General features: G+C 35.8%; 1 protein-coding gene and 1 pseudogene across 1 annotated transcript; both read left to right on the top strand.

The window, feature by feature from the left end:
- The first annotated feature begins 13,192 nt into the window (after positions 1-13,192).
- Positions 13,193-14,595, top strand: LOC148941350 (uncharacterized; annotated as a pseudogene).
- Positions 14,596-15,249: 654 nt separating this feature from the next.
- Positions 15,250-120,422, top strand: TM9SF2 (transmembrane 9 superfamily protein member 2). Its single transcript, XM_089104254.1, has 15 exons — positions 15,250-15,433; positions 49,730-49,797; positions 53,357-53,450; positions 69,790-69,925; positions 71,420-71,541; positions 77,471-77,597; positions 79,532-79,662; positions 82,474-82,647; positions 85,097-85,241; positions 90,021-90,198; positions 92,097-92,256; positions 95,122-95,273; positions 102,389-102,500; positions 107,220-107,391; positions 116,333-120,422. Exons 1-15 carry the CDS (start codon positions 15,311-15,313, stop codon positions 116,398-116,400), a joined length of 1,962 nt encoding a protein of 653 aa, XP_088960380.1. The 5' UTR covers positions 15,250-15,310; the 3' UTR covers positions 116,401-120,422.
- The last annotated feature ends 23,757 nt before the right edge of the window (positions 120,423-144,179 follow it).

The following is a 144,179-nucleotide window of genomic DNA, read 5'->3' on the forward strand; positions in this document are numbered from 1 at the left end:
TGTCATATTTATGGGTACACAACGTACACTTCTTTGCCTGACAGGGGTTGGGGATCTGTTTTGGTTCGGTTTGGGTGAATAATTTCTCAAAAAAAATCATGGGGAAATTCCTCGTGATCGTCCCGGAGTTGTATCTTCTACATTATTTATTCTTGACTTATTGTGATTTGCCACAATCGAGTCAATTTCGACCATTCTCTCTACTTCCTGAACTGCTAGCTCTAATGTTTGAATATTTTTTGATATTAACATTCGGTACAGTTTGGGGCTCAATCCTTGCAAGAAAGCGTTTAGTACAATTTTATCATAGAAAGGACCAGATTCTTTCCCGTATTTACCTTCAATGGATACCATTACTTTGTGTAGGTATTCTCTAACATTTTGGGTTTCGTCGAAACATACAGTTCCGTGCTTTAATTTTTGTGTTGAACCGGTTTCAACAAATCTTTCTCGGAACGCTTTTAGCAATTTTTCTATTGAGTTTTTTGGAAGGTTGTTATCTACCCCTATTGTATTTTCTATTTGTTTTATTAATGTTAATGCTTGCCCCTTAAGTATCATTAATAAAATGCCTACTAATGATTTTAAGTCAGTTTTAGTTACTTCTACAAATTGGTTTAATTGAATACTAAATTCATCTACGTCTGAATCTCCGTTATATGAGGGAAGGGATTTTGAAATTTCCACTGTTTTGGCACTAAGTTTTTGCTTTAACAATTGTTCGTTTGGATCTAACGAAATTTTATTTTTGTTTTTTTTTTCAAAATAAATTAAAATTTGGCACTGGTTTTATTATTTTTTTGATATAACTCAAATTTGACGCTTCTAAATTATATTTTTTTTGTTACTATTGTAAGTGGACTTAGGCCTAACTAAATATTGCACTTTAAATACTGCACAAAATATTGCACTTTCTCAATGCGTAATATTTCTGAATAATCTTTTTTTTGTAGAAAATTTTGTCCTTGTGTTTTGCTCATTTAAACAGGCGCCGCGCCAATTCTAACGGGGTGGTTTTCAATAATTAATTTTTGTTCTTATCTTTTCTTTAATTCCTTCTGTGGGACTTTTCAATCCTCGAGTTTCTCTGGGGATTTTCAATTAAACTCTTAGTTGGCGGTTCGAGAGTAACATACTATAGTAGAGGGGAAACTTCGTGTGTTCAATTAGTGGTTCAAATGGGAAGCATATTTTATTGGTCATACTGAGTTGAAATCAGATTGAAGGATTCAGGTTCCCTTGAGAGCGATTGGAGCCACAAGGACTAACTATCTTGAGAAATACTAACATAAAGAGAATGAAAAAAGAAAGTGATGCGTTTATCTTTACTCACATGATCGGTACAGAGCTTGACGGGAATATCAAAAACACTTCGAAATCAAAGACACTAAGATAAAGCTGTTGACTGAGGCAATACAGGTAACAGTTAATTCACTAATAATAAATGATTTCAGAAGTTCATTCTAACTGCAAATAGACTCACATAAGACTGTTTCTAGACTCACGTAAAAATCATCATAGACTAATAATCGACTCCAAAAGACTGAAAAAAGACTCTAGATTGACTAACTCAAACTTGCTAAGTTCGAAAGTACTATACTCTGCGATTTCGCCTAAGGTTACATTCGGGCGTTGCTGAAAAGCACACTACACTGGTTCTATTGGTTCTGATTCTATGTCCTCTATTACTATTGGAGAGTGATGTACCAATCAGCTAGTCAATTTTAACTAACTTTTGATACGATTTATGACTTTTAAAACTTCACTTTGGAATTTTTCTTAGCGGAATAAAATTTTACCTTGTAATTAGAGCGGGATACATAGTTCTACTTTTGTATCTAAAGAAAATATTTTTTAAAGCTTTACCTTGTAATTACAGCGGAATACTTAGTTCTACTTTTGTATTTCGAGTGACCGCTTTTTGTATAATAATTTCTACCTTCTCTTGATCGTTTGGAAATTCAAACTCAAGAGTTAAATTACATTGTTGGTTGCCTGTCATATACAATTGGTCGCTCTAATTATCTATTGCTGTTACATTTTTCGTGGGAACGATTTCTTCATAGGGTTACAATTGTGATACAATTGTTTCGGTACTGTTTAAATTTTACAATTAAGTGTTACTTGATCTGTGGGTTATTTGAATTTTTGGGTTCGTATTTTGGGCGATTTTATTTTACTTGGAAATTTTCGGGGTCTTGAAAATTGATTCCATTACATAATTCTCTTAACAAAGCTGAATAACTTTGAAGGCGGTGTTTGCTATATGTGGTTAATTGATAAGCTTGAATCTGGGAAAATTGTATGAATGAATTTATGTTAATTACTGCGTGTTTTTCGTCGTATAGTAAAACACTGCGTGTTTTTCTTCGTAGACATCCAATCAAAATTTTTAGATAGCCATTTTACTCAACTCAGTTGAAAGTTTTGGAAATTAGGTCTTTAAGGATGACAACCCATCACCCCACAACCCTCAGGGTAAGGGTTTTAAGTTATGCCCTGGGAGCATGTAAGATTTTTACTGAAATTGATGTTGTAAAAACATCCAAAAGGGCTCATTCAACTGAAAATTGTAAGGGCTATTGCCCTTTTTAATAGTCGAAAGTGATTGAAGGGCAACTAACCCTCCTCTCACGCCCACCATTTCCCCAAACACATCCAATCAAAATTTTGAGATATCCATTTTTCTCAACGTAGTTGAAAGCTCTGGAAATTAGGTCTTTTAGGATGATCTTTCCCATCAGAGCTTTCAGTACAAGGGTTGTAATTTATACCCTTGGGGCATATACGGTTTATATAGAAAGTTGTTGTAGAAATTTCAAAAGATGCTCATTTGATTGGAAATTGAAATTGCCCTTTTTAATAGTCGAAAGTGAGTGGAGAGTAATTACTCCCCCCCCCCCCCTCTTACGCCCACCATTCCCCCGAACACATCCAATCAAAATTTTCAGATAGCCATTTTGTTCAACGTAGTAGAAATTTCTGGAAAATAGGTCTTTGAGGATGAAACCCCCCCCCAGCCCTCAGGGCGAAGGTTTTAAGTTATCTCCTGGGGGCGTATAAGGTTTTTATTGAAAGTATTGTCGTATAAACTTCAAAAGGGCTCATTTGATTAGAAACTAAAAGTGCTAGTGCCTTTTTTAATAGTTGAAAGTGATTGGAGAAAGACTAACGCCCCTCTCATGCCCACCATTTTCCCAGACACATCAAATCAAAATTTTGATTTTGTTTAACGTAGTTGAAAGTTCTGGAAATTAGGTCTTAGAGGATGACAACCACCATCACAGCCCTTAGGGTAAGAGTTGTAATTTATGCCCTGGGGGCATATAAGGTGTTTATAGGAAGTGTTGTCGTAAAAACTCGAAAAGGGCTCGTTTGATTGGAAATCGAAAGGCCTAGTGCCCTTTTTAATAGTCGAAAGTGATAGGAAGGCTTGGCATTTTTATAATAAAGATCGATGTGGGTATAATGTATTATTTTTTTTTTGTTGTTGTTGTTTAGATCAGGGCACTTTGTATCGAAGGAGTTGTCTTAGGAACTTTGATAAGGGCTCATTCGAGTGAAAATAGAGAGGGCTGATGTCCCTTTTAATAGTCGAAAGTGATTGGAGGAATAATAATCCCCCTCCCACGCCCACCCTCCCATTTGACTTTATGTTTAAAAACTAAATGTTGCCATAAGATTAAATCCAAATGCACTGTGTTAATGCTAATTCCCAATAAGGCATCTCAGCAGTATTCTAAGAACGATTGAGGTTTTTATGTTCAAACTTTTGGGGCTGCTTCTGTTCTTAAAATTTAACAAAATCAAAATAGCGTAAGTGTATTCAACCTATCAAAGAAAGTAAACAGATTTTTTTGCGAATGGTATCAAGTTTCCCATTTCAGGTCAACTAGACGAGGTATGAAACTAAATTAAATACTTCTATTTGTGTCCATATTTTTAAGAGGGTGTATATTGTTAAAAATTTCTTAAATTTTTTCTTCAGAAAGAACTGTTATGAGCCTACACACAGCAATTAATTAGTTATAGCCACACTTTTTGATTTGTGGCCATAACTTTTCTCTTTGGCTATTCTATTATCAAACAAAGTGACCCTTCTGCAATGAATATACCTTGCCTTCATGGCGTACGGTAATTTATTTTAAGACATATAAGCAAACATGACTATTTTCACTTTAACTTCCCATCTCTTAGTGGTCTTGACTTAATTTCAACTTCAACTTAGGTCCTTTAGGCTATTAATGTACCTCTTTTTTAATTGTTTATACCATGCCAGCCATTTTTCTAAAAATGACTCCCACATGAAATAGTACAATTTTCCCTCTCTATACCTGGAACATATTTCCAGTAGTTTTATTTAATCAGGGCCAGAGTTACACCACTGTCATGGTGGCTCCCTAGCACAATATGCTACTTATTTTGTACGTAATTAGTACAAATATCTCGTACTAATCTCGTTCGGTCAGATCAATATGCAAGTATATCAGAGTCTAGCCGACTCTATTCAATTTCTTTTCCTTCAATTTAGTCCGGCTGTATTTCCAATATGGACCCTTCTCTCTTTTTTTTTGATTATTTACTTCAATGAAGCCTAAGGTTTTTTTCAAGTCTTTTTCAGCCTTTTCAGTACAATAGGTATTTTCTAAGCCTATATTTATATGTCTTCTGTTTTATTCAATAACTTTTGCAAGTTTTACGCCGATTGCCAGTCTACGGTTAATTTCATTATCTACTTATTTTTAGGGGGGGGGGGGGGTGTTGTCTATTGTCGCAACTTGTATTTTTTTTTATTTAACCTTCTACGTCCAAAAGTGTTGTGTTCTAAAAGTACTGCATTTTTTCAGTTGATTTTCAGAGCACTTTTAGTTAAGTTTTGCGCCGCATTTTCTAGTCCTCAATTGTTCATAAAAATGCAATTTTTTATGATATACTGGTTACAAATTTTATCCTAGCTTTAATTACTATTTTATTTGCCAAATAAAGAGAGAAAATAATTCCCTTAACAAGGCTGAATAATTTTGAAGGCGGTGTTCGCTATGTGTGGTTTATTGATAAGCTTGAATCTGGGAAAATTGTATGAATGAATTTATGTTAATTACTGCGTGTTTTTCGTCGTATAGTAAAACACTGCGTGTTTTTCGTCGTAGACATCCAATCAAAATTTTTAGATAGCCATTTTACTACACTCAGTTGAAAGTTTTGGAAATTAGGTCTTTAAGGATAACAGCCCATCACCCCACAACCCTCAGGGCAGGGGTTTTAAGTTATGCCCTGGGAGCATGTAAGGTTTTTATTGAAATTGATGTTGTAAAAACATCCAAAAGGGCTCATTCAAATGAAAATTGTAAGGGCTATTGCCCTTTTAATAGTCGAAAGTGATTGAAGGGCAACTAACCCCCCTCTCACGCCCACCATTTCCCCAAACACATCCAATCAAAATTTGAGATATCAATTTTGTTCAACGTATTCGAAAGCTCTGGAAATTAGGTCTTTTAGGATGATATCAGACCCCATCAGAGCTTCCAGTGCAAGGGTTGTAATTTATACCCTTGGGGCATATGCGGGTTATATAGAAAGTTGTTGTAGAAATTTCAAAAGAGGCTCATTTGATTGGAAATTGAAATTGCCCTTTTTAATAGTCGAAAGTGAGTGGAGAGTAATTACCCCCCCCCCCTCTTACGCCGACCATTCCCCCAAACACATCATATCAAAATTTTCAGATAAATATTTTGTTCAACGTAGTAGAAAGTTCTGGAATATGGGTCTGTTATGATGACAACCCCCCCCCCAGCCCTCAGGGCGAGGGTTGTAATTTATCCCCTGGGGGCATATAAGGTTTTTATTGAAAAAATTGTAGTAAAAACTTAAAAAGGGCTCATTTGATTTGAAATTGAAAGGGCTAGTGCTTTTTTTAATAGTTGAAAGTGATTGGAGAAAGACTAACGCCCCTCTCATGCCCAACATTTTCCCAGACACATCCAATCAAAATTTTGAGACAGCCATTTTGTTTAACGTAGTTGAAAGTTCTGGAAATAAGGTCTAAGAGGATGACAACCACCGTCACAGCCCTGAGGGTAACAGTTGTAATTTATGCCCCGGGTGCATATAAGGTGTTTATAGGAAGTGTTGTCGTAGAAACTCAAAAAGGGCTCATTCGATTCGAAATCGAAAGGCCTATTGCCCTTTTTAATTGTCGAAAGTGATTGGAAGGCTTGACATTTTTATAGTAAAGATCGATGTGGGTATAAATATGCTAAGTATCTGCTTGGACTACCACTATGGTCCAAAAACCGGTATTTGATCAGTAGGTTTGGATTGATAGACCCTGCCTTGGCAGTTCCTGCCAGAGTAGCGAGTTTTCATAAAAAGTTCATGACTCTAGGTCATCCTCGGGTAACTCTTCAGGGACAGACTCAACTTGAATGTGTTATTTGAATGTCAATGTTGAGGGCCCATTTCATTGTATATAATCGTGTTAAACCGTACTTTGTTGTTTGTCTTTTTTCTTTTTTTTTTGCATTTTGTTCACTTTTTTATACTCTGCCGCCCATTGTATCTTTTACAGTTTTGGCAGGTAATAAATCTATATTATTATTATTATTATTATTATTATAATGTATTATTTTTTTTGTTGTTGTTGTTGTTTAGATCAGGGCACTTTGTATCGAAGGAGTTGTCGTAGGAACTTCGATAAGGGCTCATTCAATTGAAAATAGAGAGGGCTGATGTCCTTTTTAATAGTCGAAAGTGATTGGAGGAATACTAATCCCCCTCCCACGCCCACCCTCCCATTTGACTTTATGTTTAAAAACTAAATGTTGCCATAAGATTAAATCAAAATGCACTGTGTTAATGCTAATTACCAATAAAGCATCTCAGCAGTATCCCAAGAACGACTGAGGGTATTATGTTAAGACTTTCGGGGCTGCTTCTGCTCTTAAAATTTAACCAAATCAAAATAGCGTAAGTGTATCCAAGCTATTAAAGACAGTAAACAGATTTTTTTGCGAATGGTATCAAGTTTTCCATTTCAGGTTAACTAGACGAGGTATGAAGCTAAATTAAATACTTCTATTTCTGTCCAGATTTTTAAGAGGGTGTATATTGTTAAAAATTGCTGAAGTTTTTTCTCCAGCATACAAATAGCAGGCCAAACTATAAATCTTTAAAAAAAACGAAAAGATTTAAGGTATTACTTTCTTTTTCTCTGAAAAGACTGTTTCAATGTAAACAGAACATAAATTAATTTAAGAAACTTTTTCCAAAAAGTAAGTTTTTCAAAAAAAAGTAAAGAACTCCATTAAACAAAAAATGAGCAATAATAAACTCAAAGAATCTACCACGCGTAACACTACCACAAATCAGCATCGACAAATAAATAAAACTCAAAACGAACAGAAATTACAATAAATAACCGAGTCAAACCTAAAAGAGCAGAAATTAACATAAGTTGGGCTCAAAACCCCTATACCTTCCCAAAGTCAGAACATAATTTGCACTTTACTGAAAAAAATACAAATGAATGTGCATTGTCAGTTTAATATACATATACTGATATTCAGTAATTTAAATCTTAATATTATTTGATTTATTAAAGTTATAAAAATAAAAACATTTATATTTTTCAGTAAAGTGCAAATTAGGTTCTGGCCTTGGGAAGGCATAGGGGTTTTGAGCCCAACTTATGTTAATTTCTGCTTGTTTTGAGTTTGGCTCGGTTATTTATTGTAATTTCTGTTTGTTTTGAGTTTCATTTATTTATCGATGCTGATTTGTGGTAGTTTCACGCTTGGTAGATTATTTGATTTTATTTTTGCTCATTTTTGGTTTAATGGAGTTCTTTACTTTTCTTTAAAAGCTTATTTTGTGGATTTTTTTTAATTAATATACTAAGTACACAAATTCAAATAATTTAATTTCATCATATGATTCTACTCCCAAATATTTCCCCCAGTTATTCCAGTTGAAGTAAATACTACGTTAACGACACAATCACTGGTGCAATAGTAACTATAAATTAGCCAATAGTATTCCTACGGAAAAAGTTTTTGGTTGATATTTTTAAAAGATCGTTGAGCAAAACCTTCTACTATCCGTCGCAAAACAGGTTTCACCAATAATAGTTTCCTAAAACGCAACCCAATCGCCTTTAATGAGACTAACCTGGAAGCTGCTAGATAGCAAAATTTACTTTTAACGTCATTATCGGCACTATTATATACCCTAGTGTCTTGTATTGGCCCTCTCTTTCTGCAATTAACTTTTAGTCTTCATACCATCATGCGAGTGATTCACAAACCTGTTGTCCATTTCATAACCAGATACCAAGTAAGATAAAAATGAATAATTATGCCTATAGTTTCGTGACAGTCTATTACCCTTACTATTTTTCTTCCCTACACCATAGTGGCCTTAAACTGCGACAGAATGTCTCATTTTCTGCAACAGCTTGGGGATTAAAGTTCCATAATTAAAAATAGTGTTTTTAGAGATAAAGAGTGGAGCTATAATTTTATCATTGATACTTTCTGGCTCAAAAGCTCCTTTTTTACCATGATGCCTAATTCCTTCCTTTAAATGTTGTCCCGTCCCTTATTTCATACTGCTTAACCCAGAAAGATGAGTTTCCAAAACTCATACAAGCAAATCTCCTGTTCTTTGATTAAAATATCAAAACGTTAGCTACGTTTGTACTTCGTAATGTTTTCGTACTCTGTACATCATTGAAAGCATTCAAGTATTTATAGAATCAAACGGCACCTCCCTTAAATTTTCAGGGTAGGAAATCACCAGGCCAGGGACCACCGAAAAAGGCATTTTTCAAAATCCAGGGGGTGGGATTCTAAAGGGGCACATGCCCTGTTGCTGTATTTCCCAATTCACGCCACTGGTCTAGAGAAATGAGCGTCATAACCAGTTTGAGTAAACACTGGCAATCAGCCTTTGCGAAACACCAGTCAGCATTAGAATGATGCAAATTAGTTCTGTGGTAGCTAATTAACTAATAACACAAAAAGAGGAAGTAGTTTTCAGAACGATACTTGAGTCGCAAGTAAGAACTGAAAATATCGGCAATGCTTAACATACACAGAAAAGAGATCAGCAATTGAATTGAGGACACAATAGAAGGACAGAGTACTTCAAAGACGAACTTAAACACCTCCCTGTCGCTGCTGATCCGAAAATATTGAAACGATTTCCCTTATCCGATCAAGAGCTTAAATCCCATCCCAGCTTAATTCAGAAATTGAATCTGCAATCAAGTTACTTAAGCAAGGAATGTCCCTATGTCCAGAAGGAGTTACCCCTGGACTCAATAGTGAAGTGTCGGATCTGATTATACAATTCATTTGAATCACAGCATGTCTCCTGTAAAATAAACGAACTATGCGCCTTGCCAATGGTGTAAGGCCTCCAGTCATAAAAAAGGGACCAAAGAAAGAATTCCGAAACTAAATACCGATTAGCCTCACGAGCCAACAGTTAGGTTTTCTGACAGTAAGTTTTACTCCGACGCATACAAGCAGTTATTGCTTTTACCATTGGAAAATATCTGGCAGGCTTTCACCCTGGCTGGTTCAATATCTACCAGACATTAATCATTCGACAACTTATGGAAATATTTATTGAATTCATCCCCCAAATAATCCAGCTATTCGTAAATTTTCAAAAGGCATTTGATCTGGTAGGAAATCGTCCAAATTATCAAGAATCTGTACTACCAGTTTTGAGGCCAAAAATTGACTGCTGATAGGTTATCAGAAGAGTTGATAACTTAGGCGAAAGGGCTCTAGGTTTGCATCTTATCACCATCTATTTTCATCCTCTTCCTAAATACAATTTTGTTGCTTATGTCATTGGCATATGGTGCTAAAGTAGGAAGGCTACCAATAGACAATATTGGGTATGGGGATGCTCACAATAAACTAGCCAACTCTTCGCAAGAACTGCAGTCACAAGCTGATAAAATATATAACACCACCAGCTGTTTGAGATGAATATCAATGCCAGCAAGAAAAAAAATGTATGGTGACTACCAGACACGATCCACATACCCTCCCTTGATGGCATCACAGTAAAGGGACGACGAGTCAAAACGGTGGGTCACTTTTTGTACCTAAGTAGCTTTCTCTCCTTTGATAATTGTCATAGGTCTGATATAAAAGTAAGACTTGTGTTTGCTAGTTCTAATTGCTGAAGACTAGAACACCTCTGGGAAAGCGACCATCTATCCAGCAAACTCGAATGGTTTCTACTCGATAGCCTAATTTACCCTATAGTCATGTATGGATGCGGAAAATGGACACTCAAAGCCTAAGACATAAGAAAACTTTTAGCATTAAAGATGAGACGCTCATTGACTGGTAGCTTGTACAATTCTTAAAGCATTCTCTTAGGTGAAGATATGTATTTAGTCTATGGGTTTTTTCTGAAGAACAAATTGTTGATCAAGAATCCCCAGACCATATTTGGTCATCGGCAATTGTGGGTCAAAAATGATTTTTTGCGAGAACGCAAATTTCCATTATTGCTGGAAAAAGGCAGCAATATTTTCAAAATCAATTTAACGTTGTTTTACTATTTTCAATTAAACTCATGTTTATTCGTACAGTTTTACCTGTTTATACACCTTTTAGTTGTCTGACGAAATTCATCATTAAATACAATAAATTTCAGTTAAATACAACAAAGTTTCAATGAAACCCTTTTTTAGGGCAAGTTAACTCTTTTTCTCTTTTCTAAAATTGTAAGAGCAAAATCAATATTCCCCTAAGACATTCATCTTTGAAATTTCCTGCTTAAATTTGACCAACAAGTTTACCTTAAATTGCACTTGCTATTGATAGGAAGTATCCCTTGCTCGAAAAAAAAACCAACGACTCTAATGCCTTCTGGCGTTTCAAATGACTTTTAAATTGAGGGATGTTTCCAGTTATAATGATAACCCACAAAACCTCTGTTGGTCGCTATAATAGTGACTTTACACATTGCGGAAATCCGTCCGGATCTAGCTATTCGTGCGGATATTCCGTCTATTTTTGTGCTAGAAAAACTCTCTAGCTTTCCGTAACGGTTTAGTCAAATCAAGACAGATTCTTGACAAGTTTTTTAGATGAGTAAAACTATGACTAAGGATCATCAAAAACTTCATGATCTTATGAAATTGGTTCAAGGCTACCCCATTTTGTATGATACTGCTCACCTAGGCTATAAAAAACCAAGGATATTGGTATTATAGTGCATTTACACATTGCGGAAATCTGTCCGGGTGCGGGGATTCCGTCCGTTTTCGTGCTTGAAAAAGCCTTCAGCTTTCCGAAATGATTTGATCATATCAGGACGGATTCTTGACAAGGTTTTTAAATGAATAAAACCATGGCTATGACATTGAGAATGTTCTGTCCAATGTTCAAGATACCTTGATGGTCACTCCATTCAATTTCCAAACCCGGATTATATCATATAATACTTTCTCTACTATTGATTTGCTAGTTGGTCCATCTTTATATTATGATCAAGTTCAGATGGTAAAGGTTCCCTCTCAGCAATCTCATCCTTCTGCAATTCTAACATTAATTCAAAATGTGTGATATTCTCCCAAACCCCACATGCCAACTTTTAACAACTCCAAAGGGAATTGGCCCCTGTTTCGGGAAATTTTGAAGGAAGTAGATTTTGCTTTTTATCAACCAGTTCTGATAATAATGCCATTAAGTCCACTATGAAATCCATTCTGTTAAAGTCAGCTGAATCTTCCATACCCATGTCTAAGCCAATTTCTTATAAGGGTTCCAAGATATCCAAGAATTGGTGGAATAAGGAGTGCATGGTGGCAGTAGAGGTAAAAAGGAAGGCTCGTAAATTGTTTTAAAAGAATCCTTCTCCATCTACAGCAATTTCCTATAAGCAAACATGTGCTAATGTAAACTTGGTAAGTAGGAAAGCCAAACGGTCTACATGGTCCAATTTTAGTGCAGGTATTAGCTTCAAAACCCCAATTTCAAAGATACACAATTTAATTAGCCAACTCAATACTGGTAAGCAGTCTAATGATGACCGTAAATATGATATCATCCAGGATGGATCTCCAGTTTCCTCAAATAAGATGAAAGCAAAGTTTCTATTCTGTTATTTATAAAAATAATCGTTCTGATTCTCATTACCCTCGACCTCCATTTTGTACCCTTCCTCGTACTTCTTTACATAAAAGGCTCTTGAAGGATATAGGGAACCATTATATATAAAATTTATTATATAAATTTTATATATAGGGAACCCTATATATAAAAGGATATAGGGAACCATTTTTTCTATATGAATTTAATGCAGCACTCAATTCTCTTGATATCAAGTCTTCCCCACGTCATGATGGTATTTACCTTAAATGGATTTTTGAGTCCCCGGAGGATGCTTGGAAAATTGCCCGGCTCTTTCCTGATTTAAAATCTTCTTACCCATCTAGTGACCCAAAGGCCTACCGACCATATCTGTTTTACCAGCTTTCCCTAAAGTCCTTGAAAGGCTTATTCTATCAAGAACTGAGTGGTTTGATGAAATTAATAATTTGTTTCCAAGTGAACAAACAGGCTTCAGAAAAGGCATAGCTCTGAAGATAACATCACTCACATTGAAATTGGTGTTTGTAATTCTCTTAAAACCAGACAGGCCACAATGGCAGTCCTGATTGATTGGTCAGATGCCTATGGAAATGTAGTCCATGATAAATTAAGTGATCTTTTAATTAACCTGGAATTTCCATACTCTTGCATAAGTTTCATGAATTCCTTTCTAAATGATATAAGTTTTTATGTTCAAGTTAATGAGTATAGGGGAGAGCTGAACCCCGTTACTAGTGGTCTTCCTCAAGGAGCGATTTTGAGTCCCCTTCTATTCTATTTGTATGTTTCAGAATTCCAATTATCTCTCTCATTGTTTGGCCTCTACGCAGATGATCTGATTATTTGGAACTCCGGAAAGGATATTGTAATTCTTCAGTCTTATTCCACAGGATGTAAGATTAGCTTAGAGATTCTCTTCAGATTTTGGTTTTTCAGTTTCAATTAGTAAAACCAAAGCCCTTATATTTGCTAATTGCTCAAGAGATTCTCCCAATCCTCTTATATTTTTCTCTAGTGAAATTCCATATTGCAAGTCAGTGAAGCTAAGCGGCCTATGGATTTATTCTAAAATGTTATGGCATGTAAATATTAATTATTTCAAATCCATTATCATTCGGAGACTTTGTGTTTAAAAGAATCTTGCTGGAAGTAAATGGGAATGCCACCCCAAAGTTATTCTGGGTTTCTTTAAATTATATATTCGTTCTAATCTAGAATATGGTATCCAATTCTTCTCAATTCGTTCATCATCGGCATTAAAAACCCTGGAATATTTACAAAATTTAGTTATTCGAATTGCTCTGGGTTTGCACAGGCATACTCCTCTGTCTAAATTAAAACAACTGTCTGGTTTGGTTTCCCTAAGTGAAAGAGCATCCAGTCAAAGGAAGAAATACTTCTCGCGAATTCAAGCGTATGGAAGTAAGCATGTTGTGCATAATCAAACCTTTGCTTTGGAAGGCAGCTTGCACCAATGACCATTCATCTTGGAATCAATTTCAATTGGAGGTCCCTAATTGGAGTCAGTATTCCTCCTATGCGTACCCCTTTAATGACACTCCGCCGTGGGAAATGAGTCCAGCTATGTGTCAAGCAGAACTTATTCCGATAAATAAGAACCAAATTCCCAATCATGAGATTCAGACTATTCTGGCTGAAAAGACCTCGAAGGTGTACCCTAATCACAGGACAATCTATTCAGATGGATCTGTTAAGGGAGTGAGAGCTGAAGCAGGAGAATGTGTTCCATCACTGAACCTTAAACTGTTTTCACACCTTCCTTTGGGATCTTCTATTTTGTCAGCTAAATTATGTGCCATTCGCTTGGCCCCATTCGCTTGGCATTGTAGAGGAGAATATTCTTTACTTTTCTGATTCCAAATCCGCAATACTGTTGCTCAAAAAACTAATAAAATTGCCAATGATTAGGACCTATTCAACATTAGAAGAAAGCTTCTAAATCTCCAGGCTTAAGGCAACCAGATTTATTTCCAACAATTTCCATGCCATAGAGGTATCAAATTTAATGATACAGCTGATTTACTGGCAGCCAAGGCTTCTTTGTTAAAACCAAGCCCTCTCTCTGACATCAATTCGTGTGATATTATTAGGCAAAGATCTAATGTTAATCACATTAAACTAACTTTATCTCCTTTTCATTCTAGATTACACAAGGTGCTATATTAAAGTCTTAAATTAGGTGCCCTTCTTCTCAATAGTATGTAATTTAATTGGAAGCTATATCACTCCCCTCTATGCCGGGTCTGCTTTGCAACTGATGAAACAATACAGCATGTCTTATTCGATTGTCAGCCACGGAGTGTGGAGACTATTTCCCTTAAATGCCTAAGCTTTATGGCTAATATTCCTTATACCTACAGTGCAATCCTGAATTTGAACCTGCCTTCGCATATGGATTGAAAGATTTTTTAAGGCATCTATTGACATTTTAAAGAAGAGGCTAATTGATTAGTGTTTTTTAATGCATAATGAAGTCATTATTCTCATTATTCGCTATTCATCATTTATTCTGGAGAGTGCAAAAGAGAGCGGGAGTGAGCATGAAGAGCCGTATTGGTACCGGGCGGCCAATACGTCTTAAATTGCTGGGGAAAAGTGACTCAAGTACCTACACTTCACACAACCTATCAATAGAATTGAGAAGTTCAATTGGGATGATTGGGTCGTTTTAGTGGAAAAGGGGACTTGGTTGCAGATGAGGACAATGGATTTCTGTATGTGTGATGGTACTTTTTAGAGAATCAAAGGGGTGAAAGGACGTATTGATAGTTCATATGCCCTGCTACAAATTTTTGGAACTGGATCATCAAAAACTTTATGATCTCGCCCAGCTTGTTTGATACTGCTCACCCAGGCTATAAGAAAACCAAGGAAAACATTGTCATTTGGTTTTATTGCTCAACAGCTTTCAGAGGAGGGTCACCCTGTTGCGTTTTGATGAAAAATTTACTTTAAAACTTGGCGTTTTCTGTGCCATCGGCCAAAAAGATACGGACGGATTTCCGCAATGTGCAAATGAGCCACAACACGATTAGTGGTCATCCTCGCCACGACAGATTGCTGAGCTATAATTTTGATCAGCAAATATCGCCAGAAAAAGCCTTATTTGATTAAGATTTTAATGCATCACTTTCATCATTTTTGTATTATAGTTGGTCTAGGCTAGGATGAAAGATTTTGTTAAGTTACTAGTGATTTTCTCCTGTACATATGGAATTTCATGTTTTTATTTACCTGGACTTGCTCCTGTAAATTATTGTAAAGCTGACAATGAAAAGAACAACTGTAAGGTAAAGATTTCGTCTTCAACTTATTATTCTGTAGGCTATTTTGAGCTTTTGGCCATCAATGTTGGCTAGTAGCCTATTTATATATTAAATTAGCTGGCAAAGGCTTACTACTTGTAAATTACTGTTGGATCAAGCTATGTAGTGACTAAAGAGTAATTCCATTTTATTCTGATTCAGTAGGCTACTGTCCAGTAAATTTTAATTTTCACATAATATGGTAAAATTCTACTCTAGCTGCTTTTGTCTATTTTGAAAAGAGGTTAGGTTAGGAAAATGAATCTCAGCAATGGGTCTACAGGCTAAAGTATGTCCTGAGAAAGTATTTTTAAGTACCTATCTCCACTCCTCGCTCTAGAGGGTCTTCACTTTTGATGACCTTTAAAAATCTGTGTGTTATAAAAGTGAAAAACAAAATTGTTTTCAGCTTCACAACATTGCCCAATCCCAATAAAAGGTTTTAAAGCAGTGTTCACAAGCATGTCTAGCTAGAATCCCATGTCTAGCCAGAATTCAATGTCTAGGCAACCACCATTCACAATTAAAGTTTGGTGCTTAGCTAGACATGCTGGTAAAGTTCTACAAAATCATATTATTGAGTTAGGACTAAAGTGAATACACCATTTGATGCCTTTTTTTTATGCTGATTACAAATATAATAAGTATTTCTATTGGAAATGAATTTCAGCCCCCCCCCCCTATGTAGGCTATACCTAACATAACCCGGAATTGGCAGATATAGGGGGGGGGGAGGGGCTGAAATTCATTTCTGATAGAAATGCTTATTTTATTCATAATCAGCATAAAAAAGCATCAAATGGTGTATTCACTTTAGTCCTAACTCAATAATATGATTTTGTAGAACTTCACTGACATGCTAGACAAGGCACTTGGCTAGATATTGAGACTTGACTCTAGAGCTCAATGTCTAGGATTTTCGATTACAGCCAATCAGAATGCGTTGAGTTCCAATATTTTCATCATTTATGTTTACATTTTTAAACTGAAATTCAATTTTGTTTTCTCAATAATTGTTTTTTTTTTTCATTTTAGGCAAATATGCAACACCAGACATAATAATAAAGCACACTAAGGCGATTGTTTCGCTTATCCCATCCATTATGTTGTGATAATAAAAATAGGGATTACAATTTTGAAAGTCTTGTCCACATAAGCTCTCTTAATTGGCTAGAAATGACAATTTGAAACTAAATTTGTAGTTTTAGTTAAGCACCAAATTTTAATTGTGAACTGTTGCTTGGACATTGAATCATGCTTGTGAACACTGCTTAAAGATATGCAAATATATTTCCTAAAATTTTGAAAAAAAACATTGATATGGCTTAAAATTCTACTCAAATAAAAGGGCTTAAAATTCTACTCAAATAACAGGAATTACATTTTCAGAACCAAAGCCAGAGAAAAGGAAACTGATAACTGAAAATTAAGATAAAATGTTGTTTTGTCAAAATTTCAAAAGGTATAGGCCTGTCGTGTAGACAAACTTCAGGATCCTCTAAAAGTAGAAGGAGTAGAGGTAGGGGTAAAATTGTACTTTAGTTACTTTTGGCTATCTTGGAAAGGGGTTGGGTTAGGAAAATGAAACTTTCAGGGATGGATCTACATGCTAAGGTATGTCCAAGGAAGGTACTTTGAAGTACCTACCTCAAATCCTTCCCCCCTCTATATAATGGTAAGTTACTGCACATTACTAGTTGTTTTAGCTCACATTTCATCCTATATTAGTATCATAATTATAAATCACTGCAAACCTTACACAACTTCAGCTGTTAATCTTGTTCATTAAAATATATTTCAAAATCATATTTTCATTTAATAATCCATTTAACTTATTTACTGTATAGCTGACATTGCTTATTGAACCCGTTTGTGATGTCACAACTTTGCTTATCATAACCCCCTTGAACAGTAGCATGCAGGTGCCATGGGGTAGAAGGCAACTCTGTGTTGATAAGTCATTTAAACTTTATTAGTTAGGGAAAGGATTTGACAAGAGATAGACCAGTAAAGAAATCCAAATTGTTTTTAGAGGACAAATTATGTTATGAGAAGATGTTTTTATTTTTATAGGTCTAAAGCTACTAAAATTCTACTTTAGAAGCTTTTTAAATATTTCTAAAGCACTAATTGATAGAGGGCTACAAACATCAGAATTGACTTTAGAAGACAAGTTATGTCATGGGAAGATGTTTTTGAAATCCCCCTTTGCCCCAAACTCTAAAATTCTACTTAAGAAGCTTTTTAAATATTTCTAAAGCACTAATAGATAGAGCGCTACAAACATCATAATCAACTTTAGAGGACAATTTATGTCATGGGAAGATGTTTTTGAAATCCCCCTTTGCCCCATACTCAAAATTTTCGAAAATTCTACTTTAGAGGTTTTTTTAAATATTTCTAAAGCGCTAAGAGATAGAGCACTACAAACATCAGAATCGATTTTAGAGGACAAGTTATGTCATGGGGAGATGTTTTTGAAATCCCCCTTCGCCCCAAACACAAAAATTTTCTAAAATTCTACTCTAGAAGCTTTTTAAATATTTACAAAGCACTAACAGATAGCATGCTAAAGACATCTGAATTGACTCTAGTGGCCAAATTAATTCTACAATAATTCCCCCTTCCACCCCAAACTCAAAGTTTTTTTGAAATCCCCCTTTGCCCCAAACTCAAAATTTTACTTTAGAAGCTTTTTTAAATATTTTTAGAGTGCTACAAACATCAGAATCAACTTTAGGGGACAAATTATGTTATGGGAAGATGTTCTTGAAATCCTCCTTCCTCCCAAACTCAAAATTTTCCAAAATTCTACTTTAGAAGCTTTTTTAAATATTTCTAAAGCGCTATGACATAGAGAGCTACAAACATCAAAATTGAGTTCAGAGGACAAGTTATGTCATGAGAAGATATTTTTGAAATCCGCTTTCCTCCCAAACTCAAAATTTTCCAAAATTCTACTTTAGAAGCTTTTTTAAATATTTCTAAAGTGCTAAGACATAGAGCGCTACAAACATCAGAATCAACTTTAGAGGACAAATTATGTTATGGAAAGATGTTCTTGAAATCCCCCTCCCCCCAAAATTAAAATTTTCCAAAATTTTGAACATCAGAATTGACTTTAGAGGACAATTTATGTCTTGGGAAGATGTTTTTGAAATCCCCCTTTGCCCCAAACTCAAAATTTTCCAAAACTTTAGTAGCTTTTTAAATATTTGTAAAGCACTAAGATATAGAGAACTACAAACATCAGAATCAACTTTAGAGGACAATTATGTCATGGGAAGATGTTTTTGAAATCCCCCCTTGCCCCAAACTCAAAATTTTCCAAAATTCTACTTTAGAAGCCTTTTAAATATTTCTAAAGCACTTAGACATAGAGTGCTACAAACATCAGAATCGACTTTAGAGGACAAGTTATGTCATGGGAATATTTTTAAAGCGCTAAGATGTAGAGCACTACAAACATCAGAATCGACTTTAGAGGACAATTTATGTCATGGGAAGATGTTTTTGAAAACCCCCCTTGCCCCAAACTCAAAATTTTCCAAAATTCTACTTTAGAAGCTTTTTAAATATTACTAAAGCACTAGGTGATAGAGGGCTAGAAACATCCGAATTGACTTTAGAAGACAAGTTATGTCATGGGAAGATGTTTTTAAATATTACTAAAGCACTAGGTGATAGAGGGCTAGATACATCAGAATTGACTTTAGAAGACAAGTTATGTCATGGGAAGATGTTTTTGAAATCCCCCTCCCCAAAACTCAAAAATGTCTAAAATTCTACTTAAGAAGCTTTTTAGAGCTTCTAAGTCCCCTTCCCCCCAAACTTAAAATTTCACTTTAGAAGCTTTTTTAAATATTTCTAAAGTGCTAAGACATAGAGCGCTACAGACATCAGAATCGACTTTAGAGAACAAGTTATGTTATGGGCATATGTTCTTGATATCCCCCTTCCCCCCAAATCCGAAAGTGGACAAAATTTAACTTTGACTGTTTTTTTTAACGTTTCTAAAGCGCTAAGACGTGGAGCGCTCCAAACATCTGAATCGACTTAAAATGACAATTTGTCATGGGAATATGTTTTTGAAATCGACCTTCCCCCCAAACTCAAAATTTTCTAAAATTCTACTTTAGAAGCTTTTTAAATATTACTAAAGCACTAGGTGATAGAGGGCTAGAAACATCAGAATTGACTTTAGAAGACAAGTTATGTCATGGGAAGATGTTTTTGAAATCCCCCCTCTCCAAAACTCAAAAATGTCTAAAATTCTACTTAAGAAGCTTTTTAAAGCTTCTTAAGTCCCCTTCCCCCCAAACTCAAAATTCAAATATTTCTAAAGCACTAAGACATAGAGTGCTACAAACATCAGAATCAACTTTCAGAGGACAAATTATGTTATGGGAAGATGTTCTTGAAATCCCCCTTCCCCCAAAACTCAAAATTTTAAAAAATTCTGCTTTAGAAGATTTTTTTAATATTTCTAAAGTGCTATGACATAGAGCACTACAAACATCAGAATCGACTTTAGAGGACCAGTTATGTCATGGGAAGATGATTTTGAAATCCACCTTCCCCCCAAACTCAAAATTTTCAAAAATTATACTTTTGAAGCTTTTAAAATATTTCTAAAGCACTAATAGATAGAGTGCTAAAAGCATCAGAATGAACTTCAGAGGACATATTATATCACGGGAAGAGGTTTTTAAAATCCCCCTTCCTGCCAAACTCAAAATTTTCTAAAATTTTACTTTAGAAACTTTTTAAATATTTCTAAAGCACTAATTGATTGAGGGCTACAAACATCAGAATTGACTTTAGAAGACAAGTTATGTTATGGGAAGATGTTTTTGAAATCCTCCCTCCCCAAAACTCAAAAATGTCTAAAATTCTACTTAAGAAGCTTTTTAAATAACTAAAGCACTAATAGATAGAGCGCTAGAAATATCAGATTCGACTTCAGAGGACAAATTATGTTATGGGAAGATGTTTTTGAAATCCCCCTTCCCCCCAAACTCAAAATTTTCCCAAATTTTACTTTAGAAGTTTTTTTAAATATTTCCTAAGTGCTAAGACATAGAGCGCTACAAACATCAGAATTAAATTTCAGAGGACAAATTATGTTATGGGAAGATGTTCTTGAAATCCCCCTTCCCCACAAACTCAAAATTTTCCAAAATTCTACTTTAGAAGCTTTTTTAAGTATTTCTAAAGCGCTAAGACATAGAGTGCTACAATCATCAGAATCGACTTCAGAGGACAAATTATGTTATGGGAAGATGTTTTTGTAATCCCCCTTCCCCCCAAACTCAAAATTTTACTTAAGAAGCTTTTTTAAATATTTCTAAAGCGCTAAGACATAGAGTGTTACAAACATCAGAATCAATTTTAGAGGACAAATCATGTTATGGGAAGATGTTTTTGAAATCCCCCTTTGCCCCAAACTCAAAATTCTACTTTAGAAGCTTTTTCAAATATTTCTAAAGCGCTAAGACATAGAGTGCTACAAACATCAGAATCGACTTCAGAGGACAAATTATGTTATAGGAAGATGTTTTTGAAATCTCCCTTCCCCCCAAACTCAAAATTTTCAAAAATTCTACTCAGGTTCAGGTTCAGGTTCATTTATTATTCAATCATACATAATGACATTAAATATATACAGATATCTGGCAGTGAGACAAGCTCGTTTTGCACAGATAAAAAAGAAAAACAATAAAGAAATATACGGATTTTCATTCAAAATGGTATACTTTACAAACAAATATAAATAAATCAATAAATGTAAGGTTAATTACTCACCACACCACGGCAGACACCCACCTGACGATACATAAACAACTCTCAACCAGCAATGGGACAAGAAGAAGGATATCAAGATCCGAGAGAGATCGAAAAATAACAAGAAAAATATTATTATAAGGAGAATATAATAAAAATAAAATAATAATTGACTAATAAATGTCCAAAAGGAATGATTTTATTTTATTTTTTAAGATTCCAATCGACACATCAAAATCAAAAATAGATTCATATTGGTTCCACACGGCAACCACACTATTTCGTAGAGAAAACCGGGACCTCTCTGAAATTATCAACGGCTGGCATAGTTTGCATATGCTGCGAGCTAGATGAGAAGATGGCGGAGCAACTGGGAACAAATCAAAAGAAAAGAAATAACTGGGCAGTGACAGGAGATTATGATTAACCTTGAATAAAATCGAGTTAAAAGTAACTGCAAGTTCAACAGGAAGAATATTCAATAAACAATATAAACTCTTTGTAGAAGACTTACTGGGGAAAGCCGCTGGGGAAGGAAGATAACTTTTTAAAATACGAAGCGCCTTATTTTGTTGCCTCTGAAGCGGAATTAAATGGGATCTGAAAGTATTCAAGTAAATAAGTGGGCAGTAATTTAGATAAGAATGAACAAGAGCAAAATAAATAGAATAGCTTCGAGCGGCAAAATGAATTTCATACGCTGCATAATACCCACACTCCTTCCAAGCTTCAATCTTATACCATTTATATGCGGCTTCCAACTCAAATTTGAGTCAACCAGCACACCAAGGTAACAAATAATTTCAACACGTGATATATCCATACCCGAAACAGATGACTTAATCAACTTCAGACATGGAAGTGCCCGTGACGTACGCGAAAATACCATAAACTTTGTTTTTGAAGTATTCAGAGCTAGCCTATTTGCCGTAAACCATGCTACTAGTCTATCGAATACTAGACTTAAATTATGTTTGACACGATCTTCATCGATTCCAGAGACACTACAGGCTGTGTCATCTGCGAAGAGAACGGTCAGCCCTAGGTCCTCAACTGAATTACTAATATCATTAACATAAATTAGAAACAACAGAGGGCCGAGAATTGAACCTTGGGGCACTCCAACTTTATTTGACTGGTTCGAAGACGTTGATATAACATCGCCCCCATCAATACACTGGACTCTATCGCTTAAATATGACAATATTATCGATTTAGCCGGACCACGTATACCACAGTTAGACAATTTTTCATTTAAAATCATGTGACAAATAGTGTCGAACGCTTTCCGTATATCCACGAATATAGAAGCTGGAATTTCACCCTTATCCAAGGCATCATAAATAAACTGGGTTACTGCCAAAATAGCATGCTCAGTAGAATGTCCTTTTCAAAACCCGAATTGGGACTTACTGAAAAAACTATTCTTGTCAAGAAAATTTACAATCCTCACGTACAAACAACGTTCAATAATTTTTCCGAAAGCAGATAGAATAGATATGGGCCTATAGTTGGATGGATCATTTATATCTCCCCCTTTGTGTAGTGCAATGACACGGGCGGACTTCATACATGAAGGGAAGATACCATTCTTGAAACAAAGATTAATTATGTGCACAAGAAAATTTACTATACTAGGCATAATCTATTTAAGCAAGTTCGTAGAAGATCCGTCGATTCCTTCTGAGTGTCCATTTTTGAGTTGATGAAGTACAAGCATCAGTTCAGCAGACGAGACTGGAGTGAGGAATATGGATCGGTCAGTAGAAGAGGGTAGAAAACTTTTGAAATCAGCAGAATTTGGCGTTGATTTTTGGGATGCCTCTTCTGACGTCTTTTCACCTATTTTAGCGAAGTGCGTGTTGAGCATGTTGGCGACGTTAAGTTTTCCTTTAACAGCTGTATCACCACCTGGGGGCATCATTTCGTCCGGAAAAGAATTCAACTTTTTTTTGCCGATACAATCGTTTATTAATGTCCATACCTTCTTAGGAGATCCATGCGCGCTATTGAATGCCTTCAAATAGTAGAGCTGTTTAGCAGACCTGAGAGCCTTGGTTAAGCAATTTCTGTAAGCTTTAAAAAAGGCTTGATTTGTTTCATCGGGATTTGATAGATATATTTTATACAGCCTGTTCTTTGATTGGATCGACCTTAGTAGTCCTCGTGTAACCCAAGGCTTTTTAGATCTGTTGTAACGTCTTAGACGGGTCGAAGACATCAGACAAGCCACATTAAGTGCTGTGGTAAATTCGTTGACAAAATACTGTGAAGCTTGATTTACATCCTCGCAGTCTAAGCACGGAGAGGGGTCAATTTTAAGCAGCAGTTCATTCAACAGCTGAACAGATGTAGCATCAAGCCTTCTAGTTGTTTTGATCGGAGTCGCCGTTTGTCGCCCAGTTTTTATCTCCATCAAAAGCATAAAGTGGTCTGACGTGTCATCGATAATAACATGACACGAATCAAATTCCATATTCAGAAAAATATTTTCGATTACCGTTGCTGTCGAGCTTACAACTCGAGTTGGAATACGACAAGCTGGGAGAAGCCCCAGCGAAAGACAAAGTGTCAGAAAATCAACAGCCGAAGGCGAATATTGTGTAGATGAAAGATCATGACCAGCATTACTTATATCAATATTAAAATCCCCAATGTACATAATCTTCCGACTTCGCTCGATTGCGATTGAAGAAAACGCTTCCAGCTTACTTATGAAATGTTGCACCGAAGAGCTAGGTGGTCTGTAAAACAAACAACACAACACTTTTTCATTACCAAAATCAAGCTCAACAACCAAAAATTCAAACAACATTTCTTCATACATAGAATCAAAATCAGAAACAATCCTGTAAGTAATATCATTATGAATAAAAAAACCAAGGCCTCCTCTTGATCTGTCATTCCTAGTCTTAGAAATAAAATTGTAACCATTAATATTCGCTAGGTGACTAGTTGACTCATTTAAGAAAGTCTCACATACAGCTAATACATCAACTCGGTAGCATGGAAGGAACGAAGATAAATGGTCCAAACTACTCATCAACCCGCAACAGTTTAAACTTGCCAGCCTTACACTACCAGGAGAAACATGTCCATTAATCTCATTAGGGAGTAAATATTTGTTAATAGGGAGGGATCTAATAGAAATATCATATTCATCATCCGAAAAACCACAATCTGGAGAAATTTTTATTAAATCTAATGTGTCTCTCTCAAAATCTCTCAACCTACTCGATGCCCCATCACCAGCAGAATTAATCATAATCATTTTGACTTACCAAACCGTCTGGTGGGAGTCTGTAGTGATGCGACAATAAATCATCAACAAAACATTGTTGTGTAAGAGTACGGCACTTATTGTTAAATATCTGATTTTCAACTTAAAAAAAAACACGAAGCAAAAACAGAACCTGATTTCTAGGCCTATGGAAAATAGAAAAAAAGAATAGCGACGATGAAGCATAATCTGGCATGGCAGACTTAACAAGTCGAAGTCGCATTGAGCACTGAACACAATAAGAAAGAAAAAACAACGAAAAGAAAAAAACCAACACTGACTAGTGGTCATTTTCCCAATCATGACACACACCAACAAAATGAACTTGTTTTATCTCTCGATCGCGGACGTATTTCATTAAACAAATAAAACAAATAATGGTCCGCGTATACACTACAAACAAACTCATTAATCTTTTCCCAGTCAGAAGAATCACTTTTTTTCACTTCTAGCCATAAGTTAATACCCTTATGACGCACTCTGGATGAAACGATATGTTTCGACTCTTTCATTTCTTGTGCTTTCGAGAGTAGGGAGTTTCGAATCATGTTGAGAGCAGGGGGCAGGTCTGTAGAGATTATAATCCCACTACCTTTTAGCTTTTTAACATTGTTCATGATCAACTGGACATCACTCTCTGAGCTTAGTGAAATAAATAGGGGGGACTCCTTGCGTCGGCTATTTTGCTTGCTGCGCCTATTTGTGATGTTTGCAGCCCGTGAAGAAATCCGATAGCACTTAGTCATAGATATGTCACTAGTTACACCCAGCTTTTCACTAACTAATTTAATGACGCTATCTTCAACTTTCTTGTTAGGCTCTTCTGCCGGTAAACCATGCACAATAAGGTTCAGACGGCGATCTTTCACGTCGATAAGTAGTAGCTGTTTTTCCAGGGCCTGGTACTTGTCGACATACTCGTCGATAGTTTTCTCAAAGTTATTAAGCCTCACATCTCTGTCGGCAGCCTCCGTTCTCAGCGACGCGATCTCAGAAGTAATTCCGTCAAGCTTATTATTTAATTCTGTCTGCGTAGCAATAATAGAATCTAGTTTTCCGCTCTACTAGAATCTACTGTAGAATCTACTGTAGAAGCTTTTAAAATATTTCTAAAGCACTAATAGATAGAGTGCTAAAAGCATCAGAATCGACTTCAGAGGACATGTTATATCACGTGAAGAGGTTTTTGAAATCCCCCTTTGCCCTAAAGTCAAAATTCTACTCTAGAAGCTTTTTAAATATTTCTATGGCACTAATAGATAGCGCGCTACAAACATCAGAATCAACTTTAGAGGCCAAATTAATTCTACAATAATTCCCCCTTCCCCCCGAACTCAAAATTTTCCAAAATTTTACTTTAGAAGCTTTTTTAAATATTTCTAAAGTGCTAAGACTTTGAGCACTACAAACATCAGAATCAACCTTAGAGGACAAGTTATGTCATAGGAAGATGTTTTTGTAATACCCATTACCCATTGAAATTTTGACAAAACAACATTTTACCTTAATTGTCAGTAATCAGTTTCTTTTTCTCTGGCTTTAGTTCTGAAAACGCAATTTCAGTTATTTGAGCAGAATTTTAAGCCATATCAATGTTACAAGTTATGTCATGGGAAGATGTTATTGAAATACCCATTACCCATTGAAATTTTGACAAAACAGCATTTTACCTTAATTTTCAATTATCAGTTTCTTTTTCTCTGGCTTTAGTTCTGAAAATCATTTGAGCAGAATTTTAAGCCATATCAATATTTTATTTCCAAAATTTAGGAAATGTATTTGCATATATTTAAAACCTTATAAGTTGGGATTGAGCAAAGTTTTGAAGTTGAAATAATTTTGTTGTACTTCATTTCAACAGAAGATCTATTTTGCAAGGTTCCATTGCTATAGCTCACAGGTTTTTAAAGGTCATTCAAAGTTTTTGAAATCCTCCTTACCATTCATCCCATTCCCCCTTCATACTCTAAAATCTGGTTGATAATTTGAAATTTGAAAAGCCTTATTTTCCATTTGGGTATTTTTTTTTTTTTTGGGGGGGGGGGCTTTTCCGTGAGGGTATTTCCCGTGGGGGGTATTTTCCGCGGGGAGGTATTTTCCGGCGGGTATTCGCCAAGAACCACAAATTTGATGGTATGAGTTTGATTAAAATCTTTGACTTTTAGGGGTTGTTTTCCCCTTTTACGAAACTCAGACAAATTTTTTAGACAGGCAAATTATCAACCAGATTTTAGAGTATGATTCCGGTGCAACACGTTGCAACGAAATGGTCAGCTTAGATTAGTACAAGCAGGGGCACCGCCATCAGGTTGCTGACTACCGCCCCCATCCTCCCCTTGCTATCAAAACCCCTTGCAGCTAACCATTCCACCCTCGAAAGAAAATTTTTATATAAGTTCCAGCATTTTTTACATATTTTAAATCACAGATGTAAGCAAGAAAAGCAAAATTTTTCAACATTATAGGATTAGCTATTTGAATATGTTTTATGAGGTTACCCAACTCAAAATGTTAAGGGGTTTCCAATAAAAATAATCAAAACGAATATAGATTATTCGGTACTTGTGCATTATAAATAACCCACCGCTATAGACTGTAGACACAAATACATAACATCTTCCCGTGACATAAATTGTCCTCCAGCGTCGATTCTGATGTTTGTAGCGCTCTATGTCTTAGCGCTTTACAAATATTTAAAAAAGTTTGGGGCAAAGGGGGATTTCAAGCAAATTTTGAGTTTGGGGGGAAGGGGGAATTATTGTAGAATTAATTTGGCCTCTAAAGTCGATTCTGATGTTTTTAGCGCGCTATCTATTAGTGCTTTGGAAATATTTAAAAAGCTTCTAGAGTAGAATTTTGGAAAATTTTGAGTTTGGGGCAAAGGGGGATTTCAAAAACATCTCCCCATGACATAACTTGTCCTCTAAAGTCGATTCTGATGTTTGTAACGATCTATGTCTTAGCGCTTTATAAATATTTAAAAAAGCTTTTAAGGTAGAATTTTGGAAAATTTTGAGTTTGGGACAAAGGGGGATTTCAAAAACATCTTCATGCGACATAAATTGTTCTCTAAAGTCGATTCTGATGTTTGTAGCGCTCTATGTCATAGCGCTTTAGAAATATTTAAAAAAGCTTCTAAAGTAGAATTTTGGAAAATTTTGAGTATGGGGCGAAGGGGGATTTTGAAAACATCTTCCCATGACATAATTTGTCCTCTAAAGTTGATTCTGATGTTTGTAGCGCTCTATGTCTTAGCTCTTTAGAAATATTTAAAAAAGCTTCTAAAGTAAAATTTTGAGTTTGGGGGAAGGGGGATTTCAAAAACATCTTCCCATGATATAACTTGTCCTCTAAAGTCGATTCTGATGTTTGTAGCGCTCTATGACTTAGTGTTTTAGAAATATTTAAAAAAGCTTCTAAAGTAGAATTTTGGAAAATTTTGAGTTTGGGGGGAAGGGGGAATTGTTGTAGAATTAATTTTGCCTCTAAAGTCGATTCTGATGTTTTTATCGCGCTATCTGTTAGTGCTTTGGAAATATTTAAAAAGCTTCTAGAGTATAATTTTAGAAAATTTTGAGTCTGGGGGAAAGGGGGATTTCAAATACATCTCCCCATGACATAACTTGTCCTCTAAAGTCGATTCTGGAGTTTGTAGTGCTCTATGTCTTAGCGCTATAGAAATATTTAAAAAAACCTCTGAAGTAGAATTTTGGAAAATTTTGAGTATGGGGCAAAGGGGGATTTCAAAAACATCTTCCCATGACATAAATTGTCCTCTAAAGTCGATTCTCATGTTTGTAGCGCTCTATGTTTTAGCGCTTTAGAAATATTTAAAAATTCTTCTAAAGTAGAATTTTGGAAAATTTTGAGTTTGGGGGAAGGGGGATTTCAAAAACTTCTTCCCATGACATAACTTGTCCTCTAAAGTCGATTCTGATATTTGTAGCGCTCTACGTCATAGCAGTTTAGAAATATTTAAAAATTCTTCTAAAGTATAATTTTGGAAAATTTTGAGTTTGGGGGGAAGGGGGATTTTTCCATAGCATAATTTGTCCCCTAAAGTTGATTCTGATGTTTGTAGCGCTCTATGTCTTAGCGCTCTAAAAATATTTAAAAAAGCTTCTAAAGTAAAATTTTGGAAAATTTTGAGTTTGGGGGGAAAGGGGATTTCAAGAACATCTTCCCATAACATAATTTGTCCTCTAAAGTTGATTCTGATGTTTGTAGCGCTCTATGTCTTAGCACTTTAGAAATATTAAAAAATGCGTCTAAAGTAAAATTTTGAAAAATTTGAGTTTGGGGGGAAGGGGGATTTCAAAAACAGCTTCCCATGACATAACTTGTCCTATAAAGTTTATTCTGATATTTGTAGCTCTCTATGTCATAGCGCTTTAGAAATATTTAAAAAAGCTTCTAAAGAAGAATTTTGGAGAATTTTGAGTTTGGGAGGAAAAAGTCGATTCTGATGTTTGTAGTGCTCTATGTCTTAGTGCTTTAGAAATATTTAAAAAAGCCTCTAAAGTAGAATTTTGGAAAATTTTTAGTTTGGGGCAAAGGGGGATTTCAAAAAAAAATTGAGTTTGGGGAGAAGGGGGAATTATTGTAGAATTAATTTGGCCTCTAAAGTCGATTCTTATGTTTTTAGCGCGCTATCTGTTAGGGCTTTGGAAATATTTAAAAAGCTTCTAGAGTAAAATTTTAGAAAATTTTGAGTCTGGGGGGAAAGGGGGATTTCAAAAACGTCTCCCCATGACATAACTTGTCCTCTAAACTCGAGTCTGATGTTTGTAGCGCTCTAAGTCTTAGCGCTTTACAAATATTTAAAATAGCTTGTAAAGTAGAATTTTGGGAAATTTTTAGTTTGGGGCGAAGGGAAATTTCAAAAACATCTTCATGCGACATAACTTGTTCTCTAAAGTCGATTCTGATGTTTATAACGCTCTATGTCGTAGCGCTTTAGAAATATTTAAAAAAGCTTGTGAAGTAGAATTTTGGGAAATTTTGAGTTTGGGGGGAAGGGGAATTTTGAGAACATCTTCCCATAATATAATTTGTCCTCTAAAGTTGATTCTAATATTTGTAGAGCTCTTATGTCTTAGCGCTTTAGAAATATATAAAAAAGCTTCTAAAGTAAAATTTTGAGTTTGGGGGAAGGGGGTTTTCAAAAACATCTTCCCATAATATAAATTGTCCTCTAAAGTCGATTCTGATGTTTGTAGTGCTCTATGTCATAGCGCTTTAGAAATATTTAAAAATTCTTCTAAAGTAGAATTTTGGAAAATTTTTAGTTTGGGGGAAGGGGGAATTATTGTAGAATTAATTTGGCCTCTAAAGTCGATTCTGATGTTTTTAGCGCGCGATCTGTTAGGGCTTTGGAAATATTTAAAAAGCTTCTAGAGTAGAATTTTAGAAAATTTTGAGTCTGGGGGAAGGGGGATTTCAAATACATCTCCCCATGACATAACTTGTCCTCTAAAGTCGATTCTGGAGTTTGTAGTGCTCTATGTCTTAGCGCTATAGAAATATTTAAAAAAAGCCTCTAAAGTAGAATTTTGGAAAATTTTGAGTATGGGGCAAAGGGGGATTTCAAAAACATCTTCCCATGACATAAATTGTCCTCTAAAGTCGATTCTCATGTTTGTAGCGCTCTATGTTTTAGCGCTTTAGAAATATTTAAAAATTCTTCTAAAGTAGAATTTTGGAAAATTTTGAGTTTGGGGGAAGGGGGATTTCAAAAACTTCTTCCCATGACATAACTTGTCCTCTAAAGTCGATTCTGATATTTGTAGCGCTCTACGTCATAGCAGTTTAGAAATATTTAAAAATTCTTCTAAAGTAGAATTTTGGAAAATTTTGAGTTTGGGGGGAAGGGGGATTTTTACATAGCATAATTTGTCCCCTAAAGTTGATTCTGATGTTTGTAGCGATCTATGTCTTAGCGCTCTAAAAATATTTAAAAAGCTTCTAAAGTAGCATTTTGAGTTTGGGGGGAAGGGGGATTTCAAAAACATCTTCCCATAACATAATTTGTCCTCTGAAGTTGATTCTGATGTTTGTAACGCTCTGTGTCTTAGTACTTTTGAAATATTTAAAAAGCTTGTAAAGTAAAATCTTGGAAATTTTGAGTTTGGGGGGAAGGGGGATTTCAAAAACAGCTTCCCATGACATAACTTGTCCTATAAAGTTTATTCTGATATTTGTAGCTCTCTATGTCATAGCGCTTTAGAAATATTTAAAAAAGCTTCTAAAGAAGAATTTTGGAGAATTTTGAGTTTGGGAGGAAAAAGTCGATTCTGATGTTTGTAGTGCTCTATGTCTTAGTGCTTTAGAAATATTTAAAAAAGCCTCTAAAGTAGAATTTTGGAAAATTTTTAGTTTGGGGCAAAGGGGGATTTCAAAAAAAATTGAGTTTGGGGAGAAGGGGGAATTATTGTAGAATTAATTTGGCCTCTAAAGTCGATTCTTATGTTTTTAGCGCGCTATCTGTTAGGGCTTTGGAAATATTTAAAAAGCTTCTAGAGTAAAATTTTAGAAAATTTTGAGTCTGGGGGGAAAGGGGGATTTCAAAAACGTCTCCCCATGACATAACTTGTCCTCTAAAGTCAATTCTGATGTTTGTAGCAATCTACGTCTTACCGCCTTACAAATATTTAGAAAAGCATATTAAGTAGAATTTTGGAAAACTTTGAGTTTGGGGCAAAGGGGGATTTCAAAAACATCTTCTGATGATATAACTTGTTTTCTAAAGTCGATTCTGATGTTTGTAGTGCTCTATGTCTTAGTGCTTTATAAATATTTAAAAAAGCTTCTAAAGTAGAATTTTTGAAAATTTTGAGTTTGGGGGGAAGGGGGATTTCGAGAACATCTTCACTTGACATTATTTGTCCTCTACAGTTGATTCTGATGTTTGTAGCGCTCTATGTCTTAGCGCTTTAGAAATATTTTAAAAAGACTCTAAAGTAAAATTTTGGAAAATTTTGAGTTTGGGGGAAGGGGCATTTCAAAAACATCTTCCCATGACATAACTTGTCCTCTAAAGTCGATTCAGATTTTTGTAGCGCTCTATGTCATAGCGCTTTAGAAATATTTAAAAATTCTTCTAAAGAAGAATTTTGGAAAATTTTGAGCTTGGGGGGAAGGGGGATTTTAAGAACATCTTTCCATAACATAATTTGTCCCCTAAAGTTGATTCTGATGTTTGTAGCGCTCTATGTCTTAGCGCTCTAAAAATATTTAAAAAAGCTTCTAAAGTAAAATTTTGAGTTTGGGGGGAAGGGGGATTTCAAGAAAATCTTACCACAACATAAATTTTCCTCTAAAGTGGATTCTGATGTTTGTAGCGCTCTATGTCTTAGCGCTTTAGAAATATTTAAAAAAGCTTCTAAAATAAAATTTTGGAAAATTTTGAGTTTGGGGGGAAGGGGGATTTCAAAAATAGCTTCCCATGACATAACTTGTCCTATAAAGTCGATTCTGATATTTGTAGCGCTCTATTTCATAGCGCTTTAGAAATATTTAAAAAAGCTTCTAAAGTAGAATTTTGAGTTTGGGAGGAAAGGGATTTCAAGAACATCTTCCCATAACATAAGCAATATAACATAACATAGCGCTCTAAAAATATTTAAAAAAGCTTCTCAAGTAAAATTTTGAGTTTGGAGGGGAGGGGGATTTCAAAAACATCTTCCCATGACATAAATTATCCTCTAAAGTCGATTCTGATGTTTGTAGTGCTCTATGTCTTAGTGCTTTAGAAATATTCGAAAAAGCCTCTAAAGTAGAATTTTGGAAAATTTTGAGTTTGGGGTGAAGGGGGATTTAAAAAAAAATTGAGTTTGGGGGGAAGGGGGAATTATTGTAGAATTAATTTGGCCTCTAAAATCGATTCTGATGTTTTTAGCGCGCTATCTGTTAGGGCTTTGGAAATATTTAAAAAGCTTCTAGAGTAGAATTTTAGGAAATTTTGAGTATTGAGGAAAGGGGGATTTCAAAAACATCTTCCCATGACATAACTTGTCCTCTAAAGTTAATTCTGATGTTTGTAGCGCTCTATGTCTTAGTGCTTTAGAAATATTTAAAAAAGCCTCTAAAGTAGAATCTTGGAAAATTTTGAGTATGGGGCAAAGGGGGATTTCAAAAACATCTTCCCATGACATAAATTGTCCTCTAAAGTCGATTCTCATGTTTGTAGCGCTCTATGTTTTAGCGCTTTAGATATATTTAAAAAAGCTTCTAAAGTAGAATTTGGAAAATTTTGAGTTTGGGTGGAAGGGGGATTTTAACAACATCTTCCCATAACATAATTTGTCCTCTGAATTCGATTCTGATATTTGTAGCTCTCTATCTATTAGTGCTTTAGAGATATTTAAAAAGCTTCTTAAGTAGAATTTTAGACATTTTTGAGTTTGGGGCAAAGGGGGATTTCAAAAACATCTTCCTATGACATAACTTGTCTTCTAAAGTCAATTTTGATGTTTGCAGCCCTCTATCAATTAGTGCTTTAGAAATATTTAAAAAGCTTCTAAAGTAGAATTTTAGAAAATTTTGAGTTTGGGGGGAAGGGGGATTTTAAAAACCTCTTCCCTTCATGAGCGCGGACCTATAAAAATAAAAACATCTTCTCACAACATAATTTTTCCTCTAAAAACAATTTGGATTTCTTTACTGTCCTATCTCTTGTCAAATCCTTCCCTAATTAATAAAGTTTAAATGGCTTAGGCTATCAACACAGAGTTGCCTTCTACCCAATGGCACCTGCATGCTACTGTTAAAGGGGTTATGATAAGCAAAGTTGTGACATCACAAACAGGTTCGATAAGCAATGTCAGCTATGCAGTAAAATGAAAATAGGATTTTGGAATATATTTTAATGAACAAGGTTAAAAGCTGAATTTGTGTAAGGTAAGCAGTAATTTATAATTATGATAGTAATATAGGATGAAATGTGAGCTAACACAACTAGTAATTTGCAGTAATTTACCATTATATAGAGGGGGGAAGGAGTGGAGGTAGGTACTTAAAAGTACCTGCCCGGGACATACCTTAGCATGTAGATCCATCCCTGAAAGTTTCGTTTTCCTAACCAAAGGGATTTCATCAATCCCTTTCCAAGATAGCCAAAAGTAACTAAAGTAGAATTTTAACCATAATTTAACTAGGAAGGAAGTGAATACATCATTTGATGTTTTTTTTATGCTATTTCCAAATTTAATAATGCTCTTGTTAAATGTTTCTGGGGCAAATTCCATTCCAAGCCCTTACATGGGCCCAAAAAGCAACTTAGGCTAAGTTGAGACTATGCTGTAAAGTTAAAAACTCCCAATTCAATCATTAAATCCACTATCTAAGCTAATAATAGCTTGGTTAGAAGCCTTCCTAACAGGCAGGATTCAGAGGGTGTTGATGTACAATGGTAATGGCAATGTTGTCTATTCTGAACTACTACCTGACCTAAGTAGAATTTCACAGGCTACCATCTTGAGGCCCACATTATTCAGCATGTATATCAATAACTGTACATCCAACCTGAAGAATCCTTTGATGCTTACTTTGGTGCCTACTGTAAGGTTATAAAGTAAAGTTATAGTTGATACCTTATTACTCCCTTTATAGGGGGTATAATTACAGTCCTAAGGTAAATAAACTTTGGTAGAGTTCCTTAGGCTTTGACCTGACTAATTTGGCTTGCTGACTAGGGTTAATTGAGACTTGAATAACATTGTATAAAGGTTTGGTATATAATACTTTTATTTATGCAACACACAACAATACAAGGTCTGGGAATATATATACTGCTGGGACTAGTTATCCCAGAGAATCAACAATTATAAGACTATTATGATAAGATATAATACAATATGACATTGAACACTAACAATATTTGAATATAAAATCCAAGGCATTTCTAAGGTATCAAATGGACAGAGGTTTGCCTGGCAAATGGATTAGAGCAAACTCAGTCTCAAAAATCTAAGTTTATATAGGAAATATCAACTGCATTAATCCGGCCAATTGACATACTTAGCCAGGAAAATTGTTCAAGCCCATTCCAGGATGTGTACTTTTGTCTTAATAAAAGTGGTATTTCAAAACTTGGTATTTTGTATTTTGCATCTTAGTATTTTTACTAAAATCAAATTCTGACTTAGTTAGCTTTACTACATAATGCTTGTCAATTAGGATGGTTTATTTGACCCAGGCTACCTATAATACAAAACACACAATAAACAAGCAAAGCACAAAACACTTGCATTAACATCATTTTGTAAGGGAGGGGAAAGCACATTGCACCATAAGAATGCTGCATGGTCCTTCTTGTATCTAAAAAGCTGACAAAGGTCTTCCTTACTCTCACATCTCCTCTTACAAATCTTTTCTTTTTTTTCATCTACATTTTTTTTTTTTTTTAATCACTTGTACAGCCTGTAGGCTACTGGTCCAGTTTCAGGGGTTTTCTTACAAGACTGCCACTTTTGTGCAGACTGTTGTTGGGGTCTTGCTAGCTTATTGAGATGGTAGATTGCCTAAGAAATCAATTTCATGGTTGATCCATTTTTGTAGTGACATCAAGTATTCAATATTTTTCAGATAATATACCTGTTTCTCAACGATAGTGAGATTCCAAGGAAATATTTACCAAATGGTAAAATGTACATATGGATACACTTTCTACCGCTTTTACTAAATATCTTCAAAGAAAGAACAATGAAAAATACACAAGGTGCAAACATTGATTATAAGGTTTCGCAAGTGTTTGTTTATAACAAAATTTTGCAAGTGTTTGTTAACCCTATCAATTCATCCATGTACCCAAATTTGCCTGAATGGCCTCCCCCAGTTATACATTCACTCAGGCTAAACTGGTTATCTTCAAATCCACATAGCATAGCCAGTTGTACAACAGATAAAAGAAAAATGACGATAAATTCTGTTATAGCCTAGGGCTAAATATGAAACCATTAGGGGGGGGGGGAATGAATTGTATTAAAAACAACTTTGACGTTTCTTTGTTTACAACAACAAAAACATAGAATTTGATACCCTCCACTGTATCCCCCAGTAAGCTCCATCCCCAAAAAACAGGGAAAGAGGAAATGAAATTGATGAATCAAACAATAAAAAAGAAAAAAACAACTTGATGCTTATTGTACACCCATATCAGGCAGTACAGGACTCCAAAGACTTGGCAGAAAGAACACAAATAAAAGAAAGAAAGAAAGGTGACACTGCCCTCTTACAACCAATAAAAATAAAATATGAGACACAACCCTCTTAGAACAAATAAAAATAAAATATGAGACACCATCCTTATAAGTAAGTCAAAAGTAGAATCAAACTCATTTTGAAAAATCTACCATTATGCACATAAAAGAAAGAGGTATAGTAAAAACATATCCAAGCAATAAAAAGCAATATTTTCCAAGCTATAGTAAATAAAAGGATCAATAACTTTGAACTTTAAAAATTCAATTGCTATACATTAGAAAGTGCCAAAGGAATTACAGCCCTGTGTTACAACTGGAAGCACGTTCCATACTCTCGCCACCAGAGGCTTATGACTGACTGCAAGATATGACAGAGACCCTTATACCTTCTAAACATAGGAGGTACAGTAATACAACAAGCCGTTGGATACAAAAATAGAAGACAATGCCAAATTTCCCTTGCAGTCATTCAAAAGTAAAGGAAGTGCATACAAGGTTGCAAACTGATGATAAATTTAAGAGGGGTTTAACAGCAGATAAAATTGCAAGCTTCAATGTATTGCACTTTTTTGTAGGCCAATTTGCATAGAAGGAGTTGTTGTAGAAACTTCAGAGGGGCTCAACTGATCAGGAATTAGAAGTTCTAGTGCCCTTTTAAAGAGTCAAATATGATCAGAGGGCATCCAGTCCCTATCTATTTCCCTGTTTAGCTGCCTGACCCCATCCATCTTCAACCCCCAAAGACATCAGATCAAAATTTTGAGATAGCTATTTTGTTCAAAATAGTCAAAGGTCTAATAATTGTGCCCCCAAAGATTACATGGCCACCAGTGGTCTTGGAATAAGCGTAATTATGCAAATTTCTCATTTTATGTTTTATTACTGGGAAGGGATACATATTTGATCCTGGGTTCCAAAAGGCTAAGAGTATTAAGGGGAAACTTCCAGAGAATGTTGAGGGGGGTGTTGAATTAACTCAAAAAACACTATTTGTCTTTATATTTTGGGTTGTGGTACTTTTTCTGATAGGTCTGTTATTGAGATTCGAAGGAGCAGATCGGATTTCAAAGTTCTTGTGGACAGTAAACCATTAGCAGAGAAAATAGCCAGTTTGTTCAAAGCCAAACATCGAGAGATAGCTGTCAGTGTGCAATCTAAGCAATTCACAGGTATCATCAAGCAAGTCCCCCTGGAATTCGAAAGTGAACTACGTTCAGCCATTCCCAACTGTGCCAAGACTGAAAACTGTGGTGAATCCTGCATATTTAAGCTGTTCTGTTCATCACAAGCTGATCTAGATAATGCATTATAAAACCCAGTTAAGATTGGGTATGAGGTGCATTGGGTTGAACTTTTCCATTTCTTTCCAAAAATATGCTACAATTGCCATCAATCCAATGGACATTTGACAAAAGACTCTAGCAACAATGAGGTTTGTTCCCATTGTGCTCAAAGAAGTCATAGATCCTTGCATGAATTGTCATGATGTAATGAACTTTGTTGCATCTCCTGTAAGTTGGAGAAGCACAATTGCTACTAGTATCAATGTTCTGAAAATCATAAACTGATGCTAGAAAAGCCACGCGGTAACAATTTCACTAACCATGGCTAGTTGTACCAATTTATCTGTTATATCTTGGTATATATTAATGGTGGAGTGAGCCAAAAGTTCCCACTTATTGAAACCCTTGTCCAGAATAAAAGAGTGGTGTATCTGCAAGAACATTCGTTTCAACAGAGTGACTTTCTTTATTAAATGTACAGAATGCAGCAATCAACTGCCATCTCAAGTGCAATCTGATGCAAATCTTGAGGCTGTCCAAGTGGTGGCCTTGCTATACTTATTTGGTTTCAGGTTCAAACCATTGAACTCAGTGATTGTTTTATTGCAGGTGTCGTTAGTGATTTAGCAATATAAACGTATACCTACCGACTAATTTGGTGATCAAGCATATGATGCTCTTTTTTCCTCTGCTTGTCATAAATTGTCCAAGTGCGCTAAGAATATACTTAGGTCATACCTGAGATGCCTGATCATCAGAGACTTCAATTGTGATCTTACACATATGAATTGCCCACATAGTGAATTAATTAGAGATGTGCTATCCTCTATGTTCTTGGCACTAAGAAAAGATAAAGACTTTATGTTTATTTCTAATGCTAGTTCAAGGTCTAACCACGTGCTGTTTTCAGGAAGTTTGTTCCACCATGTAACTGTGCTTGATGACCATCTTCCTTTACGTTTTTCTGTCCCACTGACCCACTGACAGGACAACCCAGCCAAAAATAAATGGTATCAACAGAAAATGTGGAAGGAAATGAATGTGCTGTTGTTTCAAGCCACGTGTGACCATGTCTTAAGTAAGATTGAAGTTCCATGTCATCTTCAAACTAATATGGGTTTGAGTAATAGTGAGCTATGACTACAAATTAACATCTACTGTGAGGAAATTATTCATGCTCTTAAGTGTGCTGATAAAGTGGCAATCCCTGTGAAAAATGTTAGAAGCAATACTGAAAAGTCCAGCTGGTCAAATAATACTTCTCTGGTAAATGCCTGCTCAAGTGCTAAGTGGTGGTTGTCTCTATGGATTGAATGTGGAAGGCCTAGGTTGGGTGTATTGAACTCTGTATGACTATTTATAAAGGAAATGTACCGTAAGGTCCTTGAAGAGCATCTAGCTCCTATCAAGACCGCTAATGCTGAAAAAGTTTTAAATGATTCACAGTCTCTTTGGAAATTCCGATCTCATAAAACTGTGCATTCTGGTGATGGTCCCCAATTTATACCAATTTCAGAATGGGTTCCCCATTTTGAAAATCAGTCTAAAAAAACGGATAGTTGAGTTGAAAGTGTTTTTGATGCACAGTTGTCCAAGCTTCTGGTTTCCAGACTGATACCTAATGGGGTAGTGGTTACACCGTCTGGTATTAAGGCGATAGTGCATAAACTTATGAAAAACAGTTTTCTGCAGGAGCAGACAGTATATGTGCACAGCACCTCTTGGCTGGGAGTGATATGTTATATAGTTATTTATCATTAATTTTTCAGATCATTTATACTATTGGTATTGTTCCTGATTGTATGTGCCTTGATGTTGTAACACCTATCCTAAAGAAAGGGAAAACCACATTCTTTTTGCTCGTCATATAGGCCCGTCATGGTTTCTAGTGTTTTTGCAAAGATTTTAGAATTTTTGATTGCAGATCAGGTAAATGAGCATTGTACTATGCCCCCATTTCAGTTTGGGTTTCAGTCGGGGCTAGGATGTTTCCATGCTTTACGAAGTTTATGTTCTATTCTTCAAGATATGGAGGCGTCGGGGAGTACGTTGATTTTAGGTGCATATGATGTGACAAATGCCTTCGTGTTACTTCTCTGCTCTCAAGCAATGCTTCGATTATATAACCGCGGTGTTATCCTGGACGTTATAGTACCTCCTTACTACATGTATCACCATCTGAAAGTTCGGTTGAAACTTAGTGACTCGTTTGCGGAAGAAGACCTCCCAATTTACTTTGGTATAAGACAAGGATCATAACCTCCCCAACCATTTATAATAATGCCGCTCTCCCTGCCCAGGCTGTTCTTCCTACTAGCTGCATATCTAAAGGTGTTGATACATCTGTACTCTGTTATGCCATCAGCCTGTTGAACCTGTGGCATTCCATTACCGGTTTACAATGTAATTTTGATGAGCTTGCATCTCGCTATGATAACATAGGTCTATCTATTAATGCTGCTAAGTCACAAGTGCTATTTTTTTAATTCTCTTGATTCTATAGTTCCAGAAAGCATACGACTAGGTTTTTCAGATATTGCCCCTAAATCAGAGCTATTTTACCTAGGTTTACGGATAGGATCTTCCGTTAGGAATACAAGGAAACTCCATATTAAGCATGCTGAGACTAAAAGACATGCAGCATATGCTAGCGTTGTTGATTTACAAATTGGCTTTGAATATAAGCTCCCGGCCATGTTATATAACAGTATTGCCCTTCTTCAAATACTGCATCTAACGCTTTTTTGAGACGTTTTGACCGATTTTGATAAGCGATCTTGGCGCAAATCTTGCTTTAAGTTTGCCAAGTACCTTCTACAAATCCCTAGATGGTTTAGAAACGGTTATGTGGTTTGATGTTTTGGTGTTACGGAGCCCCTCATTGCAGAGGATACTCAGTTCGAATGTTTATCAAACCGGGCATCTTCACACCCCTGGAAAATGACTATTTTGATTTTGTTTTGATGTTTATGTTATGTTCACAGTTCATTCTCTTTCTTTCTTTTATTTTCATAGTACTTTATAGCGTTTTGTTGTTTAACTGTATGATGGGAAATAAATATTCATCCATTCATTTGCTATATGCAACCAGGATGTCAAAAGGGCAAATCTGTAATATTCAAGGAATAGCTAAGGGCATTACTGTGGAACTTTCAGGGTATGTTAAGGTGGTGTTGAACAAATCAATTGAACAGACAAGGCTATTTAGTTGAAACTTCCAGAGAAAGTTGAGGAGGATGTTAAACTATTATGTTGAAACGTGTCTAACTAAGAACCAAAGATCATTTACTATGTGCATAACTGGTAACAATATATAAGTGTAATTCTGGTCTTGTTGATCTACTGACAAATGTAGGTCATTGATACATTTTTTATACCATTTCCTAAGCCTCTTGCATGTTGCTACTCCTAGTTGAAAAATACCTATGCAGAACAGTATTTTAGTTTCGTTTTCCTTACAGTTTATATTCAATTTGTATTTGTACCAGGGTTTTCTGTAGCCAGACTTCATGGCTGAGCCTTGTTTTGATGTTTTAAATAGAAAATATACAAGTGTAGCTAAATTAAACTGAACATTCTATTTAAAATAAGATAAGTGGTAAGATAATGTTTATTTAAGATTGACTATCTCCTATTAATTTTAAGTGAATTTGTCCATCCACATTCACCATCAATACATAAATGCACAGTTTGAATTATAATACTTTACTTAATCTGATCTAACTTTCTTTAACCCAAGGAAGTACAAAACTGTATAGGAAAAGTTTATCAAGTCTTATAAAGAACCTCTTTTCCACCCTGCTCAAGAGGCAAGGGTCTAGGTTTTTTTTTTCATAAATTGGCTACTTTGACTTCTTTCGAAGTCTGAAATTTGATTCACTATATTGCTTAAAGTACCAAGGACGTAGTAATAAAAACATTCCCCCCCCCCTCCTGTACCCACCTGAGGTCTTATCCTACTTGAAAACCCCGATTTTTGAAGATTTCTCTTTTTGTTCTTTAGAATTACAAAGTTTTTAGGGCAATATCAAGTTCTTGTCAGGATTGCCACATTGAACCATGAAAATAGTTAAAAAATATTAATTAATGAAATTTGCCAATATTTTAAAAAATCAAAGCATTAACAATTGGTTGCTTCTCTAAAAAGAACTACATCTTCTTAAGCTGTTTGGTAAGACATGAATTTCTGATTTTCTCCTAAAAAACATGGTTGTGGAAGTTTCCACCTAACTTTAATATTTCCACCTAACTTGAATATTAGATTTAATTTAACACCTAACTCTTAATATTAAGAGTTATCTTAAATATTAAGAGTATGCCTAGATGGTGGTATTTAAATAAGCGGATAATTAAGGCTTTAATCTATTTTAAGCAAATAAAAATGATAGGAACTATGTGTTTTTACAGGTGTACAGTGGTGAATTTTCCAAAATTCCTCATGGAAATATAGTACATTGAACACACAAGAGCTAATTTTATTGTGTTTTGTTAGCAAACTGTGCATGAACTAGCACCAGGATCCGAAAATTTTTGATACCACAGGCAAAATATATCTCAGTTCCCCCTCCTCCCCCCCCCCCAAACAAAAAAATATATGTAGACTAAAAAACAACTAACGCAACTAAAAAAATATGTTAAAAAATTTCTTGGTCGCAGTGCCCACCTCCACAGTAGGCCCCAGGACAACTTACCCTGGACGTCTCCCCTGCTTTCTATATAGAATGTACGAAGGTGTACACTATCTTTGCATATATGCTATGGTGGAATTGCTCATTTTATTTATTAAAAAAGAGTACAAATAACTGTATTGTTCTGAAAACTATGTGGCACTATGTGCTGTCTAAGTAAAATGTAAAGTGGCTTCTGTTTAATATACCATTTTGTATCATTTAATATACCATTTTGTAAGGAAGTAATTATTATAGAAACTTTGGAGGGTACTCGTTCGATTGGAAATTGAAAGTTCTAGTGCCCTTGTTAAAAGTCAAAAGTGGTTGGAGGGCAGCCCTTTTGAGCTACCGTCCCCGTCTGTCCCTAAAGACAACTAACACAATCTTGAGATAGCAATTTTGTTTACAATAGCAAAAAGGCTCAATAACTATGCTCCCAAGGATGACTGGACCCCCTTCAACCCCTGCGGCAAGTGCAAAATTAACCTCAGCCCCCCCCCCAAAAAAAAAAAATCCTGTAAGCTAGAATATGACTAATGCAATCAACTTTAAATAAATAAAGTTAGATCCTGGGTGTCTGAAAAGGCTAAGGGTATCAAGGTGAACCTTTCAGGGAATATTGAGGGGAATGTTGAACCTAGTCAAAAGACACAATATCCATCTAGGTTGTCAAAAGAAAATATATGCAGTACGGTATATCCGGAGCAGCTAGTTTGTTTTCAAGTCATTGTGGTCATTTTTTGTTTATTTGTGTTTATCTCACAGTTTTTCGTCAGTTCATATGGATTGTTTGCTAGGCCAAGATTACTAAAGTTTTCCAAAAGTGTAATCTGGGAACAGCACAAGTATCTGAGTAAATGAATAGATGCTATTTTCACCGAATTTTTCTGACTATTAATTGAAAAAAAAACTTTTTTTTCAATTAAAAAAAGTAAAGAGCTGCATTAATCCAAAACGAGCCGAAATAAAGTCAAATAATATTTCAAGTGTGAGACAACCATAATCAATGTCAATAAATAGATAAAAGGAACAGAACTTGCGATGAGTTACACAGGGGTCATTAGCCCTACTCCTCTTTGTGGTAGTTTCTGCTCGTTTTAAATGATCCACAGTTTTAAAAACTGTGTGAGTGTGTCGAGTGGTCACAGTCACATGTAGTTTTAATCATAGTTCCAAGTAGTCGCAGTCGCAAGTAGTTGCAAACGCAGTTGTAAGTAGTTGCAGACGCAAGTAGTTGTTATAGTCGCAATCGCGGTTCCAAGTAGTTAGAGTTGCAGACACAAGCAGTAACAAGTAGATGAAGTTGCAAGCAGTCGCAATAATAAATAGTTGCAGTTGCAGCAGTTAAGAGTAAGAGTTGTAGAAGTAGTAGTTGCATTAGGTCTGAAAGTTTTAATTTAACACTATCAGCCGTTTCTGAGATATTGTTGATACGTCCTTTTGACAACCTGCATTCATATGGTGTGTTTTGGTCAACATCTCCTGAAATTTTTGCCTTAATGCTCTTACCAATTCCAAAGATATTGCAGATAAGCTCTTTTAACAACCTTCTTTACACGGTAAAAAATCCGTTCGTACTTTTACGCTAAATTATGGTGCAACAAGTGGGCCTTATGCTAAAAAAGTGTACTTTTACTAACGGACGCTAATTCAGCGTGTTTCAGTCAGAGGGTTAAAAATAAGGTATTCTAGCGTACATTTTGACTGATTTAACGCTATGGGCGGACCCACTGTATTCGTCACAGCCAATCCCTGCGATCCTGAAATTACAATTTTTCAACATAAAATAACCCTTTTCTGTTGCGAAACTACAGTCATTTAGCGTAATTTTTCATAGTTTGACGTGAGAGGCGTGGCCTTCTAGTTTCATTTCTACCTATCAAAGAAACCTCCGCGTCTTGATTTTTTGGCGTACAATTACGCTCCTTGGCGTAAATGGATAATGATTAGCCGTTAGGGGTGGGGCAACCCATAAAAGTTTATATGGAAGGGGGGGGGGTCTGCACGTGAATGTGGTGGGTCAGAAAAAAAGGATTTTTTTTGGAGGATGGAGAGACCCGATTTGAAATTTTGAATTGCAGCTTTTGGAATTTGATTAATTACAAAATTAATATAGTACAACTATTATTGAAACCAGCATTATTGTTCAACAATTGTTAAAAATAATCTATAATCTAACAGTTGTATTACAATTAAATCGTTTCCAATAGCAAACGACTGTTTGTCAACGGTTGTCAAACGACTGGAAAACAGTAGTTTGACAGGTGTACCGCAATCGAATCCTAATGTATTGAACAAAAAAAAAAACAGCTTTTTCAACTGAAAGTAAGGAGCAACATTAAAACTTGAAACGAGCCAAAATTATTATCTATATGATAGGGTTCGCCCCTTAGTCGATACCTACCTCTTTACGATTAAGTTTGAATTCCAATTCTTTAAAAATGACCCTTGAAGCACAATGGCCGTTTAATTAAAATAGATAGCTCTTTTGAAAGTAATAAAACAAATGTTAGCGTAAAGAGCGAGGTATTGACTAGGGAGCAAACCTCCTCATATACGTAATAATTTCTGATCGTTTTAAGTTTTAATGTTGCTTATTACTTCTAGTTGAAAAAACTTGTTTTTTTAGCTTAATATCTGGCCGTTTTTTAAGCAATGCTTGGAAATACTACGCTCCGTTCATATAAATACCTCTTCACTACTGAGAATATTGCCACACGCCTTCCCCTGACCCCGACCCCCCCTGATAAAAATAATCCGTCTGAAAACGTGTTGCTTCTTCCAAATAATAGAGTAAATGTGGAAACAATGGACTCAGTTAATAAATTGTCGCCCACCCTTCAGGGGCGTTGGGGGATTAAGTCATCTTTAAAGACTTAGTTATTAAATTTTCGACTATGCTGAACCAAATGGTTATTTCAAAATCTTGATCGGGTGACTGAAAAAAAAGCATGGGGGGTTCTAGTTGCCCTCCAATTTCTTAGTAATTTAAAAAGACACTAGAATTTTTAATTTCCGTTCGAATGAGCCCTCACGCGATACTGTAGGACCACTGGATCGATACGATCACCCATGGAAAGAAAAAAAAACAAAAAAAAACAAAACAAATACATCTGCATCCGGGGTTTTTTTTGGTGAAACAAACAAAATTCCAAATTTTTGCCGATAGAAGCTTAAAACCTTTAAACAACAGCTTTATGATACGTTTTTTCTGATGGTGTTAGCTTATTAAGATTTTATCACTTTTAGGGGGTGTTTCCCCCTTTTTTCGAAAATAAGGCAAACTTTTTCAGGCTCGTAACTTATATATTTGAAATCAGAAAAAAAAAATTATTTTGATGTATCTATTGGTATCAAAATTTCATTTTTTAGAGTTTCAGTGACTATTCTGCTGGGTCGCTCCTTACTTACAGTTCGTCACCACGAAAGGCTGGATTTAAACACAGATCCAGATTTCAGGGGAAAATATCAAGTCAAATGGCAGTAGAAAAATGTGCCAAAAGATCTTGATCCATCGTACCGTACAAAGCTTAAATTCAAAGGGAAACTTGCCAAGCGAAACCTCTACTATGTCCAGCGCAGTTGCTCTTGCCCAGTATACTAAAAACTGCATACGGAAACCAACTACATGACTAAAAAAAAGAATAAACAGTCTTGGCCTATCACTTTTGACTAATTGTTATCAAATTAAAAACACGAACATCAGACAAAACACTACGTAAAAAGACAAACTAATCCAATTATTTCTTTATGATTCAATATAAATATATAACTCAATATAATCAATATCAAAAATATTTGACTAAGAAATTACAATAAAAACAAGAAAATTATTTTTAAGTTTGATTAAAAATTCCCTGACTTGCTGGTAGGAGAGCTTTCTTCACTGGTTCCATCTTGGCGACATATCTGCCGATAGTTCATAAGGTTACTACAATCAAGAAGGGTTCTTCGTAACAATAAGTAACTATTCAGTGGGAAAATAATGTCAGTGTTTAGAGTATTCAGGTTAGGTCGAGCTGTGATTAACAGTATCTCCAGAAACGGCACTAGCGAAGACAGGGTGTTATTTTCGGAGGAAGACCCAGAATATAAAAGAGGGATGACTCCTTAGTTATATCAAATAAAAGCGATTTAAAATTATTGTAGGTTAGGTTAGTTTTAGCAAGATGGAGATAGGACAGTTCGCAAAATTAGTCCAGCTGAGTTTAAGGAGGCCAGGAAATACAGACATAATAGACACAAAAAGATAGCTCAGTTTCTCTGAAGTCTTATGCAGGAGTAAAGAAGGAGTGGGGTGAGAATTTTTATTTTAAGCTGAGACTTACAAATGATTTATCCAAATTTTAGGGAATTAAGGTCTTGTTACAAGCAAAGGATTACATGGTCGAAGCAAAAGTTACAACTTGCAAAATTTGATGGAATCTAAAACTGATCAATAATATGTAAAAAAAAAGCTTGCTTCTTTGCGAAAACAGTCAAACTTCGAAGTGGAAGCCCATCTTGTGGCTATTAGTAGATTCAGATTTTAAGTTTTAATGTCGGTTTAAGTTTTAATGTTGCTCCTTACTTTCAGTAAAAATAAAACTCGTCTTTTTGTTAACCCCTCATAAATCAAGTCAATGATACCTCAAAACGTTCCGTTTTCCTACATATTGATGAAATACAAAGAACTTAATATTTTGCCAAAATTTACCATAAGATCAGCCACGTCGCACTTGCCCTTAGTAGCTAAATGCAAGTTGATAGATTTTTCTGCTTAAGTTCAATTAAATCATCCCAAAATGTAATGCAAACTTCCTGCAAATCAAGCATGGAACAGAAGCATTGACAAACAAAATATAAAGCATTCTTACTAATGATTTCCAGTCAAGTAATATTCTAAATAAAATAAAACAAAAAAAATGTATCAAGACTATTTGACTTAAGAATTTATTTACCCTTTGAAAAGAGCTCTTCATTACACATGGCTGAAATAATCCTCTTCTGTTGCTGATATTCCAATTGTATGGACTTTACTTACAAAGAATCCATTTTGAATAAACACTCCCAGATAAGGCCACAAACGATCTTGAACTATGCAAATATCAAACGAAGATGGGATAATTGTAAAATAGAGTGATGATGTCTTTGGGATGGATGCTCTGCTTACCAATATGTACATCTATTACACCTAGAAGTAGACAGCAGTTAGAGCAAGACGTAGATGGCACAGTAACCATTCAAGTTGAACAAGAAAGCATTGCTTCCCGAAACATCCAAAAGATTAAGGCGTTCTGAAATTCAAAGTAATTAACACAGATAACCAGAAAAAAGAAAAAAATTCCTATTATAGAAGTATTCGATTTGCAAACGCAACCACCTCATCCCATAAAATGTCCATGATGAGTTTAATAGGCAAAAAAGAGAAAGAATATTTCTGCTCTTTAAATTCAAAACACCATGTCTTGAATTTGAAATTATGGATATGATGTGCTGCCACATCATCCAATGACCATGTCTCTCGCTCTGTCTCAAATACATTGTCTTAGAGCAGGACAGCTAGCCTCTAATTTTAAGAATCATACACACCTTCAAAACAAAGCTCTAAACGACAGATAACACCTTCCACGAATGAGATAAGATGATGTAGGATCAAGATCAAAATCAGGTACTTCTCTAATGTTCCAGCAAAGAAGAGTGGAGCTCTCTTCAGAATCGCTGTAAAGATACGCCAGCTCTTGATCATAGCTTAGCGATTTCCTTGACAGAATGAGAAAGAACTGTCCGAGCGACCTAACCACATCCACTATTTCAGCAGCTTCTACAGCTGAGTCTGTCACATCGCTAATCACATAAAGTCTTTTCTTATAGACAACACCCTTGAAAATGAGGTCCTGGACTAAGCATGTGTCTTTCCCCAGCTTATGTGGAAACAGTGTCAAGTAGCAAGTGTTTGTCAGCTTTCCATTTTTAGAAACTGTATAGCTGATTTCCTGACACATACTATTTGAAAGAGATAGGTAATTCTGGTAACTCTTGGCCATTGTCTTGGTCAGATTTCTAGTTGAGGATGCACTTTTAGCAGCATCTTTAAAATATCTATGTCTTGATTCAAACTGAACAGTTGAATAGTGAATTAGGGGGCCCAGTGTTCGCACATACACAGGGAAGTAACGCATTGTATGGTGCTTGAACCTATTTTCATCATCCTCAAGTAATTTTGCTTTCAAGTAAAAATACATTATTATTGTAAAACCTAAACTTGCAATAAGCATGTCTGAAAACCTCCGACTTGACACAAGCAATACAATTTTTCTCATCAGCAACATTAGGGACCAACATTCATTTTCGGACTTTCTTGCAAAGAAATGGTTAAGTACTAGAGGAAACTGGCAAGGAAATACCAAATTTTTGATTGTATTATCTTCAATGTCCTTTAAATCACTCGAGAAGGGAGGATGCTTGTCCTTAGTATCTATATTCCTGAAGTCCAAGTTGGCAACACGAGCATTAAGCTCTGATTCTTTGAAAACACCATCAATACATCAAGCGCTGCAAACATTTTCCAGCATCCCACTTCATAACAGTTTCACACAAGTCATGGGCTATGCAAGGTGGTAATTTTTAAAACGAAAGTTTTGCAGGGCACTGAAATCAGAATTGAACTTCATGCCATTCACAAACTGTTTCCTAATATTTCGGTGTTGCAGCTTGTTTAAAGATTCCTCATTGGATGCTTTACTTCTAAGAGGAAGCTGATTTTTCCAATAGTCTTTAGTTGTAGTTTTTCAAGAGAACATGCAGACTCTGCAGGGATTCTGCACATTTCGGTTGAAGTATTTCAGAAAACCCCCAATAAAATTTATGCCCAAGTTGTCCCCAGATATACAGAAAACTATAATTTTGAACCTTGTCCCATCAATCACAATTTCATCAATACAAAGAAACTCTAGTTCATTCGCAACCATCTTGAAGATTTTTTCAGAACCAATGATCTTGAATTTTGATCCTAGTAATAGAGTAACTATCTACAATAGATCTGGTCTTGCTCGAAGCCACGGTGGGAAATTAATAAATCTCATATAAAAATCTAGAGTGTTGTACCTTCCTGATATAGACTTTTTAAGTGGGTTTTTTATTTGCACCTCATCTTGGTAGAGCTGAAGAAAAATCACATTTTTCATCATTTTTGGATCAGAAGCATATAAAGAAGCGAAGCAGTTACTATCATAGAAGTCTCTATATTCACCTTTTGCTTAAGTATAATACCAATCTATCAGAAATCCAAGAACTCCTCTATGTTTGAAAATATTCTCAGAGGTGACAGCAACTGAAAATACTTGGATAAATCTTCTGTTTTCTTTCTTATTAAGTCCAGTAAAGACTTGCTCAAGTACCACAGTACCGCAACTTGTAAAAACTGGTCTCTCATGTACTGAGATCTCTGTGATCCAGTGGCAGGGTCTGTAACAAGCAGCAAAGAATCCTGCACACAATGACAATCAATTTCATCACATATTTTTTTAAACAAATCTGGCTGAAAAACAGAAGAGACGCATTTAGCAACTCATTCTTTAAGTGCTTCTGCTACAATTTCACGAAACTCAATTAAAAGAAGTCTAAGGGTCTCAATAATAAAACTAACAGTTGAGGCAGCTACATGTTTCTCTGATTCTAATCGAAGGAGAAGCAAAGCCAGGAATAATTGTCAGGAATAATTGTTTAAGCTTTATTTAAAATTAGGTGTACAGCTTTTGCTATGAAATTGGTTTCATAAACGCAAACAGATCTAATTATTTAGATAGGAGGCGCGGTATGTTAGGCAAGCTATTACGTGGTCAGTTTTTTGGGAATTAACGAATATTTTTGAATGAAAAGATATTGTCGCCTATATTTTGCCTACAATGGTGCTGCGAAGGTATGAAGAAAATGATCAAAATGAGGTTTTTCCTAAAAAGTTATCCTTTTTACTGGAATTGCAACAGAGCACGTCCTTGGGGTTTGCTAATTGTAATGTTTCATGATCGCAAAATGCCTCTACTTTCTTTGTCTATGTTTTTTCACTTGTTTATTTTTTTCAGTCCACCGTCCAACTATTTGTAAACCGTCTTACATCAGAGGAACACATATTACCATACGACTACAGTCAGTAAGTATTATCTGTGTTTTTCTTATCATTTTCTGTTGATTCAAGCTGATGTTTCAATTTGACTAAGTATTCCAGAATTAACATTATTTTGGCACTTGACCAGCAACTTAGGACATCAAGACGCGTATGCCGATGCATGTAATTACGGTAGCTCCCTTAGTTTGCATTTGCATCTCAACGACATATTGGAACTCCCTTATCGACTTAGATGTTTTAGTTTTTTTTTTTCATAGTTTACACCATAGCAAACCTCAGGGAAGGTAGTCAATCTCAGGGAGAGGGGGCCCTCTCCCCCACCTGTGTATAGGTTTGGTTTTCACAAAACACAATATTAACGAATCCTTAAGGGTCCTTATCGTTGAATTTTGCTATTCCCCTCGGAACCTTTTCTCCCCACGGATGGTTTTCCCCGTGGAAAATCCCTTCTTGCAGAAAATCTCTTCCCCACCCAAAAAATAGTTATGTTTCACAATAACAAATGTTATGTGTAAAAGATGGGCAAATTGAACAACTTACTTTCCTTTCTCTAGGGGCTGTGGGGGATAATATTATCCCAAAGGTAGTTATTGAACCTTTAAACTATGCCGAATCAAATTGCTATCTCCAATTTTTGATCGACTGTCTTTGGAAAGAGGGGTGTGTGAGGGGGGCTTGTTGCCCTCCAATCTTTTTGGTTACTTAAAAAGCACTAGAACTTTTGATTTCCGTTTGAATGAGCCCTTTCCCGATCTTGTAGGTTCATTGGTTCGATGCGACTGCCCTTCAGAAAAACCAAAACAAATAAACACGCATCCTCGATTTTTCTGGCAAAAAAATCCACATTTTTGTAGATAGGAGCTTGAAACATTTATAGTAGGGTTTTCTGATGTAATATGATGGTTTTTCCCCCTTTTTTGAAAATTAAGCGAACTTTTTCTGGCTCTTAGCTTTTGATGGCTAACATCAAACTTAATGACTTTTCAGAAAATGTTGGGGTGGGGGGCAAATGTTTTTTCTTTAATCCAGGGGAGGCGAGGCAATGTTTTTGATTTTTCCCTATTAGAAATAACAAGAAAATGTTATTTTTTAATGAAACCCCGAAAAGGGTTTCATTTAAAGAACTAAAAAAAGAAATAGGTATTCAGTATACAGGTCTTGCAATACGGATAAATTACAAGAAAACGTGGAAGTTAAAGGCGTATTTGATAAAGATAACTAATAGATAGGATTTTCTAATGTAGAGCTAAAGAGAAGCATGATCCTTGAAGGTCACGTCTCTCCAAATTGTCATTTAGGTAAGTGATATCAAAGTTTACTTCTTTGTACGATGTTTTTATGACATTGCAATTCTAAGCATCAAAAAAATATACATTCTCAAACTTAGTTATGAGAACAAAATGTTGCGTAGTTTTCAAAATATAAATTAGAACGATAAGAAATTAGACCGGCCGTTATTAATTCAATTATCTATAAAATTGCAGGCCAAAGACAATGTTCTGAGATTTATGTCATGAAACAAAAGCCAAAGACATACATATGAGACAAAATTGTACTTGGCAAGGTCCTTTGTTTTTTCCTTTTATTGAACTTAGAATTAGCTTTGTACATTTTTAATCATATATTGTATTTATCTTAGACTAGTATTCAAGATCATTTTGTAGATATGTGACCTTCAACGATCATGCTTCTAGGGGAGGGGCAAAAAAATCTAGGAAGCCAAAAGAAAACTAAATCAACTCCTTACTTTCAGTTGAAAAAACTTGGATTTTCATTTATTTTATGATCGTTTTTCAGATCATGCCGATAAACTTCACCTGGGAAATTTTCTCCATGGAAAATTCTCTCCACGGAAAATTCCCTTCTCCCCTTCAGTATATAATTCTCTCCCGAAAAATTTGTGTATATTTCCTAATAACAAATACTATATGTAAACAATGGCCAAATAGCTTGACTTACAGTCCTTTCCCCCACGGCTTATGGAGTGTTATGTAATCCCTTATTGGACCTTTGAACTATGCTGAACCAAATTGATGTCTCAAAATTTTGATTGGATGTCTTTGGGGTCAAAATGGGCGTTAGAGGGGGGATAGTTGCCCTTGAATCTTTTTGGTTACTGAAAAAGCGCGCTAGAACTTTTAATTTCTGTTCGAATAAGCCTTCTCCCGATCTCCTAGGACCATTGGTCAGAAGCGATCATCCCTGGGGAAAAAAAACAAACACACATCCGTGATATTTCTTTTGACAAAAAAGAAACAAAATTCTATATTTTCTCAGATCGGGGCTTGAAACCTCTACAGTAGGGCTCTCTGATAAGTTAGACCTGATGTGATTTTCAGCAAGATCGCTTGACTGTTTGGGGTTGTTTCTCCTTGGCTTGTAGCTTTTGATCGGTAATATTAAACTTAATAGATTTTATATATTTGGAATCAACATAAAAAAAAAATCTATTTTTGATTGTTAATTGTTATCAAAATTCTTTTTTAGAGCTTTGGTATACTATTTGTCCTAGGCGTCCCTTGGTTAGAGTTTGTTTCGACGAACTGTTTGACATCAGGCGCATACATAAGGATTTATCTCGGGAGGGAGGTAAGGCAAAAATTCGAAAGAGATGGTCCAATTTTTTGGAAAATCTTCATAGTCTCAAGGTTTCTCGTGTGGGGACACGGGTCCAAAAGAAACCCTCCCCGCCGCCCGCTTCGTATATGTCTGACTGGCATAGATTGAAATATATTTCAAGTTAAATTTCACTTCATTTAGGTCACCGAGGAAGAATGGTGAATCGATCTTAGTTGTTTTTTTTCTTCTGAGGGTCGGGAGGGAGGGGGGGGCTTTGAACCGGTATTAAACCGAAAGAAACCACCGGTGTGCGACATGAATTTGGCCCTATTCGAAAATTCGTCCTGAAATATAAAACTTATATTTAAGAACTTAAATGGAATATAACACGTAAACATCCTGATGATTTGTTTCCTTCTTAGAAAGATTAATGGTGCTTAATTTTTCGTTAGTTTACGCTGTATGTCTATCTGCAACATGGTTAGTCATTTCTGAGTCTTAAGTAAACAGAGAAAGGTGTTGGATAATTCAATTGCAAATCTTGCAAAATGATAAAAGAAAAGAAACAAGTTAACTAGCTCTTAGGTAGGCTATTTAACGTGCATAAACACCTCAGTTTAGAAAAAGGATATTTTTATGTATATAAAATAACTTTTTTGCTATTGCACTTATATCCAAGGACTATGAAAATGCTCTGAAGCGCAAGGTCGTTTGGAATTTGTAGTAATTTTTCAATACAAAATTATCGGTTCTTTAATTTTCGAATATCTTTCATGAGATGGGGAACCCTTACTCACTCTCGCGTGTTGCTAGGATAAAATAAATTTATTAGCAAAAATGAGACAGCAGATAAATATCATTGATCCACACAAATTCTTTATGGCCTGTGAAGGAGGGGTGAAATACTCGTACTGTTTTAACACCTACCCATAAAAAAAAAACGTAGAGAGACAGAGGAAAAGTTTCAACGATTTATAAGTTTATCTATAAATTGTGGCGTTTATTTACTGCTAGTTTGTTCCAGATTCGATTTTTGTACGGCGAGTGAAGAAGTATCCCCAGTTGAGAACTTAGGTCAAGTTGTTTTTGGTGAGCGAATAAAGTCATCGCCCTACGAAGTAAGTACTTTTTAGTTATTGTGTTATCTTGGGTACTTGTTTATTTGGAAACACACCCAAGAACTGAAGTTAGGTTAATCCTAATGAGATATAACAAAACATGATTATAAAATAATACTTAAGAAACGAATTATGGAAACATAACGTAACCTAACCCCAGGGGCGTCATATAGGGGGTGGGCTGGCTGGGGCTATAGCCTCACCCTGATTTTAGGAGGGGCCCCAAATCAGTTTTCACAATTTCTGTCGATTTGATTTGAAGTTTGCAAGAACCGTAAAAAATTGTTCTCAATTAAAACAAATCCGTTTCTAATATAGGTGTACTTCCAAGGCCGTATCCAGGGGGGGTGGTTACCTGGTTTGAACCCCCCCCCCCCCGAAATTTTTGACCGAGTCGAAAATTAGTAAAACCTAGGTAAAAATCAGTAAAATTAGTCGAAATCTGAGTCAAAAATTAGTACCCCCCCCCCCCCCCCCGCGAAAAAAAAAATCCTGGATCCGCCCTTGTGTACTTCACAACAATATATAGTGCGCTTTATTTCCAAACACATTTATTTATTATTTCTTTTTCATGTACGTATCACGGTATATTTTTATTGCCTTGTTGTTACAGCCACGGTGACCAGCTTTCATTACAATAAAGTAATTGGGCCCAGGATCTGTAATTAAACTATACATGTCGGTTATGTGATTCTGGAGCAGTGATCCCCTCCATATATACGTATTATGCACTCTATATTTCTTTGAGACTGTTTGTGAATCTGTTCTGACTCTTTTCTGAGTCGTGTGTGACTCAGGTCTGCTCTGTTTCTGGACTTGGTAAATATACCACTATTTTATACAACGATGTACTTTTTGCGTTCCTAGTAGCCATAGACGTATTATCAAAGAGTTCGTGGTAACGAACTATAAGTAAGGAGTAACCCGGCTCAATAATAAGCGAGACTCTAAAAAAGAGGAATTTTGACACCAATAGATACATCAAAAGAATTGTGTTTTTATGCTAGTTATAAATATATAAGTTTCATCAAGTTTAGTTTGACCCATCAAAAGTTAAGATCCTGAGAAAATTTGCCTTATTTTCGATAAAAGGAGGAAACGCCCCATAAAAGTAATAGAATCTTAATGAAAATCACGCCATCATATTCAGCGTATCAGATAACCTTACTGTTGAGTTTTGAAGATCCTATCTGCAAAAATGTGAAATTTTCTATTTTTTGCCAGAAGAAAGATCACGGTTGCGTGTTTTTTTTTTTTTTTTTTTTACCAGAAGTGATGGTATCGACCCAGGGGACCTAGAATGTCGCGAGAGGGCTCGTTCGAACGGAAATTAAAAGTACAAGTGCCCTCTTTAAGTAACCAAAAATTTGGAGGGCAACTAGGCCCCCTCCCACGCTAATTTTTTTCCCAAAGTCACCGGATTAAAATTTTGAGATAACCTTTTTGTTCAGCATAGTAGGAAAATCTAATAACTATGCCTTTGAGGACGACTTAATCCCCCACAGTCCCCAGGGAAAGGGCTGCAAGTAGGGCAAAGCTTTGCCCATTGTTTACATATAGTATTGGTTATTGGGAAGTATACAGGCGTTTTCAGGGGGTATTTTTTCTGGTGGGGGGGGTCGGGGGAGCTGGTTACGTGGGAGGATCTTTCCATGGGGTAAGATAATTTTCATGAAGAGGGCGCTGGATTTCCCAGCATTGTTTAAAAAAAATCAGAAATTAAATGAAAAAAAAACAGTTTTTTTCAACTGAAAGTAAGGGGCAACATTAAAGCTTAAAACGAACAGAAAATATTGCGTATCTAAGGGGGGGGGGGGGGTTGGCCCTCCTCAATAGCTCGCTCTTATGCTAAAAAATTTTTCAACTTTTAAAAGAAGTTATTATTCTAATTAAACAGCCTTTGTGATTCAGGAGTCATTCTTAAATAACTTAAACAAAAATCAAACTTAGGTTATTATAAGGTTATTATTAGTTAAAAAGAAAAGTAAATTTAATACGCAGATTACGTTTTAATTATTCATATACGGTGAGCCAAATTCAAAGCCTGTATTAATTCAAAAGCGTTCATAAATTAAATAAAAAAAAAAAAAAAACTTTTTTAACTGAAAGTAAGGAGCAACATTTAAACTTAAAACGAACAGAAATTATTCCGTATATGAAAGGGGCTGACCCCTCCTCAACGCCCCACTCTTTCCGCTAAAGTTTGACTTTTTGTCACAGCTCTTCTTTTTAAAACAATAAAAATCTAGCGTAAAGAGCGGGGTGTTGAGAAGGGGCCAGCCCCTTTCATATACGGAATAATTTCTGTCCGTTTTAAGTTGTTTTATCAGTAATTTTTATTAGATTTCAGAAAAATAAGAAAGATGAGTAAAACATATTATATAAAAGGACAATTCAAAGAATCGATAATGATCTTGAAGAATGATACTTAATCTCACACACCAAAGATCAGAACAAAACGAGGATATGCAAAAGGATAAGATTTGTTTATAAGACAGTTAAAAAGAAATTGTACCAACAATCAAAGACAAAATATTTCGACTTCACAAACGAAAGGCTTTATTAACGGGGGGGGGGCTTAGCTTGAACCAAGTTATGAAAAAGGTAAAAAAAAATAAGAAAAACTCAACAAATAAGAGCTATACAAGAGCAACCATAGCATTGAAAGAAAACCTTAAACCTATCAATTGTTATTAGTTTAAGGAAATTTCCGATTGGGGAGAGGAAATTACTGTTGAACATCTAGAGGGAGGTGGAAATTTGTAGTTTTTTACATTTTTCTTTGAAAATACCAGGGGAGAGTCATTAGCGGCCAATTTACAGATGGGCAAGCCTGTATTATATCACTTGTACCGCATGCAATTTACATTAATTGCCATCCTCATAGACTCAACCTTGTTTTGGGTGATTCCATTCAGAACTTGAGATGTATAGCATCTTTTTTCGCCACTCTTCCAGAGCTGTATTGTTTTATCGAGAATAGCAGTAAACACTACCAACTGTTTGTTAATGTTCAGAAAGCCACTGGCATAACTGTTCTTCAGTTGGATTAATCATCTACTATAAGATGGGGATACTGGAATAGATCGGTAATGAGAGTTATGAGAAATTTGATGTTGATGTTTAGTGAAAAGGCTCTTAGGAAATTGTTGGATTTCAATACTATGTTTAGAAAATATATTTAAATTTATAAAATTATTATATAAAATCAACTTATAAAAAATACATAGTTAGAAAATATTTTTAGAAAAATGAGACCTTGTCGGTTCTCAGTGTTACAATAAAACTGTAAATTAATTTCCAACTTAAGTTATCTCTGTATTCATTAAACATATTTAAAGTGCTTCTTGGTATTATATGTTAATTTCAGAAGTGGCCTGTACTAAACCACTGTGAAGAAATAATTGTTGTTCAACAGATTTGAGTTGACCAATTCAGGGGGCCTACAGAGGTTGCTTAGCTCCCCTTAGTTCAGAATGAAATTGCCCCACTGCCTAACCCCCTCCTAATGTGCAAATATATAGCCCAAATTATACGAGTACGATGCTTTCTGTTAATTCCAGTGCATTGTATCATCCATCAGTTGTTTTTGTAGTTATGAAACCAGTTTTCTAAGATGTAACCTAAGCGTAATTCTTGAATGTGTTTCCAATAACCGACAAGTACCTTATCTTATTTTGATTTTAGCCTAATGGTTCTGTTGGAAGTTCTTGAAAGATATATTATATTTTCAAATAGGCTGTTATATCAGTAGGCCTATATTATTAATGGCAATTTTAGGACTTTTTAACTGAAACTTCCACTCTTTGAATCTTCGATGAGTCAACTTCAACTTTTCATTTTTTGACGGTGTGACGCTTGAGCGCCACCTGGAAACTTCCCAGGGGAAGTGCTACCAAGATGTAAATGGGAATACTTCCCATTTTTTAGTGTCTTCTTGTTTTCAGGGGGCTATTGCCCTCCCCTCCCTCCAGCTGGCGTCCATGGTGTGACGCCGATTACCCAACTTTGCCTCCAGCTTTTTTAATAATAGGGTCCATTTTTATGAACATGGGAGTTGGATTCATGCTCACCTACCATCCTCGTGAAAACAACCATTTTGCTCAATAAAAAGGTGGATTTCTTCATCCAGTTTTACTCTGATCTCAACTCAAGGCAGAGTTGACCTAGAATTGTCCGTCCAGTTCAACAAGAGATGGATGAGAGGAGAACGGAGGCAAAAAAAATACTTTCATTAAACAAATCTATTGCGAAAACAGGTTCACGTTGAGTCAGCTCGCTTCTTCGTGAAAATGGGCCATTCTTTTGGTGCTTTGATTATGTATTAAGGGTTATGTTCCCTGCGTAAATTTTAGTATGTTATTTTTGTTCTCTCATACTACGGTTTTCATATATCGATGAAAAAAAGACAATTTTGATTGCATTCCATAGCTGACATCTAACTATCCATCTACCAAATCACATTTTGGAAATTTAATGCATATGCTTTTTTAGATTCGAAATACGTTTAAATTGGTTGAAAATTCTTAAAAAAGACTATTTCCATATTTTTAAAGCAAGATTAGAATCTTCCTCAGAAAAAAACTAAGTAATATTATAATTCTGGCTGGATGAATGGTATATTTTCCGGCCCGATGATATAAGTATTTTGTCCTTTTTGTGCAAGTTAGGTTTTGTCCTTTTTGTGCAAGTTACAGCAGCAGGATTGTCGTGAAATTTCTAGTTTCAGAGGGAAAATATACCTCAAGGATGGTATTTTATCGTTTGATGTCAATTTTTTTTTGTTGGTTTAACTAATATTCTCAAGTTGTCATTTGGGTACTTGCGTGTTATATCGACCACACTCAAGAAGTGAAGTTAGGTTAATCGTAATGAAATATACCAAAATCTGATGACAATATAATACTTCAATAACGAAATTATGGAAAATGCAATAAAGAACTATGGACAGCAAGCCGCCCAGAACTCATTATATTAAATACCTAACCATTATATTTAATACCTAACCTATATATTAAATATTTAGGTATAATATACCTTCATATTAGTTTATTTTAGTTTATCTAAAATATTAGTTTATCTTCCCTCTTTGTACAGGCCAATGAGCCTTTGGGGGAATAATAACATGTTATATTGTATGTGTATCTAATGAGGAATAAAACTTATCTTATCTTACATATTAGTTTATTTTACTCAGAATAAGCTAATTATCTCCGAATGCGGACAGAGAAACCGGTTTTACTCAGATCAAGAACATAAGTGTGGTCAGGATAGCCCGTAAGTACTGTTATTTGTATTAAAATTGTGTGCAGTGGGGTCTGTAGCTTCCGTGAAAAACCATGGACCCGGCCTGCTTTGATATTGAATGCTCGATATATCCCTTTTTTTAACTTTTCTGATTCGTAGTATAGTAATGACTATTACTTGCTAAATCGTAATGGGAAAGTCGTCTCTGAAGTTCTTAATAATATATTCTAATCTTTAGTGGCAACTCTAGTTTTCATTGTGCGATAAAAGTACAAAAAGTGCATATACCCTGTTTCAAGATTGAACAGTCAAGATAACCATCCTCAAATAGGCTTCAGGCCTTCTGTCGTGAGTTGCAACGTGAAGCTGGCTTTGCTTTTCCTTGTTTCTAATATTCGCGACTAGGCGAAAGCTGACATACCGTTATTCGTGAGAAGACGAGGGTTGGCAAGACTTGGGAAGCGAATCGAGCCCGCTAGTGGTTCGCGTTTCTCGCTGGTGTTTTCCTTTGTTTCGTTAAATTCAAGTTATTATGCTCATGGCTTTAGTAAAATTTTCAGGTTTGAATCTTTTGTACATTTTATGATCAATTACTTCAAGAAATGAACAGTAGTTTTGAAAATTTTGCAAGATAATGACTTAGATTAATTATTTATTTATTAATTCCAAAATACGGTAAGCTTCACCAAGCTTGTCGCACTAGACACTATAACTATTTATGGCCACGAGTTTAAACATAAAAATTGATCATAACAACGAAAACATGGTCGATTTTTAAATAACTTGCTTTTTCACTTGTTATTCGCAACTAGCTGGTATGATTTTCACTAGGTGTAATAAGTCAGCTGTGTTTTCCATTGGTTTCTCGCGTCTGACACTTTTTTGTCGTTCAGACACGGCTTGTTGCGAGAAAAGGCCTTTTATTAGCCTACAAATCAAACATTGACCAAATTTTGCTGATGACAAAATTTAACTAATTTAAAGTTCATTGTCCTTATCGCAACCGCTCACCATTTTTTCTGGACTTGTTTTGGCTCTTGTTGCAAGTCTCATTCTATAGTTGTTAAACCTGATCCTGACGTATGCATGCACCATAAGCAACTCTCAGTTTGTTTTCTAATTAAAAAAAGTAACCTGAATAAAACGAGTTTTTTTCTCAAAGATGGGTTGATGGTATACTAGTGTAGTAAAGAGATTGTCGGTATTATATTTTCCGTATGCTGTTTTGCCAAGTGTTAAAGTCATGTTTCAATTTTTTTAAGTTTTTCAAACCTTTATAATACCAAAGTCTTGTATCAATTGTTAAGTACACTATTAAAGTTTCAAGGCTATTTTGGACTTGTATTTAGGCTGGAAACAACTTTTGTCTATCATTTTTTTTTTTGTCTGTCTGTTTTCTAAAATAAAATAAAAAAATAATCTGAGTTTTTTCTTTTTTTAATGGGATGATGGTGTAGTAAAGAAATTTTGGACATTGTATTTTCTGTATGCTGTTTTGCCAAGTGTAAAAGTTTTGTATCAAAGGTTGCGTACATTATTAAAGGCTCAAAGCAATTTCAAAGGGAAGGCGTCATAACATCTAACCGTCAGGACCACTAACGTCAGGACATAAGACAAAATCCGTCATAATATCTAAAATTTTAAAACTTTAGTTTTTGGGGTTTAGGGGGGAAAGGTACCTAGTTCAGTTTAAGTTACGCATTTAATATATGCTATGCTTTACCCCCGCCCCTCCCCCCTGATGTGGAAATATATAACAGAAATTTGTTTCTAAACTTTTTTTTAAGTTCATATAAGTTTATTAATCCACATTCATAAACAAATAAATAAATTAAACAACACTTTCACGCTGGAGAAAACCTACGAAGGTTTGTGATCGCGCGAAACTCCACGTAACTACTTAGCTATTAACTTAACTATCTACATAAACCTCAACTATTTGATTAAAACTATTATAAATAAACCAAAAGTAGATAAACTATATCCTATATATATATAAATAATAATAATAATAATAGTAAAAAAAAAATAATCACTGAATTAAAAATGATAATACATAAATAAAATATGAAAGAAAAATAATAATAACCAGTCCAGTTTCCATCAGTCACTATACTCAACTCCCTCCCCCACCCTGCCAACCTAACCTTAGCTCCTACCCACCCTTACGTTCCCACCCCACCCTTACCACTTCAGCTTTTCTTACTCCACTACCCAACCTACCAAAAATAATAAAATTTAAAAAAATACCCCCCAAAAATAATCTTTTAAATTATTTTTAAATTGAGGTACATGTTCTGCCGCTCTAATGATCAATGGTACATCATTCCATACTGATGGACCCAGGTGTGTCATTGAAAATGAAGACCTGGTACCACGACGCAAATCAACAACTGTATTATCACTTTACCTACTACTACTACTGCTAACAACTTACCGCAGCACCAAACCATCTGAAGGAAACACATCTACGCATGCTCCTTCTCCATCCCAATCTATTTAAAGCCTCTCTTTTCACACCCGCCCACGAATTTCCCATTTCCTTCAAATCTTTCTTTATGACGTTCTCCCACCCCAGACGGGGACGACCTGCTTTCCGTTTAGCCCCAGATGGTTGGCCGAAAAGAACAATCTTAGGCAATCTGTCATCCTTCATCTGCACAACATGCCCTAACCACCTCAACCTTTCTTTCATTATAGACCAAGAGAGTGGTATTGAACCACATTTTTCGTATATCCTTTTGTTTGAAATACGGTCAGCCGGGTACCCAGAACAATCCTTAAGAAATTTCTCTGGAAAACATCTAGAAAATCTTCATCCGCTTTTCGGAGCGTCCATGCTTCCGAGCCATATTTGACCACTGTCATCACTGTAGCTTCTAAGATTCTAATCTTGGTTTGCAGACTTATCTTCCTATTCTTCCAGACTTTTTTTAACTGTGAAAAAACACCCTGAGCCTTGGTTATTCTATTTTTAACATCTTCACTGCTCCCACCATCTTTACTAATAATACTACCAAGGTAAGTGAAGCTGCCCACCTGATCAATCTTTTCATTACCCAACGTCACCTTTTCATCTTCACTTATTCCTAGCCTTAGTGACAGTCTTCATAACATTAATTTTCAAACCAATACTAGCACTCTGAACTCGCAAAACCTCTAAAACTTCATTTATTTTGCTCACACTTTCATCTAGGATGCTTAAATCATCAGCATAATCCAAGTCCAGGAGAATCACTTTACCTAGTACCATAATTATGCAGGTCACTATTAATTTGGTAAAAATTCTTAAAAACATTAGGGATTAAACCAATCTTACACTGAAACACAAATCCTGCAGCCCGGTAATCTCCTATCTGATCTACATTAAGGAGCTTCAGAGATCTAAAACCAGCACATGTGTCATGTACGTCCTGGACATACCTACCGATTGTTCTGACAGCTTTATTTTGTGGAACTTGCACTCTTCTATAGTTGCATAAGAAGTTACTGCTACATAGGACGCAACCGTAGGAGATATATGGATAAACCAACGAATAATATATAGTTAAAAGTATTCTTTGAGGGAGAAAGTGCTGCAGATGTCGAAGTATTCCTACCCCACGGGCAATTTTTGATGAAATTGCTTCACTGTGACACTTCCATGACAGATGGCAATCAAGATAAAAACCAAGGTAGCGGAGATGATCAACTTGCTGAACCAGATTACCACATAAATTTACTACCTGGCCAGACACATCCAGTGGTGTACCAACTCTACAAAACGTCATTAAAAATATCTTGCTAATATTTACACAGAATAGACTTAATGAAGTGAAAATCTCCAGCCTTTCCAATGCGAGATTCGCTTTTCTCACCAGGTCCTTCACAGATGAGGCAAACACAGTTAAAACGGTATCATCAGCAAACGATTTAAGACACGCATCTTTCAAATAAAGACGCATGAGATCAACATAGATGAGGTAAAGCAGGTGACCTAACACTGATCCTTGTGGTACTCCACACGCCACTGGAAATGCTGCTGAACCCACATAATTCAATACTATTTTGAGGTATCTCCCTGTGAGGTAACTTTCAAACCACTTCAAGCACTTTCCTTGCACACCTAACGACTCTATCCGACTTAGCAGAGTTTGAAAATCAACTGTATCGAATGCTTTGCGAATATCTATAAATATAGACAAAGGTGTTTCACCTCTGTCCATACCACTGTTGATTTATTCCAAAAGTTGTTGCAAAGCATTCGTCGTCGAGTGCCCTTTGCGAAATCCGAATTGGGTGTCACAGCAAATCATTAGTCTGTAGGAAACAATATAGACAGGAAAAATGCCCTTTTCAAGTGACAGGTTTATAATAAAAATCAGACACGGTAGAATATAATGCATTATTGCCTTAAACGCTCGAAGAGATAAGCTGCCCACTTCCGCAGAATTTGATTTCAGAGATTTTATTATTTTAAGTAGTTCATCACTTGTACACGGATCAAAGGCTAATTCAAAACTCTCACCTCTATTATCACATATAATGTATTCTTGAATCTGTTGACATTCTTGAACCTTTTTTTACACTATTTTGCACTTTAATACCAATATTGGAGAAAAAATTACAAAATTCATTTGCAATTCCAGACTTATCAGCAGAGGCGAACCCTTCAAATTGTACTTCATTCCTTCCAATTTCAGCATTCCCATTGGTCACTTCATTTATCAGTTTCCATGTTTCTTTCATATTCCCTTTACAATTTGAAAACTTTCCATCGTAATATTCGGCCATAGCTTTGCGACGCAATTTGTTCACTAAATTGCGCTGTTTTTTGAACATTTCATACGAAACATCACTTTTATCATCTAGATATTTTTGATAAAGCTCAATCCTTAGCTTTCTTTCTTCCAATATTTTACTCGTTATCCATGCCTTACGGGGCTTCTGTTTTTTCATTTTTATTACCTTAATAGGACACACGCTATCAGAAATGAGTAAAATAACAAATACTATATTATCAAATGATCTCTTATGAGGATTCTTCTTCAGAGAACACAGGAGTATAGTCGATAAAACTAACCTCCCCCGCAAACATTTGAAGATTCCTTTTTTTTATTAACCTTGTCTATATTTTCTTTTTATTTGATCTGTGCAACTGACACTTCATAACACTCACCAATGGAAGATGATCAGAACCAGGAAAGGCCACAACGTCAGCAAAACAAAGCTTCAAATTGGCAGAATGAACGAAAATATTATCAATTAGGGTTGCACTCTGTCCAGTAATCCTCGTGGGTACAGATCATTCGATATCAAAAAATTTTAAAAATCAACATTAAGATTAGACAAATCAAGCAGGTTAAAATGAATATCACCCATAACAATATGACTAGCTCCAGCTGGTACCTTTGAAATCAGCTGATCCATACCTCCCACAAAATCCTCCAGATGAGCACTGGGCAGCTTATACACCATACTAATTATATTTTTTCTCCCATCAAATTCAATTTCAATTGAAAAAACTTCAACCTTACCTTCAATCCATATACTAAGATCATTCCTTTCACTATAATTCAACCCATTCTTTACAAGGAATCCAATACCACCACGACCCATCACCACTCGGTTCTTAACACAAAGATCATAACCTGGAAATGATTATAGTGAGAGAGACTGGTTTGAACTAAAAAATGTTTCAGATAATCCTATAATGACAAAAGAAGAAGAACATTGTTCAATTTATTCTAAATGTCTAGTTAGCTTGTAGCCACGTGAACATTCCAAGTACATAGTCGCAGACTTTTTTCATTTATATTGTGAATGTACGGCAACCGAATATAATCACTCTCCCTCATAGGCTTTTGCTCAAAAATCGGTATATCATCATCGCCGGCAATAACTTTTAATAAATAATCCTGAAGACTAAATTGGTCTTGATGAGATATTATCATTTTTCATATAAAAAAAACAAACAAGAAATAGCGCTTGAAAAAAAAGAGAAAGAGAAAAAATAAAGAAAAATAACAAAAAATAACAGAAATACATATGTATAAAAAAAAAACTCTCAAAAGTTCATCAATTGACCAGATACGCCTGATTTGAGCACTCTCAGTTTCACGCACAAAAATACTGCCTTGATCAGACCACACACTGCGATTTCCCAACTTATCTCTTGAAGCGCTCAGAAGATTGCGGTTACGTTTCGTAAGGTTCTCAGCTACTAATATGCCTGAGACACTAAGCTGCTTCTTTGCTTTAAACACATGGCGAGCTATTTCTTATGATCGAATCTGGATGAGAATACTTATAACTATATTTTTGTTTTGTTGATGTCCTGACGGTTAGACGAAATGGTAGCACCCCATTTCAAACGTGTATTTTAGGCTCAAAACAACTTTTGCCTACTTTTTTTTTTTTTTTTTTTTTTTTTTTTTTGTAGAGGCACGTTGTTTTCTGTCTGTTTTCTAATTAAAAAAATAACCCGAGTAAAAAGAGTTTTTTATTAAGTTTTTTATTCACCCTTTATGATACAATTGTGTCATTGATTGTATTCAATATTAACGTTTCAAAGTAATTCTGGATTTGGAAAGTAATTCTAGAATTTTATATTGGAAACAAAAATTGCCTACCAGTTTTTTTTTTCAGCAAAGGCAGATTATGTTTAAGCATAAAAAAGGTTTTTGAACAGATCTGAAATCCTCCTCTTATAAAGGGGCTTTTACTGCGCGTTTTAAGGCATGATATAGTTCTTTGATAACGGAGATTATCCAGCTTAAAATGTAATTTTATTCGTCTTAGGTCCATTGGAAAAATTCTTTCGATACTTTTTTTTTGAAAATATTGTATGATTTACACCACTACCAGCCATAGAGGTGTTATTAATGGCGTTGTTTCGTCTTAGAACCTTATTGAATCAGCTCTGATGCAAAAGAAGTTTGAACTATTTAGAAATGTGTATCTCCTGTTTTAAACTTCTTAGTTGGTAATCTGCTGATTGAAAAAATGCATGCATAATTCAGTGAATGAAAATATATGGAGAAAAACGGATACAAAGCAGTGGCTATTTGCTTGAACAAAGCAGTGGCTATTTGCTTATTCAGGCTATTTGCAGTTATATTTGGAAATTATTAAGATGTGAGTTTATTTATTTCTTTTTCTTTATATGTTGTTTTTAGTATTCGGATACAAATCCGAATATTTCGACTCCGTGTCCGGGAGCCTTTATCATCGGAAAAAAAATGAGTAAAACTAAAATTAAACCCAACATATAAAGAAAACCTGTTTGTCATATCTGTATTGCTTATTCAGGCTGTGTGCAGTGATGTTTGGAAATTATTAAGATTCGAGTTTATTTATTTGTTTTTCTTTTTCTTTGTATGTTGTATTTAATTTAGCTTTACTTATTTTTTCCATGTTGATAATGGCTTCCGGACGTGGAGTCGAAATATTCGGATTTCTATTATTTATAGTTTTTTTATTTCCATTGCTTTGTTTAAATATCATACCGGTTTTTCTCTATATTTTCATTTATTAAATTCTGTAAAGAGAAAGACAGTGTGGTCCAAGAAATTATCTAAAAAATGTACGCTTTATTTTTAAGTGCATATTTCTTCTTTTTTTATTTGTAATAAAAAATTGCACTCTTAGAGCACCCCACATTTACTGCCATTAGCTCTTAAGACCAAAGAGAGGGGAAAATACGAACTTTTCTCAATTCGCCTTTAGTCACTTGAAAATGGCTCCGACCCCCCCCCCCCCCTCCCACTCTTCTGGTTACGTCCTTGCCTTAAGGCTGATTTCCGATCAAATTGATTATGGTAGAGTTTGGATTGCCTTCCTTAAACCGAACTTTTGATGGCTAAAGTAAAGATTAATGAACTTTTTATATTTTAAATCATCATAAAACGCTAGGTGTTCTGCTGTAGAATCTATGAGATTGTTTTATTATTAATGCGCCAAAGCAGGTGTTAGTGCCGGCAAAGTAGCATCTGGTTATAAACCCAAGCAATTGCGGTTTCCTTGAATTCAAAAGCAAATAAAAAAAATCGTCTTCTCTTTAAATGCCCAATGGGCTTTCGGTATACAGATTTGTGAAGGCAAGGGAGTAAAATTGCAGGGCGAATTTACAACTAAACTTCTGATGCAAAGTCCCCATTATCCATTAAGCAATTAAATATAAAAAAAACAAGTTTTTTTAACTGAAAGTAAGGAACGACGTTAAAACTTAAAACGAACAGAAATTATTCCTTATATGAAAGGGGCTGTCCCCTCCTCAACGCCTCGCTCTTTACACTAAAGTTTTTTATTGTTTAACAAAATAGAGCTGTGAGAAAGTCAAACTTTAGCATAAAGAGCGAGGCGTTAAGGAGGGGACAGCCCCTTTCATATAAGGAATAAATTCTGTTCGTTTTAAGTTTTAACGTCGTTCCTTACCTTCAGTTAAACAAACTTGTTTTTTAAATTTAATTTTTGAACTTTTTTGAGTTAATGCAGGTTTTGATTTTGGCTCACCGTACATGAATAATTAAAACAAAATTTGAATATTAATTTTACTTTTATTTGGTTAAATGGCTTTCTAGAAACTTGTTTAATTTTATTTACGAACGTTTCTATTAGTAGTAAATATACTCAAATTATGAATTAACTTACGTAACGAACTTCTATATTCATATATTTTTAATACGTATGTAAGAGGAGTCGCCCCCCAGTTAATACCCTGCTTTTTAGCATCTAGTTCGAATTTTGTCCAATTGTTCAAAAATGACCGCTTCATCACACAGGCCTTTAATTAGAACAAATAGTTCTTACGAAAGTACTAAAAAATTGACTAGGGGGTGAACCAAATCATATATGTAATGTTTGCTGTTCGTTTTAAGTTTTGATGTTGCTGCTGTTGCAGTTGAAAAACTTGTTTTTTTATATTTAATTTCTGATCTTTTTTTAAATAATGCTGGGAAATCCGGCGTCCCCTTAAAAAAGAAATGTCCCTTCCCCCATTAAAACTTCCTTCATGGAAAGATCCTTCCACATAACCCCCGACCCCCCCCCCCCACTACCAGGAAAAATCTCCCCTGAAAACGTATGTACTGTATACTTCCCAATAACCAATACTATATGTTAATATAGTTAGGCATACCAATACTATACTTGATGTATTAGTTAGGCATAACCAATACTATATGTTAGGCATAGTTATTAGATTTTCCTACTATGCTGAACAAAATGATTATCTCAAAATTTTAATCCGGTGACTTTGGGAAAAAATAAGCGTGGGAGGGGGCCTAGTTGCCCTCCATTTTTTTGGTCACTTAAAAAGGGCACTAGAACTTTTAATTTCCATTCCAATGAGCCCTCCCGTGATATTCTAGGACCACTGGGTTGATACGATCACCCCTGGGAAAAAAAAAAACAACTAAGCGCGCATCCGTGATCTTTCTTCTGGCAATAAATGCAAAATTTCACATTTTTGTAGATAGGAGCTTGAAACCTCTACAGTAGGGTTCTCTGATACGCGGAATATGATGGTGTGATTTTCATTAAGATTTTATAGTTTTTACAGGGTCTTTCCCCCTTTTTTCAAAAATCTGCCAAATTTTTTCAGGTGCTTAACTTTTGATGGATAAGACTAAACTCGATAAAACTTATATATTTGAAATCAGCATTAAAATTTAATTCTTTTGATGTATTTATTTGTATCAAAATACCGTTTTCTAGAGTTTCGGTTACCATTGAGCCGGGTCGCTCCTTACTTACAGTTCGTTACCACCAACTGTTTGATAATAACTTATGAGTCACAGCTGTGAAGCAATGCAAGAGACAATTTCATTTTGGTTGGGTTAGAGCCCTCTAAAGACTCAACAAAAATTCTGGCTACTATCAATGTACCAACCCCATCAAATTTCCGTGGCTATAACTCTAGTTGTTGACCAGTTTTTTTCTTTTTTTTTCTTTTTTTTCTTACAATAAAATCCCACCAACCCGCCTAGTAATTGGGCTTGTGAAGACAGCCGTACACCTCAACCCCTCCTGCAGAGGTTGGATTAGGTGTAGATCCAACAAACCCCCACTCCCAATTCAGTTTAACACCGGTTTAACTTAACCCCCATTCAAGTGAATCCCATGAAATCCAGTCCCATTCATTTTAACCCTCATTCCCTAGCCCCCGTTAATTTACTCCCTTTTCAATTCAACCTCATGCAGGTCAACCTAAACCAACCCAATTCATCTCAGTCTTCATTGAACTAGTCTAAGCTACCTAACCGTGCTCGAGGGCTGAGTTCTAATCTAAGTTGAATGGGGCTAATCTAAATTTCGCCGAGTTTCAATGAGGCTGTTTTGAATAAGGGTTAAGATGAATGTGGGCAGGCGTTTAGTTTCATAGCGTTTTGCTGCATGGTGGTTGAAGTGCATTGGGATGAGCTGAATGGTGTTGAGTTAACAGGGTTAAATTAAATGGAGTTGATTTGTCTGTGGTTGATGTGAATGAAGAGTGTGGTGCATGAGTTTTGAATTGAATTGAGTCGAGTTATATGAAGTTAAGGCCGCAGGGTCTTAATGGCCGCATGATCTCAGCATTCCAAATGTCTCTGTCACTTTCCAGCAATGTTTTCAATCCCGGGGGAATCTATAAAAAGTCCTGAATTCCCAATTTCTGCCTAGTATGCCATGGTCAACCGTCCGTTTGCTCGTCGCCTCTGTGGTTTTTTATGTGAGCCCAAAAATGTCTCTTTGATATTTCTGAGTGTACATTCTGATGATTGGATCTCTTTGTATCTTACTCTATGATTGGAGGTACAAAAGTAGGCCCATAAACCCATTTAAAGAAAATGTAAAAGCGAAGTGTTGCTCCCGCAATTTAGTAGTCTTATATATTGTAGCATTTTACTAAATGAGATAGTTCTCACTTTTTAAGTTTGTATTAATGTTCTATGTGTGGAAATTTATTGTCAAGAAATTATGAATAATTTTATTTCTTTAAAATAATAAAATTACGTCAGATTAAGTGCAATCTTGTCAAATAGCCAAAGTAACAGCACTTTCATCAAAAGATGTATTTTGATTATGTCGTTCTAGCAATGAAAGTTGTTTGATTAAACTTTATACTTTTTAGTTGAAATTTCTTGAAGATGCGAGCTGCTCTCGAGTCTGCACTAAAGAGTACGATGTCAACGACAAGGACAGCAAACGCAAGTTGGATTTTCTGCTTGAAGGCATTAAAAAGAACTATCAACATCATTGGATTGTTGGTAAGTCCTGAAAGTTTCCAGTATGCTATCACTTTCTGTATCGCTTCCATTAAGTAGTGGCGCATCTAGTTTTGGTCCAAATTAGACTGTTCACTCTTCGTCACCTGGTGTTCACCTCTCAGGCACCGCCTTTTTGTCACGCTGCATCACAAAACACCCCGCTCTGTCGCGGCCGAGTCATGCTCTACGAAAACTATACAGAGGGTCAATCCTAATTATGAGATTTAGTGCCATGTATCTACTTTTTTGTTTACCTTCATTACAAATTTTTTGAAAACCAAATACCTGTTTGAAAAAAAAGTTGGTCTAAGCATGAAGCTTTGCAACCGAGATTTGTTAGCGTAAAATATGAATTGTTAGGATGAGAAAGGAAAAAATTCATTTTCTATCCTAATGTCTAACAAAGGCTGAGAAGACTAAAACAAAAGAAAAATAGTTTTTTTTTTTAATCTCCAAATGTATCAAAAATCAACAAAAACTTACTTTCCTTCAGAATTTTGACAAAAATAAAAATGAAAGTGTAGGGAAGTCATACCACATTTCATAACGATTCTCTAGCTCACAAGTATTTATTTCCACATTTCATAACGATTCTCTAGCTCACACTTATTTATTTTTTTACTATTTCGGATTGTTGGGGGGTTGTTATCGGAGAGTATTCAGTAGCGAGGTGGGTGGTATGTTAAAGGGTGCTACTGGAGAACATTCGTTAGTATCGATTTTTGAATTGGTCTCTCAAATCGGGTGATGTAATGAAAAGATGAATTTGGTACTTATTATAACCCTTTACCCTTGTAAGTTTCCTCTCATTTGACTCTATCATCTAGATATTTCTATTCCAGAGATTTCAAACTATTATTGCTGCAGTTTTTTTACGTAAGCCAACTGAATAAAACGTAAATTAATAGGAAGAAGTATAGAACGGTCGAAAGGTTCCCTTGTGGGTCTTCAAACCACGCACAGGGACATACCTAGCGTTGTTTTTTTTTTCATAGGGATGAGGCTGAAATTTAGGAAATTACCCAAAACAACTGAATTACACGGAAAATATAAAAAGGACTATTTCAATTTTCTAGGAGTCTTGAGACATCAGGGAAAAGGAGGGGCTATAGACCCAATCAAGGCTGTATCCAGGGGAAGGGGTTAGGGGTTTGACCTCCTCCCCGAAATGTTTGTCCGACTCGTAAAAACGTAACAAAAATGAATATAACACATTTCTTATGTGTTAAAAAAAATTGTATCCCCCCCCCCCCTGAAAAGATCCTTTTTAACCCTGCCCCCTCCAAAAAAAGTGATACGACCCTGGACCCAAGTCCTTGCTCCTTTATCCATGCCTGATTGAAAGCTCGAACTTTCGTCATCTCGGAATTTTCCCGCTTTTCTTTAACCCTTTTTAGAATTAACCTATTGCCCCTTAGTAGGCTAATTCTTTTCAAGTTTGAACTGGTTTTGTTTTTCCTGTAAACCTAATATGTCGTTGCTTTTTTTTTATAGACAATATGCCTGTCACATGGTGTTATAACATAGAGTCAAATAGACAATACTGCAACAGGGGCTTTCCAATTGGCTGTTATATTGACCCTAAAGGAAGAAAATCAGAAGGGTGTTACTTGTCAGTAAGTACTTGATAGTGTTATTTATGTTGCTTTATTGCTGATTCCTATTTTTAACGATTGTTATTACCCATGTGCTACAATTATGTTTTATAACAATCCTATTACAATTATAATTATTATATAATTATTTATTATAATCTATTATAATTATAATTGATTATATTGTGATTGGTAACGATTGTTGTTATGCATGTACTACATTTTTTTAAGTGTATTGTTAGTGATGATTATCGAGTAGAAGACCAAATTCTTTTGAACTCATTAAATAGAAGTATTCCTTTAAGTCGGAGGAGAATGACCTTCCCCCCCCCCCCTCTCTATTTTACGCCACTGAACTTGCTAGATTACGATGCTTGGGATGCGATGAAAATTGTTTTATTTTTTCTGCTGTCATTTTTTATGAGTGAACAATAGAATATTAAGGCAATTTAAAGTAAAATATAATTTGAACTATTATTCCCTGCCGCTTATACATTCTACTTTTAATTTATTTTTTTCTTTTTCTGCTCTCTTCTTTCAGTCTAATTCTTTTTTTTCAAAACTTTATTGAAAAAAATCTTTATGCAGGTGCTTGACTCCATTTCTTTTTTTGTGCAAATTCACAAATCATGTAAGATATAAAGGGATTAGTTTCAGTCCCTTAACTCTTCAGTTGCTTGGTCTGTTCATCCATTAAAAACATTTTTTTTTTTTTTTTTTTTTTTTTATTATGATTAATCATTCTTGATTTTCTTAACTTTATTAAAATAAAATGTTTGTCTGTTTTACTAGGTATGATTTTTGGCAGTGTGTATGTATGTATGCATAATGGAAAAGACGGAGTACAATTAAAACAAAGAAAAGAAAAGAAAATCAACACTCAAAAACAGCAACAAACATTAGTCTTAGGCATTAAAAATGTGAGATCAATAACATGTGACACTAAGTTTATGTGATACTTTTCAAGTTGATTGGCTGGATAAGTGGACATTTAGGCAAAAGATTCAAACAAAATGAATAATTCGTTGATGTTCTGTTTTTAGTCCAGAATAAGATCTGAGAAAGATGCAATGATTAGATTCTAACTGTGAATCAGATTATTCTGTAAAATTAATTACAAATTCAGAGCGATAAACAAAAAGAGTCTTCGTATTTTACAGGTTGGTTTGACCTTTTCTCTCTCATTTAGTTGTTATTGAAAACAAAATACCTCTGGAAGCAGCAGATGGGACCTTCAATTTTTTGCGTCCCACATTTAATTAAATAAAGAAAAACAGTTTTTTTCTAACTGGAAGTAATGAGCAACATTAAAACTAAAAACGAATGGAAATTATTCCGTATATGAAGAGGTTAGCCCCGCCTCAATACCTTTCTCTTCACGCTAAAGTTCTTAGCACTTTGAAAAAAAAACTGTCTATTCTAAATAAACAGCCCATGAGTTTCAGGAGCTGTTCTTAAAAAATTGGGAGAAACAGTCATTGGGAGAAACTTTAGCGTAAAGAGCAAGGCATTGATTAACCCCTTCATACACAGATTTATTTCTTCCATGGTAGAAAAATAAGCAGAATATACCCAGAAAGAGTTAGCTAAATAATTAAAAAGAGTGAATAAGTGAGAGAGAGGGGGGAGAAAGGGGGAAAGGAAGGAGAGAGAGAGAAAGGGAGAGAATAAAAAGGAGAAATATTTTCCTTAATCGACATCGCATAAAACAATTTTCAAGTAAACTTGAAACTAATTTTCGGGTTGATATGCTAACGTTATCTAGTTAATGTTAAAAGTTTGGCTTGAGTAAGAGCAGGCATGAATCTAGACGAGTCAGCGCCCAGGCAAGAACGGCATTTGACGCCACCCATTCAATAAGCCCATTACAGATGTCAGATTACGATTATTTTACTTCTTTAAGGAATGTGTTTATTTTTTATATATTTACTTTATTATTTTACTATTATTAATGTATTTTGTACGTGATCCTAATATGTTCAATATGGTTCAAGAAAAACTCTAAGATTCCAGGTAACAACATTTTATTGGTGACAAAGTGAACATACAATTTAGATTATACCCAGTCAATCTTATCTTGTAAATTATATCTTATAAATTTTTTAATATCGTTCCTCTCAAAAGCTCACAAGTTCTAAAATACAAAAATGTTTTCTCTGACCTCTTCTTTATTTACTATGGAATTTATCACGTGTTAAAACTCCTTGGTATCACATTTTTTTTGTACTAGCATTATCTCTTCGTTCAGGGTGCGATACAGGCTTCCAGGTGAATCCTTCGTGAAGCCCAATTTTTTCGAACTAATAAGTTGCTCTACACTATCAATAGTTTTGGCTCCAAAATATTTCCAAGCAAGACCGTAATTATGCTAACCACGAGCTGCCGTCTCCTTATCTTTTGTCTTCGCTATCTCAGCTAAAACTGCTGCCATCAAACGTCCCCTTGTCGTAATATCTGCAGATACTAGCTGTTCCATATCTTTAACTACATACAAACATTGAGCATCATGCTCCAGGATAGGCTTTAATGTTTGAGCTAAATTTTCAAATAGCTGAGAAACGTCCACAATTATATCGGTACTCCTTCCAACATTATCCTAAAACCCTCAATAAGTCCATCACGGGATATTAGTTGCTTTGACAAAGGCTGAGCAGTTTCCCGGATTCCGTTCTAGCTGATGGCTTACGCTCAATTACGATATTGAGGCCAATCTCAATAAAACGCACGATTGTCCTAGTTATCAATATACCAGTTGTCCCAGGGCTCCCTGGTGGCAACGTTTTTGGATTTATTGGTTTTTCTCGAGGATAGCGTTAGTAAACTTGTAAAATCTTAGCATCTTCTAAACGTTGATGAATGCGCTATCACCTGAAAACAGTATGGATTTCCAAGCATTGAAAATTCTGAAAAGAATTACAAAACAACCATAAAAACATACTTTTTCAAATTTGTTGACAAAACTTTCAGTCATCTTGACCAAACTTCACTCACATGCGGGCTACTAGATGGCAGTTATTCATTTGGATTTTCAGATTTTTTTACGGAACATAAGACACTAAAAAGTTTAGTGTCCCAGTTATAGCCGGTCTCCCCTACCCGTCGAAACCATAAGCCTGAAAAAATTTGCCTGATTTTATAAAAGGGGAGAACGTCTTCAAAAAGTCAAGGGATTTTTATGAAAATCGCACCATCAGATTCTGTATACTTACCAATAGCAAATAATATACATAAATAATGGGCTATTTATAACTTCCAAGCCTCTCTCCTCGGACTGTGGGGGTCATGTTCCACAAAAGACATAGTTATTGGATCTTTTAACTTTGCTAAACAAAATAAATAACTCAAAATTCGGCTCAAATTTCAAAGATCGGACAACTTTGGGGAAAAGGAGGGCTGGGGAGAGTGGCTAATTGCCATTCAATCTTTTTGGTCACATACAAAGAGGGGTACCAAAACTTTTATATACCGTTCGAGTGCACCTTTTCCCGATCTTCTAGGACTATCTTTTTTCGAAAGATCCGTGATCTTTCTTCTGGCAAAAAATGCAAAATTCCACATTTTTGTATGTAGGAGCTAGAAACTTTTACAGTAGGGTTCTCAGATACGCTGAATCTGATGGTGTGATTTTCACTAAGATTTCTTGACTTTTAAGCCCCCTCCCCTTTTTTAAAATTAGGCAAATTTTCTCAGGTTCGTAACTTTTGATGGACAAACACCAAACTTGATGAATCTTATATATTTTGAATCAGCATAATAAGCTGATTCTTCTGATATGTCTATTGATATCAGAATTTTGTTTTTTAGAGTTTCGGTTACTTTTGAGCCGAGTCCCTTCTTACGTTACCACGAACTGTTTGATAGAGCAGGCTGTTCAATTTATAATGTTAGGTCTTGGGCCAAGTTTATCTTAGACCAAAATTTTACGGGTCTATGACCTTTTGGAGAGATGAGCGTATGTAATTTTGGGGATTTGCTGCAACGTAGTAAAGAACGAAATTCAGTTCATAGTAACCGAAATTTAAAATACTTTTTGAAGAAAAAAACTGTCAGTTGATAAAAAATTGCCATTTGAAGCTGATTCAGGAATGGTACCCTTACTGTTATTTCGATTAATTCTAATGGCAAAAGTTTATTGCGAAGACAAGTTTGTGTGAATTTCTAAAGATAGCCTGGAAAACCTCAAAAACTGTGTCGAATCAAAATGAAAATTGCACCATCTATATCGTTGTTGTCGAAAACCCCATACAGGAAACGTACAGCCCCTCCCCCCCCCAAAAAAAAACAACTTGAACAACAAGGAGCATCACTTCTTTTCGCCATTTCACCATTCCAGTATCATATACTCTTTGTTTCTCTTGCTGCTTCTTGTACTTTTTTTTTCTTCACTACAAGCGGTGCTCTAGAACATCATAGCGAGCTGTTTTAGGGCTCATCTGAAAGGCTTAGTGGATTTTGTATTTTATAAAAAAAACAGTTAAACGTTTAAGAGCCAAGTAATAGGCCTATGGACTTTGTTAAATTGACAGTCAGGTTGACCAATTCCACATTATTTGGTTGATTTCCAAACGGAATTTGTAATGTTTGATGACAGCGCCTTTTTCCATTTGCCAGAACTGATCCTTATTCTTAAGTATACCGTTTGGATTGTAATAAGTTACGAGCCAATGAAGCACTTCAGCGCTAAAATCTCGTGGAATATAGACTATTTAAGTATAAACATAACTCAAATAGATATGTTATTATATAGTTCTTTCTGTTTGTATTTGTTTTTCTTGCCAGTTTTTGCTTTTCCTTTCTTTTCTTGTTTGTGCTCTGTCTTTTTCTGTTGATTGTAAGACAGGTTATTAATAAAATTCATTCATTCATAAAAAAAAGTAGGCTTGTTTAATTTGACCTCTCGAGTGGTTCATTTTTTTACAGAAATTATGTCGAAGCTTATAAATTAAATTTTTATGAACAAGATATTAAGCCAGTCCATAGAGTTTATTTAAACCTTTTGGAATAGTGAAAATGGCGTGTCACATTTTTGATTTGTAGCTTTAGATTCTTTGGACTTCCCAGATTACTTTTTTTTTCTGATTCTACAGGGTGTCCACACAGTTTGGATACACACAAATTTTGTTTGATGATTAAATAAATAAAAAACAAGTTTTTTTCAACTGAAACTAAGGAGCCACATTGAAACTTAAAACAAACAAAAATTATTCCATATATGAAAGGGGCTATCCCCTCCTCAATGCTTAGCTTTTCACGCTCAAGCCTTTTAGTGCTTTTAAAAAAGCTTCTTATTGTTCTAATTAAATGACCCTTGTGTTTCATAAGTCGTTCCTAGAGAATTGTGATATGAATTCAAACTTTAGCGTAAAGAGCAAAAGAGCAAGGTATTGAGGAGTTGGCAACCCCTCTTATGCACGTAATAATTTCTGTTTGTTTTAAGTTTTAATGTTGTCCCTTACTTTCAGCTGAAAAAAATTATTTAATTTGTCGTTGTTTTTTAAATAATGCCGGGAAATCCAGCTCCTTCTCAATGGAAAATTGCCTCCCACACGCAAAATCCTTCCATGGAAAGTTCCTACCACGCCCCCCCCCCTCCCCGCCAGAAAAATTCACCCCGGACAATTATTCTATTCCTCTTGACAATTACCCTTAGCATGTCCACAGGTAAAACTGAATCGGCAAAAAGAGAAAGTAAGAGAAATAAATAGAACTTCGTTTAGGAAATCTGGCCCAATTCCCCTGGAAAGTTCCTACACCGGAAATTTCCCTCGCCACTCAAAAGTACGAACCCAATTCTTTCTTCTTTAGACAGACCCATCATTCGATCTGGGAATGAAAAATAACGTAGATAAATAAAATATCACAATTTGTGTGTATCCAGACTTTGTGAACACTCTTTACAACTATACTCAATGATGAGAATAAGAAACTAAAGTCAAGTGTGTTTTTACAGACTTCCAATTTCGACCAGAAAGATTCGTATTTTGTGTACAACCATATAGATTTGACAATCAAATATCATTCTGGTAAAAGTGAGCCCTGGGGCATTGACCTTGGCGAAGGAGGAGGAAGAGTCGTCGGTAAGATTTTAATCTTCTAGGCTCCTTATTGGCTCCTTCTCCTAACAAACAATCATTTACATGTAAATCTAACCAAACTCATCCCTTCGTTTCTAGTTCTGTCGATGAGATTGAAAAAAATTTATACGAAGCATTCCTCTTCTACTAGTTTTCATTGGTATTTTTAGTTTACTTTAGTTCTCGCTGTTAAAGCTTGAAGGGGTTATGAGGATTTTGTGGGGGATATTTGGCTAAGTCTTAAAAGTAAATTGAGGCCCAAATGTGCGGGTTATTACACTGTCACTGGAACTCAAGACATCTTTTCTAGGGGAAGTCTCCATTTAAGGTCCTTCAGGAAGGGGAATTCTTTCACTCCCTTCTGGCCGGGTATGTGTTGTATTACTAAATACTGCATCTTTTCAAAACAAATTATATCTCAATACTGGATGTCTACATAGTCTGGATGCATACAAATTTTATTTGATGATTGAATAATAATAAAAGAAAGTTTTTTTTCAATTGAAAGTAAGGAGCAACATCAAAATTCATGTTCCACATATTAAAGGGGTCCCCTCAATGCTTCGTTTTTTACGCCAAGTCTGTTAGTGCTTTTAAAAAAGCTTCTTGTTGTTCTAATTAAATGGCCCTTGTGTTTCATAAGTCGTTCCTAGAGAATTGTGATATAAATTCAAACTTTAGCGTAAAGAGCAAAAGAGCAAGGTATTGAGGAGTCGGCAACTCCCCTTTATGCACGTAATAAATTCTGTTTGTTCTAAGTTTTAATGTTGTCCCTTACTTTCAGTTGAAAAAAGTGTTGTATTTTTTATTTAATTTCTCATTGTTTTTTTTAAATAATGCCAGGAAATCCAGTCCTTAATGGAAGTCCTTAATGGAAAATTGCCGTCCCCCCACGCAAAATCCCTGCATGGAAAGTTTCTCCCACGTAACCCCCCCCCCCCCATCCGCCGCCATAAAAATTCTCGCCGGACAATTCCATTCTCCCTGAAAATTTCTTGCGGACGATTCCGCCTGCAAAGCTATTCTTAACACGCTTTCATTTGAAAAAATAATTTAATTTCTCATTGTTTTTCAGATCGTGCCGGAAAACCCCTTCCATGGAAAATTTTTCCCGGAAATCTGCCCCCCCCCCCCAGTGAAAATTTGCTCCCGCAGCAACTTCTCCATTGAAAATTTCTAGCGCGGAAAATCCCTCTGGAAAATTTCTTGTATGGAACCCCATCCACACCCCCCCCCACACACACACACACTCCTACAGGTAGATCCTTTAGACAATTCCAACCTGGTGAAACTTTCCCCCAGGCAGTTTCCCTAAACATGTCCACAGGTAATATTGAGTCGGTAAAAAGAAAACGTAAGAGAAATAAATAGAACTTCGTGTAGGAATTGTGACAAATTTCCTCATTGTAAAATTTCCCTGGAAAGTTCATCCCCCGCAAACTTCCCTCGCCACTTCAAATTCCATCCATTCCCCTCGTTCTGGAATGTATCTGCGCTACGTCACTGGTGCGAATGTGTCAGAATCTTAGAGGGGGTATCAGATATAATTAAGATTGGAGGGTTCAAAGCAGAGAACGTTGCATATTGGGGGTGTGATTTTAGGACGAAATGAAAAAAAAACTTAGTACTTGGACATTCTATAAGGGTTTTCCACTTTTTAGAGAATCTTCCTTGTTAAAGACCTATGGCTTGTCTGATTAAATTATGTACGAAACCACTTATTCTGTTGAGGTAGAGCTCAGTGTATACACTAATTCTCTTTGGTTTCCGAGGAGTTACTTAGCTTTTTGAATCTTGACTTGCAGCAGGGTAATACTAGGGGTAGCATCACCATTTTATTTGTGAAGGCCAAATAGTAATGCTTTTTGTGATAGCTACCGTAGTAATTCTCATTCTATGTGATAATAGTATATTGTAATGCTTGCTTTTTCTTTAAGCGATCAAAGTTGAGCCACGTTCAATCAAACACACAGCCGACGGAAAGTGTGATACTAACGAATATTTGAGAATCCCTGGAAAACCTCAAGGAAAAATTGCCATCACCTATACTTACTCTTACAAATTTCAGGTAACATTTTGTGTTTAATTGTTTATTTCTGGGACTGTACCCCGATTCTCCCAAATATCATTTTCTTTGTCATTTTCTTAATAATCTCTCATAATTTCCGTGTAATTTGCTTGTTTTGTAATTTCGTTGATTTTGATGAGCTCTGTAACGAAGAAATACATAAAGAACTATTTCTGAAACTTCAACAGCGCCGTGAGCGTCGTTGTTTTCGGGCATTCCTGGACTGTACCTGCTTTGAAATATTTATATATTTCCAAGGGCAAGTATAAAAGATTATTCGCTAAATTGTTTCTTCTTACGAATACGATTTTTTTTTATGCTTACGATTTCGTAAGATTTTATTAACATTTCGTAACATCTTACCAGTGATATCGTATGATTTATTGAAAATTTTACTTGTGTTCTGTATATTTAATAATTTTGTGAAGCTAAATAGAGATAATTTTAAAGTGATTAGATAATCAATCAATAAGGTTCTTTTTAATTAATACCAGGGTTTTGGCTTTCGAGCACATTACAATGCGAGGAGGGTGTCATTGGTATATGGTGAGTCTGTGGTCGTCATCGAATGATAAAAATACTGCAAATTCATCTACAAGGATCATCCACCATTTATTTCATCCGGTATTAGGTGAATAGTTCCTTTTGTCATGATGTTTTGAAGCACCAGTGAGGGAATTTGCAATGAGAAATGTTGGATAGATGCAAACTGGATTCTATAGCTATTTGTTTTCTATTTAACAATAAGGGTTAAAAAATTATCTTAATATAAAGTTAACAAAACAAAAATAAACATTAAAACCCACACTTATTTGCTAATACACTTCCTCAGAAGTTTCACCAGGATTTGAACTATCAAGCACATTACAACACCAGAAGTTTGTCATTTGTATGTTCGGAATCTTTGTTGTCATCATCATTTCTTTTTTTTTCCTGAATATGACATCCATCTACTCCTCCCTCTCATACTATCCTTAAAACATTTCCCCCTGTCTGTCCTTTCAGCTTCTTACAGAAACCAAAAAATTATTGAATCACCATTTCCACACATTGGACAAAATATGAACCCATTAAACGCAGTTCAATTGCTAACAAACTTCCTCGGAATAAAAAAAGGATCTCTTGCTCCTCCTTCCTCTCCTCAAAAGGGGGAAGGAGCATAAACAACATTCATCAACAATGTCTTAAGCTAGTTTAAACGTGCTAAGGCCTCTTATATGTAAGCAAGATTTCTTTTCCTCTGTGTCCCTTGCGTAGTAATAATATTAAAAATTAGGATGTTTGCCACCCTGAAATTCTTTGGACAAACTCTAGGATTTCTTAAAACTTGATAACCTTGCAAAATTGAGGATAAGTGAAAATGAGAATGATTGGTGACGTGGTGTTCGGATTTTAATGTTATTTTGTTACCCAATTTGTTTCAAAGAACACGTAACTTGATAAGAATTTCTTTTATTTATTTAGAGATAAGCTAGAAGTTGTCAGACTAGTAACTTTTGGGAGGCTGGACCATACTTCAAGACAATACACCTGTACAAACAATCTTGGAAATACTGCAGTGGGGATCAAACCCTGGGCCCCATATTGCCAAGCAGAGTATCAATCCACTGTGCTGCAACAGGTTTTTAAAATAAATCGTCAACAGGCAAGCCATTTCAGAACAATAATTGTTGCAGACGGTCTTGTAATTCTACAAGTATATCGAAGAGTGTATTGTAAGCCAGTAGTTCGCCATTGGCAGTGCGGCCATTTTTAAGCCATCGGCAGTGCAGCCCGTTTTTCAGCCATTGGCAGTGCAGGTTTACAAAATCGTATTAAGTCAAAATCCGTGATGACATGATGACGTCAATTTTTTAGATGATTAATTATGCTTAGGATTAATAACTTTTTGTCCAGCAATTAGGTTATATAGAACAGTGATAACTAGGGTTTGACCGATATGGATTTATGGGGTCTGATATGGGTAGCCCACCGATAGGATACCGATATAGTTTGTCGATAAATTCCCCTCCGGAAAAAAACTACCTAAAGTTTCCTAAACTCTGCATTCTCTGTCCATATTCATGCTTACATGCTTCTCCCTGGTATATTACACACCAAAGAACAGCCTCAATAATTCACTGCGGATTCCAAATAATACAAAAAAGATTTATTTAGAAAAGCTATAGAAAAACAATCAAATAAAATAAAGTTCTAGTCTTGGCAGTGCTTAATAAGTCCAACTGGGGCAAGTTGTAATGCAGAAAGTACAACTTTTCAGCATTTTTGTCTTTCAGAGACCTTAGTTTGTCACCATAAATACTCCCAACTGTGCTTTTCGCTTGGGACAGAAGAGGATGGACAGCAGAAATACTTCCAAGCAAGTTGTGCCAGTCTCTTGAAACGACTGCTGTTACTTCACCACCACTGTGACGGACAGCTTTTTTCCTATCAGTCACAGCCTTACTCATGTACCTTCCCAGTTCCTGATTTATATTATCTGCTGACTCTTCTTCCTCACTTGTTGAAGGTGGAAGTATATTATCAAACAGTGAATTTGCTGTGCCGACTCTCCTTCATTTTGGTTTTCCTCCTCCTTTTTTGCAGTTGCTAATTTGGTTTCTTCCAATGCCTGACTCTGTGTTTAGGGGTCGATGGTTTTATCTGGGATCCAGGAGACAAGCAAGAACCACGTCTCTGGTTGTACGTTCATGAACTCACCATATAGTTTGAACATTGCTGCACCAGGCGTGTATTGGCAAATATTAAGCCAGTACTCTTCGGATGCTATCATTAATTTATTTTTAAGTCAAATTTTCTTTTTTTCTTTAGGAGACAGAGACAAAATGGAGCTCAAGATGGGATTACTTACTTGATTCAATGCCAAATTCGAACATTCAGTGGTTCTCCATTTTAAATTCCTTGGTCATTGTTTTGTTCTTGTCTGGAATGGTTGCCATGATCCTTTTGAGAACACTCCACAAAGATATTGCCAGATACAACCAGGTTTGATTCTTGTGTACTGATAGAAAAAAGAGGAGTCAGATTCTCGCTACTTTTGGCTGTTTAATCCATTCTTCAATTTTAAAAATTGGCGTGACACCGAGATATCAGCAAAATAAAACCACGAAATCTAGGAGAATCTGGCCTCTATTCTTTTTTCTATCTATATGGACTCGTGTCTCTTGTCGTTTTTTTTTTTTTTTTTTTTTTTTTTTTTTTTTTTTTTTTTTTGTAGCTTTTATTCAGATGAATTGAAGCTTACAACTATCCCTATTGATTAACTTCATGTCATCCAATTCATCGATTCATCGTCGTCCACTAAAGAAAAGTCGTTATATTTGTTCCTCTTTTTTGTATGGTTTTTATTGGGATAAATTTAAGCTTACAGATATCCCTATTTATTAATTCCACATCATCCAATTCATCCTTGGCAAAAGAAAAGTCAGTTTGAATTGAAATAGTATCCAAATAAGGATATTTACTTTATACGAAATTCCATGTGATGATTATAACTAAAGATCTTGTCGCTTGTACATTTTTCTATGGTGATAGCATAGTATCTTAATTACTTACTCTGCCGATAAAATAGTAAATGTCTTTAGAGATAAGACGCTGAAAATTACAATAACAATGTTTGATAAAGGAGAAGTACATAGAGATTTAGGCCAACTTTATATGGTAAGAGTTAATGAAGAAAATGTAGAGGCATTGTAGTGATTTTGGTAGAAAGTAAATTGTTTAGCATGATTATGCTTATTAGACTATGAAATTTTGTAGATACAATTTTGAGAGATGAATAACCGGGTTTTAGGAAGAGAACGCGTCTTGACCATATTTTCATGGTAAGGTTAATAACTGGGAAGTTTCTGAATTATCAGCTTATTTTTCTAGATTATGATTTTATATTTTTCGAGATTATGATAGGCATTTGACTCGGCTGATAGAAAAGTTTTAATGAAGGTATTATCCTTATATTGTATACAAGATAAGTACGTTAAAGGGATTCGTTCTATTCTCGAGAACGATATAATTGCAGAGGTAGAAAGCGATGTCAATAGTTGGGTTGGCGTAAAAGGAGGCGTTAAGTAGGGCTGTGTTTCATCCCCATTTGCATGTAATATTTTGATGGGCATTATACTAATAATTTGAGAGTTCAATGTGCAAGAATAGGTTTGGAAATTAATATTAGAAAGACTGAGTTGCTTAAATTAAGAACAAATGGGCTGGGAAGAGATCATAAGAAAGGACTTGTTGGAAACATAAAATTCATGAGGGGAATAAAGAGTGAATGGTTATCTGAACAGGTAATACTAACAATAGTGAAAAGATCTACTATTCTTTTTTGTCTAATGAAACATTATAAAACCATACATTAAGGGAAAGAAATTAATTACATGTTAATTGAGCACATCATTGAAACAGAGGGTTATGATCCTTCCTGGTTAAAAAAAAAATGAAATTCTTTTGAAAAGCAGAAACAATCGTTAAAATTCTTTAGAAAAGGGGAAGACGCCCTAGTCTTGGAAATAAACATTTCTGGTTAATGGTGTTTTTGAGCCTCTAGAGCAGGATTTCTAAACTGGAAGTATACATCCCCTTTTTGGACTTGGAGACAGATTATGGGGGTATGGGACACGACCTTATAGTACTGGTACACCATTAAATGGACACGTATTTTGAAGCTATAATCGCAAGACTCAATGGTGATGGTCATTTTGACATTCAAGTGGAGAGGTAGTAGTAATTCTGCGACACTGGAACCGTTAAAGTGTTATGACGAAGATGTTACGGCTTAAGATTTAAGTCCCCTTGTCTAGCACACTAGCTTTTGAGAATTTTAGAAAAAAAGGAGATTTTCCATTTTTGCAAATAATAGATGCAAAAAGCTTTGAATAACCAAATTAACAAAGGACATGTGTAATTCGGTCTGTAATTAAACCAAATTTGTTCTGCAAATCTGTATATTTATATATAATTATTTTCATTCTGACCAAGGTTGGCTAGAGGTATGGTTGTCATGGTGGATTATTATTTAAGGAGGTATTTATAATAGCTCCTCCTTGTCAATAATTATTATTATTTGTAATGGGAATATTCTTACCTGTCATTTTTCAGATTGTCCAGGCATTATGAATAGTGCCTTAGTACTCACTTTGCATATGATACATCAGTAAGGGATTTCCCCAAGGCTGTTGTAAATAACCCCCCTCCTCAGAAAAGCCTGTGAAATTTAAGCATAAGGGGGGCTTAAAATGTACTTTATAATCATCCTTAGTCGAACGCTCCACCATCTTGCTCATTGTGCTTTTATTTTGTTATATTTAGATTCAAGTTTAACTTGTATTGGGGTGTTAAGAATATATGTTAGTTTGAAAAAAATGATGCCCCTCCCCTCAGAAGATTCTGTAGGTCCCCGTGGTATATTTCGTTTTTATTTGTTAATTATCTGCAGATTGATTCTGGTGACGACGCCCAAGAAGAATTTGGTTGGAAATTGGTCCATGGTGATGTTTTTCGACCACCTAGGAAGGGGATGCTACTGTCTGTCCTCGTTGGATCTGGTGTACAAGTATTTCTTATGACTCTTGTCACTTTAGGTAAGACCATGACAAATTTGTCTCTTTGTTTTTACAATTTAGTAAGTAAATTTGAATAAATCACTTAAATAATGTGCCCCAAAAAGAGTTTACTGAATTTAAAAGTTTACCATTTATTAGCTCCATTTGGTCACTGATTTGTCAAAAACCCTCTCTGCATTACTTATGTCAAAATCACTATTTGTCAAAATAACTTTTGCCAATGTCGCTTAGAACGGTTGTGTGGCAAGATTGGGCTTATTAAGTTTTAGGAAACTTAAATGTATATTGAGAGTAGAAAATTTCTTTAGGACCAATTGATTCAAACAATATATAGACATAGACATAGGTTTATTAAGATCGAACAGCGTAGCCATGGCTAATTTATGTCATCTTTACAACAATATGAAAAAAAAAAAATACAAATAACACTATAAGAACACTAACACGTGAATTCAAATAACACTAAGTCTTGTTGTATGCTTCTGCGAAAAAGGGACAAACGTGTTTTTGTAGCGGTTGGTCCTGCAGACCGGGGGTTGTAGCTTCGACTGGGATCTGGTTCTTTGGTTAACATGAGCATCAGGTGGGAGGATCAGTCTGTGATGGGGCGAAGATAGCAGTGACTTGCCGAGGGACATGATCAGTGATAATCGTCTGTCGCTGAGAGATTCAAGGTTCAGTTCTTGCAAGAGTTTGTTGTAGTCGTCACTTCTGTTACCAACGATTATGTTAACAGCTCGTTTCTGCAAAGATTCAAGGTCATCGCAGATCCTATGGGGTTCTTTCTAGTCACTTAAGATACCCTAGTTGGTTTTTGGGTTGCAAGTCTTCCATAAATTACCTAGCTTCTCCCTGGCGGAACTGGGCTAAGCAGGAGTATTTTACAAAGTCCTGTGTTCGAATTGCTGCCACTAAGGACAGCCTTGCTGGGGTGTTACGAATCAAGTCCTTCGTAAACTCTTTCGAGAGGTTTTATGAATTTTTACAGAAGACGACAAATCATTAGGAATGGTAATGTAAAACCCTCTCATACAGTCCGTCACCACGGGAATATAAAAAGATTTATAAATAAAGCGAAAATGAAACTGACAAGTGTGATTTTTGTTTCAAGAAAGTTTCATTGTGCTTGTGATCTAGTGGCTTATACTGAATTTCAAAATGAAAGTTGCAGCTTTTGCACAGTCGCAGTTTTCATGGAATAATTTTCCAACGTTTGTTTTGCTAGTTTTTTTTTTTTTTTTTTTTTTTTTTTTTTTTTTTTTTTTTTTGCTATGTACAAGTGTTTTAAATAATATAAAAAAATGCTACAGTTTCCTAATGCAGCTTTTATGCTGGATTCTAAAATGTAATCAGATCTACAAGTTTCTTCTTTTTATAAAAGAAGGTGTTAAGTTATTAAATTAAAAAAATAAGATGTTAAGTTATTAAATTAAATGAGCTTAATCGTATTCACTGTTGTGCAAAGAACGGGGCAGGCAAGATATTGCAGAATTTTCATAAAGAAGCTAAATCTTGATTCGGTGTAAATAGGAACTAAATCCACACTTGGTGCAAAAACGACCTAAGAATTGAGTTGGAGCAAAAACAATCCAAGTCTAAGTAGCAAAAATTCATAAATAGAGGCATAAAGTTGGCCTGCGTCCCTCCAGCACCAGCCCCTATTCCTAAACTTTCAGCGGGAAGGTAGGCAAGTTTTTTTCCGATTGGTTTGAAACTTATAGAGCAAATACCTTGGGTCAATGGGACATGAAAATGGTGATATACCCAGGCTTACAACGAAAACACCCTAGTCCGCATGAAATTTATGGGGCAAGAATCTGGGTAAGGAAACACACCGAGAATTGGTTGTGACTTTTAACAGTAAAAACTGACCACTGCAACGAAAGGACTGAAGGACTGTAACTAACCTCTTACGAGCCCCTAGTGATGCGGCCCAGAGATCTACTTTTTAGTAGATAAATTTAGCAAGACAAACCTATTGAAGGTTTTACTAAAGAAGCTGGGAGCAAAGACAGAGGGAATCATGATCGTGCATAGGTTAAAAATACTAAAGACGATTGTGCCTTTTACGGAGAGCTGGGCACTTTTCTTTGTCAAGTTTGAGTGTCGTTGTGACGAATGTCATCGGCGCTTTACTGAAAACAATACACACTTATATACACAAAAATTCTGGAAAATTTTAGCTATTTTTGTTTTCTCAGAGTTATGATCAAAACGAAAAACTTTTTTAACATTGTTATAATAATCAGGAACTTGATTACTCATTTTAATTTATGTATTTTTGGGTTTCATTTATTTATTTATAGTAATTTCTGATCGTAATATCCCTCTTTCGTTTTCTTAGAAAACTTCTGTTTAGAAGATTTGTTATCAATGTATAAAAAGCAATGGTCATATTAACTAGATTTTGTATTTGTATAATATTATACAATTATGTTTATATCGATATTTAATTATAAGTTCATTCATCTAAAAAATAAAATTATACTTAAAAAAATATAAAACAAGCAGTATATTAGACCTGACCTTGTCGAGGAAAGGTGAAAGGCTCTTAAGATTTGTTTTGTTTCTGTCTTCAGCTGAAGACAGCCAATGTATATTTGACGCAAATACTAAACATTTGAATTTGGTTCTGTTTTAGTTTTGTCCGTGTTCTGGAGAATCCTCATCTGAGGAATTTTTTGTCTGGTATTTCTTTGATTTATTTCATCCTTTTTTCTTCGTTTAAGTATGGTCCTGAAGTAATATTAAATAAAAAAAAAAAAACTTTTTTTAACTGAAAGTAAGGAGCAACATTAAAACTTAAAAACAACAGAATGTTCCGTATATGAAAGGGGCTGTCCCCTCCTCAACGCCTCGCTCTTTGCGCTAAAGTTTTTTATTGTTTTAAAAAATAAAGTTGTTAGACAGAGTCAATCTTTGGCGTACAGAGCGAGGTGTTGAGGAGGGGACAGTCCCTTTCATCTCCGGAATAATTTCTGTTCAATGCATATTTGACGCAAATACTAAACATTTGAATTTGGTTCTGTTTTAGTTTTGTCCGTGTTCTGGAGAATCCTCATCTGAGGAATTTTTTTGTCTGGTATTTCTTTGATTTATTTCATCCTTTTTTCTTCGTTTAAGTATGGTCCTGAAGTAATATTAAATAAAAAAAAAAACAACTTTTTTTAACTGAAAGTAAGGAGCCACATTAAAACTTAAAACCAACAGAATGTTCCGTATATGAAAGGGACTGTCCCCTCCTCAACGCCTCGCTCTTTGCGCTAATGTTTTTTATTGTTTTAAAAAATAAAGTTGTTAGACAGAGTCAAACTTTGGCGTAAAGAGCGAGGCGTTGATGAGGGGACAGTCCCTTTCATATCCGGAATAATTTCTGTTCGTTTAAGTTTTAATGTCACTCCTTACTTTCAGTTATAAAAAACTTGTTTTTTTTATTTAATTTCTGAACGTTTTCGAATTAATGCAGCTTTGATTTTGGCTCACCGTAGATGAATAATTAAAACGAAATTTGCATATTAATTTTACTTTTTTTCGGCTAAATGGCTTTCTCGAAATTTTGATCTGACGTAACTTACGAATTAACTTACGTCACGATCTTCTATATTCGTAAAGTTTTATTACGTATATTAGGGGATTCGCCCCGTAGTCAATACCTCGCTCTTTGAGCTAAAGTTCAAATTTTGTTCCAATTCTTTTAGAATGACCCCTTAATCACAAAGACCGTTAATTAGAAGGAATAGCTTTGATAAAAGTACAAAAAAAAAACTTTAGCGTAAAGAGCAAGATAATGACTAGGGGGCGAACCCAATCATATACGTAATAATTTCTGTTGGTTTTAAGTTTAATGTTGCTCCTTACTTTCAATTGAAAAAAATTGTTGTTGTTTTTATTTAATTTCTGATTGTTTTTTTAAATAATGCTGGGAAATCCGGCGCCCCCTTCATAGCAATGTCCCTTACCCCATGAAAACTTTCTCAATCCTTCCAAATAACACCCGACCCATCCCCCCAACTACCAGAAAAGTCCCCCCTGAAAACTTCTGTATACTTCCCAATAACCAATACTATATGTAAACATTGGGCAAAGTTCATAACTTGCAGACCTTCCCCCGGGGACTATGGGGATTAAGTCATCCTCAAAGATAATTAATGTATTTTTCGACCATACTGAACAAGATGGATATCTCAAAACTTTGATTGGGTGACTTTGGGGAAAAAATGAGCGTGGGAGGGGGCTTAGTTGCCCTCCATTTTTTTGGTCACTTAAATAGGACACTAGAACTTTTAATTTCCGTTCGAATGAGCCCTCCCGGGATTTTCTAGGACCACTGGGTCGATACGATCACCCCTGGAAAAAAACATATATCGGGGATCTTTCTCCTGGCAAAAAATACAAAATTCCACATTTTTGCAGATTAGGAGCTTGAAACTTAGGAGCTGAGATTGCTGAATCTGATGGTGGGATTTTCATTAAAGTTCTATAACTGTTTAGGGGATGTTTCCCCCTTATTTCGAAAATAAGGCAAATTTTCTCAGGCGCGTAACTTTTGATGGGTAGGACTAAACTTGATGAAACTTATATATTTGACATGAGCATATCTGATTCTTTTGATGCAGATATTGGTTTCAAAATTCCATTTTTTAGAGTTTCGGTTACTATTGAGCTGTGCCGCTCCTTACTTACAGTTCGTTACCACGAACTGTTTGATTTGTAGAAGATTAGAAGCTAAAGCTTAACATCTTAATCTGAGGGAAAAACGTTGCTTTTGTTGCTTATAATTTTAATTTTGTCTTTCAGTGTTTGCTTGTCTTGGATTTTTATCGCCTGCAAATCGAGGTGCATTGATGACTTGTGCAATGGTACTGTTTGTTTGTATGGGCACTCCAGCTGGCTATGTGTCAGCAAGAATTTATAAATCCTTTGGAGGAGAAAGGTGGAAGATGAACGTGCTTCTTACTTCCATGCTCTGTCCAGGGTATTTATTATATTTCTTTACTTCCTTGTGATTTGAATGAAGGTCAGATGATTCAGGAGGTGGATTTTACGTGGGGGCACCAATGGGGGTAGGGGGGGGGGGCTATTGTTCCCTCCCCTGGATTTTGAAAAAAAATACCTTTTTTGGCATTTTCGTTGAAAAATCGAAAAGATAATTACTGCTTGCTATCCTCATTCAACTGGAAGTTCATTGTTTACAAATATTAAAAATGCAATCAGAGGCCTACGGAGGAAGTTCACCCCCCGCATCCCCCTGTCCAATATGATTGATCAGTTATCTTGCAGATTTAATATAATTCACCTTTTTTACGAATTGGCCGGTGGATTTAAGATCTTACTTAATTGCCCTGCCTAGGATATAAACTATATTTCTTCTTATTACCTGCAGATATATACTACGTGATTGTAGGTGGTATGATTTTAGGTAGGTTTACGACAGTCTTTTCGTACTCACCTAAACCGTGTTTCTTGGCAGGGCCCTGAATTTCAGTTGCTTCACATAGAAACATTTTTAGGTGAACATTTTATTATTTTCGACAAAATAGCTTCACATTATTGATTCAAAGGGATCTTAGACATGAGTGCCCATAGGCTTGGAAAGCTTACTGACATATTTCGAGGGTATTATTCTATGAAAGATATGACATAGATTTTTATACACTGAATTTCTCAAACCTCACTGCCTTTGCAAAAAAAAAAATATTAGAAAAGAACGAAATGACAAAATACAAATAAAGGATAAAACTTTAAATTAAGACGGTCAGAAAATGCGTAGGTTACACTAGAAATAGCCGAATGTCTCGGATTCGCGTCCGTTAGCCTTTACCAACGGAAAATAAAACTATAAACTAGAATAAAATGGCTAAACTATACAAGGAAATAAAGTAAAGGGATAAAAAACGCTACGCAGCAAAAGAAAAAAATGGAAAGAATTCACATCTGAAAAAATGTATTCATTGTTTTGTAAAAGTGTTTAACAACTCCAAATCGGAACCAAAACCTTACTCAAAATCTAAATCGAACTGGGGTCGGAGCTGCCATTTGATCGTTCAAGCGTGTCAATTCCTTTAATTGATGACAATATGCCAGTCATTTCGCCTTAGAATTGATAACAAAAAAGGCCTTGCAAGGTGTGTTTAGTCGCTAAAGCCTTTTCCTTGAAGTTTCTATTTAAAAAAAAATTACATATGTTTTATCAATGCGAGCTTTTAGTTGACGTGGAATTAAGTTCCAGTGTCATCAATAAGAATGAGGTCGAAAAGTGTTTGTGTTCTCATTTTCCGAATCGGACTCTTTTTTCAGTATTGTATATTTTCAATATTGCCTCCTTTATGGGGAGTATGGTGATGATCGGGAACATTTTCTGAGTAATTGCTAAGTTTGGAGAAATTAAGAAATATCACTTTTGTAAGGAATAGCATTTTTGTGGGGATGCACCACGGCTCCCAGATATCTTGGAGACTTATTCGAGGGAAAAAATTTTGCGGGGGAAATTTTATAGAGACAGTTATATATATATATATATATATATATATATATATATATATATATATATATATATATATATATATATATATATATATATATGTATGTATGTATACATATACATATATGTATACATATATATATATATATATATATATATATATATATATATATATATATATATATATATATATATATATATATATATATATATATATATATATATATATATATATATATATATATATATATATATATACCTCTATTAATTTTATAACTGTCCATTGTCAATTCAACACTGTCATCGTCCACTGTCTAGTTATATACCTATACATTAATTTTCCACTTTAATTATATAACTCTTTTGACTAATTACTGGCTCTTTCCTTTTAGCTTTATTTTCTCTATATTCTTCTTATTGAATATTGTGCTATGGGCCAACTCAAGCTCAGCTACTGTCCCTTTTCCAACACTTGTTGCACTTTTGGCCCTCTGGTTTGGAATTTCACTGCCTCTTACTTTTGTTGGCGCTTTCTTTGGATTCAGGAAAAGGGTAAGACTTATGTTTAACAATAGAAAAATGTTGATTGTAGCCATACAAATTCTAGTGATTATTAACTCACAAATTGAATGAATAATTTCTTTTCCATAGTGTGATCTCTTATAAAATTAAAATTGATATAAGCGCTTCTATTTAGCAATATAATCCTTTTATATTAAGATATTAAATTATATATTTATTAATTTTTATATGAAATTATTTTACTACTACTGCTAACAACTCACCGCAGCACCAAGCCACCTGAGGCCAACACAGCTACGCACTCTCCTCCTCCATCCTAATCTATTTAAAGCCTCTCTTTTTACACCCTCTCATGAAGTTCCCATTTCCTATAAATATTTCTTAATGACATCTTCTCACCCAAGATGAGGACGACCTGCTTTCCGTTTAGCCCTAGACGGTTGGCCGAAAGGGACTATCTTTGGCAATCTGTCATCCTTCATCCGCACAACGTGCCCTAGCCACTTCAACCTTTCTTTGATTATAGCCTTAGAGAGCGGTATTGAACCACATTTTTCGTACAGCCTATTGTTTCAAACACGGTCAGTCAGCTGGGTACCCAGAACAATCCTTAAGCAATTTCTCTGGAAAACATCTAGCAAATCTTCATCCGCTTTTCGGAGCGTCCATGCTTCAGAGCCATATTTGACCACTGTCATCACTGTAGCTTCTAATATTCTAATCTTGGTTTGCAGACTTACCTTCTATTCTTCCAAACTTTTTTAATTGTGAAAAAACACCCTGAGCCTTGGCTATTCTACTTTTAACATCTTCACTGCTCCCACCATCTTTACTAATAATACTACCAAGGTAAGTGAAGCTGCCCACTTGATCAATCTTTTCATTACCCAACGTCACTTTTTCATATTCACTTTTTGTCGAGAACATCCACTTAGAGACAAATTAATTTAATATACAAAACGAAATAGAGACTGATAAAGTTAGTAGCATTTATCAGTTACATTACTACCATCGTCTCAGTTAAATTATAACAACGAAAAACAACTATTAGTCTGTTTTTTTTATTATTGCATTCCTGAAATACAACTACAACAGGATGCATCAGACACGTTCGCATGTTTTCCTATCCTTAGTGACTTAGTCTTCTTAACATTAATTTTCAAACCTATTCTAGCACCTTGAACTCGCAAAACCTCTAAAAGTTCATTCATTTTGCTCACACTTTCCTCTAGGATGCTTAAATCATCAGCATAATCTGAGCCAAGGACACTTTTTCCTCCCCATTTGATTCCGTGGTCTCCCATTGCCTTTCCTGTGCTCCTTAAGACAAATTCCATCAAAATAAGCCATATAAAGGGGGATAGAACACAATCCTGCTTAACTCCTGATTTAATACAAAACCAGCTGCTAACCTCATTTCCTACCGTAACCGCAGTAGTGTTATTCTCGTACATAGCACAATTTTTTTCCAGTTCTGTAAAAATAACCAATTGTTCCAAAAGGTCGCTAATTTCAATAAATAGATCTGCTGAAAGCACAAAAAAAACTTTAGCATAAAGAGCAAAGTAATGACTAAGGAGGCGAAGCCAATGATATCCTCACTTATTTCTGTTCGTTTAAGTTTTGAAGTGCTCTTTACTTTCAGTTGAAAAACTTGTTTTTTTATTTAATTTCTGGTGTTTTTTTTTTAATAATGCTGGGAAATCCGGTGCCGCCTTTATAGCTATGTCCCTTCCCCTTGTCTTTTTATTTAATTTCTGATCGTTTTTTTTTAAAGTAATGATGGGAAATCCCGTGCCCCCTTTATAGCAATGTCCCTTCCCCCATGAAAACTTCCTCCATGGAAAGATCCTCCCAAGTAACCCCCGTGCCTCGATAATTACCACACTCACTTTTATCACCTTTTTTGTAAAGTGGCTTAATTAAGGTTTTCCTAAAATCGTTAGGTACTTCCCCTTTTTCAAAAATCTTATTCATAATCTTTAATTAATTGTTATATACTTCTTCTCCCTTTTTCCTGGAGTATTTTTGTCCTTTTTATAAACCTCTTCCTTAAAATTACTACTGATTTTTAATGTAAATTAGAATATTTCGTCAGGTCTATTTTCTTTGCAAACCCTATAGTACCATTTATGAGATTGATAATGATGGCGAAATGAAATAGGAGTGTGTTCTAGCTCGTTTGTTATTTTTTAATTATTGAATAACAGTTTCAAATACAATTCACTCAGTCAATAACTTTTTTTTCAAGCCATCTTATTAATTCACAAAGTGTAATTGAATAGCCTCTTCTTTTATTATTTCATATGATTCTCCTTTTTTCGTTCTCCCTTTTATCCTTTCGGTATTCTCTGCCAAATTATGTTTTTTTTTTTTTTTTTTTTTTTTTTTTTTTTTTTTTTGTAAAGGAGGCTTCTGCTCTCTCTTTTGTGTTAAATTATAATTTTTACCCTGACAAAAATTCTTCATGCCAACTGCTCTTGGCCAGTGTCTTACTGCATTATTTGTTATTATAGATATAGATGTATATAGACAGGGGCGTAGCTCCAGCATTTTTATTGAGGGGGCAAAAAAGTTCCACATCGAGAGAGTCAAGGGGTATGGGCTATATCAAATCTTTTTTCCAATTTTTTTTTTTTGGGGGGGGGGGCAACGGGCCCCCCCCCCCTTGCCACCCCCAAACGACGCCACTGTATATAGGTCATTGAATATAAATAAAAACATTTGATTTGGATCATTGATAACGTAGTTTCATGCTCTTTGAAATTCCCATGTCTATTAAAAAGCTGATAACTTCTTTTTTTTTCTTTTTTTTTGTAAGGAGAAATAAAGTATTTTATCAGCCGATATCGTTAGTTATATATTCCCTATTTTCAGTTTCATTCTTCTCTTTAGGGAATTGAGCATCCAGTGAGGACAAATCAAATACCAAGGCAAATACCGGAGCAAAGCTTTTACACCAAGCCCTTGCCCGGGATCATTATGGGCGGAATTTTGCCATTTGGATGTATTTTCATACAACTTTTCTTCATTCTTAATTCTATTTGGTGAGACGTTTTTTTCTTTTTCCATGAATCTAGGATTATTGTTCTAAGCTAAATATAATGTTAGTTTTGATATTTGATTAAGAAAAAGAATTAAAGGTTTTTTTTTAATGTGATCCAGGTAATAATTTTTCGCTAGAGATTCTGAAACTTGAAGGTCTATTAATAATATTCTCTTTCAAATTCGAACAGTTTACTTTTAATGAAATTAATAGTATTAATGTTCTGACTGTTTTTCTCAGTTATTGCAGTTAATGTGCATTCTTCTCACTTTAAAAATTCAAAAAATTTCAAATCCATAAAAAAATACTCATTTTGTTTAGAAAGAGGTGTACCTATTGCCTTGTAGGACCCTTTCTATAAAATAAACTTTTATGTTGGGCAAGCCTAAAGAAGCAAAAATGCCGCTAGTCTTTTACATTGACTGGAGAGTTGTATAGGGTCTATCAAAAAATGAACATTCTCAAATTCATGTTTTCTTTTTGTTCTTTTTTTATTGCTATGTCAAGCATGAACTGAAATAGGATCTAATTAGAATTCTCAATCGTGTGAAAGAATTCGCCTTTTTCTTGAAAACAAAAAGTGAATGGCACGGAAATAGGGAAATGTGCGAATAGTGAATAGCATAGGGAATAGTGAATATGTGAAATATGGAATAGTGAATAGCATGCAAGTAGGGAAAGTAGAAATAGAAAAAAGGGTAAACAAACATAGACAAAAATAACAAGGATAGATAAAAATCAAGGATAAGGAGCGTTGGGACAGAAAACGATTATCTTGAAAACGAAAAGGTGAATGGCAGGGAAATAGGGGAATTTGGGAAAGAAAGCAAGAATGGAAGAAAAGTATAGATAGAAAAAATGGAGTGGATGGATGGAGAACGGCTATCTTGAAAACGAGAAGGTAAATAGTATGCAAATAAGCAGCTTAGGGAGAGAATACAAGGATAGACAAACATAGACAAAAAATATAATGAAGGATAAATAGAAAATAAGGAGCTTAGGGACAGAAAACGATTGTATTGAAAATGGGAAAGTGAATAACACGCAAATACGGAACGAAGAAAGAGAAAGCAAAGATAGACAAACACAAAGAGAAAAAGAAGTAGGGATAGAAAACAAGGAGTGTAGAGATAGGGAACGATTGTTTTCAAAACGAGATGATGAATAGGATGGAAGTAGGGAGTATAAAGAGAGTAGAGATATTGAAATCTAAAACGAGCTGAAATAAAGTTATATAATAGATGAACCCTAAAACCAACAGAGATCAATGTGACCGAAAAACAGAGACCTAAATTTCCTCCTACATACACAGGCCATAGAGCCCTTTGTGGGGCCAGAGGTATGATTTTTTTTTATAATATTTTGTCAATAAATTAATTGACCGATTTATAAAACGAGCAAAAAATGATACAAGCAAGATCTGAGCTACCGCGCTTCTCAAGCCCCCTCTCCTACAGGCACAAGAACCATTTGCGTTTGGCTGAACACTTAACAGATTGATCGAAAAATTGCCAGTATTTAAAAGTTTTATTTGGGCATCAATTTTCTATACCTTTGAAAGATATAAAAAAGGGTGCAGAAAAACTGTTCTTTTATAATCGTATAAATAAATAGACGGTAATGAAAGAGAAATAGAAAATTGTCCTTTTACAACAGTATAACTAAGTTAATCGCAATCATATTTTTTGTCAGACAATTTTTGCTATTTCCTGGAAGTTATATATATATATATATATATATATATATATATATATATATATATATATATATATATATATATATATATATATATATATATATATATATTCGAGATAGATACTGATGTACGGTAAGCCTGTGTTGCTGCTCCTGAACTTTTCAACGCGCTGATTGATTATGTCATGGATCGAATCACGAATTGGCTCCAATTCAGACTGAAATATGGCGATAGAGTCTTAGCCGATTGCGACTTCGCGAACGCTATTGCCCTGATATGCACTTCTGCAGTTGAACTCGAGGCAGCTCTCAATACACAGCTGCTTCTGTTCGTGATGCCATAGATGTGGCCCAAACAAACTTCCTAAGACGAATCGAAGGGATGAAGGGGTACGACTTCGTCTCAAACACCCGGTTGCTGACATTAACGGATCAGACCCTCCAACTCTCGTCAGCTCGCCATAAGAACTCTACGGTGGTTTGGCCACTTAATTCGCATGCCAGAAGAAACACTCGCCAGCACACTTTTTAATTTTGATTTTCCTCAACATGGTTGGAAGTGTCCACGTGGAAGACGCTAGTTTAGATGGAGGGGCAGTCTTACCCAATACCTCTCCATGATCAGTACTGATCTGTATGAAGCAATCAAACTTTCACAGGATCGTTTGGAACAGAGGCAAAGAGTCACATCTCTCTCTACGCTGGACCACCAGCAGGAACCTTAAGTCAAGTAAGAGATATATATTAGATCCCGGCGCCGCGCCGATGAGGGAAGACGGGCGGCGGCGGGGCAAAAAACAGCACGACGTGCCGCGCCGCTGGTAAGACGCCGGCGGTGCGCCGCCGGTGCGATCAATGTTGACCGCAAACATTAACGTTTTCATCAGTCTTTCTCAAATCGCAGCTTAAATTTACAACAGATTCGGAAGATGTTGAAATGTTCATCCTAGTTCGTCACTTTTAATCCAAGCAAAGTGTTAGGACACTTAGTATCAGTTATTGAGTTTAAGCTTTGATTTCCAAATGCTCACAAGAATTACCAAATTTAAGAAAGTCGCAACAATAAGTCGCCTGTGGTCCAAATACTTAGACTCCTCTTTGATCCCCACCCAGGCTCAAAGCTTCTGCTATGGTTATTTCCATAGAAATCTCCAAAGTTTTTTTTTTTTTTTAAATAGCTTTCAAGCGTAGTTAGGGGTATTTAGACTATTTTGCTTTTCTTCAAAGCTTTGAAAAAAGTGTTATAATATTCCAAATGTCACATTTGTGGATATTTTTGGTAATCATTTGTGGGGTGATCGAATTTTCTAAACCACTGTAGATACGTAAGAACGTTACAACATATAGTACCCTTAGGTAATAAGACTGTCAAAGACTCCTCCTTGAACCTTCCAGATTGAAAGCTTTTATTATTACCTGGCCTTTTAATTTAACTTGGGCAGTGAACCAAAGGCGCCATTGTTACTCGAGCGCAACGTTAGGTGGGGATGTCGATATCACTTTCGTCACACCAATTCGTTTTAGTGTGAATCTGCCTGGTAGATATGAATGAATGTTTTCAAAGTAAACCCGTTTCATCAATAGGAAAAAAAACCGGATTGGACGCATATGTCCCTTTCCCTTTGGACGATAAAACCAAGCAAGTGCTGTATCAAGTATAACTCACGAAAATGTTGTTAATTTTGTCAACTTTCCAACTTTTTGGCATCCCTGCTTTCAATAGAAAAAAAAATATAGGTACTATCACTTAAATATAATAACTCCCTTCTGGATACCATTTTGATAGGATACCGTCTCTGCTTTAAATAAAAAAAAAATTAAAGTATTGGCACCCCTGCTTAAAAAAAAAATCGAGGTATTATCTTTTAAATATGATAGCTCAATACCCCCCCCCCCTCTTAATACCACCTTGATAGGATGCCGTATCTGCTTTAAATAAAAAAAAATTAACTTTTTGGGATCCCTGCTTTCAATAAATAAAATTTCGAGCTATTATCATTTAAATATAATACCTCCCTACCCCCCCCCCCCCCTCTGGATACCACCTTGATAGGATACCGTCTCAGCTTTCATTAGAAAAATAAGTTACTGAATAATTAACAAGGTCACTATATGGTTCAAACAAACACGCAAAATAACGTTAAACAGCTTAGTGTTCTTTGAAAAAAATTGAGGGTATGAGTAAAGGGGTACAAAGACAACAACAAAAATGTCGAAATTATTCAGATATACCTCAAATTATTGGAAAACTGAGTCATAGATTCGCCGTGGCATTCAATAAGATCCAAAGAATCGAATTAAAAGGGAGCTCACACAAAAGCCAGATAAGACCAGTAGCCTATGAGTAATCACAAAATACCCGAGACAATGAACAAGTCCTAATGGGGGGCCCTGGGTCTATCAAAATATTTCAATGGTTTCCCAGGGAATTTGATATCATTTTCTTCTGTCTCCACTTTAAAGAAAAAAAAAATATTTATCTTTTTGGTATCCCTGCTTTCAATAAAAAAAAAATGAGGTATTATCATTTAAAAATGATAGCCCCCAATCCCCCTCCCCTATAGGCAATAATTTATAACTTATTTATGAATCACATTTTTGGGGTAACTTCCGGTTCAATCTTTAATTCCCCAACCTTGTACATAGCTTAGTCTAATGCTAAATTTTGTCACACCCGAAGGCTGTTTTTTTTTGGGGGGGGGGGGGGGGTAAAAAGTTTCCAGAAAGAAGATTGTATTTTCTATCAGGTGTTCAATAATTGGGTATTAAACATTAAGAAAATCTTATCTAAAAACAGCAAAAAGAAAAAAAAAATCTGCAAACTTACAATTCAGCTGTAGAAACAATCTGTCGGCTTTCAATTTCAAAATGCAACAAAAGGCTGAAGCTGTATAGTAGTGAATGCGTTCTATAATTCTATTCAACTTGAAAATAAAATTCTTGACTACGAATGATGTAAGAAATAGCGATTGGGAAACTGCATTCGAAATGATTTAAACTCATTTCATAAAGACGATACTTTTTTTTTGTCAACATATGAAGAACTGTATATATTGCAATATTTGTAATAGCATATTGCATCTGTCTGGTTTTTATGCAAAGTAACAAAAGAGACGAAAATTAATGAACAAGAGAGTAGTGATGAATTATGGTATAAAAAGTAATATTTGGCAGGAACAGTCACTGGTGATAAACCACTAGGGGTGGCACAGTGATTGTGTGATTTTCGTTTTTTTTTTGTTTTTTTTTTGTGTGTGTGTGTGTGTGTACTAAGTCAGGAAATAGCTTGGCTTTCAATGGCGTAAGCTCCTCCTCTAACCTTCGTACGAAGGTACTCAGACACAGGCTAGTTCTAGGCCCCATCTACCTAGGCAAAAAAAAAGTACCAGGATCCGCTTGAAATTTGGTAGGCATGAGCGTACAGCCAAGAAAATTTTGGTCCCTGAACTTAGGACGGCCAACACTTGGCTTCATGGTTTCATAGACCAAGGAATCCATACTTTTGAAGCTTTGATGCCTGGTAGCGCTTGTACTGTAAGAGCCAACGATCTTAAATTTCTTAATGATAAACTTTTATAGTAGATTTGTGCACTTTTCTACAAAGGACGGAGAAGGGGCGGAGGCCTCTAAAAATCGTAATGCTCACGCCCTATTGGCTAAAGCTATTCACTCTTTAAAAAAAAATGTTACTATAAATATTTATGTTTTTTTTTACAAATATTGTTAGCAAGTCCTTAGAAAAAATAACACACAGATAACGTCCCGAAACCCCAAGTGAGTAAGGCCTACCAGAAAATTCACAGTAAGCATGCTAGGAAGAAAATTTGAGAAAGTACGTCATATAGTATGAAAGAGTGAAGACTGGGAAATTAATTTATAGCACATTTATACTTGATTACCTGTGATTATTTTAACCTGAAAACATTTTATCATTCCTGATATGAGTTCTTCTGTCTTCATTAATTACTCTGAATAAAAAGCTGTAAGGATAAAGCTATGTTAATGAAACTTTCAGGGATGTATCTGTGACAAAATTTGAAGAATTTGGTTTGAAGTAGAGCCCGTTTAGAAAATTACAGCTTAGTTATACATATCTACCCTGGGTTTTGAATAATGGATAGTTTTCTGAGTTGTATTTTTTATTTGTATTTTCGCAGTGTCACTTCTTCCTGTGTTATTTTACTATGAGTTGCCTTACCACTTTAGCATGATATTTGCATATGTGATTGTACAATGATTCGGGGATACTATGCCTGAAACTTGCTGGTGAAAGATGTTGATTTTCGTCTTAAGCCGGCTTGAGTGCTTCTGTGTATATTTGGGAAAACCTTATTCGTCATTAACCGGTTCCGGGGGTAGGGGGGGGGGGCTGTTCGTCTTTCGTGAAGCCGTAACGCTTTTAATAATATGAAAGTTTAAATATAAAATGTTGAAAGAAAACTACTCTATTGAAATTTTGACTGACGTGTTTAAGCATTTTGAGCTGGACTTCTCAGTCCAGTTCGATTAGTCCAACTTCTTGTCCAAGGGATTTTTTTAACGTAGATAATTTCGGAGACCACACTGCCTTTCCATGATGATAAATAGAAGTTCAAATAGGGATAAAATCCTTTTAATAGACAGTGTTTCACAAACGGTGATAGAAATTCACAAAAAAATACCTGATATTTTGGTCAAATATGCAGTGACACGTATGCAGTGACCGTATTTTTTGTGAATTTCTACCACTGTTTGTGAAACACTGTCTGTTAAAAGGATTTTATCCGTATTCGAACTTTTATTTATCATTTTTTTTTAACAGATTTTTTTTCGGGTGATCTGGGATCCGATTTCTCCTGGTGTGTGCCACAATAATGGTTGTCCCTCAAATATTTTCAAAATGGTGTATCTCAGTATCGAATTCTTGTTATATGCTTTCATCAGCCCGATAAGGATTATTGCAAGGGCGGATCCAGGATTTGTTTGGAGGGGGGGGGGCGCAAAATAGGTTGATCCGATAAACTTGCGTTAGGAGCAAGTTTAATTAACATAAACTTGCGTTAATTAAGTAAATCATGCTACTTTAGACTACGTTAGGGGGGAGGGCCCCTCGCCCCCCTGGATCCGCCACTGGATTATTGATCAGCTGTAAGAAAAACTTACTTCTCTTAGGGCTCAAAACTATTTTTCCGATGGGCCTACTTTGTAATGCTACTGCTTAGAAAGGAGCATATGGTAAGCACTATTTTTTATGGCAGTGAGAAACTATCAAAGTTTAGGTACATGCGATACTATTTCTGTGTCTCAGTTCCACACTTACAAACTGTGATAACAAACCCAACCAGAATCACAAAGAAGCATAGCATAAAATGGTAGACGGCAGTATGTAACCCCATTTTTTAATATTCATTGGGAAATATTAAATTTGTTTATTTTTTCCAGGTCAAATCAAATGTATTATATGTTTGGCTTCCTTTTTTTGGTGTTTATCATTTTGGTTATTACCTGTTCAGAAACAACTGTACTTCTGTGTTATTTCCATCTATGTGCTGAAGTAAGTAAACTTCAATTCAGATTAGTTTCCTTTCAATTCACATTAATTAGTCTTAACAGTAAAATGTTCTTTCGAAAACAAATTTATGAGAATTTCAGAAAATAGCCTGTAACCAAGGCCGTATCCAGGGGGGGTTGAACCCCCCCCCCCGAAATGTTTGTCTGACTAGTAAAAACGTAACAACAATGGACATAAACAAATTTTGTATGTGTTTTTTTTAGGTTTGTTTGTGTAAACCTCCCCCCCCCCCCCGCAAAAAAAATTTTTTGAGTAAAACCTTCTCCGAAAAAAATACGGCCTTGCCTGTAACCACTTAAAATGGCGTCGTATCGAAACAAAAGTACACCATTGGAATCTCCATGGCTGAAAATCCTGTACAGGAAACTTATATTCCCTGGCTTGAACAACAAGGAAAATCGGTTTTTTTGAATGGGTAGCAATGATGTATCCTTTTTTTCTTCACTGCTAACGGGGCACTGAATGTCGTAGAGAGTTTTTTAAGGGCTCGTTTGAAAGGAAATTCCAATATTTAGTGAATTTCGTAATTAATTAAAAATAATATTTAAATAAAATACTTTTAGATTAAGTTCACGTTGATTTCAGATACGTTACAATAATAATCAAGTCGGTTGACGTTACAATATGAGTCTTGACTTTTTTGGCTAACTACGGGTTTTGCTGCTTAAGAAATTCCACATTTGCCCGGATTTCTGGGCACTTTTTACTTCAAACTGTCAATAAAAAACGTTGTTATTATTTACCTCCACCCCTATCCGAAAGATTTTGCGTACGTACCGGTGGCTGCGAGTTAAATAATGAAGTGAATTTAACTTCAGTCATTCAGTTCAGATTAGAATCATTTTGGTTATTACATGTTCAGAAATAACCGTACCAAATAAATCATATCCAAATCTGCGCTGAGAAGGATAATTTCCTTGAGAACGAGAAGTAACAATCTGTAATTTGACAAATTAAATTAATGTGTTTTAAATACATTAAATTATTAAATATATTAAATATATTACTATATATATTAAATATAAAATATATTACTATATATATTAAATATAAAATATATTACTATATATTAATATATACATTGAATATATTACATTAAATTATTAATTAAATTAAATACATTAAATGTGTATTGTCAAACATTTGCCCCTGACTTACTTTATTATTATTAATTCCCGGGTAAGCAAGGTAAATTTAAAGGAGAAAAAAGATTGTAAATAGTAAATGTTAGAAATATCGGAAATTCAGCCCTTTTTTTCAGTGAAGTGACTGCTAAATTTTGCAAATCAAAATTTCGAAAATCCTGCATTATCAGACTGCATCAAGCTAGTTTATATGAAGCAAAATTCTTAAATGTTACTCTGGTGATATTTTCATCTTCTTGTTTAAACAGGTGAAACGCCTATAGCTTAAGCGCTAGTCTAAGTTAGTAGCCTAGTTATCATCTAGTTAAACAAAAAATTAATAAAACCCCTAGTTAAAATAAAAAGTTTCATATTCGATATCCTTCTGGTTATGGCACTATTCGGAAGGAGGGAGAATGGTTGTTACACCCCATCACTCTCCTTGGTTGAATTTTCAGTAAACGTATTCTTTTATTATTATTATTATTTTTCGAATTGCTAAAATGGTATATTTTTAATTTCCTTGACTTTACAGTTGTCTTAGATGTCGGTGCTATTTCTTAGATTGTAGGAAAAAAAAACGTCGTTGAATTGTATAATATTTCCTTACTTTATGCTTGTCTTGGCGATATATATATATATATATATATATATATATATATATATATATATATATATATATAAATGTATATATATATATTAGAGCCCGACTGATATGAGTCGATATAAGGGTCAGTGTCATTATTGGATATCCGGAAAGAAATATTGGTTATCGGCCGATATATATATTTTTTTTATGTACAACTTGTCTGGTAGATGGCACCAGATTTCCTCAGATAATTTTGCTTGTTCAGTCATTGGGGTTAAAGCGCCGACTAAGTCTGACCATGGTGGAGAGAGCAGCAGAGATGAGTCAAAGTATATTTGCTGTCAATACTTGTCAATACACACCTGGTGCCGCAATGTGCTAAATGTATGGTGACTTCAAGAGCGTACATCTTCTACCAAAGCAGCTAAAAAGAATACAATAAACCATACGGTTTCTGTTTAATGAATGTTCACTTGCGTGGAGGAAAGATCCAAGATTCAATCGGTTAAAACCATGATATCCTGTCAGGGGCAAAACCAAGGGGGAGAGGGGGTGTTGTAATGCTGGGAGGGGGGGTCCAATGTGTCACTGCCACGTACCAACTCGTTGGATAATTTACCTATATACCTAGGAAATTTATCTTATTTGTCCACGTTTGTCGGCATACTGGACAATTTTGTCGACACATTCTTTAAATCCCTTCTCCAAACTTAAAGCTCTAACTGCCATGGCCGTATCCAGGGGGAGGGGTTCGGGGGTTTGACCCCCCCCCCCACCCCGAAATGTTTGTCCGGCTCGTAAAAACATAACAAAAATGCTTATAACCAAATTTTTGATGCGTTTTTTGAAGTCTTTCTTTGTAAATCCCCCCTAAACAAAAATCCTTTTGTACCCCCCCCCCCTCGAAAAAAAAGCCGTATCCGCTAGCTGCAACCCTGTATCCAGTGTGCCTAGTATGGATTCGTTAGTAAGAGACCATATCATATGAATATAAATTACTACTACTACTACTACTAACAACTCATTCAAATTTTCAAATTAATATCTGAATGATAAAAATTCGAAGTCTCGCTATTGAAGTTTGAATTTGAATAATCAATTTCAAAAAATGTCTTACACTTCTTTCAATTAGATTTTCACGTATTTGTGTTTATGTAACTAAACCGACTTCTTTTCCTTCCTTCCGCAAATATCCGTCATTTGGTTTGTGTGCTCAGAAGCTGCTGATTAAAAAAAGGTAAAGAAAATCAAACAATTCTTGTAAACGGCCTAATTTTTAGAATCCGAAGGGAATTATAAAGATGAAGGACAAACATACGAGTATGAATGTGGGCAGAGAATGGGGGTTTAAACTTTAGGGAAGTTTTTTTTTTTTCAGAGTAGAGTAGAGTAGAATATTTTTATTTATAACACGTACATAAATAAATGTCACAAAACAGCGCACATGCCTGGTGGCATACTTTAGCGCTGAAAATATTGCCAACGAAAACACACAGCCATTTTCTAACTAAATTTTACAACAACGAAAAAGAAAACCCTAATGAATAAAATGCTTAGCATGTCATAAGATATTTCTTCACCAGTCTTAGAAAATGTCGCTTGTTGCTGCATTCTCGAACTGATGCAGGAATTGAGTTCCAGATTTTTGGGCCAATGTGACGGATGCTGAATCCCGCTCTCGATGTCGGACGAATTTCGCACGAAAAGTCTGAACGATGCGTAGTAGGATAATTATGAAATTTATTTCATAATTAATATTATGAAATAAATTCCCCAAGAGGGGAATTTATCGGCAAAATTATATCGGTATCGTATCGGTGTGATACCGATATGTTGGTATCGTATCGAACCCCAAAAATTCATATCGGTGGAGCCATAATAATATATATATATATATATATATATATATATATATATATATATATATATATATATATATATATATATATATATATATCAAGGCCGTATCCAGGGGGGGGGGGTGACCGGTTTTGAACCCCCCCCCCCCCCCGAAATTTTTGACCGACTCGAAAATAAGTCGAAAATTAGTAAAACCTAGGTAAAAATCAGTAAAATTAGTCGAAAACTGAGTCAAAAATTAGTAACCCCCCCCCCCCAAAAGTCAACAATTAGTAAACCCCCCCCCCCCCCCTGAACAAAAATCCTGGATACGGCCCTGATATATATATATATATATATATATATATATATATATATATATATATATATATATATATATATATATATATATATATATATATATATATATATATATATATATATATATTTATATTTATATATTTATATATACATATATATATATATATATATATATATATATCTATCCATATATATATATATATACATATATATATCTATCCATATATATATATATATATATATATATATATATATATATATATATATATATATATATATATATATATATATATATATATATATATATAGAGAGAGAGAGAGAGAGAGAGAGACAAAATAGTGATAATAACAGTAGTAAAAATATATGTTACGCTAAAAATTCTTAAATGCGAAAAAAAGAATAAGCTTAAGCTTGAAAAAACACAAATAAGGAATACGAAATTTTCTTAAACTGTACTTATTCGATGTCTTCTAAGACTACCGTTGAAGATGGTTATCATAAATCATTACGTTTTTATGCTTTCAAGTGTCTGAACTTGATCTTACCTCTTTGAGGGAAATGTTACATTCGTGTCATCTTGTTCCAGAAGAAGGACATGTTGTATATAAATGAGGTAGAGATTGCCAATTTAGGTTTTAATTCGGTTTTTAAGTCCAATTGGATAAGAGTGTATGCTGCTAGAACCAAGTACTGTATGAGAATTGAGGTCTTGTTTCGTTAATTGTTAATGAAACAGTGTTGTCTCATCCACAAACCGGCTGTTTTTTCAGACGGTCCATAACAGGGAAATCGTCCAAGCTAATATACTTATTTGACATTTTTTGTAGGACTACCAGTGGTGGTGGAGAAGTTTTATGACGTCGGGATTTACAGCATTTTATCTGTTCGCTTACTGTATCCATTACTATATGACCAAACTGAATATCGATCCGGGTGCATCTTCCTTCCTTTATTTTGGATACACTTTTATTATGGTGGCACTTTTCTTTATAATGACTGGTAAGTTTATTTCTTTAATTATTAGTAAATAATTAATTAGACCACACTGCTTTTCCATTTACGAAATAGTAAGCAAGAAAAACGGGTTCTAATTTTAATAAAGCTGTGAATAAATAACAACAAAATAAACACTTAATTAAAAAACACTCCGAATATTTCGGCCCCACGTCCGAGAGCCTTTCTAAACGGAAAAAAAGGGTTTTTTTTTGTTTTTTTTTTTGTTGTTGAGAAAGGCTCCCGGGCGTGGGGCCGAAATATTCGGAAGATTTTTTTAATTAAGTGTTTATTTTGTTGTTATTTATTCACTGCTTTATTAAATTAAAACCCGCTTTTCTTGCTTAAATTTTCGTTAATTATTTGCCTAAGTCTATTTTTGTTTTGTTAATTTTGAAGCCTGTTCAGATAATCAGTCAAGTGTCTCTAGGGAAGCGTCAGTCAGGGCTGGGAAGTAGTGGGGATTTCAGGGTTGCTAAAACTTCAGGCTGGTGTATTTTATTTCTATAATGTTTCCCCTATTCTTGTTATATTAAAAAATTGTTGTATTCCAGAAGCCAATTGTTAATGTTAGTAAGTTCTTTGTTATTGTTTTAACCCCCCCCCCCCGGTTAAAACAAACGGGTACCCCCCCCCCCCTTGATACGGCCTTGATAACAAATAATGAATAATTGTTAGGGATAATTGGCTTCTGGAACATACCCTTAGTTATTAGTACTTGACTCAATCAGCAAATTTTTTTTCGGAATTCTGATTATATTATATCCAAAGATCAGGGGTGCTATGGACATTACATTTGTAATGGTTTTCAATACATATTATCACCAAGTTACTATTCAAACAATGCTATTGTCAAAGGCCTTACACGGTAATACAGATCAGTGGTAGTTCTTGTGGCAATAAAATATAAGGCACTAAATATATAATAATCACAGCCATAGCCATTGTCCTACAAATTTATATGCAAAAACTACTGGTATTATGGTCCTAAAATAAGTTTTACGAGTCTTAAGGCGCATAGGTGTTGAATTTAGGGGTACTTGCGTAAAAATTAGTCAATTGATGTCCAGAATTCTATCTTCTCCCAGAAATAGGTGGTAACTTCATAAGTGATAATGAACCAGGACTTGGAAACAAATCCGTAATTCGAAATAAAAAGTGTGTGGGGGTGGGTTGGGGGTTTACCAGATATGGAAAATCAGAACAAGGAAAGTTTACTTTTTTCCCAGTATGAAGTCTAACGAATAAGTTTCGAAGCTTTATATTTAGAATGGAGGTTTCTTGCATTTTCAAGAAGTGAAGCAGTTCATCTCTCATTGAATTTATAAAGACCCTGCTAATATGGAAAATAGAACTTCAGATTCTTCTTTCTAATAAATTTATATAAGAAATTCCAATAAATTTTCAAATCTTTATAGATTTAATTCCAACGCTGGGTTGTCAGCTGCTTGAAGCGTCATTCAACTGATGACGCAGAATAACGGTTTTCAGAATTACAGTGAAAACAAAAGCTAGTTTACATGATATAATTCATCCGAAAACACTTTCCAGGGTTTCTCATTCGAAGGAGTATCTCATGACCCCAGTGCAATATAAGTCCTAAATATCCTTGCAAGAATAAAAGATTAAAAAGAGAAGAATTCTTTTTAAAAATTGACTTTTTTCTTTCTTTTTCTTTTAGTGTAGAATAATCACTTATGGCTGGTGCTTAGTCTTTCCGAAATTTGTGAATCAAAAGTTGTGTCTTCAGAGGCATGCATTGGGAAATTTTTTTAGAGTTTTTTTCAATTTTTTTTGAAATTTGAAAAAAAAGAAAGAATAAAAGTAGAAAAACTTCGTCTCTCCTATGTACATGCCTGTCTTTATTTCTTTATCCTTGCGTAATCTGCCCAAGGGTCGCAAAAATGAAAGACCAATTAATGTCTACCTTGATAAAACTGCATTTGGTTGGTTTCTAAAAGAAGACCTGTATTTGAAGAAGAGTAAAGTGAGACTTATACTACATATATTTGGAGTTTAATAGAAGGGGATGGAAGGACAGAAGGGGATGGGGATAGTCCCCTTAGATTGCTCTTAGAAACTCACTGGAGAATCTGCCTTAAAATGGACTTTTGGTTTTGAACCCACCATAAAAAAAATCAGATCTTATTATGTACGTTAATGTTTTGCAATATGGGGGTATTACTGTTGTCCTAAAAAAGCAACCGAGGTCAAACATGTAAAGGTATCCTTTTGAAACTTAGATTGTTTTTTAGAAAAGCTGCGTTTTAAGGCTTGTGAACATTAGGAAAGATTATTATTCCGTCGCAACCTATCCAAAGAAGACCAAAAACGGACAACATGAATAGACTGCATTTTATGGCACAATTTGTTTGGAAGGGCATAGCGTCCTTTAGACAAATCTCAATATGGGAATGTATTTTGTGTTTAGTCCTGCTGATATTGCAATTATTGGTCAGAATTAAAATGGCTATAGCTACAGTATATACTTTTTCTTCGTTCAAGGCAATTTCTAAGATTAATATGAAGATTTTCGCACTGACAACTCTAAAACTATTGAATGAAAGGTAGAAAACGAACTATACAAAAGCAGGGAATAAAGAAAATTTAAGGTTAAAATTAATGACAAAATTAAGCATGCTTTTCTGTATTTTCAAAATTGATCGTTATATTAGACAGGACTTTGACAACAAAAAAATAATAATAAGATAAAAGAATCTAATAGTTATAAAGTCAATAAAATATTCGTATTTAAAGAAGAATGGGGTAGACATACACCGTTGTCCAGTACCAAGAAAAAACAACCAAAACCAATGTAATATTCTCAGAACAGTAGAGGGCTGGCAAGTTTGTGATGATTGCAAATTTGAATCAAAAGAAACGCTTGGTATCAATACAAAAAAAAATATTCCATTCAAGGCCGTATCCAGAATTATTTTTTTTGGGGGGGGGGGGGTGCGGGGGTATAGAAGGATTTTTTTTTGGGGGGGGGGGTATAAAAACACATAAAAATTTGTTTATGCTCATATTTGTTACGTTTTTATGAGTCAGACAAACATTTCAGGGGGGGGGGTCAAACCCCCTCTCCCCCTGGATAGGTTGGATCTGTTCGGGTGTAGTTGTTGAGTGTGTATCGCCTTCGTTGGGTTGTTGAAGTCTTAAATTGTCACTGGGTCGTGTTGCTCTGTGTTTTGTTCTATTGGTTGCTTCTGGACAATCAGAAAAAGAGAACATCCTGAAAAATATTTAAGTGCTTTAGATTCAGAAAGATGCAAATAATTAGCCCTGGAGTCACTCAGTTCGGTAGTGTGGCAAGATTGGGCTCATTATAATCGAGCAAACTTGAATTAGTGGGGGAAAGATACGGAAAAAAATGGCCAAATCTCGGGGAAATTGCAACAGAATTTTTTTTACACTAAAATGTTCAGAAAAATCAGCTTAATCACACAAAAAAAATCTCCCCGAATCCCCCCTGCACAAGTATCCCAAATTCGCCCTTGAAGGGAGAAAATAAGGGGGGAAATCGATTTTTGGGGTTATAAATATTTTGGAGTTTGAATAGTTGTTTCCTATCAAATCAAGCATGCTGAATCCAAATATGAATTCAGATTTTAATTTTTCAGTACCCTAATGCCCATTTCCACTCATAAAGGGCGGAGGGTGGGGGGGTAAAACTTGAAATTAAGAGGCTGGTGGATTATTTGGTCGTTTCCTATGAAATCAATGGCGGCGAATTCCAAAATGAAGTTAAAAATTTGATTTTACGTGGTCAAGTACCTCATCTTACCTAAAACGGTTGTGAAAGTTGACCAACATGAACTAGTTATTTTAATCATTTGTCGGTTGATTCATCATTTCCTATCAAGCTAGGAATGGCACCTTAGAATACGAGTCTCGAACAGATTAATTTCAAACCAGTATTCCAGAATCTCCTTCCACTCCCCCTAAGTTTGCGGTTTCCATTCCTTAGTGTCATTCTTTATAGTCAGTGGAGACATCTACCATAGTACTTGATAGAAGACTGGCGTGTTCGAGGCTATATACAATGTTTGTGCCGTTTTTTTTGTTTTTTTTACTTCCGCAAAAGAAAGACAAAAGAATAAAATGGGATCTGCGATTTTTAATTGACACACTGCACAATCTCGACTTCTGCTCTTCGTACTTAGAGGTAAAAAGATTTGAGAGATGTGGAGCAGTATATCAAACGTTGTTGGAAGAGTCCAAAGAGAAAGCACATTTATTTCAGTATGTAGGAGACAACCTCAATTATGATATTGCTACTATAGACGGCCTGAATACTTTCCATGGAATGGGTCTTATTGAAGTGTCTACACCTGAGTTTCCGGCAACGGAGCTTTCAGTGCCAAGAAAAGAAATAAGTGGAGATGAGATAAAGTCAATCGGCACCATGCCATTCTACACTCACCAAAAACCCGCCAAGTCGCAACCAAGGACTTTTGTTTGCTTGACAAAAAATGGTGACACTTATGACAATGAATGGAGGTTGAAACGCTCTGGCGCATCTTTGGCTTTTTCAAAAGCTCATACATGAGCTGGTCGGCCTTTATATGGTCAATACACCAAAAGCTACCTCATCCGGGACTCGAAAATTCGTTTTTTGCCAAAGATTAACCACAACCCAAGCGATATCTCCTGTGTTTATTCTACACTTATGCATGCTAACGAGAGCGCTAATCGAGCTGGAAGAAACTCTAGTCATTATCTTTGACCAACTACTTTACTGGAAGGCGAATGTATCGTCGATGCAGATCCTGCCAATAGTGCTTTAAAAAATAATAGTGTTATCCTGGGTGGATTTGACACACGCCTGAGTTTCCTAGGAGTCATTGGCTTTCTTATAGCTGACTAAGGACCTTTAGAAATCATAAGTCAAGTATACGCACCTAACACTGGGCGTAGTATGTTACAAGGCGAAGCTGACTCTCGTGCAGTGAGAGGCCATGGTCTGTTGGAGGTAGCCCTTTATGCGAACCTTTTATCATCAGAACTGGGTAACAGAGCGTTTGATGGCAATGGCATGCTACCAGAGCAAAACGGCGTACGAGTCTCTCCTTGAAGGAGATGACATCGACAAAATGCAGGTGTCGGAAGCAGCAGAGCTTATCTATGAAATAGTTCAAAGTGTAAAGAACGATTATCCGAGTCCACAGCTGTCCGTCTTTAGTTTCAGCATATGGAACTGCTTGGAATCCTGAGAAAGAACCTAAGAGCTGAACGAACTGGCCACCTTAATCTTCATTTACAATTATTGTTAGAAATGCTTCCATATTTTGCTGCTTCCAACCATAGTCTTAGCAAGAAGTCTAATTAGCTGTTCCTGCAGTCGACTTTTCAGTTGTGGAAAGAGAATCCAGAGCAGTACACAATGTTACAGGAATACCTGTTCATCCGGAGAACTGACAACTACTGGGCAGCACTTTCTCCTGATTTGGTGATCGAACAGACGTTAATGAGAAGTATGAAAACGAGTGGAGGTCTGACGAGAGATAGAGGCATGACTGAATTACAGCAGCCAATTTGGACATCTGCTATGCCTACTTTGGTTCTAGTTAACGAAAGCATGCAGCAACTGACGGGCCTCGCGGAGTTGACTATTGAAAATCACACAGAAGCGACATCTTCTAGGAGAGCTAGAGACATGGCGGACATCGAAAAGATAGTTCTACACATTGAGCCCCTAGAACCCTTCAGGCAAGAATCATAGCTGTTGAACGTGGTTACTGGTGTCTGCGCTTCATCATCTGTAAACGCAGACGATGCCAAATCTGTGGGAGAAGCGATTCTGAAGGAAATGGAAGCGAAAGACATTAGCAAATATGTTTTCAGGAGAAAGGAGAAAGCTGTAACTATGGCTGAGAAGTCATCTGTGGTGATAAATAGCGAGAGGGTACTGGTCGACCCTGCTCTAATTTTTCAACGCCTAGCTGCAGTGGCTAGCAACAGTGGTTCTGACTTGAATGAGGTTCTGTCGTTCGAGCTCTGTTGTTTTCCACCATTGCTCTTTAGTTCGTTCGAGGTGATGAGGACAGCCGACAAAGCCTCTAACAAATGCACCGATGAAAACTGAGGGACTTAAGGGTCGAATGACACTGCCATCCTCCCAGAGAGTTTTGGACAGTGGCTGGATAGTCCCTAAAATCCCGTGGACTGCCGTATCCACATATTCTGAGGTTGCAGGATCTTACGTAGATTTTGTCACAAGACATTTCGGCGAGGCAGCGGTACACCGACGACGAAAAATTGCACACAGCTGAAGAGAACCAAAGGTTTGTCGTGTGCAACGATTGAATTCTCTCCTAACATGAAGATCTTCAAGAGAAAGGAGGAATTTCTGAGAAATCCCAAAAATAAACAACGCTTCATCGACCTACTTACTGAGAGGCTGGCGAACTCAGGATGCAAAGTTCTACATGCTCAGGATGATGCCGATGTCTTAGTTGTACAAACTTCAGTCAGTTTGCGCTGAAACTTCATTTACCATTTTTATTGGGAATGATACCGACCTATTAGTCCTTCTGCTGTACCATGCCAAGCTTGATGCATGTGATATCTTTATACAGACAGACACACATGGAAATAATGGATGAGCGCACGACATAAAAAGGATCAAGAACAAACTAGGAACCGAAGCAGCAGAAAATCTACTCGTTTGCCAAACAATGTCTGGCTGCGATTCAACATTTAGACTTCACGGCGTAGGGAAACCAGCAGAGGTTTCCTTGTCACTCAAAGATGGGATTTTAAGGATGCTTGTAAGATCTTCATGACACCAAGATCCAACCACCAGAAGATTGTCGAAGCTGGAGAGAAAGCTTTGCTCCGCATATGCAAAGGGAAAAGCAATGAGAAGACCCTGAAGGATGTCCGGGTGCGAGCATTCACAATGTGAGTTGCAAGTGCAAATGCTGTTGTTCAGGTAGAGCGGCTTCAACCAACTTTGGCTGTCGCAAAGTATCCCTTTTGCAGGTGCTATTTTCAAATAATGAAGTGGCAAGACACGTCAAATTCGCTAAAGCCCGAATAGTGGGGTTGGCGCCTCTCTTCGTCACGGAATATGTATCTTCCCATTATGACAGATGCTTCACCAGCACCGGAGAGCCTACTGAAGATGGTGTGGTGCCAGTGCACCAGCGGGTGCGAGTCGCTCAGATACAGCTGCCGTCGGAACGGTTTGCCCTGCAGCTTTGCTTGAGGGGAATGTAAAGGGGCGTTAGGCACTAACGGTGCAGCAACACAGGATGAGGGCGATAACGAAGACGAGCAGGAAGAAGAATTAGCTTTAGGTTGTGCTTTAAAATCAAAATGTTCTTGTGATTAATTTACCTGAGTTCTAAACGTTTTTCTTTTATAACCGATTGATCTGAAGTTTTGATCTCGATTAAAGAAGTGGTTTTTCAAGATATTATACTTAGCAACCCCTCATATTACAGGCCTTTTAGAGGCGGAAATGAGGTAAATAGTAAAAAAAATGCTGTTTGACCTCATGTTTGGCAATACGATACTTTATTTGATATAAAATGATCCTTTAGCCGCAAGAATCCGGCAAATTATGATCTGTGTACTTTACCCCCCCCCCCGTTTCGTGAAGGTGAAAATTGATACTGGGGTACGGAAAACATGATTTCTGACGTCGGATTCGGATTCTTCATGCTTGATTTGATAGAAAACGACCACTTAAACCCAAAAATACGTCCAAATATAAATTCTGATTTTCCCCCTTATTTTCCCTCTTCAAGGGGGATTTTGGGTAATTGTGCAAGGGGGATTCGGGGGGATTTTTTTTTGTGTGATTTAGCTGATTTTTCTGAACATTTTGGTGTGAAAAAAAATTCTGTTGCAATTTCCCCGAGGTCAAACCGTATTTTTCCTCCACTAAATGTACATTAAGAGTAGAAAACTCCTTCAGGACTAAGTGATTGGAACAATGTGTACCGCCTGCATCAGGCCTTCCCTTTGGTGTCCAAATCCCATGTTTTATGTGGTTCCTTCACTGCTAACCGAGCTGTATAGGTAGCCGTTCCAGTTACCCAAGACTGCTCCCAAGTCACTTAAAATACGCTAGTTGGTCGTCGGTTTGCAAGTCTTTCATAAATTACCTAGTTTCTCCCTGGTAGACCTGGGCTAAGCAGGAATATTTTGCAAAGTTCTGTTTTCGAAGTACTGCCACTAAAGACCACCTTGCTGATGTGTTGCGAATCAAATCCTTAGTAAACTCTTTTTATGTAAGGAAAGCTTAAAAACCTCCTGAAAAATAGTTAAGTGATTTAGATTCAGAAAGATGCGAATAATTTCCCTGAAGTATCTACAATACTTCAGGGCCAATTATTCGCATCTTTTATTCGCATCGCAATTTTTCCCACCCAACCACCCACCTTACCCGTCATATTAATCCAACCACCCGTCAACCACCCAACCACCCGTCATATTAATCAGTGATCTTAAAATTTAGGCTATGTCCACTAATTGCTATCTTTATTTATATCAAGGGTTCGTGTTTTTCCTTTGCAACTTTCATTGTTTTGGGGCTTTTCAGGGGGGGGGGGGTGTAGTTTTTTACTGGCCGATTGAATGAAAATAGCATATCACTATGCTCCCACATTGGGGATAGGGAAGGGATCCCACTGGAAAAATTAAAGGTTGTTTTCTTATTTGAACCACGCTGACCCCCTGGAGAAATGCCACTCTTTCCAACCTTCATGTATGACATTGCATTTTTTTTCTATATTGAATAATAGTTTTACTCAGAGTTCTTTATAGTTTGGGCAGATTGTGTTTTTTGTTGTATCTAAAAAAAGGAACCTTCATTGAGTCGATTCACAGAGCTTATTTTCCATCTCCTGTAAATTTAGGAAAATATCAAGTAATTCTAATGATACTAGGAACAACCTGACTTGATTTTAAAATTATGTTTATTTTCTCTTTTTAGGAACGATTGGATTCTTTGCCTGTTTCTGGTTTGTCAGAAAGATCTATTCGGTAGTCAAAGTGGATTAGTGTAGTATTTTGAATGTGATATTGACCCAGTGTAGTGAGAATAAAATGGCAAATATTGCCTCTTTAAACGTCAGATTCTTGTTATATTGAACTTTAGAAAACATCCTGCGAACAAAAATCTTCAAATTAAAGTGTGAATCGCAGTCTAGGAGATTTGGCTTTAGACTTTCTTTTGTGGTGAAGGTATTCTAATTCTCTATTTTATATTGTTACCGTGGTATCCAGCTTTCTGTCTTGCCAATATTATCCCAAATGAGTCAATAAAAGGAAGTTAAAATAAAGATCAGACACTAAAATAGTGACGTGCCAAAAACAAGAATATGGTTTAGTAATCTCGTTAAATAAACACTTTTCCCCTATTATATTAATGTCAATTTCTCTTGTTCGTCATATTAATTTTCATGAGAATCCATGAAATTGCGATGAAGCAGCAACTATAAAGTGTGACTAAAGCTTGTATGCCAGAAATGGATTGGTCATTTTTTTTGCCAAAGGAATTAACAAGTACAGAAGATTAAGACTAAAGGATGAGACGAAGAACGGACAAACTTAAAAACTTTTCTGTATCACGAAGATACAAGAAACATCATTGTTAAAATACTGGGCAGCAACGATCTTAGTTTCAATTTCAATTTGCTTCTGGTTCCCAAAACTGAATTATTTTCCTTTGTTTCTTTTTCTTTTTTTTCTTTCTTCTTTTCTTTCATCTCTTTATGTATTATTTCATGAATATTCTATTTAAGCCCAAGCCCTTTAAAACTTGATGAAAACACAGAATTTTCAACTGGTGGACACGTTACTAATTGATACCAAGGTATTAATATATATTAACGATACTTTATCAAAGGCCTTAAGTTTTGAAAATAGATTCTATCCAGTAAACTACTATTCCTGGAAGACTTTACGACTAATTCAACAGACTATTATGACTATTCTAGAGCATAGAATTCGGTTACAAGTATTATTTGGCATAAAGATGAGCATTCTGGAACTCTTTAGCCCTTAACTTGGTATATAGGCATAAAAATGTGGCCTATCTTAAGGCCTATAAGTATATAGGTGAAATCGGGTCTTGTTTTCATTTGTTGGGTTTTGTTTATGTGCCACGGTAATTTGTAGTTTATTTATATTATTGCATCTTAATGTTACTCAAGAACACATTGCCAAATTGAGAATAATTTAAGATTATCGTCCCTTAGTACTTAGTCTGTCTTCACAGGCTTCAGATTATGTAAAGACTCTTCCTGTAAATGTACTCTAACCCCCTATTCCGCAAGGGCTGGAAAGAGGATATAGATATCGTTCATGAAAAAGTCGAAACTCATTTTCAGGTTTGTCTCAAGTTTTTGAAGTTGCCATATTTTAGCAAAAAATGGCAAGTCCATACAAATTTTCTATCAAAACCGTTCTTTTTCTTTTTTATTAAGTATGTCTCAATAAGAGAATTCAAGCTCATCTGAAAAAAAACATAAGGTCTTTACTAGATGCCAAAACACGATATAAACCCGCGAATGGGATCAACCATAGTTTTGACTAGAATGATGTTTGAAGTGTTAAAATGAGCACCCTTCAAACCAAAAGCCAATGACTCGTTTAAAGTTGATACATCCATATCTTGCACAAGGGTCTTCAATTTAAAATAATGGCATGAAAATGTGATAAGGTTGGTTAGCTGATCCTGCAATTAAATGATGGTTAATCCCTTTAGTACTGCTGTTACTTTTATTGTTATTTCACTAGTTAATTGTTTGTTGGCCATAAATAGGCCAACTATTTTTTTGGCTTGTCTCTATCTCGTACTTCTATCATCAGTGGCGCCAGTTCACAAAAACATTGAGGGGGGAGGTATTTTTCGAAAATCTTGTGGGGCAAATTTGTTGTTTGGATGAAGATACTGCCAAAAAAGGTATTTTTCAAAATTTAGGAGAGAGTAAAAAAAAAATCTAGGGCGACACATACCGCCCTTCCCCGAATTGATGCCATGGTCTACCATCCACAGAAGATCTAAATTGTCTGAGATTCTCTAAAATTTAGGGTTTTACGAACTTCTAAGACAACTTAACGAATTTTTCAGTAATGTAGGATTAAAGAATCGTGATTTTTGGTCTATTAATATTTTTTAAATAAGATTCTTTTCTTTTTTCCTGTCTTTTCCCGCTTACTAACTCTTTCGTCAAGTATTGACAATTGATAAGTTGACCGTACAATTAAATGACAATGTTAACTCCTCGTTTCTAAGACTTGCAATTTAGTTTAATTATCGCTGTTGCTTTTATTGATGTTTAACTAATTAATCATTTGTTGGCAATCAATAGGATTCTTTTTCGGAAATCAAAATGTTAAGATCTGACCTCTTTGATCTAAGACACTTTTCCTGTGATTTCTTTCTTTTTTTTCACCCAGTACTGAGTTCTAAAGTATGAATGCTGAAGCACAAAAAAGTTTCGAAAAATAATTAAGGACTTTAAAAAAAGAAGTTAAGCAAGTATTCCTTCCATCAATAGGAAATTGTCTCAGTGGGGACTTCGATAACAGGAAAAAACATTTAGTTATGTGTTGTTGTTGTTGTTTTTTTATGAGAAGTAAGATCTTAGCAGTTTGATTGGCAAAACCAAGGCCTGAAATTTTAGTTAGCTTAATTGCTCATTTGTATGAGCAAACAACTTTGGTGAAATAGAACTTTTTTATTGTAAAAACTTTACTGTGTTCCCAAGCTTTTTGTCGATTTTACTGTAACATTTTAATCAGGTATTTTCTGTTTTTATGTTGCCACATTGCCACATTTGAAAGGACCCATGCCACAGTAAAAAAATTTCGGTTGAATTCAGTAAAAGGAAGCTAAGGATGCAATACCTGATTGCTATCAAGTGAACCGAATCGTACCTAGCCTCTTCAGAAATAATTGTTTTGTTTGGCTAATGATCATGATATGGCTAATGATATTTGGCTAATGATCATCTAATTGTGAAATTTTCGTTTGCTTTTTATTATTCCTAAATGTAACATGCATTCATTTTTGCTTCCGGCATCACTTCAGCCTTTATTAAAAAGTATATTCAGTACATAAAAACACTTCTTTTTGCTATGTCTAGAATGAGTGTAATTGTATGAAATTGCGCCAAGTTCTGACAATAGTGGAATTTTCGTCGCGCAGTGAAAAGAATATCTTCATGTGGGGGAACGTTTGGTTCGGTTCTGTTTAATTTCGCATCGCTCGTCCGATGCAGCGTCTTCGTGTGGGTGAATATTCGGGTTGCTTGTGTCGAGTTTCGCGTCGTTCGTCCGATGCAACGTGTTTTCGTGTGAGTAAAATTTAGGATTGCTTTTATAGAATTTCATGTCGCTCTTAGACGATACAAAATTTCTTCATGTTTGTGAATATTTGGTTCGCTTAAGTCGATATTCGCTTCGTTCGTCCCATGTAACGCGTTTTCGTGTGAGTAAAATTTAGAGTGGCTTCAGTCGAATTTTGCGTTGCTCTTACGACGCAAAGAGACATGTGGGCGAATATTTGGTTCATTTCTGTTTCTGGTACTAGGCCAAAAGCTTATTTTTCTGGCTGGCAAAATTACGTTTTAAGATAAGTAAAAGCTTCATTTGTAAACAGTTGCTGTTAAAATTCATTTTTAAAGAGCTATCCAAAATAACTAAAAATTCTTTCGAAACATTTTATTCGGAATTTTCAAAAAAATTCTACTTTAATCAGACTTACAAGAACTTTGCATAGATACGTCTCCTGCCGTTTTCACTTAACAGAATTTGCTCTCTTGTGTCAGAAGTTGGCTTTACTGCGTTTTTACTGGACTTAAGAGTAATCAGCGTGAGGTTTTTTTTATATTATTTGCCATATCTTCTATAAGCTAAGCTATTATTATCTACTGCGGAAGTGACTATAACGCGAGTTGTAACACAGTATATTTGATTGGGCAGTTTTGTATATTTTCTGTATTATTTGAGTTTGGTGGAGTCATGTTGTTGTTTTTTAAGTTTGCATAATTACTGAATAAAAAAATGGTATTCGAGTATCATAATCAATTTTAAGTTTTTTCGAGAAGATATATGTACTATACCAGTTGACATTGTAAGGCTCCAAAGCATCAAAAAAAGAGTACAAGAATTGTCCTACAGAAACCGCCCGTTTGAAGTAATAACACTAAAAGGCTGATAAACTGCAAGCCTCTTGGCAGGTCCAGAGCTACACGCAGGGATATTGGACTCCCATGACATTCCTCCGTAGGATCCATCTCCTGGAAAAATGGCTACTTGAAAATATTGATATTGGGGAGGACGATCTCTTCTTCCACCACTATTTGGAGATCTCTAACGCCATTAGAGTAATCTGGTGGTGTCAGCATGTGTCAGAGTCAAATCGATGCCACTGGCTTACGTTGGAGAATAAGACTCGTATCCGAGTGGTCCACTTTCTCTCGTGGACTATCCTGCTCTGTCGCTAATCGGCCCAAAACGCCACGCTAAGGGCCACAGGCGTCAAGCTCCAAAAATCCCCTTCCTTTCCTTTACCCAACCAATCTACTCTCGGTCTGTCTAGACTTCAGACCATAGTCTCTACCTAGGCTAATCAAAATGAAGTCAAAAGTAGAAAATGAAACAAAGCAATTCATAACAAACACATGTCAAGAACTCTGCACAAAGACAAAAACGGACTAACAAGAAAATCACTATTTTCATAAAAAGAAACTTGCTTTGGGGTGGGTGCCAGAATGGCACTGGCCAATTCGATAAATTAGAGTTCAAATCGAATGGCTTTTCGCATAACATTGTCTTTCAATGACCCAGAACAATCAAAGATAAATAGATTTTAACCAAAATTTTACTTCTTGTGCCTTGGCAATGAGAATTTAACTTGTACTTTCAAATTATACTATAAACAAATCTAATCACAATAGAAATGGGTCATTTATCTGAAAAGAAAAAGGGACATCGCCCCAACAGTGGATATCTTGTTTAGATGTTCTCTCTGGGAAGAATGCTTTTTTCCCCTCCCGTCTTGGGTCAGATCTGAGCTGATTTACAGTACTGGGTGCTCAGTGGTGGACAATCTTCCATTACGCGTTCAGACGTATATATATAGGAATTTATTTTAGAAGAGGGAGTCGCAAATTTTGTGCAGGTGATATCTATATGGTAAAATCGGAGAAAGAGTCAAATTGTAAAGGAATCCGAAGACCTCTGAATTCTTGTATTGCATTTTGTGATAAAACTGTTTTGATGAAGTTATGAAATTGTAATGTGCAAAAGCTTCTTCTGCAAACGGTATCCGTACTAAGTTTAAGAATTTGACCTGATAAATGGAGCTTGCATAGTATTAAAATGGAAATTTAAAAATGTCTCTATCGGAAGTTAACCAGATTTGAATCTTCTAAAAGGTTTTGACCTCTATTTCACTCCGCTTTTCTACTACTACTACTACTAACAACTCATCACAGCACCAAGCCGCCTGAGGCCAACACAGCTACGCACGCTCCTCCTCTTTTTACACCCGCCCACGAAGTTCCCATTTCCTTTAAATCTTTATTTATGACGTCCTCCGACCCCAGACGGGGACAACCTGCTTTCCGTTTAGCCCTAGATGGTTGGCCGAAAAGAACACTCTTCGGCAATCTGTCATCCGCACAACGCGCCCAAGCCACCTCAACCTTTCTTTCATTATAGCCCTAGAGAGCGGTAGTGAACCACATTTTTCGTATAGCCTAATATTTGAAATACGGTCAGTCAGCCGGGTACCCAGAACAATCCTTAAGCAATTTTTCTTGAAAACATCTAGCAAGTCTTCATCCGCTTTTCGGAGCGTCCACGCTTCAGAGCCATATTTGATCACTGTCATCACTGTAGCTTTTAATATTCTAATCTTGGTTTGCAGACTTATCTTCCTATTCTTCCAGACTTTTTTTACTGTGAAAAACACCCTGAGCCTTGGCTATTCTATTTTTAATATCTTCACTGCTCTCACCAAATAATACTACCAAGGTAAGTGAAGCTGCCCAACTAATCAATCTTTTCCTTACCCAACGTCACCTTTTTATCTTCACTTATTCCCAGCTTCAATGACTTAGTCTTCTTAACATTAATTTTCAAACCAACTCTAGCACCCTGAACTCGCAAAGCCTCTAAAAGTTCATTCATTTTGCTCACACTTTCATCTAGGATGCTTAAATCATCAGGAGACTTTTTCCTCCCCATTTGATTCCGTGGTCTCCCATTGCCTTTCCTGTGCTCCCTAAGACAAAGTCGATCAAACTAATCCATACAAAAGGGGGATAGAACACAACCCTGCTTAACTCCTGGTTTAATACAAAACCAGCTGCTAGCCTCATTTCCTACCTTAACCGCAGCAGTGTTATTCTCGTACATAGCACTAATCACTTTAATGTATTTGTCTGGTACACCATACAAGGATAAAACCTTTACTAAAGCTCTTCTATCAACAGAATCAAACGCTTGTTCATAATCTATAAAACTGAGGACCAAAGTTGTTTGAAAACTCAGGCACTTCTCAATTATTAGCCTAAGAGTGAAAATTTGGTCGACACATCCTCTACCTTTTCTAAAACCGCACTGCTCTTAAAACTTTGTCTACGGCATCTTTCAGTCTAAAAAGTATCATATTACTAAGTAATTTACTACCTACAGAGACCAGACTAATGCCTCGATAATTACCACACTCACTTTTATCACCTTTCTTAGAATGGATGCATGAAGGTTTTCTCGCTGTTGCTAGAAACTTCCCCTTTTTCGGGTACCATATTTACAGTAATCCATGGATCGTTCTGAACTTCAGTGCCGTCCATTTTAAAGAACTCGATTGTCGCCCTCTCAGTACATAGAGTCTTCTTGCTTTCTAACTCTTATCATGCCGCCGATATTCCCTCCTCACAGAACAAATCTTCCTTCACGTCCAAGGTATCACAAACATTTTTATTTTCCTCTATATTTTTTCCTGCAACTCTATCTCGGTTAAGCAAATTCTCAAAATGTTCTGACAATCTCTCTTTAGTGTTTTCCTTATCGTTAATTGCGACCCCATTCCTATCTTTAACTTGGCCATGTCCGGATTGACTACTCCCTCTCAATTTGTTAACGTGCCAGTACAATATTTTAAATACTTTTCAAATGCTTATTATACTTTTGCCTGGAACATTTCTCAAAAAAATGATCCGACAAAGTGTGCTTCTCACAAAAATCTGAATATAGAGTTATCCATAGGGTCGGTCATTCGAAGTTCCGCTTCCAATAGTTCTTTCAATATTTACCACTAGATAAAATAAAAGGTAGCCTATACATAGCAATATCATGCGAAGGAGCGACCCGGCTCAATGGTAACCGAAACTGTAGAAAACGGAATTTTGATACCAATAGATACATCGAAATAATCAGATTTTAATGCTGATTTCAAATATATAAGTTTCATCAAGTTTAGTCCTACCTATCAAGAGTTACGTGCCTGAGGAAATTTCGCTGATTTTTGAAAAAAGGGGGAAAGACCCCCTAAAAGTTATAGCACCTCAATGAAAATCACACCATCATATTCAGCGTATCAGAGAACCCTACTGCAGAGGTTCCAAGCTCCTATCTACAAAACTGTGGAATTTTGCATTTTTTGCCAGAAGAAAGATCAGGGATGCGTGTTTATTTGTTTGTTTGTTTCTTTTTTTTCCCCAGGGGTGATCGTATCGACCCAGTGGTCTTAGAATGTCGTGGGAGGGCTCATTCAAACGGAAATTAAAAGTTCTAGTTCCTTTTTTAAATGACAAAAAAAATGGAGGGCAACTAGGCCCCCTCCCACGCTTTTTTTTTTCCCAAAGTCACCCGATCAAAATTTTGAGATAGCCATTTTGTTCAACATGGTCGAAAATATGATAAATATGTCTTTTAGGATGACTTAGTCCCCCAAGGTCCCCGGGGGGAGGGCTGAAAGTTATGAACTTTACCAATTGTTAACATATAGTATTGGTTATTGGGAAGTATACAGACGTTTTCAGGGGGAATTTTTTCTGGTAGTGGGGGGTGGGGTTGGGGAGTGGGTCGGGGGTTATGTGGGAGGATCTTTCCATGAAGGACGTTTTCATGGGGAAGGGACATTCCTATGAAGGGGGCGCCGGATTTCCCAGCATTATTTAAAAAAAGATCAGAAATTATATATAAAAAAACATATATATAATTTTTTTAATAATGAAACATATATTTATATATATATGTAAAAAAGTTTTTTTCAACTGAAATTAAGGAGCAACATCAAAACTTAAAACGACAGAAAACATTACGTATATGATTGGGTTCACCCCCTAGTCAATACCTCGCTCTTTAAGCCAAAGATTTTTTAGTACTTCAATAATAGCTGTTTATTCTAAATAAAGGCATTTGTGATTAAGGGGTCATTTTTAAAGAATTGGAAAAAAATTTGAACTTTAGCTTAAAGAGCAAGGTATTGACTAGAGGGTGAACCCTCTAATATACGTATAAAAAATATATGAATATAGAAGTTCGTTACGTAAGTTAATTCGTAAGCTAAGTATATTTATTACTAATAAAAACGTTCGTAAATAAAATTAAACAGGCTTCGAGAAAACCATTTAAGCAAATAAAAATAAAATTAATATTCAAATTTGTTTTAATTATTCAAGTAAGGTGAGCCGAAATCAAAACCTGTATTAATTCAAAACGTTCAAAAATTAAATAAAAAAAACAAGTTTTTTTAACTGAAAGTAAGGAACGACGTTAAAACTTAAAACGAACAGAAATTATTCCGTACATGAAATGGGCTGTCCCCTCCTCAACACCACTCTTTACGCTAAAGCTTGACTTTCTCACAACTCTGTTTTTTTTTTAAACAATGAAAAACTTTAGCGTAAAGAGCGAGGCGTTGAGGAGGGGACAGCCCCTTTCATGCACGGAATAATTTCTGGTCGTTTTAAGTTTTAACGTCGTTCCTTACTTTCAGTTAAAAAAAAACTTTTTTTTTTATTTAATGGCGTTTAAGGCTCTTAAGGAATTTACTAATGGTGTTTAAGGCCCTAGTAATGCCACAGAAAACACCAGTAGTAATTATCACTAGTCTTGCTAACTACCTTTTTTTACTACATCAACCGTGTCGTACTCCTCCTAAGGAATTTACTAATGGTGTTTAAGGTCCTAGTAATGCCACAGAAAACACCAGTAGCATTTATCACTAGTCTTGCTAACTACCTTTTTTACCGCATCAACCATGTAGTACTCCTCTTAAGGAATTTACTAATGGGGTTTAAGGCCCTAGTAATGCCACAGAAAACATCAGTAGTAATTATCACTAGTCTTACTAACTACCTTTTTTACTGCATCAACCGTGTAGTACTCCTCTTAAGGAATTTACTAATGGTGTTTAAGGCCCTAGTAATGCCACCGAAAACACCAGTAGTAATTATCACTAGTCTTGCTAACTACCTTTTTTTACCGCATCAACCGTGTAGTACTCCTCTTAAGGAATTTACTATTGGTGTTTAAGGCCCTAGTAATGCCACAGAAAACACCAGTAGTAATTATCACTAGTCTTGCTAACTACCATTTTTTACCGCATCAACCGTGTAGTACTCCTCTTAAGGAATTTACTAATGGTGTTTAAGGCCCTAGTAATGCCACAGAAAACACCAGTAGTACTTATCACTAGTCTTGCTAAATACCTTTTTTTACCGGATCAACCGTGTAGTACTCCTCTCAAGGAATTTACTAATGGTATTTAAGGCCCTAGTAATGCCAGAGAAAACACCAGTCGTAATTATCACTAGTCTTCCTAACTACCTTTTTTTTACCGCATCAACCGTGTAGTACTCCTCTTGAGGAATTTACTAATGGTGTTTAAGGCCCTAGTAATGCCACAGAAAACACCAGTAGTAATTATCACTAGTCTTGCTAACTACATTTTTTTTACCGCATCAACCGTGTCGTACTCCTCTTAAGGAATTTACTAATGGTGTTTAAGGCCCTAGTAATGCCACAGAAAACACCAGTAGTAATTATCACTAGTCTTGCTAACTACCTTTTTTTTACCCTATCAACCGTGTAGTACTCCTCTTGAGGAATTTACTAATGGTGTTTAAGGCCCTAGTAATGCCACAGAAAACACCAGTAGTAATTATCACTAGTCTTGCTAACTACCTTTTTTTACCGCATCAACCGTGTAGTACTCCTCTTAAGGAATTTACTAATGGTGTTTAAGGCCATAGTAATGCCACAGAAAACACCAGTAGTAATTATCACTAGTCTTGCTAACTACCTTTTTTTTACCGCATCAACCGTGTAGTACTCCTCTTGAGGAATTTACTAATGGTGTTTAAGGCCCTAGTAATGCCACAGAAAACACCAGTAGTAATTATCACTAGTCTTGCTAACTACCTTTTTTTACTGCATCAACCGTGTTGTACTCCTCTTTAGGAATTTACTAATGGTGTTTAAGGCCCTAGTAATGCCACAGAAAACACCAGTAGTAATTATCACTAGTCTTTCTAACTACCTTTTTTACCGCATCAACCGTGTAGTACTCCTCTTTAGGAATTTACTAATGGTGTTTAAGGCCCTAGTAATGCCACCGAAAACACCAGTATTAATTATCACTAGAATTGCTAACTAACATTTTTTTACCGAATCAACCGTGTAGTACTCCTCTTAAGGAATTTACTATTGGTGTTTAAGGCCCTAGTAATGCCACAGAAAACACCAGTAGTAATTATCACTAGTCTTGCTAACTACCTTTTTTTACCGCATCAACCGTGTAGTACTCCTCTTAAGGAATTTACTAATGGTGTTTAAGGCCCTAGTAATGCCACAGAAAACACCAGTAGTACTTATCACTAGTCTTGCTAAATACCTTTTTTTACCGGATCAACCGTGTAGTACTCCTCTTGAGGAATTTACTAATGGTGTTTAAGGCCCTAGTAATGCCACAGAAAACACCAGTAGTAATTATCACTAGTCTTGCTAACTACCTTTTTTTACTGCATCAACCGTGTCGTACTCCTCCTAAGGAATTTACTAATGGTATTTAAGGTCCTAGTAATGCCACAGAAAACACCAGTAGCATTTATCACTAGTCTTGCTAACTACCTTTTTTACCGCATCAACCATGTAGTACTCCTCTTAAGGAATTTACTAATGGTGTTTAAGGCCCTAGTAATGCCACAGAAAACATCAGTAGTAATTATCACTAGTCTTACTAACTACCTTTTTTACCGCATCAACCGTGTAGTACTCCTCTTAAGGAATTTACTAATGGTGTTTAAGGCCCTAGTAATGCCACCGAAAACACCAGTAGTAATTATCACTAGTCTTGCTAACTACCTTTTTTTTACCGCATCAACCGTGTAGTACTCCTCTTAAGGAATTTACTAATGGTGTTTAAGGCCCTAGTAATGCCACAGAAAACACCAGTAGTAATTATCACTAGTCTTGCTAACTACCTTTTTTTACCGCATCAACCGTGTAGTACTCCTCTTAAGGAATTTACTAATGGTGTTTAAGGCCCTAGTAATGCCACAGAAAACACCAGTAGTACTTATCACTAGTCTTGCTAAACCTTTTTTTACCGCATCAACCGTGTAGTACTCCTCTTGAGGAATTTACTAATGGTGTTTAAGGCCCTAGTAATGCCACAGAAAACACCAGTAGTAATTATCACTAGTCTTGCTAACTACATTTTTTTTACCGCATCAACCGTGTCGTACTCCTCTTAAGGAATTTACTAATGGTGTTTAAGGCCCTAGTAATGCCACAGAAAACACCAGTAGTAATTATCACTAGTCTTGCTAACTACCTTTTTTTTACCCTATCAACCGTGTAGTACTCCTCTTGAGGAATTTACTAATGGTGTTTAAGGCCCTAGTAATGCCACAGAAAACACCAGTAGTAATTATCACTAGTCTTGCTAACTACCTTTTTTTACCGCATCAACCGTGTAGTACTCCTCTTAAGGAATTTACTAATGGTGTTTAAGGCCATAGTAATGCCACAGAAAACACCAGTAGTAATTATCACTAGTCTTGCTAACTACCTTTTTTTACCGCATCAACCGTGTAGTACTCCTCTTTAGGAATTTACTAATGGTGTTTAAGGCCCTAGTAATGCCACAGAAAACACCAGTAGTAATTATCACTAGTCTTGCTAACTACCTTTTTTTACTGCATCAACCGTGATGTACTCCTCTTTAGGAATTTACTAATGGTGTTTAAGGCCCTAGTAATGCCACAGAAAACACCAGTAGTAATTATCACTAGTCTTGCTAACTACCTTTTTTACCGCATCAACCGTGTAGTACTCCTCTTTAGGAATTTACTAATGGTGTTTAAGGCCCTAGTAATGCCACCGAAAACACCAGTAGTAATTATCACTAGTCTTGCTAACTACCTTTTTTTTACCGAATCAACCGTGTAGTACTCCTCTTAAGGAATTTACTATTGGTGTTTAAGGCCCTAGTAATGCCACAGAAAACACCAGTAGTAATTATCACTAGTCTTCCTAACTACCTTTTTTACCGCCTTAACCGTGTCGTACTCCTCTTAAGGAATTTACTAATTGTGTTTAAGGCCCTAGTAATGCCACGGAAAACACCAGGAGTAATTATCACTAGTTTTACTAACTACCTTTTTTTACCCCATCAGCCGTGTAGTACTCCTCTTAAGGAATTTACTAATGGTGTTTAAGGCCCTAGTAATGCCACAGAAAACACCAGTAGTAATTATCACTAGTCTTGCAAACTACCTTTTTTATCGCATCAACCATTTAGTGCTCCTCTTAAGGAATTTACTAATGGTGTTTAAGGCCCTAGTAATGCCACAGAAAACACCAGTAGTAATTGTCACTAGTCTTGCTAACTACCTTTTTTATCGCATCAACCATGTAGTGCTCCTCTTAAGGAATTTAGTAATGGTGTTTAAGGCCCTAGTAATGCCACAGAAAACACCAGTCGTAATTATCACTAGTCTTGCTAACTACCTTTTTTATCGCATCAACCATGTAGTGCTCCTCTTAAGGAATTTAATAATGGTGTTTAAGGCCCTAGTAATGCCACAGAAAACACCAGTAGTAATTTTCACTAGTCTTGCTAACTACCTTTTTTATCGCATTAACCATGTAGTGCTCCTCTTAAGGAATTTACTAATGGTGTTTAAGGCCCTAGTAATGCCACGGAAAACACCAGTAGTAATTATCACTAGTCTTGCTAACTAACTTTTTTCTCGCATCAACCATGTAGTGCTCCTCTTAAGGAATTTACTAATGGTGTTTAAGGCCCTAGTAATGCCACTGAGAACACCAGTAGTAATTATCACTAGTCTTACTATCTACCTTTTTTTTAACTCATCAACCGTGTAGTACTCCTCTTAAGGAACTTACTAATGGTGTTTAAGGCCCTAGTAATGCCACAGAAAACACCAGTAGTAATTATCACTAGTCTTGCTAACTACCTTTTTTTACCTCATCAACCGTGTAGTTCTCCTCTTAAGGAATTTACTAATGGTGTTTAAGGCCCTAGTAATGGCACAGAAAACACCAGTAGTAATTATCACTAGTCTTGCTAACTACCTTTTTTTTCCCTCATCAACCGTGTAGCACTCCTCTTAAGGAATTTACTAATGGTGTTTAAGGCCCTAGTAATGCCACAGAAAACACCAGTAGTAATTATCACTAGTCTTGCTAACTACCTTTTTACCGCATCAACCATGTAGTACTCCTCTTAAGGAATTTACTAATGGTGTTTAAGGCCCTAGTAATGCCAAAGAAAACAACAGTAGTAATTATCACTAGTCTTACTTTTTACCTTTTTACCGCATCAACCATGTAGTACTCCTCTTAAGGAATTTTACTAATGGTGTTTAAGGCCCTAGTAATACCACGGAAAACACCAGTAGTAATTATCACCAGTCTTGCTAACTACCTTTTTGACCGCCTCAACCGTGTCGTACTCCTCTTAAGGAATTTACTAATGGTGTTTAAGGCCCTAGTAATGCCACAGAAAACACCAGTAGTAATTATCACTAGTCTGGCTAACTACCTTTTTTACCGCATCAACCGTGTAGTACTCCTCTTAAGGAATTTACTAATGGTGTTTAAGGCCCTAGTAATGCCACAAAAAACACCAGTAGTAATTATCACTAGTCTTGCTAACTACCTTTTTTACCGCATCAACCGTGTAGTACTCCTCTTAAGGAATTTACTAATGGTGTTTAAGGCCCTAGTAATGCCACAGAAAACACCAGTAGTAATTATCACTAGTCTTGCTAACTACCTTTTTACCGCATCAACCATGTAGCACTCCTCTTAAGGAATTTATTAATGGTGTTTAAGGCCCTAGTAATGCCACAGAAAACACCAGTAGTAATTATCACTAGTCTTGCTAACTACCTTTTTTTACCGCATCAACCGTGTCTTACTTCTCTTAAGGAATTTACTAATGGTGTTTAAGGTCCTAGTAATGCCACAGAAAACACCATTAGTAATTACCACTAGTCTTACTAACTACCTTTTTACCGCATCAACCATGTAGTATTCCTCTTAAGGAATTTACTAATGGTGTTTAAGACCCTAGTAATGCCACAGAAAAAACCATTAGTAATTATCACTAGTCTTACTAACTACCTCTTTACCGCATCAACCGTGTATTACTCCTCTTAAGGAATCTACTAATGGTGTTTAAGGCCCTAGTAATGCCACAGAAAACACCAGTAGTAATTATCACTATTCTTACTAACTACCTTTTTTACCGTATCAACCGTGTAGTACTCCTCTTAAGGAATTTACTAATGGTGTTTAAGGCCCTAATAATGCCACAGAAAACACCAGTAGTAATTATCACTAGTGTTGCTAACTACCTTTTTTTACCGCATCAACCGTGTCATATTCCTCTTAAGGAATTTACTAATGGTGTTTAAGGCCCTAGTAATGCCTCAGAAAATACCAGTAGTAATTATCACTTAGTCTTTCTAACTAACTTTTTTTTACCGCATCAACCGTATAGTACTCCTCTTAAGGAATTTACTAATGGTGTTTAAGACCCTGGTAATGCCACAGAAATCACCAGTAGTAATTATCACTAGTCTTGCTAACTACCTTTTTTACCGAATCAACCGTATAGTACTCCTCTTAAGGAATTTACTAATGGTGTTTAAGGCCCTCGTAATGCCACAGAAAACACAAGTATTAATTATCACTACTCTTGCTAACTACCTTTTTTACCGCATCAACCGTTTAGTACTCCTCTTAAGGAATTTACTAATGGTGTTTAAGGCCCTAGTAATGCCACAGAAACACCAGTAGTAACTATCACTACTCATGCTAACTATCTTTTTTAACGCATCAACCGTGTAGTACTCCTCTTAAGGAATTTACTAATGGTATTTAAGGCCCTAGTAATGCCACATGAAACACCAGTAGTAAGTATCACTAGTCTTGCTAACTACCTTTTTTACCGCATCAACCGTGTAGTACTCCTCTTAAGGAATTTACTAATGGTGTTTAAGGCCCTAGTAATACTACAGAAAACACCAGTAGTAATTATTACTAGTCTTGCTAACTACCTTTTTTTACTGCATCAACCATGTCGTACTCCTCTTAAGGAATTTACTAATGGTGTTTAAGGTCCTAGTAATGCCACAGAAAACACCAGTAGCATTTATCACTAGTCTTGCTAACTACCTTTTTTACCGCATCAACCGTGTAGTACTTCTCTTAAGGAATTTACTAATGGTGTTTAAGGCCCTAGTAATGCCACAGAAAACACCAGTAGTAATTATCACTAGTCTTGCTAACTACCTTTTTACCGCATAAACCATGTAGTACTCCTCTTAAGGAATTTACTAATGGTGTTTAAGGCCTTAGTAATGCCAAAGAAAACAACAGTAGTAATTATAACTAGTCTTACTATTTACCTTTTTACCGCATCAACCTTGTAGTACTCCTCTTAAGGAATTTACTAATGGTGTTTAAGGCCCTAGTAATGCCACTGAAAACACCAGTAGTAATTATCACTAGTCTTGCTAACTACCATTTTTACCGCCTCAACCGTGTCGTACTCCTCTTAAGGAATTTACTAATGGTGTTTAAGGCCCTAGTAATGCCACAGAAAACACCAGTAGTAATTATCACTAGTCTTGCTAACTACCTTTTTTAGCGCATCAACCGTGTAGTACTCCTCTTAAGGAATTTACTAATGGTGTTTAAGGCCCTAGTAATGCCACAGAAAACACCAGTAGTAATTATCACTAGTCTTGCTAACTACCTTTTTAACGCATCAACCGTGTAGTACTCCTCTTAAGGAATTTAATAATGGTGTTTAAGGCCCTAGTAATGCCACAGAAAACACCAGTAGTAATTATCCCTAGTCTTGCTAACTACCTTTTTACCGCATCAACCATGTAGCACTCCTCTTAAGGAATTTATTAATGGTGTTTAAGGCCCTAGTAATGCCACAGAAAACACCAGTAGTAATTATCACTAGTCTTGCTAACTACCTTTTTTTACCCGCATCAACCGTGTACTACTCCTCTTAAGGAATTTACTAATGGTGTTTAAGGCCCTAGTAATGCCACAGAAAACACCAGTAGTAATTATCACTAGTCTTACTAACTACCTTTTTACCGCATCAACCCTGTAGTACTCCTCTTAAGGAATTTACTAATGGTGTTTAAGACCCTAGTAATGCCACAGAAAACACCAGTAGTAATTATCACTAGTCTTACTAACTACCTTTTTTACCGTATCAACCGTGTAGTACTCCTCTTAAGGAATTTACTAATGGTGTTTAAGGCCATAGTAATGCCACAGAAAACACCAGTAGTAATTATCACTAGTCTTGCTAACTACCTTTTTTTACCGCATCAACCGTGTAGTACTCCTCTTGAGGAATTTACTAATGGTGTTTAAGGCCCTAGTAATGCCACAGAAAACACCAGTAGTAATTATCACTAGTCTTGCTAACTACCTTTTTTTACTGCATCAACCGTTATGTACTCCTCTTAAGGAATTTACTAATTGTGTTTAAGGCCCTAGTAATTCCACAGAAAACACCAGTATTAATTATCACTAGTCTTGATAACTACCTTTTTTACCGCATCAACCGTGTAGTACTCCTCTTAAGGAATTTACTAATGGTGTTTAAGGCCCTAGTAATGCCACCGAAAACACCAGTAGTAATTATCACTAGTCTTGCTAACTACCTTTTTTTTACCGAATCAACCGTGTAGTAATCCTCTTAAGGAATTTACTATTGGTGTTTAAGGCCCTAGTAATGCCACAGAAAACACCAGTAGTAATTATCACTAGTCTTCCTAACTACCTTTTTTACCGCCTTAACCGTGTCGTACTCCTCTTAAGGAATTTACTAATAGTGTTTAAGGCCCTAGTAATGCCACGGAAAACACCAGTAGTAATTATCACTAGTTTTACTAACTACCTTTTTTACCACATCAGCCGTGTAGTACTCCTCTTAAGGAATTTACTAATGGTGTTTAAGGCCCTAGTAATGCCACAGAAAACACCAGTAGTAATTATCACTAGTCTTGCTAACTACCTTTTTTATCGCATCAACCCTGTAGTGCTCCTCTTAAGGAATTTACTAATGGTGTTTAAGGACCTAGTAATGCCACAGAAAACACCAGTAGTAATTATCACTAGTCTTGCTAACTACCTTTTTTATCGCATCAACCATGTAGTGCTCCTCTTAAGGAATTTATTAATGGTGTTTAAGGCCCTAGTAATGCCACAGAAAACACCAGTCGTAATTATCACTAGTCTTGCTAACTACCTTTTTTATCGCATCAACCATGTAGTGCTCCTCTTAAGGAATTTACTAATGGTGTTTAAGGCCCTAGTAATGCCACAGAAAACACCAGTAGTAATTGTCACTAGTCTTGCTAACTACCTTTTTTATCGCATCAACCATGTAGTGCTCCTCTTAAGGAATTTACTAATGGTGTTTAAGGCCCTAGTAATGCCACTGAAAACACCAGTAGTAATTATCACTAGTCTTGCTAACTACCTTTTTTATCGCATCAACCCTGTAGTGCTCCTCTTAAGGAATTTACTAATGGTGTTTAAGGCCCTAGTAATGCCACGGAGAACACCAGTAGTAATTATCACTAGTCTTACTAACTACCTTTTTTTTACCACATCAACCGTGTAGTACTCCTCTTAAGGAACTTACTAATGGTGTTTAAGGCCCTAGTAATGCCACAGAAACACCAGTAGTAACTATCACTAGTCCTGCTAACTATCTTTTTTACCGCATCAACCGTTTAGTACTCCTCTTAAGGAATTTACTAATGGTATTTAAGGCCCTAGTAATTCCACATGAAACACCAGTAGTAAGTATCACTAGTCTTGCTAACTACCTTTTTTACCGCATCAACCGTATAGTACTCCTCTTAAGGAATTTACTAATGGTGTTTAAGGCCCTAGTAATACTACAGAAAACACCAGTAGTAATTATTACTAGTCTTGCTAACTACCTTTTTTTACTGCATCAACCATGTCGTACTCCTCTTAAGGAATTTACTAATGGTGTTTAAGGTCCTAGTAATGCCACAGAAAACACCAGTAGCATTTATCACTAGTCTTGCTAACTACCTTTTTTACCGCATCAACCGTGTAGTACTTCTCTTAAGGAATTTACTAATGGTGTTTAAGGCCCTAGTAATGCCACAGAAAACACCAGTAGTAATTATCACTAGTCTTGCTAACTACCTTTTTACCGCATAAACCATGTAGTACTCCTCTTAAGGAATTTACTAATGGTGTTTAAGGCCTTAGTAATGCCAAAGAAAACAACAGTAGTAATTATAACTAGTCTTACTATTTACCTTTTTACCGCATCAACCATGTAGTACTCCTCTTAAGGAATTTACTAATGGTGTTTAAGGCCCTAGTAATGCCACTGAAAACACCAGTAGTAATTATCACTAGTCTTGCTAACTACCATTTTTACCGCCTCAACCGTGTCGTACTCCTCTTAAGGAATTTACTAATGGTGTTTAAGGCCCTAGTAATGCCACAGAAAACACCAGTAGTAATTATCACTAGTCTTGCTAACTACCTTTTTTAGCGCATCAACCGTGTAGTACTCCTCTTAAGGAATTTACTAATGGTGTTTAAGGCCCTAGTAATGCCACAGAAAACACCAGTAGTAATTATCACTAGTCTTGCTAACTACCTTTTTACCGCATCAACCGTGTAGTACTCCTCTTAAGGAATTTACTAATGGTGTTTAAGGCCCTAGTAATGCCACAGAAAACACCAGTAGTAATTATCCCTAGTCTTGCTAACTACCTTTTTACCGCATCAACCATGTAGCACTCCTCTTAAGGAATTTATTAATGGTGTTTAAGGCCCTAGTAATGCCACAGAAAACACCAGTAGTAATTATCACTAGTCTTTCTAACTAACTTTATTTTACCCTCATCAACCGTGTACTACTCCTCTTAAGGAATTTACTAATGGTGTTTAAGGCCCTAGTAATGCCACAGAAAACACCAGTAGTAATTATCACTAGTCTTACTAACTACCTTTTTACCGCATCAACCCTGTAGTACTCCTCTTAAGGAATTTACTAATGGTGTTTAAGACCCTAGTAATGCCACAGAAAACACCAGTAGTAATTATCACTAGTCTTACTAACTACCTTTTTTAACGTATCAACCGTGTAGTACTCCTCTTAAGGAATTTACTAATGGTGTTTAAGGCCATAGTAATGCCACAGAAAACACCAGTAGTAATTATCACTAGTCTTGCTAACTACCTTTTTTTTACCGAATCAACCGTGTAGTACTCCTCTTGAGGAATTTACTAATGGTGTTTAAGGCCCTAGTAATGCCACAGAAAACACCAGTAGTAATTATCACTAGTCTTGCTAACTACCTTTTTTTACTGCATCAACCGTGATGTACTCCTCTTAAGGAATTTACTAATGGTGTTTAAGGCCCTAGTAATGCCACAGAAAACACCAGTAGTAATTATCACTAGTCTTGATAACTACCTTTTTTACAGCATAAACCGTGTAGTACTCCTCTTAAGGAATTTACTAATGGTGTGTAAGGCCCTAGTAATGCCACCGAAAACACCAGTAGTAATTATCACTAGTCTTGATAACTACCTTTTTTTTACCGAATCAACCGTGTAGTACTCCTCTTAAGGAATTTACTATTGGTGTTTAAGGCCCTAGTAATGCCACAGAAAACACCAGTAGTAATTATCACTAGTCTTCATAACTACCTTTTTTACCGCCTTAACCGTGTCGTACTCCTCTTAAGGAATTTACTAATAGTGTTTAAGGCCCTAGTAATGCCACGGAAAACACCAGTAGTAATTATCACTAGTTTTACTAACTACCTTTTTTACCACATCAGCCGTGTAGTACTCCTCTTAAGGAATTTACTAATGGTGTTTAAGGCCCTAGTAATGCCACAGAAAACACCAGTAGTAATTATCACTAGTCTTGCAAACTACCTTTTTTATCGCATCAACCATGTAGTGCTCCTCTTAAGGAATTTACTAATGGTGTTTAAGGCCCTAGTAATGCCACAGAAAACACCAGTAGTAATTGTCACTAGTCTTGCTAACTACCTTTTTTATCGCATCAACCCTGTAGTGCTCCTCTTAAGGAATTTATTAATGGTGTTTAAGGCACTAGTAATGCCACAGAAAACACCAGTCGTAATTATCACTAGTCTTGTTAACTACCTTTTTTATAGCATCAACCCTTTAGTGCTACTCTGAAGGAATTTAATAATTGTGTTTAAGGACCTAGTAATGCCACAGAAAACACCAGTAGTAATTATCACTAGTCTTGTTAACTACCTTTTTTATCGCATCAACCATGTAGTGCTCCTCTTAAGGAATTTACTAATGGTGTTTAAGGCCCTAGTAATGCCACTGATAACACCAGTAGTAATTATCACTAGTCTTGCTAACTACCTTTTTTATCGCATCAACCATGTAGTGCTCCTCTTAAGGAATTTACTAATGGTGTTTAAGGCCCTAGTAATGCCACGGAGAACACCAGTAGTAATTATCACTAGTCTTACTAACTACCTTTTTTTACCACATCAACCGTGTAGTACTCCTCTTAAGGAACTTACTAATGGTGTTTAAGGCCCTAGTAATGCCACAGAAAACACCAGTAGTAATTATCACTAGTCTTGCTAACTACCTTTTTTTACCTCATCAACCGTGTAGTACTCCTCTTAAGGAATTTACTAATGGTGTTTAAGGCCCTAGTAATGCCACGGAAAACACCCGTAGTAATTATCACCAGTCTTGCTAACTACATTTTTTTTTACCGCATCAACCGTGTAGTTCTCCTCTTAAGGAATTTACTAATGGTGTTTAAGGCCCTAGTAATGGCACAGAAAACACCAGTAGTAATTATCACTAGTCTTGCTAACTACCTTTTTTTTACCGCATCAACCGTGTAGTACTCCTCTTAAGGAATTTACTAATGGTGTTTAAGGACCTAGTAATGCCACAGAAAACACCAGTAGTAATTATCACTAGTCTTGCTAACTACCTTTTTACCGCATCAACCGTGTAGTACTCCTCTTAAGGAATTTACTAATGGTGTTTAAGGCCCTAGTAATGCCAAAGAAAACAACAGTAGTAATTATCACTAGTCTTACTTTTTACCTTTTTACCGCATCAACCATGTAGTACTCCTCTTAAGGAATTTTACTAATGGTGTTTAAGGCCCTAGTAATACCACGGAAAACACCAGTAGTAATTATCACCAGTCTTGCTAACTACCTTTTTGACCGCCTCAACCGTGTCGTACTCCTCTTAAGGAATTTACTAATGGTGTTTAAGGCCCTAGTAATGCCACAGAAAACACCAGTAGTAATTATCACTAGTCTGGCTAACTACCTTTTTTACCGCATCAACCGTGTAGTTCTCCTCTTAAGGAATTTACTAATGGTGTTTAAGGCCCTAGTAATGCCACAGAAAACACCAGTAGTAATTATCACTAGTCTTGCTAACTACCTTTTTTACCGCATCAACCGTGTAGTACTCCTCTTAAGGAATTTACTAATGGTGTTTAAGGCCCTAGTAATGCCACAGAAAACACCAGTAGTAATTATCACTAGTCTTGCTAACTACCTTTTTACCGCATCAACCATGTAGCACTCCTCTTAAGGAATTTATTAATGGTGTTTAAGGCCCTAGTAATGCCACAGAAAACACCAGTAGTAATTATCACTAGTCTTGCTAACTACCTTTTTTTACCGCATCAACCGTGTCGTACTTCTCTTAAGGAATTTACTAATGGTGTTTAAGGTCCTAGTAATGCCACAGAAAACACCAGTAGTAATTACCACTAGTCTTACTAACTACCTTTTTACCGCATCAACCATGTAGTATTCCTCTTAAGGAATTTACTAATGGTGTTTAAGACCCTAGTAATGCCACAGAAAACACCATTAGTAATTATCACTAGTCTTACTAACTACCTGTTTACCGCATCAACCGTGTATTACTCCTCTTAATGAATCTACTAATGGTGTTTAAGGCCCTAGTAATGCCACAGAAAACACCAGTAGTAATTATCACTAGTCTTACTAACTACCTTTTTTACCGTATCAACCGTGTAGTACTCCTCTTAAGGAATTTACTAATGGTGTTTAAGGCCCTAATAATGCCACAGAAAACACCAGTAGTAATTATCACTAGTGTTGCTAACTACCTTTTTTTACCGCATCAACCGTGTCATATTCCTCTTAAGGAATTTACTAATGGTGTTTAAGGCCCTAGTAATGCCTCAGAAAATACCAGTAGTAATTATCACTTAGTCTTTATAACTACCTTTTTTTTACCGCATCAACCGTCTAGTACTCCTCTTAAGGAATTTACTAATGGTGTTTAAGGCCCTGGTAATGCCACAGAAATCACCAGTAGTAATTATCACTAGTCTTGCTAACTACCTTTTTTACCGAATCAACCGTATAGTACTCCTCTTAAGGAATTTACTAATGGTGTTTAAGGCCCTCGTAATGCCACAGAAAACACCAGTAGTAATTATCACTACTCTTGCTAACTACCTTTTTTAACGCATCAACCGTGTAGTACTCCTCTTAAGGAATTTACTAATGGTGTTTAAGGCCCTAGTAATGCCACAGAAACAACAGTAGTAACTATCACTAGTCCTGCTAACTATCTTTTTTACCGCATCAACCGTGTAGTTCTCCTCTTAAGGAATTTACTAATGGTATTTAAGGCCCTAGTAATGCCACATGAAACACCAGTAGTAAGTATCACTAGTCTTGCTAACTACCTTTTTTACCGCATCAACCGTATCGTACTCCTCTTAAGGAATTTACTAATGGTGTTTAAGGCCCTAGTAATACTACAGAAAACACCAGTAGTAATTATTACTAGTCTTGCTAACTACCTTTTTTTACTGCATCAACCATGTCGTACTCCTCTTAAGGAATTTACTAATGGTGTTTAAGGTCCTAGTAATGCCACAGAAAACACCAGTAGCATTTATCACTAGTCTTGCTAACTACCTTTTTTACCGCATCAACCGTGTAGTACTTCTCTTAAGGAATTTACTAATGGTGTTTAAGGCCCTAGTAATGCCACAGAAAACACCAGTAGTAATTATCACTAGTCTTGCTAACTACCTTTTTACCGCATAAACCATGTAGTACTCCTCTTAAGGAATTTACTAATGGTGTTTAAGGCCTTAGTAATGCCAAAGAAAACAACAGTAGTAATTATAACTAGTCTTACTAATTACCTTTTTACCGCATCAACCCTGTAGTACTCCTCTTAAGGAATTTACTAATGGTGTTTAAGGCCCTAGTAATGCCACGGAAAACACCAGTAGTAATTATCACTAGTCTTGCTAACTACCATTTTTACCGCCTCAACCGTGTCGTACTCCTCTTAAGGAATTTACTAATGGTGTTTAAGGCCCTAGTAATGCCACAGAAAACACCAGTAGTAATTATCACTAGTCGTGCTAACTACCTTTTTTAGCGCATCAACCGTGTAGTACTCCTCTTAAGGAATTTACTAATGGTGTTTAAGGCCCTAGTAATGCCACAGAAAACACCAGTAGTAATTATCACTAGTCTTGCTAACTACCTTTTTACCGCATCAACCGTGTAGTACTCCTCTTAAGGAATTTACTAATGGTGTTTAAGGCCCTAGTAATGCCACAGAAAACACCAGTAGTAATTATCCCTAGTCCTGCTAACTACCTTTTTACCGCATCAACCCTGTAGCACTCCTCTTAAGGAATTTATTAATGGTGTTTAAGGCCCTAGTAATGCCACAGAAAACACCAGTAGTAATTATCACTAGTCTTTCTAACTACCTTTTTTTTACCAGCATCAACCTTGTACTACTCCTCTTAATGAATTTACTAATGGTGTTTAAGGCCCTAGTAATGCCACAGAAAACACCAGTAGTAATTATCACTAGTCTTACTAACTACCTTTTTACCGCATCAACCCTGTAGTACTCCTCTTAAGGAATTTACTAATGGTGTTTAAGACCCTAGTAATGCCACAGAAAACACCAGTAGTAATTATCACTAGTCTTACTAACTACCTTTTTTACCGTATCAACCGTGTAGTACTCCTCTTAAGGAATTTACTAATGGTGTTTAAGGCCCTAATAATGCCACAGAAAAAACCAGTAGTAATTATCACTAGTGTTGCTAACTACCTTTTTTTTACCCGCATCAACCGTGTACTACTCCTCTTAAGGAATTTACTAATGGTGTTTAAGGCCCTAGTAATGCCACAGAAAACACCAGTAGTAATTATCACTAGTCTTGCTAACTACCTTTTTTAGCGCATCATCCGTGTAGTACTCCTCTTAAGGAATTTACTAATGGTGTTTAAGGCCCTAGTAATGCCACAGAAAACACCAGTAGTAATTATCACTAGTCTTGCTAACTACCTTTTTACCGCATCAACCCTGTAGTACTCCTCTTAAGGAATTTACTAATGGTGTTTAAGGCCCTAGTAATGCCACAGAAAACACCAGTAGTAATTATCCCTAGTCCTGCTAACTACCTTTTTACCGCATCAACCATGTAGCACTCCTCTTAAGGAATTTATTAATGGTGTTTAAGGCCCTAGTAATGCCACAGAAAACACCAGTAGTAATTATCACTAGTCTTGCTAACTACCTTTTTTTACCCGCATCAACCGTGTACTACTCCTCTTAAGGAATTTACTAATGGTGTTTAAGGCCCTAGTAATGCCACAGAAAACACCAGTAGTAATTATCACTAGTCTTACTAACTACCTTTTTACCGCATCAACCCTGTAGTACTCCTCTTAAGGAATTTACTAATGGTGTTTAAGTCCCTAGTAATGCCACAGAAAACACCAGTAGTAATTATCACTAGTCTTACTAACTACCTTTTTTACCGTATCAACCGTGTAGTACTCCTCTTAAGGAATTTACTAATGGTGTTTAAGGCCATAGTAATGCCACAGAAAACACCAGTAGTAATTATCACTAGTCTTGCTAACTACCTTTTTTTTACCGCATCAACCGTGTAGTACTCCTCTTGAGGAATTTACTAATGGTGTTTAAGGCCCTAGTAATGCCACAGAAAACACCAGTAGTAATTATCACTAGTCTTGCTAACTACCTTTTTTACTGCATCAACCGTGATGTACTCCTCTTAAGGAATTTACTAATGGTGTTTAAGGCCCTAGTAATGCCACAGAAAACACCAGTAGTAATTATCACTAGTCTTGCTAACTACCTTTTTTACCGCATCAACCGTGTAGTACTCCTCTTAAGGAATTTACTAATGGTGTTTAAGGCCCTAGTAATGCCACCGAAAACACCAGTAGTAATTATCACTAGTCTTGCTAACTACCTTTTTTTACCGAATCAACCGTGTAGTACTCCTCTTAAGGAATTTACTATTGGTGTTTAAGGCCCTAGTAATGCCACAGAAAACACCAGTAGTAATTATCACTAGTCTTCCTAACTACCTTTTTTACCGCCTTAACCGTGTCGTACTCCTCTTAAGGAATTTACTAATAGTGTTTAAGGCCCTAGTAATGCCACGGAAAACACCAGGAGTAATTATCACTAGTTTTACTAACTACCTTTTTTTAGCCCATCAGCCGTGTAGTACTCCTCTTAAGGAATTTACTAATGGTGTTTAAGGCCCTAGTAATGCCACAGAAAACACCAGTAGTAATTGTCACTAGTCTTGCAAACTACCTTTTTTATCGCATCAACCATGTAGTGCTCCTCTTAAGGAATTTACTAATGGTGTTTAAGGCCCTAGTAATGCCACAGAAAACACCAGTAGGAATTTTCACTAGTCTTGCTAACTACCTTTTTTATCGCATCAACCATGTAGTGCTCCTCTTAAGGAATTTATTAATGGTGTTTAAGGCCCTAGTAATGCCACAGAAAACACCAGTCGTAATTATCACTAGTCTTGTTAACTACCTTTTTTATCGCATCAACCATGTAGTGCTCCTCTTAAGGAATTTATTAATGGTGTTTAAGGCCCTAGTAATGCCACAGAAAACACCAGTAGTAATTATCACTAGTCTTGCTAACTACCTTTTTTATCGCATCAACCATGTAGTGCTCCTCTTAAGGAATTTACTAATGGTGTTTAAGGCCCTAGTAATGCCACGGAAAACACCAGTAGTAATTATCACTAGTCTTGCTAACTACCTTTTTTATCGCATCAACCATGTAGTGCTCCTCTTAAGGAATTTACTAATGGTGTTTAAGGCCCTAGTAATTCCACGGAGAACACCAGTAGTAATTATCACTAGTCTTACTAACTACCTTTTTTTTACAACATCAACCGTGTAGTACTCCTCTTAAGGAACTTACTAATGGTGTTTAAGGCCCTAGTAATGCCACAGAAAACACCAGTAGTACTTATCACTAGTCTTGCTAACTACCTTTTTTTACCTCATCAACCTTGTAGTACTCCTCTTAAGGAATTTACTAATGGTGTTTAAGGCCCTAGTAATGCCACGGAAAACACCCGTAGTAATTATCACCAGTCTTGCTAACTACATTTTTTTTTACCGCATCAACCGTGTAGTTCTCCTCTTAAGGAATTTACTAATGGTGTTTAAGGCCCTAGTAATGGCACAGAAAACACCAGTAGTAATTATCACTAGTCTTGCTAACTACCTTTTTTTTACCGCATCAACCGTGTAGGACTCCTCTTAAGGAATTTACTAATGGTGTTTAAGGCCCTAGTAATGCCACAGAAAACACCAGTAGTAATTATCACTAGTCTTGCTAACTACCTTTTTACCGCATCAACCATGTAGTAATCCTCTTAAGGAATTTACTAATGGTGTTTAAGGCCCTAGTAATGCCAAAGAAAACAACAGTAGTAATTATCACTAGTCTTACTTTTTACCTTTTTACCGCATCAACCATGTAGTACTCCTCTTAAGGAATTTTACTAATGGTGTTTAAGGCCCTAGTAATACCACGGAAAACACCAGTAGTAATTATCACCAGTCTTGCTAACTACCTTTTTGACCGCCTCAACCGTGTCGTACTCCTCTTAAGGAATTTACTAATGGTGTTTAAGGCCCTAGTAATGCCACAGAAAACACCAGTAGTAATTATCACTAGTCTGGCTAACTACCTTTTTTACCGCATCAACCGTGTAGTACTCCTCTTAAGGAATTTACTAATGGTGTTTAAGGCCCTAGTAATGCCACAGAAAACACCAGTAGTAATTATCACTAGTCTTACTAACTACCTTTTTACCGCATCAACCATGTAGTACT

Source organism: Artemia sp. Qi Xiang Cuo, chromosome 18, assembly GCF_049724085.1.
Source record: "Artemia sp. Qi Xiang Cuo chromosome 18, ASM4972408v1, whole genome shotgun sequence".
Taxonomy (NCBI): Eukaryota; Metazoa; Arthropoda; class Branchiopoda; order Anostraca; family Artemiidae; genus Artemia; species Artemia sp. Qi Xiang Cuo.

Excerpts from the sequence above, each read along its gene's own strand:
- TM9SF2 (XM_089104254.1), top strand. The coding sequence starts at position 15,311 with ATGAAAGATTTTGTTAAGTTACTAGTGATTTTCTCCTGTACATATGGA. Across the intron at positions 53,451-69,789 it reads TAAAGTCATCGCCCTACGAA|TTGAAATTTCTTGAAGATGC; the intron begins GTAAGTACTTTT and ends TATACTTTTTAG. Across the intron at positions 79,663-82,473 it reads CTTACTCTTACAAATTTCAG|GAGACAGAGACAAAATGGAG; the intron begins GTAACATTTTGT and ends TTTTTTCTTTAG.